The sequence below is a fragment of the Micromys minutus genome, assembly GCF_963924665.1.
Source record: "Micromys minutus genome assembly, chromosome: 11".
Taxonomy (NCBI): Eukaryota; Metazoa; Chordata; class Mammalia; order Rodentia; family Muridae; genus Micromys; species Micromys minutus.
The window spans coordinates 33,075,293-33,219,471 of record NC_137980.1 but is presented as its reverse complement, the minus strand read 5'-3'; the positions used below and the strand labels follow the sequence as shown (position 1 = coordinate 33,219,471).

Genomic DNA, 144,179 nt, shown 5'->3' with positions numbered 1-144,179 from the left:
TGAAGCGCTCAATTTGGTACTCAAAAGATCACATCTCTTGAGTTAACTGTGATTAACTAGAAAGCTGAAATGTGCCAGCAATGCATTCGCTTGCAGTAATCGAGGGTTTGGTTTGTGCCAAAGGGGGAAAAATTGCCTTGTTTCCGTGCATTGGAAATAAAACACGTGAGTAATAGGGATATGTGCGAATTATAAGTGGCGGCACAAAACCATCAACTGCCACTTTTTCTGCCACCCTAAATACTGACATTGTCTTTCCTGTCTCAGATCTATATTGCAAAGAAGAGAAATGGAAAATACAAGTGCCTTGAAATGCAAGTGAATCTGCCAAAGCCAATTCACATTTGGGGAAAGTTTGGAAATACAGTATTTAAAACATGCAATTAAAAAAAAAAGAAATTTAGCCCATTCGATTTCATTTCAAACATTTCCCAGCACAGATCCACATTGCTACAGTCACTCAATTATTTTTTTTCTCAATAGAAATGTGTGTGTGTGTGTGTGTGTGTGTGTGTGTGTGTGTGTGAGAGAGAGAGAGAGAGAGAGAGAGAGAGAGAGAGAGACCATTGAAATCACACAGACTAAGTCTGACTGTCACAGCTTTTGACAGGTTTTAATACAAAGCTTCAAAACTCTTGTAACAGGCCTAGGACTGTAGACATTTTGTATCTATTCACAAGGTTCCTCTTTACCTTTCAGCCAGAGCTGAGACTACATTTGTCTAATGAATATTAATTTTCCCATATTGCAATCTGCTCTGCCTCCTGTTGTTGAGAATATTCTCTATCCAAGTCACTAGGAGATTAGTCTGTTTACATTTTGATTGCACACAACTTCTGTTGAGCCTTTCATCAGAAGGTAATCATTTCTGTAGCTAGATTATAGGCAACATTTGATTAATTTGAAACAATGTGAGCAGTAGTGGTTGGCAAGCGTACTGAGAGAATGGAAGGAAGAATGAGGGCTTGGTCAGTCAAGTGGATCAGTGTTGGACAACTGATGCCCTCTGAGATCCCCCTGGAAAGAGTCTATGAGGGATTCTCTCATCAGGCTGGCCTATGGGCATGTCCATAGAGAACTGACTTGATTATTGTGATTGTTTGAATGAGGATGGCTCCTGTAGGCTCATATATTTGAATTTTGGGTCCCTGCTTGGTAGGACTGTTTGGGAAGGATCAGCAGTTCTGTCCTTGTTGAAGGTATGCCACTGGATGTGTGCTTGGAGGTTTTAAAAGCCCATGCTCTTCCCAATTAGCTCTCTGCTCTGAGCTTATGAATAAAGATCGAAGCTCTTAGATCCTACTCCAGTGCCATGCCTGCCTGCCTGCCTGCTGTCATGCTCCCTGCCATGATGGTCATGGACTCACCCTCTGAAACTGTGAGTCCCAATAAACTTTGTTTTCTGTAAGTTGTCTTGGTCATGGCATCTTCATGGCAATAAAACAAAAGGTGGGGGATGAAGAATATTATGTTTATTGAGTAATAAGGCCTCACCATTTGTGGTAGCACTGTTTCTTGCATTTTAGTTTGATGAACCAAAGCACTAGTATCCTTGTATGTATTAATTCTCTCTCTGCTCATGATTATGAATGTAATAAACTTTTAAAAGTTCCCATCACCTTGATCTCTTTCAGTGATAGATGATAACCCAGAATTATGAACAGAGGCAAAGACATTGTCCTCCTAGGCTGCTCTTGATAGGTTATTTTCCCAAAGCATCAGGAAGCAATACTAAGACACTGCAAGCATAGGAAGCTCAGCTTGATCTGAGTTCCATAGAAAGCTGGCAGGATGCCAGGTTCTTGTAACCAAGGCAGAGAGACCTGGAGGTTGCTGGCCTGGTACATTACCCCACGAGAGACCCTGTCACAAAGCCAAACAAGGCAAACACTTCCTGTACAACACACACACACATACACACACACACACACCACACATGGGGGGTGGGCAGCAGTGGGTCATGGGGTAACTGAAAAGCACATAGAAGCTGTCACTGGTCAAAAAAATTTTTTTTTAAATCTGTGTTTATCCCAGGGCTGTTATTGGCTGGCAGGACATAAATTGACATTGGTTCTAGGAAAGGTAAGTGGTTTTGTTTGCAGGTAGTGTAAGATTTTTTTCCTCGACCTCAAGACCAACTAGCAGTGAAGCTCATAGCACAAACCTCTACAGGAGCCAGCCTGCTTCTGCTCCTCTCGGAGTGCTATCCTACACTGAAGCACACATTTGATATGCCGGCAGCTTTTGCAAGGACAGTGCTGGGAAGGGCACAGTAACCTTTGAAAGGGTGCTCTCAAAAACCATACTTTCCACAAATAGAATTGAATTATATTATATAAATTATGTAAATGATTTAGATACTAAGTTATGTACATTTTTTTGAGACAGGGTTTTTCTATGGCTATCCTGGAACTCCATACACATCAGGGAGATCCACCTGCATCTAGTACCTAAATGCTGGGACTAAAGCCGTATACCACTACACTGAACACTGATTTATATACTCTTATTAGAAAATGGAATTACATTTCTTGCTTTTTAGTTCCAGAAAAACATTTCCTAGGTTAGCAGAAAATATAAACCTGCCTGCTTTTAAGAATGATATATAGGATGACTCTCCTATCCGAATCTGTACTAATTTATAGAAGAAATAGTAAAATTAAAACCTATGATCACACTTAAATTATTGAGATTGCTAGATTCTGTGTATTCAATCAATCGAGTAAACTTTGTGAGAATCAATAAAAACCCTTGCACTATTATTTTCAGTCACATAAGTAAGCACACACTTAATTAGTTGAAGATTATTCAATAAAGCACACAATGTTTGTTGTTGTTTTATTTCCGTCGTAGAAGGTTGCGCTCACTGGGAAAACACAGAATGAGAATGGAACCCCAGAGAGCAGTACAGGACACTACCCATAAGCCCACGTTTAGTCATGACCACGGCTGCTTTCCTACTGTACCTCCATTGGCTTCTATATGCACAAACTATAGATAAATTTAAATAAGCTGAGCTAAACACCACAAGTATTTCATTTTTAATTAAAAAAGTATTTACTTTGTGTGGATAGGTGATTTGCCTGCAGGTATGTCTGTGTACCAGGTGCATGCTTGGTATCAGAAGAAGCACTGAGTCCCCCTGGACTGGAGTCACAGACTATGGGGAGCCACCATGTGGGTGGTGGGGGTTGAACCTAGACCCTCTCTACCCCCCATTTCTCCCCCCCCCTTCAATAATACACGTGACTTGTTTTATTTTGGTCTACCCAGTTTCTTATACTCACTATATTCATTTTTGTGGTGTTTTCTTATACATAATGCTGAAATAAATGCTTGTGAATAAATTCGCAAATCCACTTTAGACTATTTTAAAAGAGAAACATTCATACAGGAGTTCTAAAACAATTGTTAAAGCTTTTGGAACAGTTGGTCTTTTAGAAACATTGAAAGAAATTATACTCTCATAAGTCATGTTAAGAGAACTTGTACAGTCATTATGGAAATCAGTGTGTGCTGGTTCCTTAGAAAGATGGAAACCAATCTTCCTCAAGATCCAGCTATACCACTCTTAGCCATATACCCAAAGAATCTTCTTCTTGTCTCAGGGACAGGCGACCTCAACCGCATTCATTGCTACTCTATACATAATAGCCCCAAACTGGAAACAACAGGTGAATGGATTAGGAAAATGTGGTACATTTACACAATGGAATATTATCCATCTGTTAAAAAAGATGACATCATGGTATTTGCAGGTAAATGAATGGAACTAGAAAAAAATGTTACTTTTTAAAGCCAGAATTGATGTGAACTGGGGAACAGACTGGAAATTTAATGATAAGTGGAAAAGAAGAAGGGAAGAATGAATTGAGTAGCTGAGTTAAATTATCTATCTCTATGACCAAATTCAACTTACTTCACATTGTTTAAAATTTTTTGTTCTGATTTTTTTTTAATATCCTAGGTATCTTAAATAGACTAAAAAATAGAAAAAAATTTCTCATAACGTCCTCCAATTACTCCTATTGACACACACACACACAGATTCCTCCAGGGTGGGGTACTATATAAGTGGGCAGTATTTGTTTATTTGCTCGCATGTCCCCATCTGGTGTTTTCCTGTGTGTAATTTTACAATATCCTATTCTCTCAATTCAGAGCCAAGAAGTTCTCCATAAACATCTGACTTATGATCTCATAAGATCTACTAACAAACTCATGAGAAACAATGTTTAATATAAAAAAAAATAAAGAACAGGTTTCAATGATAACTATTTTTTTTTTTAGTGAAACATATTTACAAAAACTACTTGGTGTGAGGTGATATTGCTCCTCAACCAGAGTTACGTAAGATCAGTCCTCAGGGTTCTGATAGCAGACATGAATAGCTTTCTGCAAACTCTCAGAGGGAGAACAGATTCCTCCAGTAGGCTCCCGGCAGATTGCGGTGAGCACTGAGAGGAGAGTAAACTGTAAGACAAGAGCAGCTCAGCTGGGCCACTGTCCCCTGCTGTGTGCCGAGGCTGACTAGAGCAACATGAAGTAGGCGTGTGTCTGGGTTGTTTTCACTGGAAGCATCATGTACCATGGCTTCATTATGTGGTCAGCCCAGTCCTTCAGAGAAGCCCAGGCAAATGACAGAGCCCAGCTTTGCAATTTGGGTGTTTATTGTAATCTTGGAGCCCCAGTCTTGGAAGAGGAGACTTGAAATTGTTTTATATATGTGTTTGACAGAAGACAGAATATATCGAGTATCCATAAAAAAGGAGTTTATACAGGAGGTGGGGAGGGGCTAAATTCGTTTGACAGGCTTGGCACCATCCCTAAGTCCACAGAAGAGCTTGGCTTCGTCCTGCGGTGTGGATTAGCCACAAGTTCAAAATCTGCAATTCTCTGTTATCTACCCAGACAGTCTTTTATTTATGTGGACAGGCTGAAAATTGATGGTAACTATGAAACCTAACAATCTTGAGCCAGCCTTGCCAAGCGGCACCGTTCAGAAAGGATGTCAACTGAGATGTTTCTCTCACTAGATGACTCGAGTTGGGTCTGCTCATAGCTGAAGAATGTGCTGTCAATCACGATTCCCCACATTAAAAAACAAACAAACAACCACAACCCTCTCTTACAAACAAGCCTAGTGAGACAAGGACAGGCAACAAAAGAGAAGTGAGAGGTGATTTGAGGAAGTAAAATGAATTTTTTAAAAAAGCAGTGAATGCTGGAAGACTTCTGTGGAAGCCACTGACAGGGGAACTCCAAGATATGCTTTGCGTTGGTACCGATCTGGACCCGAGTTTGCATATTTTGCCATTTTGGACTGCCTTCTGACTAAAACAGCAAAAAAACAGCTAGTATTCATGGTTAATGACGCCAGCTCGCACAAGGGTAGGCACATCCTGTTACAGTGTAATAACAGCAGAGCCATGATTCACCAGGGGACCCCCCACAGACAGGCACTGTAGGGAAGCATTTCACTCGGATTAACTCATTAGTCCTCCTAACAAGCCTGTGAGGTGTGTGCTAGTCTTGACACAGTTTTCAGCTTGGAGAGGTCGGAGACTTTCCAAGGCTGATTCAGCCTCAGGTTTGAGATCCTGGCCCTGAACTCAGCAGTAAGGTACTAAAAGGCACCACACACTTTCTGGCCCACCTGAAACATTTGAGATGGAAATTATTCTTGCTTTAGTACATCATCCATAGGCTAACCCCAAAGCCAACGTTTGGGGTATGATGGGCTTCTTCCATGGTAACCCTTCCAAGAATCTATCTCAAGATCCTTTGTCCCTGGGCCTGACAAGCCAGAGATGTAACTGTGAATGAAGGAAGTGCCCCTTGCTTGATACTTCATACCCGGCAGAAAGATGAACATAATTAATAAAGTCTTCCAATACCTGATTCATTAGCAATAGTACCTAATGTTGCCTAGGGGTTGTATGTGCTGCTGGGGAAGTTGCAGCCTTATCTGTGGAAGATCTTCACATCCTAAGCCAAGCCGAACTTGTTGCAAAGCAGGTAGATGGTCAAGATACTGAAAAGGACACTTGCCACCAATTTGCTTCCTCACAGAGTCAGAAAATGGCCTGAAACTCCCACCGCTATACCATTTATTTAGATAACACCCCTCCCCTGTCTTACCCCACGTAGTACAGATATCAACATGGTTTTGGAAAGGTGAATATGTGAAGCCATTCACTATAAAGCCTAGTGAGCTACAACGCTGAGACAGACAGCTGGAAAGGAGGAAATGTAGGGGACATTCTGATACAAAATGAACATGTGAAATTTGATGATTTAGGTTTGCAAGGGACAGTTGAAGATAAAGAACTGAACTGATCATAAAGCTTGAACAATAAGGGGCAATGTAGTAGTTAAAATGGCAAATTTCCAGAGAAGCCCCCAAGGAGTGTTCACACCTTCCTCCATGGATGGTATCTTGTCATTTCTCGTATTAAATAATTCTTGTGGATACTGCTTTCTCTTTTTAATTTAATAGCTCTGTGTGGCAAAATCAATAGCAACTTGTTTGCTAATCTTTAATGTGCTGAGTACGTTGTGTAGTCAATATCATATTTAATCTCCTTAGTTTTCTCTTGGGAATATGCTGTGACCTTCATATCTTATTAGTGAGGTATCCCAGGCCTAGAGGGCGAATTACTGACCCATGTTCTAGGGCTACTGAATGCAAAGCTGTGTGTGACTACTCTCCCAGACCCTCCCTTTCAGGAGAGATGCATTGGGGACATTGTGGTAAAGACCCATGCTAAAAACAGACAGGAAATGTTAGGAAACTCACATGGAGAACATAAAAGTCATCAGTTTAGTTTTACCAAAGACTTCCTAGGAGTTTGCTTCCAAAAATATCTTTTATTAGAGTCAGCATTTAAAAGCTAACATAAAATCCTGGAAGGCTAAGGTTGGGGGAAAAATCTTCAAACTTGTCTTTCTTTTCATAAATGAAGAAATTTAGGGATTGTGTCTGGTTTAAAAATCTGCATGGCTGTCTATTACCAGCTCTCATAAGTGTTTACAGAAAGCAAAAGATATGACATAATCGTTACTGGTAACAAAGGAAAGAAAGTAGCAAAAAAAAAAAAAAAAAAGAAAGAAAGAAAGAACACACACACACACACACACACACCACAGAGTCTGATTAGATTAGTGCCTAGTCCAGCCAACTCAGCAACCCAAGTCAAGTGAATACCTAAACAGAAACTCCACCTCAGTTAATTTGAACTCCACACTCTATCCTAGTAAGAACTTAGCAAAGAGTTGATTAAAATACTTGATCTCTAATTTTGTAATGCTCACCCTAACTTGGAGAATATACATTCTTTCTTGTTCTAGAAACAAACAGTTGAAGACTTGTTTAACGGTTAACTAAGAATAACTCTTACAAGGCTCTGTTCACTTTGATTGATAGCCCTTAAGTACAGGTGCGAAAGGAAAGCATGCTAATTTAGACAAAAGCTGAGTAACAAAGACTTAAAACGACTACAGCATTGATGATACTTTCCCAAACTCTCTGCATCTGAAAAAATCCTCCATTACTGAACCTCTTTGCTACCTGCTACTGGGGAGTCCAAATCGTACTTTCCTCAGGGAGAGGTGAGAAATTCAAATAAAGACAGAAGGCTATGTATTCGGATCCTTTCCAAACCCCTGGGTATCCACAATTGGCCCCTTCTGTTTGTTAAAAAGTCACTTTTTTTTTTTTTAAATTAAGGAAGAGCAAACAGAATTGTAGTTTTAGTTCTTCATTTCAGGAGATTTCACTGTAATTCATATCTCTAAGCCAAAGAGTTGAAAAAGAAGAGGTCTGCCACTTCTCAAAGGCAGGCTTCTAGGAAGTCCTGGAGACTCAGGGCCCTGCATCTACTCTGCCGACCAAAACGATGTCTGTTACTGTGGGACCCCAGGAGTCCAGCAAGTGGCTTCTGCGTTTGCTTGAGCTTGTGTGGGAAACATGAAACTGCATTTGATTCCGAATCCTGCACTTTCAAGCTTTTTCCTTCATGAACTCAGCATCTCAAACTCTAAAAGTTGATAGCCTTGAAGACCTTGCTTGCCTGAGCCTACTCCTTGCTCCCACCCCCTCGCTGAGTTGTGACTCTGTGGGGGGTGGGGGGAGGCCATTCCTGTCTTTTGTGGGGCTGCAGATGATACAGAGGTCTTGCACCCTGTAAGCCCTTATTCCTCCTCCTCCTCTGGAGTGCTCCTACCTTGGGCCACTCTACTTTTATTCTCTACACATCTGCAGCTCTGTTATCTGAGCTTTTCCCCTGCTCTGACTCCTGCTGGTTCCTGCTCCTGGCCTTACCTTCTTGAAGGAGTGAGAGGCTCCATTGTGAGATTTCAGGTTGACTTTGAACTTAAGAGATTTCAGGCTAAACTTGAACTCCAGAGTACAGGGCTACCCTCTGACTAGAAAGCTAGATTTATTCCTCCTCCTTCTCCTCCTTCTCCCCTCCCCCAACACAAGTTTTCTAACAGTAGAACAATCGAAATCTCTAGTATTTGGGGGATCATTTCCCTGAGGTTCTGAGGGTGCTGTATTAAAGAGTTCCCTGTTAGACCCCGGGCTTGAACTTCACTCACTCCATCAAATGGAAATGGTCTGTTGAGAGTTGTTACTCATTTTATCAGATTGTTTTTTTCTCCTGAAAATTTCTAGGCAGTGTCTGATTAGATAATCTCATGAAAGAGATGCTATGCAGGAGATACCAAAGCCCAAACCAAGGCAAACAATCTATAAAAATGAAATCTATTTCAAATCAAAGATCTTGCCTTAATTTCCTTTTTTGGCCTCCAGTGTAGAGCAGCGTTTGGCTTCGTGTGGGAATCTCACATGTTTATTGCATTGAAGGAAGAAATGAAGAAGGCCTCTGCTGAAGAGTATTCTGCCTTGGGCTTTGATTTCTGCAATTATTTCTTCCAAATTTTCTCATTTGAAATGTTTTTCGAACCAGTGAATAGTGATATTAAAGGCAATAGAATAACGATTGATTCCACTTTTAGGCTGGGGAATTATGCCTACTCAGATGCAAAATTCAGCCCACAGTATTCACTTACTTTAATAGCAAAAGTTCGGCTCCAGCTGCAGTATTTATCAAGAATGCTGATTTAAAGCTATTCTAAAGTTGTATCTGCAATACTTGCCATGTGTCTTGACTTTCCTGTCTCTAAGGCTTGTTATAACTGGTGATTCCCCCCAGGAATGTCTGTGCAAAGGACTATGAACTATTAATTAGATATTACTATATACATACCTATTACTTTCAACATGAATGGCTTAATATGCAAATGTGCTGAAACCAGTTGTACACTGTAAGCAAACAAGTTGAGTATAACAACAGTACATAGTCACACACACACACACACACACACACACACACACACACACACACACACACACACTTTCTGTGCCTGGGATTAAATCTGGGGCCCTGTACTTGCTAACACAGTGATCTACCACCGAGCTGCATTCTAAGCTCCCACTTAGTTTTAAAAACTGATGCCTGAGTAAGGTAGATAGATAATAGGTAGAAAGTTGGGGACCGCAGACAGGGGCAAGGAATCCCACTTGTCTGTCTGTAGGATTGCGTGTCATGTGGACGTCACCAGTCACAAGCATCACAGCAGTGAAAAAGTTCTGCCATGTCTTATTCTTGTAATGTACTCACTGTCTTGACTGTTATGACTGCCTTTGGGAATTTTACATTTACTCAAGCTGCAGGGTCAGCATTTGAAATAAGACAGCAAGTAAAGTGTTTAATGGTACATCCTATTACCGATGTCCCCTCAGCTCTCCTTGTGCTCCACTTCATTCTGTGTCCACGTAGAAGCCTGAGGACAATCTTGGCTGTTGCTTCTCAGACACTGTTCACTGTTTTCCTTTGCTTAGATAGAATCTCTCACCAGCCTGGAGCTTACTTAGCAAGTATGCTAGGGTTACCTGCCAGTAAGCCACAGAGATCTCACTCTCTCAGCCAGTTTTCCAGCACGGCAGAGGCAGAGAGGCAGAGGCAGAGGCAGGCAGATCTCTGAGTCCAAGGCCAGCCCCATGATATCCAGGGCTACACAGAGAAACCCAGTCTCACACACACACACACACACACACACACACACACACACACACACACACTTTCTGGGAGGTCTGGGGGAGATGGTGACCATCTGGTCGGCAGCAGCATCTGCTGGGATCTCAACTCTTGTCCAATACCTTCTCAAGCCATCTCATCCATGGAATGCTGCTCGGTGACTTCATAGCCACCCACCGGTCTCTCCTGCTTTGCTCCCAGAATCCTCCTGCCGCCGCTAAAACACTTAGCCTTGTGTTAGATGTGAATGGATCTGTTTTTCCATTAGATTGTAACTTCTTAATGAAGAGAATGTGCCTTATTAATGATGTTATCCCTTGCAAAGTCATACACAGAGTTTCTGGCTGAATGAGTGTTGGTTGACTAATGAATCCTAAATTAAATGTGAATTGGAAAAGTGCCGGGCTGTTTATAGAAGATAATCTTGATATTAGAATTGCAAAATGTAAATTTAGCACATAGATACTTGGTGCAGATGCTTTGCTAGAAAAAAATGCCCTTATTTTTCGCTCTCACAGAATTTCTAGTTTTTACAAACCCCACACACTAATGTATCCAGGTAAAACAATGGCGTAAACAGGAGCTTCTCTCTGTAGTTGAAACGCATTGCTCAAGCAGCTCACAGTGGTAGCTGTTGTCCGGCACAGTTTAAGCAAGTTAACTGATGCTATTGCCTCTCTTTTGCCCGAGAGAATGGGAGTCATGGGAAATTGTCAGTCTTTATTGTTCTTCTTGACAGTGAGCAAAAACGACAGAACTCACCGGGCTGCGTTCCTCTGTATTTCTTTCACAAAATATACTGCTTTACATGTTCTAGAAACATCGAGACTTGGCGGTTAAGAAAATGCGGGTGTGCTTTACAAATAACATAGTTTCTTGAAAGCATTATTATCAGCATATTTATTCCTCATGACCACAGAATGAAAGCCCTTCTTGCTACCCTCTCTATGGATACTGATGGACCAGTGGGACAAAAGACCTCTACTGAGCAACCACAACGGAATGTTTGCATTTCACTTAAAACAACGGTTTTATAATTTGAGATACTAATGAGCTCATCATTGGAATAAATTAGCAGATTGAATTAGTGATGGCTGCTGTTTTTAAAATAGAGAAATGACAACAAGAAATGATAACGAATGGTCTGCCGGGCACTGCTCCTGATGGATCCTTCTCTTTTTATTTCAACATAATATTTTTATTGATTGGGAATTTCCCATAATGCACCCTGATCACCTTACTTCCTAGTCCTCCCCAGGTCCACATCCCTAAAGATTAAAAACAAAAACAAAACCACAGAAGTACAATTTGTGTTACTTGTGGTCAAACCGTTGGTGGCAGGCCGCCGGCCCCTTAAAGAAGAATGAATCCTTCCCCTTTCCCACACAGGCAGAAGCTATCAACTGTGGAAAGCTACACTTCAGCATCCTTATCAGAATTTTAATAGTCCTCGTCAATAGTGTCCTATCTAGACTGTTACTCTCCTGGGGGATGGGACTGGGGTAGGGTTGTCTCAGAGGCCTTCTATGTCTCTCTCAACTGTGAGTCTCAGTGAGTGCTGAGACACTGAAGAAGAAGCTTCCCTTCTTTACAGTCAACATGATCATGGATCATGGACTGTCACATGGCGTCTGGCAACAGCACAGACCCTATACACCTGCCTGGCCTCCGGTGTCAACATGATCCATCGGCCTCAGCATGGCCTCCTTTGGCATGTACAGGTGACCAACCCCAACATGGTCCCTAGTAGCAGCCTGGCCCATGGACATCAACATGACTTTAGGTGGCAGCTCGGACCAGGGATATCCAATCGGCTAGGCCATAGATATCAATATAATCCCTGGTTGCAGCAAGACCATGACCCACACACGGCCCCCAGTGGCAGCATGGACCACAGAGTGACAGATCCTTCTTGATGAAGACTTCTTTTCTCTTGACAAGCGTTTTGCTACGTTGCCTAGACTGGTCTCCAACAACTGAGCCGAATGGCTTATTCCTCTCGAGTGGCTAGGATAATGAGCATGCTTCACTTCATCTGGTACCAGACGAGGAATTTAAGAAGAACTTGTAAAATAAGGAAATGAATTTATATTCATAACTTCAGGGGGGTTATTTTAGCAGTGCTCAACATTGAACCCAGGACCTTGCATACTAAGCAATGGCTCTGTTACTGAGCTATGTCATTAATTTTTTAAAATTAGGTCGAAACATTCATGTTTGGCCTACAGACATTTACTTGTATGCAAAATGCAGGTAGGGTATATGTTTCAATTAACTTCCCTGATGTTCAAGCATTCACTATACTCAGTTTCAAGCTGTTATGTTGCTAAGGTAGGAATGTTCATTATTAGAGACATGCAGTTACAGGAAAAGGTTGGTACATGCATCCCAAGCAACAAGGCAATGATGCTGAGAAGAGGGAAAGTGTGTGTCAGTCAGAGGCAATGGGAAGACCAGGCTCACAATGACAGTGAGACAGGCTGACTTTATGACAGGCTTCAAATTGGCAGTTCAGGAGACTAGGCCTAATTTCTGTGTTCAAGTCCAGGCAAGTCAGTTACTGAAAACAACAACAACAACAACCAAAACAAAAGAAAAGATCCAAGCAAACCAAACAAAACAAAAACCCCAGACCTTAGGTAGTTAGTCAGAAACTGTCCTGCCATCAGCTGTCCAGCTACCTGGCCTGAGGCAAGAGGAATGGGTCAGCAAGAGTTTCCAGACTTCCCCAGCAACAGTTTCCAGGCCTCCCTCCTCCACAACACTCAGCAATGGTTCTGGAATGTCCCTACAGATAGAGCCAACAGATTGAGGGTCACCTGCCCCTCCCCTGATTTCTCCTAATGTGCTTTAAGTCTGGCCTGCGAGCTCACTTGGGGGCCTCCATCTAGGTAGATGGTAGACCCCAGTATGCTGGACTTCTGCAGAATAAAATGCTCTTTGCTTTTCCATACTAGTTGAGTCTGGGGTATCATTCTTAGGCGAATCATGGACCCAGAAGCCTGTTGTGATGCTGATGCTAGAGAAGATTCAGGGCACATACTGACAGAAAACATGATGCTAAAGAAGATGCAGGGCACACACTGATAGGGACTCAATGCTGATGCTAACAATCCCACATTTGCAGGTTTGGGCGTCATACATTCTCATTTTACTTAGTATAGTGCTGCAGAGGTGTGTGTACAGTTCTGTGCTGAGTACTTGCTTAATTAATTACATGATTTATACATGATAAGCCAAAGCTTCCTTTTTTTTTTTAAATATAAGCTTTTTGTTCTTGGGGCTGTGACTACTACGAAAAGCAGGAATAAACTGGAAGAAAGTAAAAATGCTGTAAACTAGAGACAACTATAATTCAGGCTTGCAGTGTTTCAGTCATCTATTTGATGATACAAGGAAGTTCAAAGTTTGCTTTTGTTTTTAGCTTAAAATTTAGCTTAGTGGTAGAGCATGTGCTTAGCCTGAGTGATACTCTGGATTATATTCTCAAGATTCAAGAAGAAGAAAAAGGAGGAGGAGGGGAGGAGAAAGAGAAGGGAGAGGGGGAGGAGGATGGAGAGGGGAAGGAGGAAGAGGAAGGAGGGGAGGAAGATGAAAGGGGAGGGAGGAGGAGGGAGGGGAAAGGTGGAAGAGGGAGGGGGAGGAGAGAGAGGGCAAGGAGGAGAAAGAAAAAAGTGGGAAAGTTGTCTTTTAAACAAATCTTAGTGCTGAAAGTTAAAAGTTCAAGAAAGTCAAATTTATAATTGAGAAATCCTCTTCAGTACAAAATAGGGGCATTCCATTTCTTATAACTATTTTGATTTAAATGTATCATTAGAAAAGTTTTCAGAGATCAAGTGTGTTAATCCAAATGTAAAAATTTGAATGAGATACTTGCGATACAAAAGGGACACTTTTAATACACTGCCTACACACCTATGGCCACATTAGATTCCTAAGTTTTGAGATCACAGTAAACACACTCATCTATAATATGGGTCCAACATGGGAACTCGACAGATATTACACTTGCATGAAAGTAAAAAAAAAAATTTTATAAAATGTTAACAATATGTAGATTTCGTTCAGTCTTACAATTCCCTTCCTTTGCCAAAGTGAAGTTACTGAAGATGGCCAGATTGTATAGTCAGAGAGTCTGACTCCCCAAAAGCTTATCCACCAACACCCAGCAGTAGCTGGTACAGTAAACACCTTTGCTATCTGTTCATAGAAGTGGGTCAGCTGCTATTAGCAGATAAGGGAGGGGGGCAGGAACAGATGTGGTATTGACGTGTAGAAACTCAACTGTTGAAATATTTACTTATTTGCCATTGGTTTTGTTTGTCCAGGGTCACACTCTGTAGCCCAGGCTGGTATAGAACTTACTGTGTAACTCCAGTTGGCTCTGAATTTGGGGCAATCCTCCAGCCTCAGCATCCTAAGCACTGAGCTACACCACACCCCGTTCATGACTAACCTTCCTGGAATGATTGTCCTGAATACTATTTTATAGTAACGTGCAAATAACATAATTGACCGAGTTCAATAACAAGAATTTGCACATAGCCTAAGTTAAGAAGTAGGTTAAAAAAAATGATGCATTTCAGCTTAGACTAGGCTCATAGGTGGTTTTGGGTTTCATCGGAATGGAAATAAATGTGAAAACCCACTTTTACACAATGTCTAGTTACACTTTATTTATTCTCTGGGAGAAACGTCTATAGTTGGAGCCCCTTTGTGTCTCTAACTAACAGTACAAGGAAAACAATCTTCATTTACTCCCTGATAGACACTGAATTTCCCCCTGATGCATGTTTCATTTTTTTTAGTCCAAAATACAAATCAAAAGATTAAAATGACATTTTTTTTTTTAGTTTTTGAGAACTTCATACATGAATATTGTATGTACACCATTCCCACCTCTCTCTTCTCCCTTTATCTCCTGAGTCCTTTCTGTTCCCTCTTGGATTCAGGACCTCCTTTGTAATTGTTTATAACCCTGATAGTTTATCTACTTGGGGCTAGATAACCTAGCAGCGGCTCATCCCTGGAGAAAATGGATCCCTCCTATCTTGGTGGTCATTGGATACTCACAGCTGTTCATGCAAGGTATATCCATGCTAGGACTGATGTTTGTTATGCAGGTTTTATGCAGACAAACATACTGTTGGGATTTGATGGGTAAAAAAATATCATACAAAGTGCGGCAACCCAGGTTCAGAAAGACAAATACCATGTGTTCTTTCTTATCTGTGGATACCAGCTTGTAATCTTTAGACTTGAGTATGTGACTTGGAACCTCAGAAGCTAGGAAAGTTGAAAGGCACCATGGGAGAAAAGGGAAGAAGCTCTAGAGAGGGAGACAGTCCAATACAGGTACTAGAATGGTGGGGAAAGGAGAAATGGAACAGAGAGGGCTTAACTGAGGACAGGGAAGGTTGGGTAATATAGAGGGAGGTAAATAACACTGGGGTGTTGGAAAAGCCGCTTACTGCCTTACAGTTGGGTGCACACCTTTAATCCCAGCCCTCCGGAGGCAGAGGCAACTGGACTCTGAGTTTGAGGCCAGCCTGGTCTACAGAATAAATTTCTAGGAAATCCAGTTGTACAGAGAAACTCTCAAAAACAAAACAGAACAAAAGAAAACAAAAGTTATTTAAAACACACACACACACACACACACACACACACACACACACACACGGCTTTAAGGGATTTTATCTTTATCACATTTGGTGATAATTCACTCCCCAGGAGCCATAGACTTTCTAACAGAATCCCCACTGCTATGTAAGGGACAACTCTTTTTGTGTGTAGGGGGGGGGACACCTAAGTTTAGGTGACTGCCATTGCTCTAGTTTGCATACTGGAACTTGAAAGTAAGGACACCATTGCCAAAGACACCACACACTTGAGACAAAAATCTTCAAAGAAAGGAAGCTATAGCTGACCTCCTTCCTGAGGGCAAAATGAAGCTACCTAGGGGAAAGCAATTGACCCCACTTAGCTGTAAGGCCTGCAGGCCACAGCAATGGCCAGGACATCAAGACACCCCCAACGGTACAATAGTGACACTTACATATGGGGGTTACCAACAGTTGCTTCACTGGGCTTAAGGGCACTTCAGAGGATGGAATTCATCTCTGGTATTGTAAATCCAGCCAAGTATCCATGGCTGGAGACATCACAGAGCCTACAGAAGAACCTACTACTGCAGCATCAATATTAGCTCCTAACGGTGTTCTAGATACTTACCCTCATCTCCATGGATAATACACAGCTCGCAGCCCCCATCAAAGAAGCTTCTTTTTAGAGCAGGCAAGGCTGTGATAGAGATCAACAGCTGGTTAGATGCGGAGTGAGTGGCCGTGGGCTGTATCAGCTCCAAATGGACCATCTACAACATAAGTCTTTCACGGGACCTCTCAGAAGACGGGGCAGACGGGTGAGACCATGAAGAGTAAGATGACTGCTGCATTTTAGCGTCTTCTAAGCACGAAAGAAATGCTGTAATAGTAGCATTTTATACTTCAGGCATGGTGTCTGGGTTTTAGTGCCAGCATTGGAAAGACAGAGGGACAGTGGGAAAGAGGGAGGGAGTGAAAGGAGAGGGGTATGGAGAGAAAGAAACCATGAATTATATTTCACTTGACAGTTAAGACTTACAGGCTTACATGTGCAATTAAGAAGCACATGCTAGGCTTCGGATGCTGACAAACGGCTGTGGTAATTCTAAGAAATGCTGTATTATGAAGTTGGAAAGCCAGAAACATTACTTGGAAGGCATGTCAGGTTAGAATTCTGAGTGTGTCAAATAGATGGTTAGGGGTGGGGAATGAATGCTCGGCACCAGGGGAAGCACAAGAACAAATTGGGTGATTGGGTGACTTACCACTTAGATAGTGGTAAGTTTGTCCTTGCCGTGCGGATCCCTGGTTTCATCCAGTCCCCCAGCTTTCTTTAGTTTTACTTGAAGTTTCGGAGTTTCTCACCTATTTTTATCTTGTAGATTATATTATATAGCAGCATTCTGTCCTGATTTTTGCATCCTTCTGTTTTTCACTCCAGAGTCAGAATGGAATTTCCTTCTTATGCAGATAATGTGTGTGCTCACTTGAGGCATGTGTGAATGCATGCGTGCATCTGTGTGTTCCTGTGTGTAGAGAAAGAAAGAAGGCCAACCTTGAATGTCATCGTCAAGAACGCTGTTCGACTCTTAAGCTGCAGAGTCTCACCAATGGGAGAGCAGCGTCCTGCCCGCCTCCCACCACAGCACACCCTCCCCCCTTCCCCGCAACACTGGCATTACAAGCATATGCTACCAGGTCTAGCTTTTTAGGTGGGTTGTGGGGAATTGAACTCAAGCCCTCAAGATGCCAGGCTTGCTTTTTAAACCAACCTCTTCCCCTTTCTTAGTTTCCTAGCCTTTTCAGCTACTTGCATTTCTTAGGCCATTCGCAGAAACCCAGGAAGCTGTCCAGATTGACAATGGCCGGTATACTTATGAATGTTTGTCACTTAGAAGGCCACGGGCAAAAAGATACTGCCGCCAAGATGCTTTTAGCCAGCAGAGAGGCTCCATTCTGTTCCTAGTCTGTCTCAGTCTCAGACGTGATTGCAGTTCAAATTCTATCAAAATGGAGAAAATAAACTGACAAATGACAGCAGCCAAAACCCACGCAGATCTTGAGACACAATGAAGGGTAATGTGATTGGGTGATCTGACCACTTGCTCTGCCGTTTCAGATTTTGATCAAGATCATGCAGAAAAAGAGAACTGCATTTTTTTCTTTAAACCACGGACTTCAAGTTCAGCACTGTTATTGGCCTTTAGTGCTTAATATTCATAATGCAGGCCACCTTAAAGCCCCCACATCAGAAAATAAAACACAAAAGGTTAATTACCGCTACTGGGTAGTTGATTATTCTCAATTATAAAGATGCTCAACGTTCAGGTGCAGATAGACAAACCTTGGAGTTGCAGGTACACCTGAGGTTTGAGCCTGGTCTCAACACTTCCTCAATCCCAGTTTTACCACTAACTAGGTTTTTGGCCAAGTCATTTATTTATTCAGTGAGCATTGTATGTCTGCTATGCTGCTTGGCACTGGGGTTTAAGAAAACAATGTTTATCAGCCCCTTCCCTTAATAAAACTCGTAACAGTCGGTGCGCTGGACTGAGGCAGGCAAGGAAAGCCTTGTCATCAAGAGGCAGGTGCTGTTCAGGTCTGCGGAGTAGGTATGAGGTACAGATGGGGACTTGGGACATTCAGATCTGTTACTGGAAAATGGTAGAGCTTAGGAGAAGACTCACGGGGGAGGTGGCCCTCAGTCCCATGCTGTCACCTACATGGTCAGATGACTGAAAACAAGAATGTTTAGCCTGACTAAACACTGGGCTCTGAAACAGCTTCATAAGAAGTGAAAGTGATTCAGGGCTTGCTGGAGCGAAATTGCTGCAGGTTGGGGTTGACTCTCTTTCTCTGAGAACAAGGAAGTAATATATGTAGATAGAGAGTGGCAGCCTGGGACAGGCTGAGGTACTTTTCCTTTGTCCTCCCCCTCCCCCAACCCCTGGTCCTTTTTCTTTTCCTTTATGTTTTTAATCAGTGTTGACTATTAATCATCTACTGGTCTTGAACAAGTACACCTCCTTTCTAGATCCTGGGATATACCTGTGGCCGCCCGTGACTCTTGCCATACTGTAGGGTTCTTAATGTGGATCTGTTTGCTTACCACCCAACAAACGGTTCCTGCCCATGAATCGGTTGTATAATAGTGGACAGAAGCTTGGTTACAGTAAGGTGTGGGTTTTGACAAGAGACTGGAGCTAGAGCTGACTTGGGTGATAATCACTTGAGTAGATTCATGTGTCTATCCACATGAGTGCCTTCAAAGTGTAGATTTAGCAAATGGGGCAGAATTCATGGGAAGAGCTTAGTTGGTTCCAAAGCCAGGAGAGGCTTCCTCCCTTCACAACCCCCCCCTCCTGTCTTCCTGCCTCAGATCCCTAAGTCCTAGTATTTTAAGTGTGTGCCATCATGCCCCGTGATAGTACATCCTTAGAGGCCTATCTGCCCATCTCGATTATGTGGTTATGTGCACATTTCTATTCTAAGAATGAAAACTCTGAAACTGGAATTTATATTATTTGATGTATTCAGCTGTTGAAGATATGCAACAAGTATTTGTTAAATAGATATCTATCTAGCTTATGCAAAACTAAGGGTAATCTCACTTACTGTAGCAGGGTTCCCTAAGCTGGGACAAGACACTCGTGTCACATGTGTGATTAGAGTAGCCATTGTCTAAAACTGTTACATATTTTGTGTTTTCAAGGAGGAGTCATTGACTAATCCTAATGAACTGATTTTGAATCAGATTACAAGTTACAAGGACCTTTGGTGTATGGTTTAACCTTGTGAATCAGTGTTCTCATCTGCACAGTAGGGGCAATGCTAGAATCTACCTTATAGGTTGTCATGCAGACTTGCTGAATTAGTGAACAGAAGTCATACATCGCCACTGCACTACCTCGCCGACGGAAGCTACACTATTTAGGAAAAGGGCGGGATGTGGCAGCAATTCCAGTCCAGAACACATGTAGATTTTAGTCTTCGGTGGCTATTTGTTGTCTCAGAGGCTTACTGCCTCTGTTTGCTAACCTAGGCCCGGTCCTGGAAGCTTCTAGCTTGTACAATCTAATTTAGGTCTAGAATGTATTCAGTCTGAGACTTACTGGTGAATAAGCTCATCCTTTCTAGTTCTGATCTCTGACTGGCTGGTTCAAATCAGCAGTTCTGGATCAAACTTCGTTCCAACCTGACTCATCCAAACTTGCTTCCTGCTTGGCTTCTGAGTGAATTGCTCTGCTTGGCCTCATACGAATGTTGGTAATATGTTCTAATCTTCTGGCTCCCTCTGTTTTCACCTGTGTCTAGATTTTTCTCTCTCTGCAACCTGTCTATAACTGTCCTGGTAAAATTGACTTTTTTATCTGTGTTCTCTTACATAGCTTCCTCTTCTTCTCTCTTCTTGTTGGGCATATCCTATTTTGTGAAATCTTTCTCTGATTCGTCACTTTGTCTGCTACTCAATCAGATGCTACTATCAAACATGGCTGCTTCCTTCTACAAACTAAATTTACCTTCATTGTATGGGATTAAAAGTGTGTACTAAGGGTGTGTCTGGGTTCCAGCCAGAGCAATCCTGTTGCTGGATTAAAATCCTTCTACATGCCTCCCTAGAACGGATGGTATGCCTGCGATCAGAGTAAATAAAAGGTGCTATACACATGAGGCACAACCCTTCCCAGTCAGGCAAGTGGGGATTAAAGTACAGGTCCTGGTGATGAAATTGCTGACTCCTTAAAATTGCTCTTCGAAGTATGGTTAGTAGACGGCTCACTTTTTAAGAGCACTCTTCCAGAGGAACAGGGTTCAGTTCTCAGTACACACTTGAATACTCGCAACCATGTATGACTCCAGTTCCAAAGGGTCCAATGTCCTCTGCTGGCCTCTGTGGGCACTAGGCACGTACACGCTGCATAACATACATTTATGCAAAAATCTCTATACACATACAGCAACAGTTAAAAAAATAACTCCCTCAAAACAGAACTTAACAGTCAGTGTCGGAACATAGTCTAAGAGTCATTTGAGAATTCTAAGTGCTTGTGAGAAAACACCAAGAAAACAAGAGTCTTGTGACCTGTTTCTTCAAAACACAAGATTGTTCTTGGAGTGCATTTTTGTGGTTCTCCAGGGGTAGCAGATCGTCAACTTTAGCTGATGCTATTCATGTGCCTCTATAGAAAGCATGCTTTTGCCAAGGGTGGCTTGTTCTTGTGATTCTGCCTAACCCTCAGAATATAAACTGTCGGATGCCCTGAATAAAGTTGGCTATTGCATGAGACTGTAGCCTGCCTCATTTTTAGGCCCTTTCTCCAGGTTCTTTTGCAGAAATGTATTTCATGTTCAATGTGCCATTGTGAACAGCTCAGTATCTTAAACCCTTTTCTCAGATTGTTTAGTATTATGTCCGAGTTTATATCACCAGGCCCTGTGCTGTAAGCACATTGACCTGCTGAGCCATTTTGATGGCCGCGGCCCCTGCCACCCTTTAATTAAAGAATCCTTTCAAACAGCTATGTATTAGGAGTATATGTGTATGTATTGTCAGAGGAGGGTGTGCCATGTGTGTTCCAGAGACTAATCGCAAGTTGTCAGGCTTGCCCACACATTTCCTCATAACTCAATGGATGCTCTGGTGGTGTCCAGTTTTCAGCAGGGTCCTAAACATTACCTTTCAAAATCCCAAGTCAGGACGTATGGAATCAAGGAGGTGATCTTCTTTACCAGAACCACGATGGCGTTATGGGTATTTATTCCAGTGTTCTGATGCAATTAAGTTGTTCGAGGCCCAAACTGCTTGTTAAAGCTGAATCCAGTTTTGAATTGCATAGAATGACTGAATTTCTCCATTAACTGTTGAGGGAACGATACTTCTGTGACTCCTCACAGTAAGGAAGATGGCCAGCTCATTTCTAAATGGAAACTCCCAAGTGCCACAACACATCAATCATCTGACATGCAATCCGACTGTCACTGAGCTGGAATGTACTTTAAAGGTCAGGTCCTTGGACGAGGAATGTCAGTTTAGCGGGGTATGCGGCCGACATGCCTACATCTGGAGCACTGTATGGGCACTGGAGAGGAGTGAACAGAGGGGCATAAGCTGCAAGGCTTTTGCTTCAGCCCGTTTCCTGATGCCACTGCCTGTACCTCACTACAAAGATAAAGAAACCAGGGGTGGAGACAGTACCCTACTCATCTACTTTCACAGCCGGTCGCTGAAGTCTGGAAACATAAGCTCTATATTTGAGAAAGTTGGAGAAATGTTACATTATGGGTAGAAAAAAAAATCTAGATTTTTAGCTTAAGAAATCGGGAACTTCATGCACAGTTATTATTATTATCAATAAACAAAAAGATCTTGCCACGCACTCCAGGCTGCCTGGAATTCATGGTTCTCTTTTGTGAGGATGAGACTTGGGCTATCGAACCTGCATTCTACCTATAGGGAGGAGGGAGGCCACGCTGGGCCTGGTAGTGATGAATGCTCATAATCCCAGTTCTAGAGGGCACAGTGGCAGACACGGGAAGATCACAAGTTCAAGGCTATCTCTGGTAGGTTATGAGGTCCAGAATAGCTCAGGCTATATGTGATTCTATCTCCTTCCTGGAAGTGGACTGGAGCAAGAATCCTTCTCTTTCCACATTTTCTCCATTTTGCTATCCTTTCCACTCCTACATGCTCTCTGACCGCATTCCTGTGTCCATCCAGCATGAGACTCTTCGAGTTTATGAAGAATGAGGCCATTAGGCATTCTTTTTCAAATAGGCGAATCTTTTCTTTGGGTGGGATGAGAAATTGCCGCTTCTGTTTCCAAACAGTCCTAAATTTGCCAGACTGTAAGGATCTGACCCTAACCTACTTTTTCCAGAATGGCTGAAAGTAAGATTTTGATGCTCCAGGCCACAAGCCGGCAGTGTGAACTTGGGCAAAGGGGTTATGTTTTCCCCAGTCAATAGCGATTAATGATCTTTAAAAATGATCTTAATATTTGTTCCTGAACACAATCGCACAGCTCCCACATTGCACACAGAGGGCTTTTAAAAGCTCTCCCAAGTAATTCTTAAACCGCAGAACGCTTCCGAGAGCAAACATCCGGTACAGTGCTAGGACACCTGGGCTTCGCAAGTCGCCCCGTGGGAACCTGCGAGCTTCGCGCTGCTCCTCCGCCCACGCTCCAGGGTGCCTGGAAAACCGATTCTCTCGGGAGAGAGTCCGAAAACTGTCTGAGACTCGAAGCGGGAAGCTTCCGAGAGTGGGTCAAACTGCAGGCGACATTTAAGGACCCCAGAGAGACACACACAATTCTAACCCAAGCAGCCTCGCTGACCTGCGTGGGGACTACCTCCTAATAACCAGGACCCCAGACTTCACTCCTAGCCCCAGCCCCCACGGGGATGTGTCCGTTCCTCCTCCACGTGACACGGGCCGGAACCGTCACTTCCGGCGGCGCGGACAGCGCGCTTGCGCGCGGCGCCCGGCTCTGCAAGCTGTTGGGACCGGCGCCGCGCCCCCCAACAGTCGCTAGAGGCGGGCGGCGTCGATGTGAGCCCGGCGTGGACGAGCTGCGGTCTCCAGGGCGCGCAGGCCGCCGGACCTAGCGCCACGCCCACCTCGGCCGGCCCCTCCCTCTTCCTAGGCGGCTCGCGCCCCGCGCGCCAGGCCCCGCCCCGGCCCCGCCCCGGCCCCGCCTTCCCCGCTGGCTCCGCGGGCGCCGGGCAGCTGCGGCGGACGGCCGGGGCTGCGCGCTCGGGACGCGCGGAATGTGAGGCGCGGCGAGCCGCTGCGCACCGACGCTCGCGCGCGCGAAGGGCGGCGACCCCTCGCAGACGGTCGGCCGCGCCCCGCGCTCCGCTGCGTGCCGCGCGGGTCCGGGCTCTCGCCCTCGTGCGCCCTCTTGCCCTCCTTGGTGCCCTCCAGCGCGCCGGCGGGACCATGAAGAAGTTCTCTCGGATGCCCAAGTCAGAGGGCAGCGGCGGCGGGGCGGCGGCTGGCGGGGCCGCGGGCTCCGGGCTCGGCGGCGGCTTCGCAAGCTCGTCCATGGGGGTCCGGGTGTTCGCCGTCGGCCGCTACCAGGTCACCCTGGAGGAGTCGCTGGCCGAAGGTACGGGCGAGGCGGGAGGCAGGTGAGGGAGGCCGGGGTGTGGCGCCGGCTGCGGGGCCGGCCCGGCGGCTGGAGAGTGGCTCCGGCGAGAAGCCGCTGCCAGCTCCGGTGCGGGTACGGTTGCCTGCTTAGGAGTTTGAAATCGTTCTCTGATCTTGCTGGCGCGAAGAAAGAAATAGAAGACGTCCCAGTAAGTGAGGTGGTGTCATGATTGGAACCGTGACTCACTAGAGGAGCAGTGCTGGGACACTGCTTTGCCAGCTGGGGCTCTGGCGGGTGTCCTGCGTTGCTTTCGGGTCCGAGCCTCTCGGCACCCAGGCCGGTGGATCCTGCTGGCGTTTGTTTCTGCTGAAAACCAAACCAAAACCGGACTCCCAACCCCCTGTATGTGGCAGTATGTATGCAGGTGTGTGAGTGTGTGTGTGTGTGTGTGTGTGTGTGTGTCTGTCTGTGTGTGTGTGTGTGTTTTGGCATGGTCTTCCAAGTTCCGTTCAGTGGCTGCTTGGGGGTGCTGTGGGGGAGTAAAGTTGAAGTACGTTTAACTTTGTTGTTTAGAATCTTCTCTGCACAAGGTCCTGTTTTTGTCTTCTCCCCGTGTCATTTTGTTAGTACTTTAACAGGCAAAGTGGGACAGTTTTAACTTTCCCTTGTGAGGTTTTTTTGGTGGTTCTTTTTACTGTCCGAGGGAGGTTATGACAGCTTGTAAAAGCACAGTTACGAAAAACAAAGTTTACTCAGTGTTAAAAAAAATGCTTGACTTTAGTTTTGTATTTCTGGTGTAATTGGCTTGTAGAAAATACTTTCAGATTTCTTATTGCATGCCTTGACCTCTGAAGTTTTGGATGCAGAATATTAAGAAATCTGTTGAAAAAAACCCATAAGAAATATTTCTTGTTGGTATATAAGTGACTTTAAAAAATTAGATCAAGAAAACCAGAGACTGTAGGGAGATGTCTTGATATTCCGTGTTGACAGGGTTTGCAAACAAGACAGATTCCACTTATAGTCTTGAAATTCCACGCACAATAAGAATCAGCACAAGAAAAAGCGGAGGGCTTCAGTCTGTAAAATAAGGGAAAAGCAGACTTCCATTATCAGGGGTGTGTGCCTTGATTTTGTAGGCCATTGTTCAGATTAGAACCCCCTTTCTGAACCTTGGTGAAGTGGGAGGACGAGATTGCCAGATTTTCAGAGGGTCTGAGTGGTTTCGATAGGTGTGTTCCATTGCAAGCGTTGCTAGCCATTGGTTCCATGCCAATTTCAGCTGTGGTGTTAAGTTGGGTAGATGTTGAGTGTTGGTGGCTGTTAACTCACGCACTATAATTTCAGCTGTTCAGTAGCTCACTGAAGTGTGGCTACTATAGTGTTAGCCCTTCCCACTGAGTTTCAGGTCTTTTAGTTAGTATTAAGAAATGTACATTTCATCAGTAGACTGTAAATCCTAACATAGCCCTCTCACCATATTATCCCCAACTCAGTAACAAGGCCCTGGTATCCCTGTTACAGTGTGAGTGTGTGTGTGTGTGTGTGTGTGTGTGTGTGTGTGTGCGAGCACATGAAGTCAGGCTTGTACCACCAGACTTTTCACCTTTTAAAAGTTTGAGACAGAGTCCTGCTGAAGTTCCTAGGCAAGCCTTGAATTTTCCATCCTCCTGCTTCAGCCTTCCAGTGCTGGGATTGCATGGTTGTTACCCACATGCATGGCTTCCACTGACTTTTGCTTTAAGTGTTTATTTGCTATCTGCTATGTGTACCTGTTTGTGTGTACTTGTGTGCACAGCAATGTTATGTGTCTTCCTCAGTTGCTTTCCACCTTAGTTTTTAAGACATTGCACTCAGAGCTCATACATTTGGCTAGGCTGACTAGCAGGTAAGCTCAGGGCTGTTCTCTTTTTCTGCTGGCATCAGGGGCTTTCAGAAGAATGCTACCTGCTCAGCTTCTACATGGACATTGAGGATCTGAATTTAGGTCATGATGGTTGTTTGGCAAACACTTTACCTTTTAGTTTCTTCCTCATTAAATTTTATTTCATTAATTGCTGGGCGTGGTGGTGTTCTCTTTTAATACCAGACAAGTGGATCTCTGTGGGTTCAAGGCCAGCCTGGACTACATAACAAGTTCTAAGACAGCAGGGCTACAAAGAGAGACCAAGACATAAAAACACAGAAAACAAAAAAATCCGAAAATACCCACCTATTTGGTTTGGTTGAGTGATCAGGTGGTGGTGGAAGCAAAGGCTGAAGGAACTTTTATGAAAGATGGAATTTCTTGTGTCTACATTCTGGCTCATGGGGCCAGGTTTAAATCCCTAGAAGGTAGGACCTACCTAGGCTTCTTTCCAATGTGCTGGTCTTCCCTTTCTAGAACACACAATTGAAATACTACTCACTTTATTTTCCGTCATTCTGCAGGCTAGGCGAGATGCTAGGCACAAGTCTGGTCCACGTGTGAGTATGAGGTGACTGTCATTTGAGGTGAGCGTGTGTGAAGAGGCGTTGCATTCAGAATGACCTCTTGTCTTTCAGTATACCATTCTCTGTCTTACTGTGTGTAATTGACTGTGTTCTACAAGTTGGAATGAATACTCGCTTAGCAAAATCTGAACCATTGCTTCCAGGGGAAATGGCAGGGTTGAATGTCAGGAAGCCTTGCTTCACAGCATCCTATCTGCTGGTTTATATATGTGCCTGTCCTATGTGTGTTTGTGTTTAAAGACACCTTACTTAGTGTTTATTATTGATTCATTAGCATATCATATCTCTAGCTCAGGTCAAAATGAAGGTTATCTAACACATCTTCTCTGTAGGAAAACCAGAACCTTTCTTGCTCAGGAACCTTTTTAAACACAGAGACCAGTCAAAAGCAAGTGAGACGATTACACTGTACACGGCATGGGGACCCTTGCTGACAGTACGAGAGCTAAAATAGGAGCATGAAATTCAAGAGACCCTTGGGGAGTCTTTGCAAGGTGACACCATGACAGTGTTGAAATGATGACCACCTCTTGTCATACACACGGGTGCTTGGCTTTGCACAGTTCGTTAGCTACAACCAAAGCACTTTCTGGGGCATACTTCTGTGTGAACTAAACTGTTGGTGTATTTTTTTTCTGTGAAACACTGTATGTTAACTGTCTCCAGTCAAGCATGTATTTGCTTGAAAATGTTTGGAAGTTTCCCCGACTCCCACCGCCGCCTTTCAGTTTCGACTGAAAGTTCTTAGGACTGACTCCATTTCTCAAAAGATGACTCAGTTTCAGGAGCTGAACTAATCCTGACTTAGAGTCACCTGCCCATGCTAGCTTGAAACAACATCCATGGGTCAAGCACAGATAACTCAATACCACCTTTCAGCTTTTATTAAAAGCTAGGGCTGGTTTGTTGTTCATCTGTACATCCAAAAGAAGGGTTTTAGTGCCGGTGTAGGGGAGCAGGAAGAATGCTTGTTTGTTCAGTTCTGCTTTATTTATTCATTTTTTGAAACAGGGTCTCATGTCGCTCAGGCTGGCCTCGAAACTTGCTGTGTGGTTGAGTCTCAAAATTTGCCGGCTCTTCCCAAGCCGTGAGCAAAGTGAGCTCTTGCCACACACTGCTCAAGAAGTTGGTTCTTGTTGATGGTTATTTTTCCCACCTACATGTTTAGTTTACCGAATGGCCTTGAAGGGGATGTCAAGAGGAGAACACGGATGATGGGCTGAGCTAATTGGTCTTGAGGTTACCTGGGCTGAATAGGAATGTCACTGAGATGTGCTGAGGCTGATTCCTGCTGATGCGGTGATGGGTGTGACTATGCTGCTCTTAGGATTCTGTAAATACAACTTAGTGTTCTAAGCATTAACTGTGGAGTGAGTCTAAGCTGAATATTAACTGCTCCTCATTGTAATTTTATAGGAAAGTAGTAACGTAGGTACACTTGATTTTGCAGTAAAGTCAGTAGGAAATGATGAATCGTCTTTGGCTACCCAGTGACTTAACGTTACCAAGAGAGGACAGAAGGCTGGAGGGGAGAGTTACACAGAAATATCAAGGATTGCTGTGTTCCACATTTGTATTACGACCTGCTCATGTGACGAATACAGCCATTTCCCTAGCTCAGTAGAAATTGTAGCATAATGTGGAAGACAAATGTTAAAGAAGTAAAAATCTCTTGGTTAATGTGGTGAAAAGTGAAGAGAAAACATGCGTCTTAGAACAGTTGAGTTTAGGGAATGAAGAAGGCGAGCCTTTCAACACTTCAGCGGAAGCCAGAGGGCAGGAAGTGTCAGCTAGAGAGACAAGGAGCTAGGGCTGTTGTACAGTAGGAGAGGGAGCAGCCCTGTGCGAAGGTCTCCAGGAGCTGAAAAGTGCTCGGAGCAGTGGACAGTGCAGATGGGTCTTGTTGAGGAAGGTCATGTGGACCATGATGATGGGTCATGTTGGATTCATGGTGGTGGGGGACCAGGGTACTGGGCTTTGCAGGGCAGGCTGAGTTTGTGTTTTATCTAAAATGTAGCAGGAAGATACTCAGTAATTTAAAGTGGTAACTGACTTTCCTATGATCATACAGATTGCTAGATTGAAAAGGGTTGAGGAATGTGTAAACTAAAATGACTGAAAGTGACAGAGTGGAAATTAATTTGTTACAGTATTCACATGGAAGGGCCTTGGAGGGCTTTTTAGGAGGTGAGAGGAGTAGTCAGGCTATGCTGTTCTTGAATGGAGGTAGCATTTGCTGAGTTCAGTACAGGACAGATTTGGAGGAACTATCAAACAGTTCCAACTTGCATTGTCTGAGAGGACATGCTTAGTGGAACTTGGGTGACTGGTCTGAAGCTCAGCAGTGCCATCTGGGCATACGGATTGGGACTTGCTGTTAGGGTATGGCTCTTAAGCCTGAGAAGACCGGTCTAGGGAGACAGAAACCATGGTTGGACTTCCTGTAGAACATTGGTCTAAAAGCCAAAGACATTTTTAAAAAAGTATTTTATTCATTGGTTGTGTGTGCGCGCACCTGCATGTGGATACATCCCATCTCTTCCACTGTCTTCACTCCCGATGGAACTCAGGTCATGAGGCTTGGCAATAAGCTACCCGCTGAGCCATCTTGACAGCACCTGATTTTAAAACTTTATTTCCTCAAGATTATTCGGGGAGTTGATAAAATGCAGAAATTGAGGTTGTGTCTCACTTCTCAGTACGTGTGTCTGGCCAGGGCTCTGATACCAGGGCTGCAGCATCTGGAGCCACTCACTAGACAAGTGTCGATCTGATGTCTGGAAGCCAGGGCTGTTTAAGAAGGGGAGTGGAGCTGTGCTTGCTTAACCCCTTTCTTGGCCTGGCCGGCACAGCCCACAGCCGTTGGTGCTGAGCAAACCACCTTTAGTTTCACCCCTGGACTCTGCTCTAGCCTCAGTGTTCTCTGCTTCCTGTTCCTCTGTGACTCACTTTACTTTGTGTAATCCCTGCTCCTAACTAATGGTTATGATAGCTGTTTCCTTCCTCTGGACGTTTGTGGCCTTTGCTTTCTTCTGTTGTATCACATTCAGTCTTTTGTTTTGAAATGTAATCACATTAGATTTTAAAAACACTAAGGTAGTTAGTTATTGTTGGCGTCTTACCTCCTCTAAGAGAGAGTGAACTTTGGGGAACTAGATCCCCCACCTCTGGTTTTCTGAGACAGGGTTTCTTTAGCGTAGACCTAGTTATCTTGGAACTCAGTCGTTAGATCAGGCTGGCCTGGAACTTAGAGCTCTGCCACCTGCCTCTGCCTCCCGAGTGCTGGGATCAGAGGCTCTTAATTGCTGCGGTGTTTACAAGTTCCTGTACTCTTCCATGGTCAGTCAACTATAGTGTTTGACTTTTCAAATTAAATGTATTTTATTTTTTTATGTATGGTTATTGTGGACTTGAGACTGCTGGTGCATGCCACAGCACCTGTGTAGAGGTCAGAGTGGTAACTTTTGGGAACCGGTTTTCTCTTTCTTTTGGGGCCCTGAAAAGTTAGGTCTCCTGGGCAGGTGCTTTTACCCATGGAGGGAGGCTCACAGCCCTGGTTTCTGTTTAAACCACATGTTTTTAATAATATTAAAGATGTAGTTTGAAAAGTAAGTTGAAAAGTACCAATGAAGGACTCTTTATTGGACCATCAAAATCTTTTACTTGGGTCGGGGATGCTGCGTTTTGTACTTTTGTGAAGGCAGGCTAATCAGAACATCATTTCACTTACTCTCTCTAACTTCAAGACTAGCCCAGGGGTCTGCATAGTTACTCTACCGACATCGGGACATTGCTTTCTTTATTCAACAGAGGTGGTGTTTAAAAAAGAAAGGCACAGAGACAGGCACCTGTGTACCTGGGACATAGCTTTATGGTGTGCTGTGAGGACAGAGGAGGCTGATTCTCTAGTCCCCTGGGCCCCTGGTGCCTGTCCTCTTGAGCATACCCAGCTATTACAGTTACTTTTTTTCTGGGCTGAGTTAAATTCTTAGGAAATGTTTCCTCCCCTGAAATCTGGGTTTAGTGTATGAGAAGGTTGTACATGGAGTTGGTGACCTATCTCTGAGGGCCAGGGCCAGTTAGTGTGCCAAAGCTGAGTCAGGCTCGCTTCTAAACGTTTTTAGTGAAAGCCTATCCTAGGATTGAGATAACCTGCTCCCAGAACAGCCCCACACTTCTCCCGTGTCAGTTTCCACATGGAATCCACAGGCATCTTTATTTCAGGCCTCCTCGTCTCTAGAACTGTGAGAAATGAATGTTTTGTTTCTATCCCAGCTTCTTAAACTGTGGGTCACCACCCCTGGGTTATGTAACAGCGTGTGGGGGTGTATGTGAAGAATTTTGGCAACAGTAAAAGGTTTCTGAATGACCAAAGACTAAAAACTAATTGAAAATCAAATGTGCAAAGCCTCTGCGGTGCTCCAGAGGCTTCTGTTGCTGCGGTGCGTCCTCTGCAGTTTGGGCTCTGAGCAGGGGGCATGCTCACCTTGCCTGCTGCGTGTTTAACCTTGCAACACAACAAACACCGTGTGAAACATCCCGGCCCCACTGGACAGTTGACATTAGGAATTGAAGTGCTTTCACTGAACACACTTCTCTGCTTTTCTAGAAACAGTGCTTTAATCACAGAAACAAAGGTGTAGCGTTTTCCTTCTGTCATTCCTCATATCAAATTAGTTTATGTTTGGATTGTATTAGATTAGAGTGTTTAAAAATTATTTGAATTGTTGGCTTGACTTTTGTAAAAATATGTTTAATGAATTTTGGCTTGGGTCTACAGCAGACTTTCTGACAATTTCTGAAATGGCTCTAAGCTCATGTTTGCCATTTTGTACTGAGTATTATATGGGGCACTGTTCTTAGCATCAATAATTATAAAGTAAAAATATCAATAAACTGAAAAACATTGAAAAATACTGTGTTCTGCAGAATCAAATATTTAGCCAAGATCTAATTCCTTATGTATAAGCAAATGAGGACACTCATCTCATTAGTATATACATTTGCTTTTCGTTTAATAAATGGGAAGCTATGTGTGCCAAAGATCCCATTACATTTCTGTATCATTTGTTGTCAGTGAAGCTTGATTGGAGTGTCTGCTTTGCATACTGAGTAAGTACCTCAGGCTGTGTCAGTTTCTTAGGCAGAAGGGGCTTATGGGTGAACAAAGCTCGAGAAGCCCTGGCTGGTCCGTCACCCAGCATGTGGTATTTTAATATAATTGGCAGGTGAGACCAAGACCCTTCTGCTTGCTTATCCTGTATTGTTACATCTGACCAGAGCACAGATACCTGACGTTGTGTCTCCTGCCCCTTGTTGAAATTGGGTATTGTATAGGCATTCACTAATACAGTTTATTGCAAATATTGTGTTTGCTCCTGAAATCTGCCTCAACCTTTGGTACCATGTGTGGCCGCTGTTTCTCATGTGACAGCACTTTCAGTCTTGTTATGTTCTAAGAAAATTTTCTTTATTTTAAAATGTAGCCCATTTAGGATTTGGCTTGTAGTCATCTGTTTCCTTTCCATGTTGTATTCACAGTAGGCATCCGATGTATTTGTAAAAGAGTGAGTATTTTGACTTCCACAGTGACCAGAAGGCCTTGTAAACATTACTGTGAGCAGATACACTCACATTTGCCATGGCTGCCTGTCTCTGCTGCTTTGCTGCTGATGGTTGCTCCCCTGCCTCTTCCTCCATTCCTTCACACAGGGTTAGCACATTGCCACTGAGCCCCAGGCCCCAGCCCTGCTTTTATGTCCATTGGGAGAAACTCAAACAGGAAGGAACTAAAAGAAGTACTTTATAATAGTGTAGATATAGTATTATCCAGATGGACAGAAACACTGTATGAGATTGGGTTTTGAATTTTGGGCTTTTTTTTTTCCTGTTTACATGTCTAGTTAATTTTTGTTTTCTGTGCTTTTATTTAGGTGTGGCTTTTAAAATGTTCTTGCTTAAGGTCCCTTGACTGGTATCACTCCACTAAAGAAAGTTATTACTGTGCTGTTAGGAGTTGGGTGGTTCTAAGCGGGTGTAACTCTTCTTATGGCAGAACCTTTTTGGAGACTGGTTCATTGCATATGGCCCTCTTTTAGGTGTGTGTGTGGGGTAGTACCTAGGCTTAATAGGATGGGTGGCTGAGAGGGTAAGAGATCAGGAGAAAAGAGGACATCTTTTGAGGCTCTTCTCTAGTTTGGGACTCCTCACTGGAGCAGGCCACACTGGAATTACATAGTTCTATGTAGATTATGACATTTGTAATCTTAGCACAAGGTCAGAGGGGAGCAGCCATGTCATATACATTTTAGTTCATAGTACACAGTGCATCATCATTATCTTGACATTCTTCCCTACTTGATTTCTAAGAGTGAAAGAGTTCTGACACCCCCCTTTCCTGCCCAAATGCCATAGTTGTTTTCAGAGGAGCTTGTTGGCCAGACCTTTGTAAGGACTGGCTTGGACTTTTACACACTTAAAACTGTCTTCTTGTGAAAGTTCCGAATCTTATTAGTACAGTTAATGGTTAATTCATCCAACCCACCCAGTTCAAATCTTCACAAATAGACAGAGGGATTAATATTAATCGATAAAGGTTTTTAAAAACATTTAGTCAAAATTCTGTTTATATATTCCAAGTGAGAAACTTCAGAATCTCAACCCAAACAAGTGGCTTTTATTTAGTAAGTAGTAAAGGTAGTGCTGTAGTTTCATTTTTGTGCTGGTTCTTCATGGAAGGGATGTAAAGGGAAGAGGAGCCTTGGGCTCATGGTATCAGACAGAATCTCAGAGACAAGACAGAGAAGGAGATGGGACCACAGGCAGCCTCCTAGGCACAAGCCCAGGCTCACTTTTGTAGACAGCCCCAGCTTCTAGTATATCATCACCAAAGAATTTGTTGAACTGTGTGACTCAGTCACTCCTCAGTGATTTCCAGCTGGGTCAAGCCTTCAACATGAGTCTTTCTTCCTTTTCTTTTTTAAAAGTACTTCTTATTCATTATCTTATTTCAGTGGTAATTTTTGAACCTAGACATGGTAGCTCATGGGAGCCTTATACTGAAGAGGTTGGTGCAGGAGCACTGCTCAGAATTTTATTATGAGATCCTGTCTTTAAAAGAAAAATCAAATAGAAGAACAACCTTCTCAGGTCTGGGTTTTCTTTTCTTTTTCTTCTTTTTTTAAGATGTATTTATTCATGTATTTAATATGTGTGAGTGCTCTGTCTCTAGACACACCAGAAGAGGGAATCAGATTCCATTACAGATGGCTGTGAGCCATCATGTGCTTGCTGAGTTTGAAGTCAGGATCTCAGTCAGTGCTCTTAACCACTGAGCCATCTCTCCAGGATTTTCTTTTCCTATATGTTTGTGATAATTTGACACAAAGATGATGTAGGAAGCACATTTATGGAATTTTAGTTGTTCAAAATTGGATTTTTATGAATCTCATGGATTTCTAGAACAAGAAACTTTGATGTGTACGTGGGCAGTCTGTCTTTGTGTCTCAGCACTGCTGGTTGCTGAAATGCTGCAGGCATCTCAGAAAGTTAACATTGCTGTGACAGATGGCCGGAGAGGACAAGGAGACAGACTAGAGTGTGTGCTGCACCAGAGTAACTCACCTCATGCTGCACAGAGCCAGAGAGAAGGGGACAGCAAGACTAGGTATACCCTTTAAAAGCACACCTTCATAGGCCTGTCCCTCACTAAATAGTGCTGACATCTAGGGACAGAATATGAAACTTATCCAGGTGGGTGCATCTCATATTCAGATTGGAAGAGCCACTATGGATGATGTGAAGTCAGGTTTATTGATTTCCACCTTTTGGAAAACTAGAGATAGGATTAGTGTCTGGTGTATAAAATCCCGAATTAACAATAACATATCCATCTCCTTTTGAAAATGTTGTAAATATTGGATTGTATAGCATTAGTGTTGTTGGATTAACAGTCTTTAGAAAATGCTGTTGCTCCATCAGATTTTTCATAATTGAACTGATATTTTAGTTCCCCCATTTTTAACTATGGGAAGGGAAGTAGGTGAGGGAGCGAGAGTCATAGTGCTGGTGTTGGTTAGAGGGCAGACCCACCTTAAGTCTCCTGGCTCTCCTCTAGCACTTCCTCTAATGTGTATGCCCCGAGTAGGCTCTGTGCACATACAGATCTTTTGATGAAGATGAGGCTGGAGGATTTGGTATCTCAGAGACAGCTTGAGGATTTATGACTGAGGAGTATGGGTGTGTAATGCTCCTAAACATTTTTTTTTTGTCTTGAGTTTCAAAATTAAAGCTTGTTTATTCTTTTTGAAGATCAGATCAGATGTAAGTTTCTGAGGCAATGATAAATTTGGAAAGTTTAAAATGAGTGGAGTGGGCTGGATGTCTGTCATGGCAGGGAAGGCGTGGCAGCGGGAGAAGGGCGTGGAAAGTTCACATCTCAGCTTTCCTAGGAAGCAGGATGGGGAGGGTTGAGGGAGAAGGACCTGGTGCGTGGAACACACAGAAAGTAGGGTGAGGTTGGAAACTTCAACCCCCGCCACCCCACTGATGCACTTCCTCCAAACAGACTCCATGACCTGAAATTCCATAACTTTTTCAAACAGCACCAACAACTAGGGACCAAGGGGGTCAAACACATCAGCCTCTGGGGGACATTTCTCATTCAAGCCACCACACCCAGCTTCCTTTGAATTAATGTGTTGTCTCTGGCTGAGAAGTTCTGTTCTAAATGAGATAATGTATCCATGATCTTTACATAAGCCGTGGAGAACTGTGGACTGAGCAAAGCAGTGCCTAGCAGTGCTTCTAGGGCTGGGAATGGTGAACACAGTCTGTCCTAAATGGAATCCCCGTCCCTCCCTTCAGCCCCTGGAAGGCACTAGTCTGTGCATAGGCATTTGAGTAGACTAGGCACTTTCCAGAAGCAGAAGCAGATAGCATTTGTCTTTTCATGCCTGCTTTCTTAACATCATGTCTTCAGGACTAGTCCCTGGTATAGCTGTACCAGAATTTCATTCTTTTATCTTTATTTTTTTAAGGTAGGGAACGAGAATGACCAGCTTGCCTAAGCCTCTCCAGTGCTGGGATCACTGGCATGCACCTTCAAACCAGCTCCCCATCTGTTAAAGACCGATGCTGCTCCATGTGTGTTTATATCATTTGGGTGTCTCTTCTCCATGAGCATTTATATTACATTTGGGTGTCTGTTCACCTGTTCATGGACATTTGGGTTGTTTCTACTTTAGGCTGCAATTGCTGGATATATGCATATGTAATGTATATGTATGTTGTTGGGTATATATATATATATATATATATATGTATATTGCTGGATATATGGCTATATGTACGTATGCGTGCATGTGAATCTCTAGTTACACTGGTTTTTGTTACATGTGCCTAGTTTTTGGAGGCCCCCCATTCTGCTTTTCATTGTGTTTGTACTGGTCACAGTTCCAGCAGTGGACAGTGATCCCAGCTTTTCAGCTTCCTTGTCTCTCCAGTACTCAGTCATGTTCTGTGCTTTCTGTGAGCGTGTCCTGATGACATGAGTTTCATATGCATTTTCCTAACCATTTTCATTTCCTTACTGGCTGTGTGTTTCATATCATTAGAAGACATGAGAAATGTGGGTTGCTTTTGATATGTAATGTTATATGATGGATAATTGAAAAAAAGCTTTCAGAATCCTGCCTTAAGGAATACCGTTTTTATTTGAAGCCATGGCTGACAAACTGGTTATGCATTGAGATTTGGGTATCTGGCAGCCAATTTTCTCAAGTGCTGAATTGAGTGTCATTTAGGGAAAACAACTGACGGGTGTTATTAATGTTGGAATTCGAACTTTCAAAAGACAATTATAACCCTGGAAAACGTGTACCTGCCATTATAATGTTGACAGCCTCATTACTTTAACTGCCAAGGAGACAGGTGATATTAACAAATGCAGTTTAGAAATTTGTATAGCAGACCAGCCGTATAACTCGAGCTGGTATTTTCCAGCACATGATTACAGAGCACAGGGTTAACACCTGGATATTAAATATAACAGTACAAAAAAAAAATCAATGGTAAGGTTTCAGAAGCCACATTGATTGCAACTGGTCTTTAGGAAACAAATTATTATGTTTTGCCTGAGTAGTAAAGAATAACACACACAAACACACACACACACACACACACACACACACACACAATTTTCTATATCTATGTGAAACTCAGTTTTCCTTATATACTTCATGCAGCCAAAATAATATTACAGATTTATATGTGTAGACCTAGCACTACTAAGAACTTCTTTTCTATATTGTGTGTGTGGCAAAACTGTTCCAGTTTAGGAGCTAGTAGCCACCGGTGTCTGCTGGCTAGTTTGGTCTAATACATATGGTATGTATAAAACACGGGATTTTAAAGCTTTTTTATGAAAAATGTAAAAGATATTTATATATAATATTTATTCATATCTATAAGTAATATATATATATACATATTACATATATATGTTTGTGTGTGTTGGTGCTAGTGTCTCATGTATGCTGTATGTACTCTGTACCACATGTCTAGTTCATAATGGTTTTATAATATTAATTATATATTGAAAGATTATTTTGTATATATTCTATCAAATGAAATGCATTATTAAAATTAATGTTACTAATTAATATTTTTAATGTAGCTGTCAGAAAATTTAAAATTACATATGGATATGGCTTATATTGTGTTAGATCTATGTTGTTTATGGCTGAGCTATTATCTGTCATTGGTTGTGTGGATTAAACACTTTGCAAATGATGCTGCTTGTTTAGGGCTCACAGATGGATACCTGTTTCTGGTTATTATTGTTTTTGTTGTAGTTTGGTTAGAGGATTTTATTTATTTCATGTTACCAGAGAAACCATCTTTCCTTTCTTTGATTCCTTTAGGTAATTTGTTATACCCATAGAAAGGTGACTGACTCAGTCCATTCTAAAAATGACTGTGCTACTGTAGGAAAGAAAATGCAGGTAAATGTAGAAAAAACATTTTATGTGGGCATGGAGCTAAGTTGAAATGTCTGGCTGCATTCAAGCTTGGAGAATGGGAGTTGTGAGGAGGGTTCTGTCTGAGTAGCTTGCCTGTTGTAGCTGGTTACGGTATCAGGGCTGTAGCTGAGATCACTGATGTGAGCCACAGACTGTTTGTTTCTCTCATTTTAAAATCCATTCAGTGAAGTTTTCTTCAGTTAGGTTCTGAAACTCCGTAAGCTTAGTAACATATGCTTATATTGTGAATGAGTTAACCTTTCATCATTATAAAAATTATGTTGATTATTCTGATCTTTGAGATATCATAATTTGCACCTGATAGACTATGTAGTCTTACTTTAAGGCCCAAGAATCAAAGATAAAATGATGGTCACTATCTAGGAATGTCTGGTATGGATGTTTTTAATGGACTGATTTCTCCAAATAAGGTGGCTCATGTTGGTAGGGAAAAATATTTATGTCACAAAATGTGAAAGTTAACAGAATAGTATCATTTGGTGGAAGGAAAAAAAGAAAAAGTGGGCTGTCTTCTAGAAACCCAGCCTGAGTTTCAGTCTCTCATTTCATTACATGGACTCTTTAAGGTCACAGGACATGGCTCAGGAAGTAACTTTGTCACATGTTACCTTCCTGTCCTCTCCTAATGCAGACTCTGGCCACCATTCTTTTTGCCTCTCAACTGAACTTTGCTAGGAGGTTTCTGTAATTGAAACCGTGCAGTATTTGTCTGTCGGTGGTGGGCAGTGGTGGGCTCCATACTCTTAATTGTGTGAAGATGTGTGGGACGTTAAATGGAACAGTTAGGCCATGGTGCTTATGAAAGAGAGCATAAAAGAGTGACAGAGCAAAGTGAGTGTGCTCTACCAGAGCTAAGTCATCGTGAAAGCCCATGCCAACGCTTACAGGGGAAGGTAGGAAGGAGGGCCAGGAGCTGAAGGCTCGGGAGGCTGCTCGGATCCGGTCTCTAACGCAGTGAATGGATAAAAGCAGATGATGACAAGTTGGGATCTTAGTGCTTAGCCAACCACTAAAGAAACCTTTCCTTGGCTTTTCTTCTTGAGATGATGCCTCACTCTAAGCTCAGCCGGCCTGGAACTTGCGGTAGAGCCCCACACTGGCCTCAGGCTCGTGGAGATCTCCTCTTCCTTCTGTCCGAGGGCTGGCATTAAAGGCAGTGCCACCTCACAGGTTATGGGAGTACTTTATAAATGTTGGTAGCTATAGAAACCTACACCAGTGCTGAAAATGACTTGCTTTATTTCCTTTCTCCATTACTCTCTATAGCATAAAATAAGTTGTTTGATTCTGAAAATAATTTGCAAAAGCTGACCATGTTCCTTCCCGAGGGTGACTGTCAGCATAGTCTCTAAGCCTGCCACTTAAGAAGAGTGAATTCTCTTACCCAAAAACCTTCACAGAATTCCACTGGACCTATTATCTAAAAGCATATATGACTACTTTTTTTTTTTTTTTTTTTTTTTAGGTAAAATACCTGCCTTAAACCAGCCACACATCATTAAGATCCTTGTCTTTAAGTTAAGTGATAATTTACGTTTGGGTACTCAGTGCTTTGAAGACGAAGTACTTTCTGCTTGTGACACTTGGTTCTGTCAAAACTTTTAACTGTTAAATTTTATTTTAGAAGTGCTGGGACTCAAATCCAGCATATACATGTTAGATAAGAATTGTACTTCCCAGCTGTTCCCTAGTCCTGTCTGAAAATTTATCTAAACTTAATCAAAATGTTCCTATATACTATGCTCACACAGATAAAAGATGTCAGGGGTATTATCAGTGTTTATGTTGGAACATTTGCAGAAACTTCTCCATTCATTGTGACCGCCATCTAACCAGCAGTTGCTCTACTGTTGTTGGGTGTTGGGCCTGCCAGGAAGATTGTTAGCCCAGCAGGGTCACACCACTGCCGATTGCCTCTCCTAGCAGCTTTCAAATGTTAGTAGCATCTCCCACTCGCCTCTCCACAGTTCTGTCTGTCTCACTCCTGCTGTGCCAAGTGTAGTGAGTTCATAGTGTAGCTCCCGCTGTGTCTGGAAGACAGTGTTTTCTAAGGCATGCACCACTTCGGCTCCCATGGTCTTCCTGCCCTGAGTCCACAGTGATCCTAGCCTTGGGACGAAGACTATGATAACAGATGGCCAACTTAGGGCTGAGCGCCCTGCAGTCTCTCATCTTCTGCATGTGACATGTGGGAGTCTGCTGATTGCCATCTCTTGCATGAAGGAAGCTTCTCGGATGAGAGATAAGCAAGGGGCTGATCGGTGGGTACAGCTGTAGGTTATTAGGGGTGTAATACTGTGTCAGCTTAGCAGAGTGGTGATAGCAGATGCTTACCTAACACAGCCCATTAACAGGAATGGGTTCTGTCTCTTGGAGCAGACCTTAAATCCAGTCAGAAAGTGGTTAGTCACTCCCAGAGATAGCTAAGGCCAAAGGACTGGTGAGAAACTGGAAATTTGGTGGAAGGAAATGGGAAAAATAGACATACTTGTTGGATGTCTTTCAGAAACCTCAGTCATCTTTTTCTCCTTTTTCTGTGTTGGGGCTGGATTCCAGAGCTTTGTACACATTCATTTGTTAACCTTTGAAAGCAGTTGAGTAGCTGGTTTAAATGTGGGGATAAATATATGCAACTGGAGTGTTGAAAAGGTGGTTACAAATTCCAGTACATTTCTATATGAATAGATTTAATTTTATGTAAAAAAATAAGGGTAGCTAGTGTCTCCTTTTGAGATTGGTATTATAATCACAACGTTTCTCCCTTCTTTTCTCTCCCTCCAGACCTCCCATACGCCCCTCCTCATTTCTCTTAAATATCATGGCCTCTTTCTCACCAGTTGGCTCTTTGATTCATCAAAATTCATGATTTAAACGCCGTTCTAATATTTTAGTAACAGCTTCTTTGCATAATGTCTGTAGCCATTTTTAGTCATCACTATCATCTAAAGAATGCTGCTTTTGTCATTCCAGGCTGTGCCTCCCTCCAGGGTCTGATGTGTATATAACTACTTTCTTTGGGAGAGATTTTTCACGATCATAATGTTGAATGTGTGTGTGTTTAAAATGCAAGTTCTGTCTCAGTATGACTGGCTTTTAACAAAAGAGAACATTTAACAGTTTAAAGAATTTAAAAGCATTTATTATCATGTTGTTATTACTTATTTTTAGGTGTGTGTGTATGCACACTTGTGGAGGCCAGAGAGGGCAATGAATTTTCTGGGGCAGGAGTTAGAGGCTCCACACAGGCGCTGGGAACAACCCTGTTCTTTTGTAAGATTAGGAAGCTGCTGAGCCCTCTCTCCAGCCACAGTGACAGGCTTTTCTAGCAAAAGTGCAGGTTGTTTGTAAGACAGTGCTGAGGCTGAACGGATGCGCCTATCGGAAGAGAGTTTGACTAGCTCTACCCTGATGATGATGTGCTTGGATCAAACTGGTAAGCCACAAGTATGCTATCCAAGTGGGTACCAAAATAATGTTTTCTTAGTCAAATTCCCAAAGAGCTCAGTGGTAGTAGCAGTGTTTTTGCTTGTTAACCCAGGTCAAACACAGACGTCTTCATTGATCTCTTGGAGTTGTCCCTGTTGTTGGGAAGCAGTGACGGTGTGGGCTGGCTTTCTGTCCCCAGTGGGGAGAGGACACATTTAGTCTGGAATAGTAAGCACAGGGACTTGGGAGTAAATGTGCTCCACTCTGCCTGACAGGTCTGATAAATAGCAACTAGACAAGCTTTCTTTGTAAGGGAAGAATTATACAGATTGCCCCTTCAGTTTGAAAGTCTAGTTTGTGTTCAGTAACTCAAGGTAAAAGTATTTGAAACACTGTAGCGTGTGCTTTTCTTTGGGCTAACACAGAATGGATAAATATGTCTAAGTTTTCTGAGCCAAGGTTTGGTATCAGGCCCTGTAGTATAACAGATAGTGGCTCTCTGCTGATGCTTTGGCTCCAGTTGAGATTTTCCTTGGTCTCCTTTCTGAAGTACTCACAGAAGGCGCTGTGTTTGCTTGGCACGCTCGAGACTGTTGAAGTGCCAGAATAAGCATCGGCAAGTTAGGGCCAGAACAGTGATAAAGGGGAGTTAACATATCCTGTTCACTGTGCGCTGCGTCCTCTCCCACGTTAGAGAGCTGATTTCCATCGGCGTGGATGTGAAATTGCCGTACACCCTGGCCTCCTCAAGGATCGTCAGCACACATTTTAGTTCTGTCTGCTAACCTCAGAACTTGGCAACTGGCACGCAGAAGTGTGGAAGTTAGTTAACGTCGGGATAGCTCAGTTTCTGGGTATTCTGAATGAGTTTTGCCTCCTGGGATCAGTTCATGTCAGTGCTTTAGGTGGGACTGGCGTATAACCCACAGGGCAGCTACAGTGGTGTGGCAGGGTGCTTAGCCCACTCGCTTGTCACTTTTTACAAAGCATGCCAGTTCCTGGTCCTACAGACAACAAGAGCAGGAGAGAAACATGCAAAATAGCCATTTTAGCCTAGAAAGAATAGAGTTTATCATAAGCTAAAGATTTAAAATAAAAACAGCAAGGTTAACCATTATAGCAGCTAACTTCATATTTCAATGGCATTATTTTTGTACAAGAAATATCTAAGGCTAGTAAATGCTACATCATATTTTATTTCATCTAAAGTTTTGAAGAGCGAATGTATTATAAAATTCTAGTATATACTGTTAAGACTTTTTTTTCTACAAAGAATTTCATTTTTTTCTCCATTAAGGGAAGTCCAAATTATTTTAAGATGGACATGTACATTTTATAATGTTAATTAACTGATCTTTCTTTCCCTTGATATTTTACTAGTCTGTTTATTCCCCCACCAATTCTCCATTCACAGACATAAGTCCTGAGAATTTATAGCTGTAGTGTCCTGGCTCTCTTGCCTTTGGTACAGGTATGATACCAAACTTTGGAAAATACCTTTAAATGTGAAAAAACTTGAAGTTCTCACCACATCGACTGACCTCTTAGTTGTAAGGAAAGCCCATTTTTAAAGCCTCTGAGTAAGAAACTGGAACATCCTCTTGCACCTATTTTCTGTAGGTTCCCATGTTTAGATGTCATGCTGTATAATATGTGTATATGTTCATATGGTTGTCATAGGTAACAGTTTTTCACTATGAAAGACCAGTGTCTTACTGACAGCTCCTCCTCAGGGTCTTGACCTGCTATTTCCAGAACTTTCTTGTAATACTGAAGTAACTTTCTATTTGTTTCTTGGTTCTCCCAACAGTGCTCCATGGCAACAGTGCTTCATGGCAACAGTGCTCCATGGTAACAGTGCTCCCTGGCTGTCATCTAATCTTCCCTGCCTTGTTTGGACTCTTGTCCCCCATTATTTGAAACAGTTGCTTTTCATGTTTCTCCGATAGTTAGTGGAGCCTGCAGTGCCAGACTCAAGACAGTGAGAAGCTAGGAAGGATGCTCTCCATCTCTCACTCCTGCCCCTCCTGAGGGATGAGGATGCTCCTCTCAACCTCATGCTGTTGTCCAGGGTTTTATTTCCCTCCACATCCTTCATTCTGTAAAGAAGACAGTAACCTTACTGTTTTTATTCTATTTGCCTTTTCAGATAGGGTGTCAGCTGTGCCGCTGTGGCTGGCCTGATACCTGCTGTGCAGGCCAAGCTGTCCGTGACCCGGGACTGCTCTTCCTGCTTCTGCCTCCCAAGTGCTAGACTTACTGTGTGTAGTGCCATGTCCTATGGAACAAATCACTCTAGGGTAGACAACAGGTGAGCAGGGCTGTGGGGTGCAGGGGAGCCAGGTGAGCAGGGCTATGGGGTGGAGGGGCTCAAGCAGTGTGCAGAAAATAGCACTTGCACATATGAGCATGGAAAAGAGAAACACTATTTTGCCTCAGAAGGCAGACAGACCATGTGCACTCCACATCACCACTGCCAGGGAATACCTCCTGCCTCACCAGCTCTGACCAAGTTGCAGGTCATCACTGTTTCTCAGACTCCTAGACTACGTACACCGCTAGAACACTATTTCAGACCAAACCATCCACATAAGTTAGTCATACAAACATGTACATAGTAAATGCCCATAATGTGCCGAGCCAATGATAATAGCAGGTAGAACAAATTTAACCACAAGCGAATCATCGAATCGCTCTTGAGTCTTAGGTGCTGCACAGTGATTGGAACAAGTGAACTGAGTACTTCACAGAAGACAACAGGAAGTCCTCAGAAGGGAAAAAATAAAGCAGGGCTTGATGGTTTCTGGAAAGTTGTGTTGGAGAATCTGTTACAGAGACTTAAAAATGTAGACCTAAGTGCCTGGAAAGGTAGGAGGGCGCTGAGTGGAGATGGGAAGAAAGGGAGAAAAGTCTCAGGTGAGTGCATTCCAGGTAGAACAAATAAATGTGGAGTCCCTGACATGGAGGGGTGTGTGGTGTAGAGGGCGTGGGGGCTGGGAGAGAGGTTAGAGAGCAGAGGAGGAGCAGATACTGTCTTCTGTCTCAGAGGAGGTAAAAGCCTTTTCCACTTTTTTCTGACTTCAGTGAAATGGGAGTCACTGGAGGGTGTGAACACAGATGTGGCATGTTGGGCCCAGATTTAATATGAGCCCATGGGTGGAAAATCAAATATAACTATCAGAAGCAGGAAAACCACCTGGAGGCTGTCATGTCGCTTTGATAAAGGCGGCTGATTTTGACTAGGACAGTGAGGATTTTGGGAAATGGACTTACACTGTATTCATAGGGTAGAGCATTAAGGCCTAAAAGATGAAAATCATACAGAGAATGCCCCACCTGTGAAGGATCATAACCGTGGATGTGGAAGGACTCAAAAACAAGTCAGAGCTAGACAGGTGCTCCGATTTTGAGAGCAGTGAATGAAATTAGTTGGAGGAGGATGTGAGCTGTTGGGAGCATAAGAATGCATTCCTTGAGATTAAGGTACACACCCTTTCTTCTCTTTCTTTCCTGCTTAGCCCTTGAGTTCATACTGGTGTAAAAAATACAAACTAGCATGTAACCGTGTTGTATTTTTATGTAATGTTGAACTTTAGTTCTTTTTATGGTCATGGGTTTGAAGCACTTGAAGTTTTCAGTATGTATTTCATGACTATTCTTTTTATGCATTTATAATGCTAGGGATTGAGCCTAGGGCCTTAACCTATTCTACTATTGATCCACACCTCCACAGTTCCTTGTATTTTGAGACAGCATCTTATGTGGTCTAGGTTGACTGCCACCTTCTTATTGCTGGAATTACTGATATGTCAGTATGTCTGGCTTTTTAAAACGTTTTGATGCATTTATTTGGTACAGTGATATTTTGATACATGTATAGTGTGAAGCTATTAAATCCATCAACTTTTTTGCCAATTCTTTGTGTTGGGGATATTTGAAGTCCTCGATTTTAACATAGTATTTTGAAATATATCATAAACATGGCTGACTGTAGTGACCCGCTGTTCTCTAGGCCAAGTTTATTCTTACTATTAGCTATATTTGTGGTGATTGGAATAAGATTGCTTCTAATATTTATTGTAAAAAAACAGAGCAATGAAGTTAATCCTGAAAATGGGGTTTAACAATTAAATGTGATGATTACGTGAAAGCAAATTAAGTGACCTTATACTGAAAAATTTTCACAAAGTATGCTGACTTACTTCATTTTGTCCATTCAGGGCATTTTTGCTCCAGGATGAAGAGAAACACTTTTTGTACTTGAAATAATATTGACAATTAATTGTCAAATTGAAAGTACTTTTTCTAGGAAGGAACCAGAAAGCTGTTAAACAGCTTGTGATATTAATGTTAAGCATGGTTTATGGTAATGGACTTGTTTTCAGTTTCTATAATTTGTATTCTCCATTAGAATATGGTAACATTAAGGAATGAGGACTCAGAGATTAACTAGAACTACTTCCCAGCTACATTGATTGATCAATATTAAGTTATTCCGTTCACAGATAATTTGGATGTCAGTTACGATGATTGTCATCACTAGTATTATAGTGGAATCTGTTAGAGAAAGGAGGTCTCAAGTATTACCCAAGTGAATACTGTGCTCGGGGAGTTTGTGTTAGTACATTTGTAAAGCTTGCAGACTCAGGTGCCCACAGTGCACACAATTCAGGCATAAATGGACAGCACACTGGGAGTTTAGGGAGTGGAAGTGGCCAAAATGGACTGATTGTGTTTGCCCTGGGGAAAGGGTCCATCTACAGGCTGATGGGAACAATGGCCTCTAGTTAGAAAATTTCAGAGAGATTGAGCAATCTGATTGCAGTTTGAAGTATTTACAGCTTAAGAAAATTTTGTATATTATTTTAATTTGAAGTTGTTCATTGTGTTTACTTAGTTTTCATAGTTCCTTGTTATATAGGTGTGTGTGTGTGTGTGTGTGTGTGTGTGTGTGAGAGAGAGAGAGAGAGAGAGAGAGAGAGAGAGAGAGAGAGAGAGAGAGAGAGAGAGAGAGAGAGAGAGAGAGATGATTTCTTGTGACTCAGCTGGCTTTGAATTAGTTCTAAGGATGACCAAGTGCCTGGTCCACCTACTTTTATTTCTCAAGTTGTTGGGATTATAGGCACATCTGGGTACCATTTTTTTTTTCCTTTTTTTAAAGGCTTTATGACATCCAGTTTAAACATGGTTTGTCTTTTATACACAAAGTATCATGCTTATTAAGTCAAATTTTCTTAAGAAAACTTTGGGGAGGGTATTATTCTTTTTTGATTTCTTCATTTGTCTTGTTCTTCAGTTCAATTATTTCTAAATCCTTTTGTTTGTAATTATACATTTTGTTTGGTATATACCTACATGGATAGGTGTGGGCTTTAAAAATCATTTGAATATGAGAGCTATAGGGGAATAAAAGACATGGCTTTGTCTTGTTAGACTGTCTGCTTCCTTCAGGTTCTTTATTATCTATAAAGTGGAAATACATGAAATGCTGTGTGATGTTACAGGAATGAAATAAAATATGTCCTCTCCTTCAGTTCTGATTCGTTCTACTTACTGATAACAATAGCTTTGGCAAGAATGTAAGTTGGTAATCATTCCTCATTAGAAGAGACACTCTTTTAGGGGAAAGTTTTGGATTTGCTGACTTAACCTAGGGCTCTGTTGTACAAGAGATAAGCATTCAATGGGAGGAAGAACTTGCTGTGCCTCAGACTCACGTAAGTGCCTTCTTTCCTTCTTGTCTCAAACACAGCTTCAAAGTCACATAATTTTTCTTTGGCGATGGTTGGAGCTAGGAGTTGCTGATAGTCGAATCCTTCCTCTATTTTGCTGATAAAATGTACAGGGAAGAAAAGAGATCACATGGGAGGTTATCCTCCCTTCCCCCCTTTGTCTCCAGATACATTTCATAGGAATCATCACCCATGGCCAAGTCTTTGATAAACATGCAGTGTTTCATGTGTTGGGATACTGGAGCTGAAGGTTGCTAGGCTACTGTAAACATTCTCTGTCACAAGAGACTTATGGTCCCTTTGGGAAAGTCTCTAGTGTATAGTCAGCAGTAGTAGCTGTCTTAGGAAAACTGCTCCTTAGTGGCTGTGGTGAGATTGGGTGGCAAGAGGGAACACTCTTGGAGAGGAGTAGACCAGGCACTGAGTCCCCAGTGTAAGTAGGGAAGGATGGACTAAGCACAGAGCCTCAGAGCTGTTAGAATTGGACAAAGTTTTTGCATCAGTAATCCCAGCACTTGCTTGGACTACACAGTGAAATGCTGTCTTAGTACAAGGGCTACTGGTGCAGCTCAACAGTAGAAATTGAAAGTGTGTAGAAAGGTTGAGAGGTGATACAGGAATAGCCTCATGCCCACCATTTGGACACAACTACCTACAGAGCATTCTACCATTTTTCCTTCACAACATATGGGTCATTTTAAATGAGGACTTCTTGAGAACATTTTTATATATAGGTAGAGAATGTCAAAGAAATTAGCAAATGCTAGTTTTAACCAGAGATTCAAGAAAATTCCCTTTTTCCTTTGTGGGAAGACTTGAGCAGGTTTTTCATTTTGCTTGCAATCTGCTTCATGTTTAATACCCAGTGAAATGCTGTATTAACAAATAGTACCAATTATATTGTATAAACAGCAAGTGGTGAGAACTAAAATTCATGTAATAAATGAAGAAGTCTAACTGTATGAACATGCCAGTGTTTATATAGTGTGACTGTATGGCATGTTTCAGATATCTTGTACTGACTTCCAAATTTTAGGTTTTCCATGACTTCTTTTCAGTTTAGTAATTTATAATCAAGACAGTAGTCATTGGAACATAATCTGTTGTTTGACATGAGGGTAATACTGGGGGTGGGGGGTGGGGAGCTTATCCCAACTATAGAATTGAATGGAATTGCTTAGATCAAATATTGCTGAGATATATCTTTCTTGTCCAGAAATGATATTTTCTAAGGTGTTTGTAGTTAACCAATAATTGAGCAAGTTTGAATCTACCTAATGTTTAAACATGATATGCAAGCATCTTAAAGGTGCCAAAGTCAGTACAGTTCTCCTACTGTGCCCTAGCCTAAGGCTCTTATGTTCAGCAAACAGCACAACTCCCAAGTGCCTCTGAAGGCAATGTGATGTTCTTCCTTCTTCAGTTATATAATGCAGGCAGCACCAGCATCTTCTCTCTTGCTGTTTGTTTATAGACATGATACACACCCTTCTCATTTGCAAACACAGTTTGTAGACCAAATGGAACAGACAACAAGAAGAAAATATTTGTTTTTACATTGAGGAGAAATTCTGTAATGCCCCCTACTGATTGAAAGGAAAGGAGAAGTCTTAGGAAGAGATACTAAGGACATGCAATTGAGCCATGGAAGAGGCCAGCAAACTGAGGTAAAGATGCTAAATGTGGTGGCTTTCAGAGAGAAATAGCAAATAGAGGCATTTTCTGTCAAATTGGCAACACGAATGCCTCGAAGATCTCATGAGGGTGAAAGAAAACTGGCTCATTGCTTGCAGCTAGAAGTTTCTGCGGCCTTTCAGCATGTTGTTGATGGCAAGAGGAAAGTGAAAGAACAAACCCAGGGAAACCAAGACAACCTGGCAACACTAGAATTCAGCTCTCCCATCACAGCTAACAGCGGAATGCCAAACACTCCAGAAAAAGAAGACTCAGGCCTGAAAATCATACCTCAAGAAGATGATAGAGATCCTTAAACAAGAACTGAAAGAAAAGCATAAAGAATTAGAAACTTTTAAAAAAGAAACAAGAAAAACACTCAAAGAACTCAAGGAACTAGAGGAAAACAGAACCAAAGAGATGAAGGAATGGAAGAAGGAATTTAAAACCGAAATGGACACAATAAAGAAAACATTAAAAGAGACAACCATAGAGGTAGAAAACCTAAAAAAGAAATTAGGAGTCACAGATGCAAGCATTTCCAACAGACTACAAGAGATGGAAGAGAGAATGTCAGGGGCCGAAGATAACATTGAAAACATAGACAAAACAGTCAGAGAAGATGCAAAAACCAAAAAGCTCCTAACCCAAAATGTGCAGAGATCCAGGACACAATGAGAAGACCAAACCTAAGGATAATAGGAATAGAAGAGGGCGAAGAATATCAACTAAGAGGTGCAGTAAATATCTTCAACAAAATCCTGAAAGAAAACTTCTCTACCCTCAAGAATGAGATGACCATGAGTATAAAAGAAGCCTACAGAACTCTAAATAGGTTGGACCAGAAAAGAAATTCCTCCCGACACATAATAGTCAAAACACCACGTGCCCAAAGCAAAGAAAGAATACTAAAAGCAGTAAGGGAAAAAGGTCAGGTATAAAGGCAGACCAATCAGAATCACACCCGATTTCTCAACAGAGACTATGAAAGCTAGAAGAGCCTGGACAGACATCATGCACACCCTAAGAGAGCACAAGTGCCAGCCAAAGCTGCTATACCCAGCAAAAGTATCAATCACCATAGATGGAGAGACTAAGATATTTCAAGACAAAACTAAATTTACACAATATCTGACCCAAAACCAAGCACTACAACGAATTATAGGTGGAAAGCCCAATACAATGAGGGGAACTACATCCAAGTAAAAACAAGAAAACTCCTAAGCAAGAAAACCAAAAGAAGAAAGACACACAGGCACAATTCAATCTACAAAAGTAATAATAGCAGGAAACAGCAACCACTATTCCTTGATATCTATTAACATAAATGGACTCAACTCCCCAGTAAAAAGATATAGGCTATCAGACTGGATATGTAAACAAAATCCAGCATTTTGCTGCATACAGGAAACTCATCTCAGAGACAAAGATAGACACTATCTCAGAGTAAATGGTTGGGAAAAAAACTTGCAAGCAAATGGTCCCAAGAAGCAGGCTGGAGTGGCCATTCTAATATTGAATAAAGTAAATTTTCAACCAAAAATTATCAAAAAAGATAAGGAAGGGCACTTTTTACTCATTACATAGGAAATCTGTCAGGAGGAACTCTCAATCCTTAACATATATGCTCCAAATACAAAAGCACCCATATTCATAAAAGAAACCCTACTAAAGCTCAAAAAATACATTTCACCCCACACAATAATAGTGGGAGACCTTAATACCCCACTCTCACCAATGGACAGAAAATGGAAACAGAAACTGAACAAGGATGCAGTAAAACTAGCAGAGGTTATGAACCAACTGGAATTAATAGATATCTACAGAACATATCATCCTAAAACACCTTTTTCTCAGCACCTCACGGCACCTTCTCGAAAATTGACCACATAATTGGTCACAAAACGAGCCTCAATCGATATAAGAAGATTGAAATACTCCCATGCATCCTTTCAGATCACCATGGTCTAAGGCTGGTCTTTAATAACAACAAAGACAACAAAAAGCCCATATACACATGGAAACTAACAATGCTCTATTAAACGACAGCAGGGTCAAAGAAGAAATAAAGAAAGAAATTAAGGATTTTCTAGAATTCAATGAAAATGAAAACACGACATACCCAAACCTGTGGGATGCAATGAAAGCAGTACTGAGAGGAAAACTGATAGCTCTGAGTGCTTCCAAAAAGAAACTGGAGAGAGCATACATTACCAACCTGACAGCACAGGTGAACGCTCTAGAACAAAAGGAAGCAGATACACCCAAGAGGAGTAGATGGCAAGAAATAATCAAACTTAGGCCAGAAATAGACCAAATAGAAACAAAAAGAACCATTTAAAGAATCAACAAAACCAAGAGCTGATTCTTTGAGAAAATTAACAAGATTGATAAACCCTTAGCCAGACTAACTAGAGGGCAAAGAGAGAGTATCCAAATTAACAAAATCAGAAATGAATGTGGAGACATAATTACTGAAACTGAGTAAATTTAAGAAATCATCAGATCCTACTATAAAAGCCTATACTCAACAAGGCTGGAAAATCTGGAGGAAATGGATGAATTCCTTGACAGATACCAGGATACTAAAGTTAAGCCAGGACCAGGTAAACCATCTAAATAATCCCATAACACCTAAAGAAATAGAAGCAGTCATCAAAAGCCTTCCAACCAAAAAAAAAAAAAAAAAAAAAAAAAAAAAAAAAAAACCCAGGTCCAGATGGATTCAGTGCAGAGTTTTATCAAACATTTATTGACGACCTAACACCAGTACTCCAAACTATTCCACAAAATAGAATCAGATGGAACTCTACCTAACTCATTTTTTGAGGCTACAATAACCCTCGTTCCTAAGGCACACAAAGACCTTACAAGGATAGAGAACTCAGACCAATCTCACTTATGAACATTGATGCAAAAATAATCAACAAATTCCTTGCAAACCGAATACAAGAACACATCAAAACAATCATTCACCGTGATCAAGTAGGCTTCATCCCTGGGATGCAGGGATGGTTTAATATTCAGAAGTCCATCAATGTAATCCACCATATAAACAAACTCAAAGAAAAAAACCATGGTCATCTCACTAGATGCTGAGAAAGTATTTGACAAAATTCAACACCCCTTCATGTTAAAAGTCTTGGAAAGAACAGGAATCCAAGGCCCACACTTAAACATAATAAAAGCAATATACAGCAAACCAACAGTCAACATCAAACATAAGGGTGGGAAACTTGAAGCAATCCCACTAAAATCAGGGACTCGACAAGGCTGCCCACTCTCCCCCACCTATTCAACATAGTACTGGAAATCCTGGCTGGAGCAATTAGCAAAAGGAAATCAAAGGGATACAAATTGGAAAGGAAGAAGTAAAAACACTATTTGCAGATGACATGATAGTGTACTTAAGTGATCCTTGAATAGAGGCCTAATATCCAAGGTATACAAAGAACTCAAGAAGTTAGACACCTGAGAATCAAACAACCCTATTAAAAAATGGGGTACAGAGCTAAACAATAAGTTCTCAATTGAGGAATATTGAATGGCTGAGAAGCATCTAAGGAAGTGCTCAACATCCTTAGCCATCAGGGAAATGCAAATCAAAACAACCCTGAGATTCCACCTCATACCAGTCAGATCCAAAACTCAGATGACAGCAGATGCTGGGGAGGATGTGGAGAAAGAGGAACACTTCTCCACTGTTGGTGGGATTGTAAACTGGTACAACCACTCTGGAAATCAGTCTGGTGATTCCTCAGAAAATTGGACATAGTACTACCTGAAGATCCAGTTATTTCACTTCTTGGCATATACCCCAGAGATACGCCAATATACAACAAAGACACATGCACCACAATGTTCATAGCAGCTCTATTTATAATAGCCAGAAGCTGGAATGAACCCAGATGTCCTTCAGAAGATGAATGGATACAAAAATTTTGGTACATTTATACAGTGGAGTACTGCTCAGCCATCAGAAACAATGACTTAACGAAATTCTTAAGAAAATGGATGCATCTAGAGAATATCATCCTGCGTGAGATAACCCAGTCACAAAAGAACAGACATAATATGCAGTCACTGATAATGGGATACTAACCCCAGAAAGCTCTGAACACCCCAGAAACAACTCACAGAGTGTGTGAAGTTCAAGGAGAAAAAGAAAAAGAAAAAACCATTATGCTCAATCCTTACACACCAAGAAAACTTTGACTTATTATGGGTTACATCCTGTTTTCCATGTACTTTATGCTCATTATAACTAGTCAGACCTTAATGCACACTATGAAACCTTTGGGAAAAAAAAGCCAAGCACTGACAAAAATGTATTTGTATGCTTTTATGCAAAAATGCTTAAAATTTGTACATTTATCTTTCTTTTTTAAAATAAAGTTGTTCAAAAAAAAAAGAAAGCATTGAATTTGAATTTGAAGTGTGTTTTCCTTTTACTGACTTAGCTTCTGAACCTTTTCTGTAGAAACAAGTTCCAGCCCTTAAGATTTTTGTATTTTCACTCTCCAGTACCAATTGACAAACAGAACCAGAACAAGTCAGAACTGAGCTATCCCAGAGAGCAGTACAGTAACAAGAGGGCATTTAATACAACATCCTCAGAAATAGCAACAAATAACCACATCCCCCAAGAAACAGGTCACCCCTAATGACTTTTGTTACGTGAAGGATTAAAGCATTATATGTGCATGGTATGGTTCTGAGAATAGCTACTAGTTAGGTCCTTGTGGTGGCTGGCTAGGTACTGGTGTGCTGTTGCAGCTGGTGTGCTATTCTGTAATAGTGGTTGGATAAGGCTGACCCTATGTACTTTATGGTTCAGGGCTTTTCAGTAAGACAGGACCCTTGGCCCAGTTCTGCTTGAACCATGGTCTTATGGTGCTGGATACTCGGTGGTCAACAAAGGTCATCCTGAGATAGTGTCTCCATGTTGTATTACGCCAATGAAAATTAAAGATGCCAACTCTGGTGAGAATATGCAAAGTGTACGCAAACTGTTTATAGGACATATAGAAATTGAGTCATAAAGAGAGACTCCTGAGAGACCGAGGCATTTCCAAGAGAAGGAAAAGCCATCGAACTGCTTAGTTTAAGGTTTTTGTGGGAAAACTGGACAAAAGTAGAGGCAAGCTCTGTTGGGATTCATTAATTCTCCGGGCTAAGGGACTGAACCAAGGGAATGTCCCTTCACTTAGCCCAGTCAGGGAGATAACCGTGCATTGTTTGTGTTCTCTGCCCAGTGAGGGGTAGCTGAAGCTGCTTTTGTCCTTCTCTGACTCAGACTTTGTTGTTCCTCACCTTGACTTTCTGTGGGTGACATTTCCACTTCCAGCTTTGTATCTCACAGTTGTGAGTTAGACTGTTCTCACACTCATGTAACTGGTGTGTAGCTCTTTCATGGTTCGTTGACTCAACCACCAGCATGTAGTTGCGGTTCTCTTGGTTACCCCATGTTTAGCTCCTTGGGCTACAGTAGTCTCTCAGGTAGAAGCTTCCTGTTAGAAGTTCTCTTAGAACTTTGTATAGGTGGCTGCCTTATGACTTAGAAGAGAAGGAGAATACTGTTTTAGCTAGGGTTACTATGGTAATGAAACACTATGATCAAAAGCAGGTTGGAGAAGAAAGTATTTATGTTTTCACAACATAATCCATCATTGAAGGAAGTCAGGATAGGAACTCAAATCTTGGAGGCAGGAGCTGATGCAGAGGTCATGAAGGGGTGTTGCTTATGTCTTGCTCCTCATGATTTGTACAGCTTACTTTTTTATAGAGCCCAGGAATCACCAGGCCAAGGATGGTGCCACCCACAATTGGGCTGGGCCCTCCCCCATCAGTCACTAGTTAAGAAAATCCTTACAGGCTTACCGGCAGCCTGATCTTGTGGAGATATTTTCTCAATTGAGGCTTCCTCTTTTCTGATGACTGTAGCTTGTGTGTCAGCTTGACATAAAGTTAGCCAGGGTTGGGAATTTAGCTCAAAGTGGTAGAGCGCTTGCTAGAGGCCCTGGGTTCAGTTCTCAGCTCTGGGGGAAAAAAAGACATAAAGCTAGCCAGCACAGAAACTTGTATCTTATGTTTCTCTAGGGCTTTGTGGTGACCATCTATCTGTCCAGCTGTCAGTGGCCCAGAGCCCTGGCCACTTCTCACCTGTCCATCTTGATCACAGCATATTCAATTCCAAGCTTCTGATTCATCACCTCAGTGTGTCAAATGCTGCAACTGCAACTCTTGTCTTTTTTAACCAGCAGCATATGTGAGCAACTTGTAGTATTCACCGTGGTCCTTTCTACCAGTGGAGAGCTAGCTCAGATGTGCCCGGGATACTCATTAGAAGAAGCAAACAAACAAAAATCATACGTATTTGTATAATAGCTTGTAAAACTTAGGTAGAGTCATCTACCAAAGCTTACCATTACTTCATCGTGTGCGCGTGCACTGTGTGTGTGCTCCTGTTCGTGTGCGTGCGTAATGGGAGGTGGAGAGGGTGGAAGGAATTCCTCAGCTAAGTGTCATGTGTACTGTTTCACACAGGAGCCCTGAGAGAGAGAGAGAGAGAGAGAGAGAGAGAGAGAGAGAGAGAGAGAGAGGGGGGGGGGGGGGAGAGGGAGGGGCGTTGTTCTCTGGAGTGTAGACCTAAGACAGGAGGAGACTCTGGGTTAGTAAAGACAGCAGTCACTTTCATTGTCTGCCAGTGTACGCTTATTCTCCTGTCAGAGCTGTATCTCTTGCATTTTGAAAGCATCTAGAGTATCTCATATTTTCCAACAATAGCACAAGTTTAACAATCATGCCTTTATAGTATTAACAACATTGATATGCCTGTAAGAAAAACATGTTGCAGAATGTCCTATACCAGAAATGAATCTTAAAAGATTAATGTGAGATTCTTATCTTAGATTTGATAAAAATAATTGATTTTTTAAATAGCACTATCTATGTACTTCAAATGAAGTGCTTTCTCAGATGCAGTAAAGAGAATGTCTCAGTAACTGGTGTAGATAGGAAAGGCATTTACTGTCTCACTTGAGTTTTGGAGGAAGATTGGCTAACTCAGTGGTCCACCTGTCCTGAGCCATTTTCTTTCCAATTACCATGGTCACAGATTATCTACATCATGTCTAAGCATCATCTTACAGAGAGGCAGGAAAGAAGAGCAGGGCCTTCTCCACCACACACTGTCATTTGGGCATCCCTGCCAGCCCGGTAGACTCTACCTTGTACTCATGGGTTAGAGCTGGTGAGTACCCAGCCCTGAAGTCAGTTGCTGATAAGAAAATTATATCCATGACTGGCATATAGTAAGCTCATCCCTGCAATTGGAGGGGAGGCCAACTGTCCTTTCTTGGCTATATTGAGAGTTAAATAGTAGCTGTGCCTTGTCACCAAGATGGGTGGGTGATAATTGTTATTACAACAAGTTATGTGAGGACATTTGTGTATACTGTGTCACAGGTATTTCTGTGGAAAAGCAAGTTTTAGTGTGTTGCCCTTTGGAAGAAAAGCAAGTCATTTGAGAAACGTGGCTCTGTAAGTACTGCTCCTCACTGATACAGGAGGTTAGCAACTGGCTTCAAGCAATAAGCTGCTTACTGAACTTATTTTTGTCTTGAATATAGTCTGTGATAATTTTTCTCTGTTATTCAGTTTCAAAATGAGAGAGAGAGAGAGAGAGAGAGAGAGAGAGAGAGAGAGAGAGAATTAAAAAAAAATTCCACCATGTAGCTCTGGATGTCCTCGAACTCACTTTGTAGACCAGTCTGGCCTTGAATTGATAAGAGATCCATTTTTCTCTGCACCCCAAGTGTTGGGATTAAAGGCACATGCCACCATACCCAGTAACATTATAGTATATAATTTTGACGGTAATTTCTGATAGGTTTAAATTAATTGAGCTTCTCTCGTAGGTGGATTCTCGACTGTCTTCCTGGTTCGGACTCACAGTGGGATCCGATGTGCACTGAAGCGAATGTATGTCAATAACACACCCGACCTCAACATTTGTAAAAGGGAAATCACAATCATGGTGAGAAAAAGTTTTATACTATAACAATCACAGGTTTTTAGGCAAGTTATGTATCAGTTTATACACACTTAAAAAACTTGAAAAGGTTTTCAGTTAAACCGTTATGTGGGAATTGGCCGTTGGTTTCATCTGGCCACTTGTCGCTCTTTCCTCTGTACTGGAGGGGGCGCATTTTACACAATTTCGTAACACACACCAAGTTCATCTACCCAACAGATTAAGAAATACAGATACCATGAACCCTTCTTTGTTTTCTTGCTCAACTGGTCTAGGCACTGTTTTTCTCAGGTGGAAAGAGACTCCCATCCTGAAGGTGGTGGTGACTGTATTTGCTGCCATAGTTTCTACATTAAATTTTTGTTTATACCACAGACAACATTTTGTGTTTCAACAATCCTGCTCTTACCTGACTTTCCCATAAACTTCGCAGTGTAAGGCCAGTTGTTGGTCATTAAGGGAGGCTCTTACCAAATACTAACATAGTAAAATCATCTTAGTAGACTAATAAGAACCTCAGTGCTCTTGGGACATCCTAGTTCACACTTCTCTTCCCTCTCCTCCTCAGTTCTCACCTGCTATACCTTCACACACATGTGTATTCTCTTAAGCTTGACTCCAGGTATTTGAAAATTAATTGATTTAGTTAGTGCATTTGTACATAATACAGTATAATCACTACCCCTGTAGCTTCAATACCTTTTCATCATCCCTGAAAGAAAAGCCTGCCTGCTTTCCTGTTCATTCCATGGTCTCTTCATCCAGCCCCTAGTGAGCGCTCTGTCTGTTGGGACTTTTGCTCTTAATATTCTGATTACTGGGGCTATGCCATAGGTCCCCTCCCCTCCCCTCCTCTCCCCTCCCCTCCCCTCCCCTCCCCTCCCCTCCCCTCCCTCCCCTCCCCTCTCCTCCCTTCTCTTTTCTCTTTTCTCTTTACCTCAGTGCCTGTGGGGTTTGTAGACATTGTAGTGTTCCTCAGTACTTAATTTCTTTTCTGTCACCACATGATATTCTGTCAACATTTCACTTTATCTGGTCCTATAGAAAAGCTGATTGACATCTGGGGCTCTTGTGCTTTATTGTCTGCTGTGACTGTCTGCTGCTGTGCACATGTGCATGTGTGTGACTCTGCTGCTGTGCACATGTGCATGTGTGTGACTGTCTGCTGCTGTGCACATGTGCATGTGTGTGGCTATCTGCTGCTGTGCACATGTGCATGTGTGTGACTGTCTGCTGCTGTGTACATGTGCATGTGTGTGACTATCTGCTGCTGTGCACATGTGCATGTGTGTGACTGTCTGCTGCAGTGTACCTGTGCATGTGTGTGACTGCTGCTGTGCACATGTGCATGTGTGTGGCTATCTGCTGCTGTGCACATGTGCATGTGTGTGGCTATCTGCTGCTGTGCACATGTGCATGTGTGTGACTGTCTGCTGCTGTGCACATGTGCATGTGTGTGACTGTCTGCTGCTGTGTACATGTGCATGTGTGTGACTGTCTGCTGCTGTGCACATGTGCATGTGTGTGACTGTCTGCTGCTGTGCACATGTGCATTCATGTCTGTGAGTAGTTTCTCACCTTTGCTTATATGCCTAGGTTCTTCTCTAAATGTTTGAGGAGCAGCTAGACTGTTGTGCACCAACTGAACCACATATGTTCTTCCCAGCAGTCCTTACCAACAGACAGCTTTAGTTAATGCCAGCCCCACATATCTCATTGCTGAGGGGAGTTCTTTCTTTATAGCAACCTCTTTATCAACACTTAAATATGTGTATATATGGGATCTGGCTTTTTAAATTTCAGTTGTTTCTGAGTCTTAGCAAGTTTAGAAATGATTAGGTTTTGAGACATTTTAAAGATAAAAGAAATTAGCAAGCAGATTGAAAAAGACTGCTTCAAGATAATGGGGAAGCCTAGACTGCCTTCCCTAACTTGAGCCTAGACAGTGCACTGCTGTGTATAAGTCTGTTTTTCTGTGGCATTTCAGCCCAGATCTACACCTTTATTCTCCCCTGAGTTTAGCTACCTGCTGGTTCATGTCCATCTCCCCAGCTTTCCCAGGTAGAGCTCCATGCCTCTCACTATTTTCTGGAATCCTCTCTCTTCCTGCTAGTGTCCCACCTTCCGGGGTGATGCTTATAAGAGATTCTCTCTGCAGCTGAGCCCTGCTCTTTGACTCTAGAGTTAGTGGACTTCTGAGACAAGGAGAGGGTACGAACAGCAGCTCCAGTCAAATCTTTGTAAACAAGGCCCTGTGCGGAGGTCATGCCTATGAAGCAGTGGTCCTCAGCTGCTGTTGGCCACCCACTGCCCACTATGATTTAATGTGTTGTGCTTATAGTAGTTCTGACTACAGATGATTTTGCACAGTTGAAACTCAGTCTAATATGAATGAATGATATAATATGAATGATAGTTGTAGGAAGTTCATCCAGCACTGACCACTGAGCGTCTCCAACCCTCTTTTAACCCCAGGATGCTGATGGTGACTTTATACCAGGAAGAAAAGTTGTCAGACTTTCCGTTCTGTTATTTTCCTGAACACAGTAGTAATATTATCTTTAATCTCCCAGTTCTTTTTCACTGATGTTTTTTTGGCCACTTGTTTCTGTCTTAGTTTTAGACTTAGTTTTAGAGAAAAATCCATGGAAGAGTTCTACATAAACTATGATGCTTAGGAGAGACATGAAACTAATCCATTAACATTAGCACTTAATTCCTTGAGTTTTTTATTTTATTTTGTATTTATTTGGTTTTCAAGACAGTGTTTCTCTGTGTACCATTCTCTGTCTGGAACTCTCTCTGTTAGAACAGGCTGGCCTTGAACTCATAGAGGTCTGTCTGCCTCTGTCTCCCAGCACTTTCTTTATTTTTTTGGATAAGTATTAGAACTCTAATGTTTTATCTTGAATTTCAGAGAATAGTGTTGTACACTTACTTTGGTAGATGAGTTTTGACATGTTTGTTTCTTTTGTGTGGGCCTATGGGGGCAGCATGAGTGGAGGTCAGGGAGGGCAGCTATGGGGCTTGGTTTTGTCCTTCCACCATGTCAGTCCTGGGGATTGAACACAGGCCCTCAGGCTTGGTGATTGGTGTTTCCACTGGCTGAGCCGTGTTACCAGCCCTTGGCAGATTATTGCTTTGATTACTTTCTTGGTTGAACTTATTTAAAAAAAAAAAAGTCATTGGTTATTCATTTCTGATAATGACTGTCACATATGTATTGAATTTTCGATGAAGCCATAAAAATCACTGACTGAAATACTGTCTTTTCATACCTTAACTCCTGCTTTTAGAAATGTATTAAATCTACTTATTTAGGCTTACAGCCATTATCCTTAGAAGTTTGAGATTTATATTTTCTAATTTTAAAAATGTTATTCCTTTTTCACAGAAAGAACTATCTGGCCACAAAAATATTGTTGGTTATTTGGATTGTGCTGTCAATTCAATTAGTGAAAATGTATGGGAAGTGCTTATCTTAATGGAATATTGCCGAGGTAAGTGTCTGTCTTCATTTGTAGTGTACTAAAAAGAACACCTTTCCGTAGAGTCTGAGGCCCCGAAGTTTCTCGCAGGGCAGCTGCTACCTTTTCTGGATGCTTTATTGCAATTTCAACTTTAATGACTTAATTACACATGCTGTTAAAACTTATTTAAAATCTAATGATAATTTATAATTATGACAAGAGCTTGCAAATGGGGAATTAAACAAAGTGATAATTGGGTTTAAAACAAGAAATCTAAGCTAGGGAAGTTTTACTTGGAGTTGTCTGTATAATTCTTTAGCAGTCCAGCCAAGGATTAGTGTTGCAAGATGCACTGTAAGCATTAAAGTTGTTACAGTTATGCAGCACATGCTAGGTTTCTTACTGTAAATGTGTATCTTCGTGGTGTGCCTGTAGGAGATTTAAAAATACTTTATTATATTTCTTTGTGTGCATACGTGTGCCTGAGTTTGAGAATGAAGACACACAGTGTCCATGTGTAGGTCACAGGACTACGTGTGAGAGTCGTTCTCTTCTTCCACCATGTGGGCCTTGAGGATCAAACTCAGGTCTTCAGGCTTGGAGGCAAGTGCCTTTTATCAACCCAGCCACAATGCTTACACTACGCTGGCTTTTGAGAAAGGGTATCTCAGTTGATCTAGAGCTCATAAAGTAGGCGAGGCTTGCTGGTCCTGAGCCCTAAGGATCTACCTGTTTCTACCTCTCTAGCACTGGGATTATAGGTACCTGCTGCCACACCTACTTTCCTACATGTGCTCTGGGATCCAGCTGAGGTCTGCACACTTAAATGCAAGCACTTTACCTACTGAGTTGTCTCCTGCCACCATTGAGTTTTCTATGAGATAGGATTTCATATAGCCCAGGCTGCCCATTGAGTTCCTGATTCTCCTTTCAAGTTACAGAGCCTGCAATTTTTAAAAAGTGATTTCTCAATTTTTATTTTATGTGCTTGATGTTTTGTCTGTGATATGTATCTGTGTGAGGGTGTCAAGTCCCACAGAGCTGGAGTTACAGACAGTTGTAAACTGCCATGAAGGTCCTGGGAATTTAACCTGGTTCTTTTGGAAAAGTAAAAGTGCTCTTAACCACTGAGCCATCTCTCCAACTTCATAGAATGGGCATTTTAATACATAATCTTAATGTTTTTTATTCAGCTGTGTCAGAAAATAGGAAAGCACATTTATTTAGACCTAATATGGTATTTAAAATAAATAAAATTAAAATTTAAAATTTGTACAGCACGCCTTAATAGTAATGACACATACAAAGTACCCCTGACTTCTACCCTTCCTATATGTGAGGAGGAGGAGTCTCAGCCCATTTCCTACAGACATAGTGTCACTTACTTGTTTTTTGCAAAGAAATATTTACCTAATGTTTGAATCAGCAGGGTTTGCTTCACAGGAATTTTAAAATAAAAAAGATTTCTGTAGGGGCTGGGGAGAGAGCTTACTGGGCACTGACTGGGCTTGCAGAGGACATAGGTTCAGGTCCCAACCATCTTTGTGCTTGCTTATATTTACCTGTAGCTCTGGTTTCAGGGACTCTAAATCCCTCCCAGGGCTTGCATGGGTACCAGGAGTACATGTGGTGTGTGCATATATATATATATGTATATGCATGCACATACATATACACACACACACATATATATATATATCTGAAGTCAAGGCACTCTTAAATCTTAAAAAAAAGGAAAGTAATTTAATGTGTATGGTTCAAAAGACCCAGTAGCTAGTGGCTAGTGTGATGCCACACATCTTTACTTCTTACACTAGGGAGGCAGAGGCTGTGTGAGTTTGAGGCCAGCCTGGACCATAGAGAGTTCTAGGCCAGTCAAGCTACATAGACGCTCAGAACACTAAATAACACAAACAAACTGCAGCAGCAGCAGGAACTTTAGCTGGAGGAAACAAACAAACAAACAAAAACAGAAAAAAACAAAAACAAAAACCAATTAGCTGTGTTAGGCGCTGGGTTGGCTGAGCTGCCTCCTGATGCCCTCTTTCCTAATACACATGGACACTCCTCAGGTTCTCCTCTGTGTTCCTGAGGTCCTGTGGTCTTGTAAGTGGGAGCTGGTGTCCTTGGTGAGAGTTCATTCAATGTGAAGGAACTTAGAAAGCTGGGGTCCTATGGGTCCTGGTAGGAGCTGGCTCTCATGAGGAACCTGTCAGTGCTCTTTCTGGTTACTTTGCTTATCATTTAGGAATAGCATGTACTAGTGCATAATTATATTTTCTTTCTTGTACAGTTGATTTTCCTGGAGTTACTCATTGCCCAAATTTTCACTTGCCTAATTTCTTTAGGTATATTACTAATTTAGCCCATCTTCCTCAGTAGAAATTCCAGTCTATAAGGAAAGCTGTAACATTTGTGTGGCTTTAAATTTTCTTTCTTCCTCAGAAACACTCTGGGGAAGACTTAGGTTCAGCCGTTTAATTTGAAGCAAGCAGGGTTTAGCTGTCCCTTGGGAATTTTTTTTTTCTGCCATCTTGGACTCCCTCCTGTTTCTCCTTCCCCCTTGTTAGATGTTGGCAATCACATGCCACTGAGTGGAGGAGTCTCCAGTCTCTTGGACTAATTAATTTTTCTTTAACTTTTTGATAAGTTTCCGGGTGGAGCTGGCTTTAAGAACTTGAGTTTGTAAGCATTTCTTTCCTTTCCTTTGAAGTCCTGACCAGCTTTGACACTGTTTAGCTTCCAAGGTGAGAGGAGGTTGAGGTGGGGGATGGCCAGAGATGAACATGGCTGTATCTTGTGCCACATCTCATGGTCAGTTTGGGTGGCTAGTAGAGATAGTCCCGGTGCAGAACTGTGACATTGCTCCGTTTTTCTGTCCACTCTACTGTGAGCATTCATTTACTTATGTGACTTGTTTTCTGCACAGAGACCCTCAGGCTGTGTTCTGAAGTCTCGGAGTGTGTACACTTCACATATTCTCATTTAAAATGGATGTGTGTCTTCCTGCCCTGATTAGTCATTTGGTTATCTTTTCATTTCTTTCCTTTTAAAATTTCTGCTTCTTTTGGAAACTTCCTTAAGTGAGTCTCACGTTTTCTATAGAATTTTGTACTTTTGCTCTGTTACTTTAATTTTTTGTAGTTTTTTTTTTATTTCATGAATTTTTACAGTTGCTCTTGTTTTATTAAAGCTTTTTAAAATTAAAGATGACATATTTAAAATGTTTTCCCTTTATTCTGATGTTCCTCAGAGTCCCCTGCTTCGTTTCTCTGTGTGTCTTACGTGGGAGGTTGGCTGTGTGTATCATACATCATTGCACACCCTCTGGGTTGGCAGTTTTATCTTTAGTATCGATAGTTTCTTTTCTCATGTGAATCTCCCATGGGGGAGGCGTGCTTTGGAGGAGAAGGGGATAGGAGAGTGAATTCTCTCCTTTGCTTCTTATATGGAAGTCTCTTGTATGTTAAGATAGGAGAAACAGTGAACTGTGCACAGTTAAGGCACACCAGCTATGTAGGGGAGGCAGAGCATTGGGCTATGTAACCAGTACATTACATGCTCCATAGTCTAGCTTCTCAATGCGTATAGACATCTTCTGACCCATGCAGTCGCCTTTGCTTCTAAATTCATGGTTTGGTACTTAACTTGCTAGTTTACACGTAAAGCAGGGCTCTTAACCTGTGGGCCTGAACCCCTTCTGATTTTCAGTGACCCTTTTGTAGGGGTCACATGCCAGATATCCTGCTTATCAAACATTTACAATATGATTTACAACAGTAGAAAGATCACACTTATGAAGTAGCAATGAAAATATCTTTATGGTTAGGGGTCACCACAACGTAAGGAACTGTTACAGAGCTGCAGCATTAGGAAGGTTGAGAACCACTGACTTAGAGAGATAATGTGTTCTGCAGACTTCTGGACCACACTGGTTATTTGAGTATATTTCTATTGTTTTGTGAGCAACTTAGGAACAAATTATGGCAAAGTGTGACTTTCTAAGTTTGTTTTGGAAGACGCTTTATATTAATTTGTCTAAGTTGTACCTTACTAGCTTTTGCTTAATAGCAAAACACTTGAGGATTCAGTAGCATAAAGCAGAGGTTGTTAATTATCGCTTGTACATCTGACAGTCCATGGCTGTGTGTGGAGCCTGGCAGGGTAGTGTTGCTGACTTTGTCAAAGCTTGTTCACATGTCTGTCTGGTTGTGGTGACTAGTTGGGGTGGTTCTACTTCCTATCTTTCATGCTCTTGCTGGTTCTAGTAGGTTCTCCTGGGGTGGGTTTTCCCGTCTATGCTCTCTCCCTTTCTCAGTTGGATGTGAATGTGTGTGTGTGTGTGTGTGTGTGTGTGTGTGTGTGTGTGTGCGTGCGTGCGTGCGTGCGTGCATGCATGCTGGGGTAATATTTAGGACTGAACACACAACTGGCACGCGTTCTGAAATCTTTGATAGTTAAGAGTCTGCAGTAACTTGTGCCATTGAAAGAAAAAGAAGCTTCTCTGACTAAGGTTGAGAAGAGCACTCACTGTCCCTGTGTCTGAGCATAAATGTTTATAAGGGAGTTTGAGGGCTGGAGAGATGGTTCAGAGATTAAGACCAATGAGTGCTCTTCCAGAGGTCCTGAGTTCAATTCCCAGCAACCACATGGTGGCTCATAAGTATCTGTAATGAGATCTGGTGCCCTCTTTTGACTTGCAGGCATATGTGCAGGCAGAACACTGTATACATAATAAATAATGTTTTTTCCAGGAGTTTGACAACCTGCCCATTTAGCAAGAAATACCATTAGCACCCTTTCCACCAGGGTCTGTGGTCTCCTCAGCAGTGAGCCTTTGACTAGGTTGATAGTACCAAGAATATGGTTGTTGTGGGAGCTCATGTTGGTTGGATCTGCTGAAGAGGCTGAGGTGAGGAGGATCGTGAGTTTGAGTTCAGCATGGCAATAACAGGTGTTAACAGGCCTCAAATCCAAGTAGAAGCAATTCATTATCTCCCAGTCAGGCTGCTTCTGCACCGGGCAGCAAGTCTTGACTGGCAGGTCCATAGCATGCGTGATCCACACCCGGGCAAAGTTGCTGATTATTTTTCTCCCAGTCTTATTTTTTTAAATAGGAATAAAGCATTAGTGGCTTAATTCATCAGGTTCCTTTATCCGTTAACCAAGGTTATATTTTAAAACATCAGATCAGTGGTTCTCTTTGGCTTTTTAGATAAAAATCTGAAATGCAGCTGCCAGTGTCTGACTTGTCAGGTACCCCTCGCCTTTCTTTTGTGTTTCCCTGGTGGGATCAGCACTATCCCTTTAAGAGGTGTTTGTTGTCAGGAGATGTTTGTACACAAAAGTCATCATTACCCATATCTCCTGAATCTTTTCCTGTTACTTTGTCATTATTCTTCTGTGTCCACAAGACTCTGACTGAGATAAGAAAACCCTGTTGTTCCGTTCTTCCCCTCCCCATGCTTGTCCCAAGCTAAAGTCTTCATGTGAGCTCTCACATATTCTTAACTATGCAGTGCTATAAATTATAATCATATATCTGTGTCATTTTTCCTTGAAACACTATATATCATATTTTTATTTATCAAACTTTATCCAATAAAAAAACACTGTTGAGTGACTACTGCTTCAAATAAACACATAATTAATCATAAGGAAACCTGCAATTTCAGAAGAGGTTTAATGTCAAAAAATGGCAAACAGTATTAGCAAGATACTGTCTTTTCTAGCATTCTGATCTCAGAGATGCAACATGTAGGAAAGCGTGCACAAGCTACTGAGTGCAGCCAGCCTGTGGAGCCTGTGAGAGGCAGAGACTGCTCCAGAGGCCTTCCTGGGTCTGACTTGGTTTGGGATGTCCTCAGAGCCCCTTGTTGTTTAGCTGGGCAGGTTGTGAACCAGATGAATAAGAAGCTGCAGACAGGCTTTACTGAGTCGGAAGTCCTACAGATCTTCTGTGATACCTGTGAGGCTGTTGCACGGTTGCACCAGTGTAAGACTCCCATAATCCACCGGGATCTGAAGGTAAGACCTGGACAACACTTGTTCTATACTTCAAGTTTAAAATGTCAGTTCTTTCTCTCCCTGATCCTGTACCCTCCCCAAGACCCTGCATAGTTTGATTGCACGTAATGCCTGGTTTTTATTTTCTGACCCTTCTCATAGGATGTAAGATTCATGAGGCCTCTGGTATGGTGTGTATTTGTATTTGATAAGAGTCATGTTCTTGAACAGTGTATGGCACATAGCAGAGATTCACTAATTATTTAGTAAACAGACGAGTGAATATCTGTTTTAAATAATTAAATACAATTTTATATCTCATAAGACTTAAGTGTGATTTAGAATATAGGTTGTTGATGGTCATGAAAGCTAAAATAAACTTTATTAGTTAGTAATATAAATAAGAATAAAAACAAAAGACATTGCTGGACTAATAGTAATTTATTTGGTCCTTAACAGATTCCAGGCTGAGTTCTGAGTACTTCAAGTCTTTTAACTCATTTTATTTGAACAACAATTCCATGCCATAGCTATTACCTCCCCAGTTTTTCTGGGTAGGATAACCAGAGGAGGAGCAGTTGGGCAAACTGCAGTGTCCTAACCATGAGTCAGCAGCAACTGTGCTCTCCCTGAACCTGCGCTGTGATTTAACTCTGATTTCCAAGTTAAAGTGTAAATTGAAGATTGTGTTTTTTACTGTAGGATTTTTAAATAAAAATGAATGGTATAGGCTAAATCAGAAAAGTTACATTTGAAAATGCCCACTGTCTTAACATGTTTGAGACTTCCTGTGGTAGTGCCATGAGTGTAAAACCTGACCACATGCTTCAGGTTGCAGCTAGAATATTTAATTGTGTTGTCAAACATACTGTAATTGAATTATTAATGAATTTTGTCTTATTCTTGAGGCCCCCAGTATAAAAAATAATTTCAAACCAGTGACACTTCTGGTTTCAAGCAGTTTGCATATAGATATTCAAGCTAAAGAAGTTAGTTAAAACTAGATTTTAGATGTTTTCCACTACTCATTGTCTGCAGGTGGGCTGAAGTCTGGGGATGGAGACAAATGGAGATACACTCAAAGAGAATCCTGACAGCTCCCAGTTGTCCTTCAGAGAGGGACTTAGGAGGTTAACGTTGAACAGTTTTATAAATCTTTCTGGTCTCCTGCCTCTGCCTCCTGAGTTCTGGGGTCATCCAGAATGTGCCATTGCCTTCTCTGGTTCATCTGCTGTCTGTATACGTGTGTGTTTGTATGTTTGTGTGTGTGTGTGTGTGTGTGTGTGTGTGTGTATGTGTATATACATGTGTAGGTTATATGTGTACCTTGTACCTGATCCCAACAAGTTAAAAAACAGACAACTTTCATTTTGAAAAATAGTAATCATTGATTTTCTTTTCTTAAGGTAGAAAATATTTTGCTAAATGATGCTGGAAATTATGTGCTTTGTGACTTTGGCAGTGCCACTAATAAATTTCTCAATCCTCAAAAAGATGGAGTTAATGTAGTAGAAGAAGAAATTAAAAAGTAAGTTTTTATCTTTATCTCATTTTGTTTCATAGGCATTTTGATTAACTTGAGTCTGTAGCTAACTACATTAACACAAATTTTATATTATTCCATTTGTAGATTCCTTCAAAAGGAAAATGATTAATATATGAATAGATTGTCTACAGTCAATAAATACCATAGTTTTTTTGTCTCTGTGGTACAGTTAATAATGAAACATGTGAAATAAGCTATAGTGGCTGATAGAACCATTAAGAGAAATTTAAGTGATTTAAAAATATTTATTTTGATATGAGTGTGAATGTTTTACATGTGTGTATGTATACATGTAGTACCTGTGTAGGCCAGAGTGGGCATTGGATCCCTTGGAACTGGAGTTATAGATGGTTGTGAGCCACCATTTTGGTTCTGGAAACTGAACCCTGGTCTTCTGCAAGAGCAAGAAGTGTTCTTTACCACCCCACCCAGTCACCTTTTCATTTCCAAAGTGACTTTTGAGCTCAGCATAGTGCCTTTGTCTTTACTGAAATGGGACAGTGGGTGCTTTTGAAAATGTAAATTTCATGAAACATGCTAATTGTTGTTAAAAGTGCACATGTACTAAAAACTATATGAAAAATATAAATGCTGAGATTGTATGAGGCCTTCTTGCTTTCAGGGGTATATTGCAAAGCTTTCTGGGAAAATATCACACACATGCTTTATGTTTCTACTGTATTTTCACTGCATGCCAGGGTACTTGTAAGGATCTAATCTTTCTGTTCTTAGCTTTAGAAAAGGAAACAGACTGTCTTAGAGCACTCCTTGAAGTGACTTGGTTGACAGCAGTCTGTCAGAATAGGGTCTTCTCAGAAGTCTCCTTTACTCACAGCTTCTCAGGATGAGGAGCTACTCAGAGAGCTGAGGTCTTACCCACTTACGATGCAGTTACATAGACAATAGCTAATAGTTACATGTTTCTCCTTTAATTCCTGCTGCCAGATACACGACTCTGTCATATAGAGCCCCGGAAATGATCAACCTTTATGGAGGGAAACCGATCACCACCAAGGCTGATATCTGGGTAAGGTTCAAGCTGTGCCTGGTTGTAGCTGAGTCTGAGTAGAGCTGCCTCATGTGCTTCTGCCTCCCAGAGGTGTCCTTTCCTGCAGTCAGGAGCATCTTACTCAGAACGCTGGGATGCTTCATCTTCTTAGTCAGGAGACGGGATGCCCTTGTGGAAGAGAGGGGATACTTGTAAGTGATGTAGCTGCCACCACAGCCATTTTTAGGGTTTAGATTGTGGGTGAATGCTCACACCTTTCCGTTTTGAGTGAGTGGAATTTTGGTCGATGGCAATATAGAGATCTAGACGGAATTGTTAAGCAATTACACTGTAACTTTCTGTAATACTTTGTGATGTTTTGAGTGGAAACTAACACAAGTAAACTTCTTTGTAATTCTAAGCAGTATTCCAAGTCCTTATTTAGTCAATGCATTTTGGATTATATTTAATATCTTCAACTCTAAGTGCTTTGAACAGCAACTTTTAGTTGCATTTATATGACCATGTTATCAGGGAACTTTTTAAAAAAGAAATGAGATAGTTTTGTTTTTTCATTTAATTAAAAATTGTCTACTTTGTGTGTAAAGCCACATGTCACAGGACAACTTTTAGAGGTTGATTTTCTCTGTAGAACCTGTGGATTCCAAGCTTCCTGTTCAGGTTTTCCAGGGTTAGCAGTGAGAGCTTCCCTGCCCGAGTCACCTTGGCAGCTCCACAAGTGTGTGAGCCGGTGACCATCTGCTCGCTGGTTCCCCTGCCTGCTCCCTCCTGGGCTTTGGGAAGCCAGAGAAAACCCAAGAGAGAGATGGACAGTCTTGTAAGGCTGTCAGTCAGATCTTTGGGATCCTCCCACCTGCACATTGCAGCTCATTTATTTGTTTCACGAATTTATTCGTTCATTTATTATTTTTTTTTTGGTCAGTGATTTTTTAAGGTAGTTTAGTTTTAAACTATGTAAGATTAAACCAAATTGGAAGAAAATTTGTTTTAATTATTTTGACATTGTGCCAGTCGCTGTGATTCAGTTAAATTTCCTGTCCTTGGCATTAACATTGGGTTGATTTGATAACTTACAGAAATGTTGATGATTATGTATAATACAGTGCATAGAGTGAGTTGGATATTAATCTATAAAGTGAAACTATTACAGGAAGTGATTGTAGAGATTTTTTTTCCTGGCCTAATTTTATGACTCCTCAGTTCCATAGAAGCTGAACTATTTCAGTCACACAGTGCCTGAAGGAATCAGCTTCAGTACATCTTTGAAACCAATGGGTGTTTTTTTTTCCCTTGAAGCACAAAGTTATTATCTAGTGTCTTACTGCAAAGTGTGAGATTGTTCTTCATTTGTCACTTAAAAATAAGAGTCAGTGTGTGTAAATAAGCACATAAGATGTAAAAGGAAAAGAGTCAGCATAGCATCTGCTCATATGTCCATGAATGTCTGATGCTTGTTGCACTTGGTGAAAATGGAACAGAAAACCACTACATTTCAGGTGTGAGTTCATTCAACTCGATGAAAAATTGTATGTGTTGGTTCTGTTTCAAGAAAATATGGCAATTAAAAGAATCACAGTGTTCGGCTGAAGTAGTCATATAACATTTTCGTTTGGCAAAAGTTTTTTTTTTTTTTTTTTTTTTTTTTTTTTTACCTTGAGAGTTTCTCTTGTAGGTTATTTTTATTCTGACATCTAGGATGCCAAATAGAAATGCTACTTTAACTTTCTTGAAGAAAATTGACATGATGATATCCTTCAAAACCAGCCACCAAGATCGTTTTTGTTTCTTACAAAATTCTCATTGTATCAAGGGACTAAAGATGAACTCACTATCTTTATAAAGTGCAAAGTATTTTATTCTTTCCCCCACCATTCCTTTCTGGGGTGTGGGGGTGCTGTACTAGGGAGCACTGCACATCTGAACATCCTAAGAGCCCACAGTCAGTCTCCTTTTAAATTACGCTGGCGTTGCCAGATTATGTATGGACCCTCACATTTAATCTAAACCAAGGAAAATGACCAAGATTTGATTGGCAGCATAAAACTGGTGGAAATACAGGCTGCATTTGTTTCAAAGGTCATCTGGATGGTAGAAAGATGTAATTTAATGCAAATATTATACCTTCACTAATATTTTTAAAGTCACTGAATGGGAATCTCAAGTTCAGTTTCTTGTGGTATCTTCCTCATAAAAAAAGAGCCGTCATTACCATTTTAATCATATGAACTGAGTATTTCTAGTTAGTGTCATATAATACCATAATGATTTTCAAGCAAAGAGTTGGAATTTTTAGAGCTTTGAAATTTCTTCACTACAGGAGTGCTATGATTGAAAATATCATTTTAAAGTTAGTATTTTTATACTTACAAAGGTTTCTGTATACTATAGTCTCATAGACATTATAACAATACTTGTTAGCTGTGGTTAGTGAAGTCGATATGCTGGGAAATGTAACAGCAGAAAGCTTATCTGCTGATTAGCTAGTATCAGCCGCAGTGCTGATGCAGCTGTATGCTAACTGCTGGTAACTTATTTAGAACTGGAAAAGCCCCTTGCCCTTGTGGCTTGAAGTGTTATCTTTTGACAAAGTGATAATTTTGTGAACCAAAAAGCCCCTTTTCTTTCTTTTTAAAGCTTGTGTCACAGGTTTGAACTGTGGCCGCTTAACTATAAATGTAGTATGCTACTTTTCCAGAAAAAAATTGTACTTTAGAATGCTTACCTTTATGTCACTAAAGTGACTTATTGATGCTATGAGGTTTATTTATTTTATAAACTCAGGAAGTTTAGCAGACACAGCCTTTCTTTTATGATGCTACAGATTAGTATAGGAAAAATGTTTAGTATTATATATAGAAGCAGAATTTTAAAGATTGTGTGTATGTATCTGTGTATGTGTGTGTCAGTGTGTGTCTGCGTGCACATGTGTGCATGCCCGAATGTGGTAGTACCTGTAGAGGCCAGGCATAGTATCAGGCTGTTGGAGCTGGAGTTAGAAGCAGCTGTGAGCTTCTGACATGGGTGTTAGGAACTGAGCTCGGGTCCTCTGCGAGAGCCGCATATGTGAATTGTTGAATGATTTCTCCAGCCCCAGAGAGTTAGGTTCTTATTGCACCTACTTTATTTTGAGATAATTTGGAACGATTTGGAACCTCTTCTTTTTCCACCACATGAGTCCTGGGCATCATACTCAGGTTATCAGACTGTCGGCATGGGCCTTTTCTCATCTTGCTGCTCGGTGAATTAATTTTTATGCTTTGAAATAAGGACCAATAAAATTTATTGTTGGTTGTCTTAACTTTGATGGGCAACCTACTTAACTTGTGAATCATTGAATTTAAAACATGTTTCATAGTGAGTTTTAAGATAATTTGTTAAAAAACAGCTTTATGTTTCCTTTAATTAAGGTTACTGTTTCTGTGATGGGCGGCATGACCAAAAGCCGTGTATGGAGGAAAGGGTTTATTTTACCTTACAGCTTATGTGGTCACTTAGGGAAGCAGGGCAGAAATCTAGAGGCAGGAACTGAAGAAGAGACCATGGGGGTATGCTCCTTCTTGGCTTTCTATCCATGGCTTCTCAGCCTGCTTTCTTATGTCACTCAGCACCACTAGCCTCAGGGTGTTCCAACCCACAGTGGAAATGCCTCCATAAACTGCTTGTGGGTCTCTTGACGAAGACATCTTCTCCGATGTAGCTTTGTCAAGTCTCATAAGCACTAATAAGGACAGTACCAAATGTTTTCTCCAAAAGGAACCAGACAGGGTTTCCTCTCTTCGTTACCCAGGATGCAGTGAGAGCAGCTCAGCTAACTGAACACAGATACAGCAGAGGAAGATTGGACTAGAGGCTTTTACAACATCACACATTGTAACTCGGTAGTAACAGTTTGATCCAGAGTAGGAAGGTGGGCCTTGTTTGTGTTACATGCCATGAGTAGCTTTGGTTTTCTCCTTGGTGCTGAGGGCTGTGCTCTGGGCCTTGCGTTTCCAGCTCCAGCTCTGGTCTTGGTTGTTTGATGGTATGTGATTGACGGACAAGCACTAATGATCTTCGAATTTCTTTGTTTTGCAGGCCCTGGGATGTTTACTGTATAAACTTTGTTTCTTCACTCTTCCCTTTGGTGAGAGTCAGGTTGCTATCTGTGATGGCAGCTTCACCATCCCCGACAATTCTCGCTACTCTCATAATGTACATTGTTTGATTAGTAAGTATTTGGGAAGATGTATTCGTACTGTTTTTTCAGATACTGTACTTTTGGGCCTGCTATTTATATTCTTTCTTAAATCTAGATTTTTCATTTCATATAATTTTATAAACTATAGTAAAGATATTTAAAAATGGTTATATTACCTCTGTAGGGGAGAAAGCAATCTAATTACTAATGAGTACAAGGATATTCTTAACCTCCTAGATAAGATTTTGTAGCACATGGCAGCAGTCACATTATCAAGGCAACCAGAATTACTGAGGACAATGATAATAACCTTTAATTTTTCAGGCTTTTTATTTTTGAAACCAAATATTCATGTACTTAGTAAATAACCAGATTTCCTTTTAAGGCTTTTTAAGGGTCTTTGCTTCCTTTAACATTTTGTATGTGTAGATGGTAAAATTTCAGAGAAAGATCTTTGAGGGAGGGCAGCCATTAGTAACCTGTGTTAGGTACTGAGGGAGGCAGCATTAGACAGTGAGCTGTGTTCTCACCAGTTCCCCTGGCTCTGATTAAAGAGGTTTTATTTTCTTTTTTTCTTTTCTTTTTTTTTTTTTTGTGGTGCGTTTTTTTTTTTTTTTTTCCTGCACTTTAAACACCCTCTTGTAGCTTTTGTGGCACAAAACAGTATATATACAATAAAGATAGCATTTAAATTTAGTGAAGAAAATAGTTGTAAATAGATACTTTTCTTAGTCATTTGTGAACAAAAAGCAGAGTCTTCCTTCTTTCTGTTAAAACATTCACACAATTAAAATATTTAAATGTAAAGAATAAAATATATGCTGAAAGAAAATAGACATGAATTTAATCATCTGTCTAGAATATAGAAAATGTAGGTGGCCAGCCTCAGGCATTATAAAACATAGCCCAGTGACATAAAACTTTCCATTGTTTAAGGCTGCCCATCTGGCTTGGGTTTTGTGGCAAATACCTATAATTCTAGCACTGGGGAGGCAGATACAGGAGAATGCAGCGAGGGCCTGGTCACTCTGAGTTACAAGAGAAAGACTGTCTCAATTAAGCCAAGGGCCAGGTATGTATTTTTCAGTAGTAGAACGTTTGCCTAGTAGGCCTATGGCTCTGGGTTCATTCTTGATATGTATTTGTGAAGTGGCCAGTGTTCCTAATGTATGGTCTTCTGTAAACCATAAGTAGGGCTCCACAGTAAAGTATTGGTCATGATGTCCAAGAAACAGGGACATAAATAATGTAGTGGGAATTGCAACCTTTTAAAGCACAGAATTTCTGTGATACAGATTTTCTCAAAGATACTAGAATTTGGGAAATTACATCTTCTTGATACACAAAGTACTCTGTGTCATCCAGAATGGTTTTCCTAGGCAAGGGGAGCCAGAATCATAGAGAAGTGGGAAAAGGAAACAGCTGAAGCTTGGCTGCTGCACGCCAGTGTGGACAGTTAATTATGAGAACATTTAATACATGTGCTTGTGTGTGTGTGCTGTGTTCTTGCATAGCTTGGGTCCTAGAACCCTGAGTGGGATAAGGAGGGAATGAAGACGCCAGGCATCCATATAGAAAACTAGGACCCAGTGGTCTGGGCTGTGATGGAGAAGCCTTAGCACTCTGGAAGCTCGAGGTGTTTTTTATATACTGTCGAACAAGGAGGCAGTCTTCAATGCCATAGACATTGGTCCAGGGGTGAGAAAAAGCTACAGCGTACATTCTCTGGACACACCATTATTATTTGCACTCTGCCCTTAGGAAGACTTTGCCATCCCTTTGAGCCTCACCTGAGGACAGCTTTGTCACTCTTAAGGGGCTGAGGCATTGTGTTTTGACATGTAGTGAATTTAATGCTGCAGGTGGACTCAGATGTAGGACATCAGCACTCATGGGAATAGAATGATTTGTATTTCTTCAGGACTCCACTAGGGTTTTGTTTCCAGAGAGCTCCGTGTCTGTTCTGTAGCTTTCCATACCTGTGTAATGGTGTCATCTGTCCACTTGGATCTCCACGGTTAAGCACCTGGGAGCATTCATTGCGTGTGTGTGTTCTGATCTGTGGCAGCCCTCAGTCAGATTGGAGCTGCCTGTCTGGGCAGCTAGGTCATCGTCCCAGGTACCCATGAGTAGGCTTGCCAGTCCTCTAATGACAGTACTCCAGCCCTACTTTTCCAGCAGGAGTTTTATTTTACTGTACAGGTTTGTAGAATGATTTTTAAATCAGCAGACATAATTCCATGTGTATTTGAATAAATATTAAACTCTTAACCTTCTCTATCTTATATAATAATGTTCTCAAAAAATTTAGAACAATAGAAGCATAAAGTAATCCCTATTAATCATAATGATCAAAGATTATAGACTTTAGTTGCTATGTTCTCTGGCTAATTGAGTTTTAATGTTTTATTGCAGACAGTTTTATAAATTAGTGTAGCTATAACTGTTTTATTGTTAAGTATAATGTTTTAGTATCAATTGAATGTACAGTTTTAATAGGAATCTTGAAACGTCTTAAAGGCTCAGAATGTTCTCACTGACCAATTCTGTGTAGAAGACTGAGCAGCTTATGCATTGAAATGTGATTTTATTCCTAAGTAGTACTGAGTTTCTCTGTGTTTGTGTGTGACACCCATATGTGTGTGGGAATGTGTTTGTGTAGTACTGTGGTAAGCATGATAATACTGTTGCTAATTTTAGTTCAGTTAGGGTTTAATTAATTGCTAGTTTACCATGTAGCATATGCTTTTTTTTTAATTTGACCATAAATGAGAAGATTTTAGTTCCTGCTCTCCATTTGACTATGCCAAAATAAAAAGGATTAAGTGAACTCAAAACACTGTAGTAAATTTGGAATTGTAAGACACCTGTAAGCTGTTAAAGTGGGGCAGTGAAATGGCCCAGTGGGTGGAAGCGTCTCTGAGTAGGTTCAGTGCTGCCAGGGCCATGTGCAGAAGCTGCCATGGAAGGAGAGAACCGAGTCCTCAGAGTTGACCTCTGACCTCCGCATGTGCATGCTCACAAACCCACAGACACACCAGTAAACAGTTGCAAGTTCTAACAAGTCCTAGTAGATTACCTCCTTGTCAGAAGTTTTATAGATGTTATTTTTAAAATGCTGCAGTGAAGTACAGATTTTGAAAAGCCAGCACATACTTACTTATAATGGAATGTTAAAAGCAATTTGAATTATTTGAGTTCTGTTGTTTATATCTTTCACGTGTAGCTTTGCCTGCTTCTCATTGTCATTTAGTTGTCTCTGTTTATAGTTATGTAGTTACTGTTTTCATTCTTTTAAACTGAGTCCTGCATTCAGGAAAGCAATGTTCTATAGCTGTGCTTTCATGGTTTTTGAATTCCAAAGTTTCCAGTGCTGAAGTTTATTTATTCAGTAATATACTTTTACACAATTACTTGTAGTACTAATGCTATTTTTCCATTTGGTGTCACTCAGAATTTTTAAATTAATTAATCATGAGTTAATAGGCAGTTTGCTAAGACTATAGATTTGTGGTTATGTAGGGATTTGAGTGTAATTACTGTTAGCAGTAATCTGGAAGAGGGAGTTGTGAGTGTGTGTTGTTGATAAAACTGATTTTATTAGTCTTATCTTTCTTTCCTGTAGACTTTCCTTTCACGCAGCAATCTTAGTTTGATTCCTGTTAAACACACGGTGCTGCCATGAGGGTGAGGAGTGAGCACTTTTATTTCTTAATCTAAGAGTTGAAAAGATGGTCAACGGTGGAGAATGTGAAACATTACTAATCCTAACCCCATTCCTTTCCTTAACCCTTATTTTTACCCTTACACTAACACGAACCCAAACCCTAATCCTCACCCTTACCCTAACACTAACACTAATCCTTACCCTTACCCTAACACTAACCTGAACCCTAATCCTTACTCTTACACTAACACTAACCCTAATCCTCACCCTTACCCTAACACTAATACTAATCCTTACCCTTACCCTAACACTAACCTGAACCCTAATCCTTACTCTTACACTAACACTAACCCAAACCCTAATCTTCACCCTTACCCTAACACTAACACTAATCCTTACCCTTATCCTAACACTAACCTGAACCCTAATCCTTACTCTTACACTAACACTAACCCAAACCCTAATCCTCACCCTTACCCTAACACTAACCCTAATCCTTACACTAACACTAATCCTTACCCTCACACTAACCCTAATCCTTACACTAACACTAACATTAACCTGAACCCTAATCCTTAGTCTTACCATTACCCTAACTCTTACCCTAACTCAACCATATAACCTTACCTTTACTCTTACCCTTACCTTAACCCTATTCCTACCCCTGCCTCTATTTTACCCTTATCCCAACTCTACCCCTAATCCTACCCCTACCCTATATCTACTACTAACCCAACTCTAGCCCCATCCCAACCCAACTCCAACTCCAGACCTCTACCCCATTCCTCCCCCTGCCCCTACCCCTAACTGTACACCTACGCTGTATACCCCTAACACTACCCCCTTTTAATCTTACCCCTACCTTACCACTACCCCTATCTGAGTAGCTATGGAGATAGACAGGGCCTGCTTACTTTACCTCAGCTTCTCTCTCGTATAGTGGTCCTGAACAGACGTGTGTAGTGGGTCAGTAACACCTGTGGAGCCATCAGACTCAGTTACACCTGCAGAGGCTTCTTTGCTGGAGAACATTGAGTAACTCCATCTACCTCAGAGTCTGAGATTCTGAAATGAGCCTACTTAAAGCACATGTAGGCAACACTCAGCTGGCACAGCAGGTTTTATGCACACACATGCACACACATATGATTGAAGAAAACATGACTGACAGGAAGTCGGTGGGGAGAGGGGTTTAAGTGCAGTACTCATTATGAAACTCTGAAAAGTGAATTGAGAAGTGCCCCCTCTTTGAGTTCCGGTGAGACTCACAAATCACGGCAAATGCTTGTTAGTATGTGCAGTTGCCTACCTGTCCCTGCTGCTGTCCTCCCCACTGGACTTTGTGTCACACTTGGTCCTGAGGGTGCACTCTGCCTGCAGATCTCTCCAGGCACTTCAGAGCACAACCTATAGCTATGCGGTGACTCTCCTGCCGATGAGAATGCTGCACACTCCATTCATTCCAGAATATTCTGGTACAACTAAGGCTCTTTGTCCCACCTGTCTGTACTGAGAAGCTTTGTTTCTCTTGCTTTTGGCTCACCCGCTGCTTGCTGCTGTACAGTTCTGGCGCTCAGCTCTTTTATTCTAATTAAATTAACTCCAGCTTCTATGTTGTGGAGAGCCAGAAGTTCTCTTACTTCTCCTAAATGTATTATGGGAATTAAACATACAAACAGAACAGTACATTTTTACTTATGTACCACTTGTCTTCAGAGGTTATTAGCCATGTCTAGTCTTATTTTATCTATATGCTCACCTGTTCTCTTACACAGTTTTGGGGAAAATACCTCAGACACATTAATATGTCTTTAAAAATAAATCAAGCATAAAATAGGATTTTCTTGAAGATGCTCATTCATTAGTGCTGGATTATCACCTGGCAGTTAGAGAGGGCCTTGTTAGGACTATCACACATGTGGTTTCCTGGCATATTTATAGTCCCACTTACTGTCCTATTTATAGGTGTGTGTGTGTGTGTGTGTGTGTGTGTGTGTGTGTGTGTGTGTGTGGCAGATCAGGCAGCCCAGTTAGGGGACAGGATCCGTAGGAAGGCAGCAGAGTCAGGGACAGCCCCTGCGCCAGTTGTTCAGGACCTGCATAAAGACCAAACTGCATATTTGCTACCTATGTGCAGGGGACATAGGTTCAGCCCATGTCTGTTCTTTCATTGGTGGTTCAGTCTCTGGGAGCCCCCAAGGGTCCAGGTTATAGTTAAAGTCCCAGCATTGAAGCTGGTAACCTTGTTCTTTAGATTATGCCCTGCAGTAACCAAGGGGGTACAATTTACAGCTCTATTTCAGGAAGAGTGCAAGACTATATATTATTTAAATTAAATTCTAAATGGCTTCATATTGAATTTTTCTTTTTTACTATTCTAGTATCTAGTAATTTCCAATTGAAAATATCTAGAGATTTTTAAAAAACTGGCTCTTTTCTGCCTGTGGATTTTACTAATGATTATTAGTTATTTCATTATTTGGAGTTTACAATTAAATCGAGGGACTAGTGAGATGGTTCGGGGCAGACAGGTACTTACTGCACAAGCTTCACAACCTGAGTTTGATCCCTGGATTATTTGTCAATGTGGAAGGAGACACCCTGCCCCTCAGAGTGGTGCTTGGCCAGCCACACATGTGTCTTGACACACATCCTACCACACACAAGTCCATCAGTACATAAGCTAAAACAGCAGCAACAAGCCAGAGACGTGGACAAGGGTGCAACAGGTTAAGTCCACCCGCCATCTTTACAGCAGAGAGAGAGAGCATTTAATCTGAAAATTCTAAACCTGTGATGTTATGAAACCTAAAACATTGAACATGGATTTGATGTTGTATGGAGAATCTCATACCTAATATCATGACCAGTTGTCAGAATACAGGTGTCTTTATAGCATTGTGTAAGAGTCCTTCAGGATATTCGTATTAAAGTCTGAAGCTGTGCTCGAGAGAGAGAATTTCCTGGTCTAGTACTGGCTGGAGCATACAGTACACTTTTTGGTTGTGAGAGTTAAATATAAACTAATACATATTGGAATGAAATGTTTTTAGCTATTTTAGTCTAATAGTGATACTAAGACTATAAATAACAAACCATATGTAGTATATGTTAGCTTTAAAGATACATAAGTCATATTAACACAGATAATTGTTGTGCCCTATGCTAGGCTTTGTCCTTGGTGTTTCTTGTTCGTTGTTCAAGGCATGAGGTTTACAAGGGAGTTGAGTCCACTTTCACCTATGGCTTTGTCTTAGAACTGTGACCTTAAGACACTCTTTGTTTTACTTGTAAACTTGAGAGTAGCTAACAAAATTTAATTTCAAACACATTTAATGAAATTTAAACATTAAGTACTTTAAGGGTTATAAAGTAGAACTAGCCATGGAGATTTCAGTGCAAATTTTTTAGTTACATAATTGGATTTAACTTTCAACCTTGTGAAATTTGAAATGGAAGTCACCCAAAAATACATACACAGTAGTGAATGGTCATCGGATTAGACAGAATATCTTAGCAACTTTAGGCAATGCTGTTGGTGTAAATATGTTAACAGTGCATCCTAAAACTGCTCAGATGGTTGGCTGTGAAGATGAGAATGAATACTCATACAGACTGTGGTCCGTGTTGTGTGTACGCATGGATTCTGAACTCTGTAGTGCCAAACCTCGGCTGCTGTGCTAAGTGATTAAGATATTTTAAAATGAAGGTCTTATAGGTAACAGGTAACTCTAAAGAGAATTGTTTCAGGGGACCCCTTCACCTTCTCATTGTGACTCCAAGCTTACTCGAGTAATTAGGTATTCTCTAAATTCACAGGTTTTGTGTTCTTACTTCACCTTCTGTTTGCTGTCATGTTTTCAAGAGTTTAATGTCTGCTATCTGTCCAGCACAGAGATGGTCTGACGGCCTCTGTAGTGCATTCATGGCTAGTTTGCTCTTAGAGAAAGTTTCTGCCATTTTCTCTAAGCATTACCGAAGTCGGCTAGAATCACGGACCATAGACTAGGACAGGCCCCTCCCGTAATGTGCCTCCCTGTGCTCTTTGTCTTCAAATAGCTTACCGTTTGCTCTGTTGTTACAGGGTTCATGCTTGAACCAGACCCTGAGCACAGGCCGGACATATTTCAAGTATCCTACTTTGCATTTAAATTTGCCAAAAAGGATTGTCCAGTCTCCAACATCAATGTAAGTGGTTTTCAAGTAGGTAAGCCTTTAAAATCCATGTTAATTGTGCATGTATGCATGCATGCTTTGAGAGCTACCTGCTTCATGACAAGTGGTCTTGATGGTATCATGCTGTTTTTGCCTGGAGCCTCATTTCTTAGACTTCACTGGGTGTTTTGGAGAGCTTCAGCGGGATATCTGTTTTGCACTGTGCAGAGAAACACAAAATGGCCTGTGTCAGTCACAGAGCTGCTAACATGTTTGATAATAGGATTTTAAGTGTTTTGCTTTTGTTTTCTAACCAAGAGGAGTGATCAAATAGTATTGATACAGATAGTAAGCACGGTGTTAAATGAAAACCTTGGGGCCCTTTGAAGTGGAAATAGTAGGGGCCAGACTTCAGTTACTTCTTTTGTCAGTAGCTGAGTTTAAATCTTTATGGTGGCAAATCCTCTTATCCTACTGTGGTAAAATTAGGATATCATTGTAATGATTATAGTTAATTTGTAGTCCATTAGCCCAGGCTAGGCCAAGTAAGGCTCTCATTTGAGGATGACTGATTCTACTCAAAGGTTTTGATTTTTCTCTCTTTGTTTGCTTCCTTCCTTGCCTGCCTGCCTGCCTGCTTGCTTCTCCTCCTTCTCTTACATTTTAAATTTAATTTTTATTTATTTAATTTTTGAGACAGAGTCTCTCTACATAGCTCTGGCTGTCCTAGAACTCTAGACCAGGCTGGCCTTAAACTCATAGAACTCACAGATCGTGCCTCTGCCTGCCAGAGTCTGGGATTAGAGATGTGTGCCACCATGCCTGGCTCCACACTGCCTCACACTGTCTTGAACCACATATACATGCCAAGTTTCTGCTGCTGTTAATGAAGGTTTCTAGCTCATCATTGGTTCTGTAGACATCATTCTGGTCTGACTTGCTGTTTCCTTCACATCTAACTTCACTTGCCTACCTAGACAGAGGGAGGTCGGTGGCATCTCTCCCCTTTTCAGCCCTCCCCACATCACTTGAGTTTCTTGCGGATGCTCTGGCCTCTTAGTGAGGACAGTAGCTCTGCCTGAGGTGTACCTGCCTTCAGCTTTCAGTTCAGCTCCTGTGTACAGTGACCGAGACTGACACACCACATAAAGATGAACTCTTCTAGACTTTACAGTGTCATGACAAGTTTTTGGTATTGGTAGTACTTAGAAACATGATTTCTATCTTGGTTGTTTAAGTATTTTCTGAAGTATAAAATCTCATTGATTTTAAAAATGTGTTATGATCTTTTTTTTTATAATTCAAGGTTTACCCCAAAGAATAGTGTATACAATGATGCTATGATTATCTTTGGAAGATTTCTGTGGAGCATCAGTATGAAGATGAAATTTATGTAAAGCAATATTTGCAGAGTAAATCTGAGGAATATGTCTGAATACTAGTATCTTGGCCAGTGCTTTAAAAGGTTAATAGTCTGTTTATAGCATAAAACCATTATTACCACTCAAGTTAAAAACTAAATAAAAATGTTCTTTTTTCTTCCAAGAATTCTTTTCTTCCATCAAGTCTCCCCGAGCCGATGACTGCTACAGAAGCCGCTGCTAGGAAAAGCCAGATGAAAGCCAGGTAGGCAGGGCTCTTGTCAAAGGGAAGGCCGTAATTCCCATTCTCCAAGTACTGTCTCCACTTACCCAGCATGCCGTGGGTTCAGTCTGCGGTGCTAGAGCTTAGGCGGAGAGTAAAAACAAACATTGGAGGTACAAAGTAGAGGGCTTGACAGCATGCTCATGTGAGTGCTCACCAGGGAGGACCAGAAGGGGGTTGTAGTGGGTCGTCTCTCTTGGTTCAGGGAGCTTCAGTGGCGAGTTAATAGCTATTAAGCCTACTGTTTATATTTAAGAAAGGAAGAAGTAATTGTCACAGGCCATCAGTGTATGTAGTTTGTACAGTTTATATGTGTATGTGACTAGAATGCTTGACATCTTATCTTTCAGTATTTACTTCATTAGTAAGCTTGATTCTATCATGTAGACCTTAAATCTGTGGCTGGAGAGGTGATTCAGCAATTTAGGATACATAAGGCTTTTGTGGACGGATTGATTATTATTAAAATGAGCTGTGATTGGCTATGTTTAGAAACGATCTTTTTAGATAGCTTGAACCATTACACTCTGACCATCTGATCATCTGCCCTTTTATTGTTAGGTGACCACCACATACCTAACATATGCAATATGTTTATACATTTTTCTGAAAAAAATTGTCTGGATTCCAATTTTTTAAAAATAATTTCATGCATCATTATATCTTTTGGTCATTACTATCCTTGTCTCTTCCCACTGCCTCCTTACTTTTCCCAACCAGTGCCTTCTAGAACACTTTCTATGTTTCCTTATATGACCTATTGCATTCAGTTAGCTCACCAACCCAAATGTTCTGAACTTCTGCCATGCAATATTTTGTTTTGGAAAAAGAAGTGTTGGGAGGGCTCCCTCTTGTGGTATGTAGAGGTATTATGAAAGAGGCATAGGTGTGTGCTGCAGTAACTGTGTGTTTGATAAATCATACATATACAGTTTTAATTGTTAGATCATTTGAAATTATGTTATGTGAAATCATTAAAGAAATATAGGAGTTAATAAAGTTTTATAGCGCTTATAAGTAGAGAAATTAAAGTTGAAAAATACGTAATTTTCAGATTATACTGGTCCCACACATACTGCCAGCAACAAATGGACTGAGTGGGCATTAAAAAAAAAGAGCCCATGAGGTTGTAAGGGAAAAGTTTTGAGGTAGCAGGGAAAAAGTTGATGGGGAGAGAATTGGGGGTCAGATTTGATTCGGATACATTGCATGCATGTATGAATAAAATAAATTGACCTATTTTGTTGTTGTTTTGGACGTGACTTAGGCCTACTAATCACTGTTTTCAAGATTGTGCTTAGTGTGCTGCTGTGTGCATTTGAGGCTTATGCTGAGTCAAAGTCATATATTTCTCCTGATTGCCATTCAGGAATTGACAGCGTTCTAAGAAAACAAGGGTTGGGTGAGCAGGCAGCCTGGCTTGGCAAACACTGCATCTCTGGTTTTACCTGCTGTAGGAGACAGACAGTATTTTTTTTCTTCAACTCCAAGTGAGGGGGATTATTTCTTGGGTCTTTTTAAAGAACTGAATCTTGGCTTTGTGAGAAACCCTATGAGGTGGTTTCTCTTTGTATACTCTCAGGCTTAATGCCATCCCTTAAATCTCCAGGGTTGTACTCCTGTGTTTCCAGCTTTGAAGGCTATGAATGGTAGGATACAGTTTCAACAGCTATGGCTGGCTGTATTGTTTTCTTTACTAACTTTATTAAACTTATATTCTGAGATGTTGGAAGGAAACCAGAAGGACTAATGTGGTCGTGTGTAATAATCAACTGTGTCTGCATTTTATAGTATGAATAGTAAATTAGAGATAATTTCATTATTTGGAATGAATTATATTTTTCTATTATAGAATAACAGATACCATTGGACCAACAGAAACCTCAATTGCACCAAGACAAAGACCAAAGGCCAATTCCACCGCTGCCACTTCCAGTGTGCTGACCATCCAGAGTTCAGCAACACCCGTTAAAGTCCCTGCTCCTGGGGAATTCAGTAACCACAAAACCAAAGGTAATTAGCCTTTGCAATTCTTACCTTTCATGGGATGTATAAACTTGATACGGTTTGTTTCCCTTGGAGTATGAATGAATTAAACACTGTAAAGCACAGAACACAGTGCTTTAAGGAAAGCCTGGATGCATGGCTCAGTAAGGAAAATGCCTGCTGTGCCGGCATCAGCACCCAGTGGGGATCCCTGCACCCGCAGTAAACACAGATGGGCATGGCAGGATGCTTCCATAACCCAGGATGGGCTGTGAGGAGGTGCATGGTGTGGGGTTGGGGCGCTGTGGGGATGGGCTAGGGGTAGAGACAGGCTCGCTTCAGGTCTGAGCAGTGACAGCTTAGTGAGAGACTTGTCTTAAGGGAAAAATGTGGGGCAAAGATTGGGGACATCAGGCCCCAACCTTTGGCCTATGCATGTAGGCAGGACACCCACATACACGTCTAAACATGCACCCCCACCACAAGAAACTGTCTGCTGAAGTCCACTAAACTGAACTACTTTTTCTAAAGGCAAAGCAAAGTTATTAGTGATATAAGTGAATATAGAAGTCTCAGTTTGCTCAGAAGCTCATCTTTTGAATCATCAGCCAAGAGGTTTGAGGTCGGCTGTGCAGATGTAGAGGTTCTGTGTGATATTAGTCAGAAGGAGTTTGAGATCCATCCCCATGGAGTTACAAGTCTCTAGAACCTTGGTGAAGGGTCATATCTCAGCATAAGTACTATTCTAATTTGATTTTGAGAAATGTTTTTTTTTATATAATTCTTTTTTTGAGGTAGCATTTCTCTGTGTAGTTCTGGGTGTCATAGACCTTGTTCTGTGGACCAGGACCAGGATGACCTCAAACTCACAGAGATCTCCCTGCTTCTGCCTCCCTAATGCTGAGATTAAAGGTGTGTGCCACTGCCATCTGTCCTCTGTTTATAATCTTCAATGCATCATGGTAGTGTAACGCCTAAAACATTCCTGTAGCGTATCTCCAACAGAGCACATGTATAGTTTTAACATTCCTGTAGAATGCCTCCAACAGAGCACATGTATAGTTTTAACATTCCTGTGGAATATCTCCAATAGAGCACATGTATAATTTTAAGGCACCAGAGATGTAGTCTGAGAGTCACCTCCAGGAGCCCTGATTTGTATAATACTTCCTGACAAATCTGTCTTCTTTTAATGTTTTTATTACAGGCACTATAGTGGCTAAGAGCACATATTTTAAGTCATGAATCTGATTTGAGTTCAGTTCTTCAATTTTTAAACTAACATATCTAATAAAAATATTTGTACCTATCTAATAGCATTTCTGAGAGGTTTAAATGTCTGCCTAATGTGAGGCCTGGTTGGAAGTATTGGGAGGTGTTAACTGTCACTCACTATTACGCTAAGCTCAGGGACAGCAGGTGATACTGACTTTTGCATTCTTTACCTGGCATATTGCTGCAATGAGTTTTTGGTATTGGAATGGATCAATTGGAATATTAAATCCATGGATAGGAGAGCTGACATTTTGGACTCATTGGTATATAATTCCCATGTCATTTAGAAATTATTTCTGTGTGTAGATGTTTTGGCTGTATGTATGTATCATGTCTATACCTGGAGGTAGGGTCCAGGAAAGGGCATCAATGCCTTGGAACTGGACTTACTGACAGTTGTGAGCCACCTGGTATGTGAAGGGACCTGACCTGATCCTCTGGAAGAGCAGGGAGTACTCGCCGCTGCTGAGCTGTCCCTCCAGCCCACAGCGACTTCAGTCTAACTTACTCACATCTAACACAAAATTGGAGCTGCTGCTCCGTTTACGGTGAGTAAATTGTGAGGCACATGGAAAATTACACCTTAGACACAGGCTTGGCATTTGCTCTTTTTCATGCCAGCCTGGGTTAGAGATGTTTTTATTCTGTTATGAGCCACTACCCACCAGTGTGACGGTTTGTGAGCTGTCTCAGTAACAGTGTTTGAAAGGTCGTTTAAAGGATTTGGGTTTTGTGATAATTTCTTGTGATAAAATACGCCAACGAAATGTAAGGGAGAACCATTTCATGGTGGAAGACATGGCAGTAGTCAGGGGAAGCTGTGTGGTCACATTGCATTTGCACTCAGGAAACAGGAACTTCCTGGCTATGAACTTCCTGGACCGCTTCCACTCCATCTTCCGGCAAGGCTCCCTCAAGGTTCTGTGTCTCCCCAAAAAACACATTGCTTAGGTGCACGAGCCTGTATTTGATATCTTCAAACCATAGCAGCCGTGTAGGTAATTGAACAGTGCTTTTAAGGATTCTTTAGGAGCCATGTCCAAGGGTACCTGCATTCACATGCTGTTACACACACACCTAACACAAACAAAACTTGAAAAGAGGCATATTTATTTAAAAATTGTGAACAGTCAGATTTGGCCCAAAGATTCCTGGAACTTATAGCATCAGCCAGTTTCATTCCCCTTTATTCCTGTCTTTGCAACATTTGACAGTTGTCAGGAGCCATCTCGGATACGGTAGAGGCATGCAGGTGACTTAACTGGAGATGGCCCACTATTTTTGTATGAGTGTGATGGATAAACTTTGAATTGCAGGGCCTTCAAATTTCATCTGAGAACTGCTTCTTGCAGCTGATATGCCTTTTCTATCACTATTACATAGTCTAAGGACTCCTGGGCATCAGCCCGCTCTATTGGGGAGATTTCCTGCAGATCAACATGAAGATGAACTTTCATGAATTAATACTGTTTAGATGAATTAATGACTTTACAGAATTACTCATTTGATTAAAATAATTTTAGGAAGAAGGTTTTAAGAGAAGGTTTTAGATATTTTGCCAAAACAGTATCATAAAGTTAGAATCAACTATAGAATCTGTTCATTCTTCATATAATAATAAGTAAAGACTGCTTAAAAACGAATTCTGTGAACTTTCACAGTTACACTAAAGAAAGAAATAGGCTTGGGACAAAGTTGTGATCAAGGAAAAACATTCATTCTTGGTTGGGTCCAAGGACAAAGCCACAGGTGTGCACTGTGATAAAGCAAGGCCATGATAAAGCAAACTGTTGCCCTGAACTTGCAATGAGCTTATAGAATGAAACACTGCTTTGAGCTTAATATCAACATCCTTCTGGAAGTCCCCCTTTGTGTAACATTTTATCTATGAGGTATTTTCTAAGAACTTTGTCTATAACAAGGTAGGAGAATGAAATTAAATGAGGCTTTGGGGCCTCTGCCACATCCACCAAATGTATATATGCATATGTCTGTTTATCTATATGTACATGTACATGTCTGTATATGTAAGCATCCATAAATACTTGTGGAGTTGATTGAGGCAGGTGGTTGGGTCTGAACGAAACATTGTGTGTGTGGTGTGTGTGTGTATGTGTACACACATATGTGTGTGCATATTGCCCATGTAAAAGATTTAAACTATTTTCTTTTCTCTCTGGTTCACAAACAGTTAAGGAGTCCAAGCCTCTCACCTGGCCAGCAAGAGGCTGGGGCAAAAGAGACAGTTACTCTATCAATTAATCCTTTTCTTAATTCCATGCAGCTGCTTTTCCATTTGATGCCTTCCACTGGAAACCCGGTGATGCTGGAAGGTCCCTGGCAGACAGTAAATGTTTTTGAAAATGTTTGCCCAATGTTTGTTGAGACGATTTTTCCCTTTAGATTATTTTCTCAGTGTTTTTTTTTATAAATTATAAAATCTTGCACACAAAGTAATGAATTTTAAGTTATTTTTATAGACACAAGAACTACATGCACATATGTAATATTATATATGTTAACCCTCTCACTGCTCTTAACTCTTGTTCCCCTACTGCCCCCTTCCTTCCCCCAAATGCTTACTCACTCTTGTACGTTAGTGTCACATATATTCTGTCACCCTCTCTTATCTCTCCGTCCTGTTAGACTTCTTCCTCCTCCCTAATCTCTCTTTACTTGTGTTTCAGTGTGTGTGTGTGTGTGTGTGTGTGTGTGCGCGCGCGCGCCCATGCCACAGGAGGGTATTGGACCGCCTACTGTCCACTGCATTCTTTTTGTTTGGGGACCGCAGAGCCTGTCATGTTTATTGTGCAGACAGTGATAATCCACCAGGGAAGTACTGCCACATGCAAGCCACCAAAGTACCATCACAGAATAAAGTCAGAGCGTGCACAAAGGAACGGGGAGAAAGTCGGATGCAGTTAAGTTTCTCCTGCAAACATACTTAACTCGCAGAAATGGTAGAGAAGTCAGATGTCCAGTCTTTCTTAGCCGTGACCAACAACAGTACAAAACAATCTTATAAAGTTTACCTCCCACAAAAATAAACTATATATATGTAAGTTTTATGATGTCCTCACTGTTCCATTGGACACAAGCCTTTTTTTTTTTTTTTGGCTTGTCTCCACTGCATTCTTTTGAGGCCTGTTTCTTGATGAAGCCTACAGCTAGGCTGCCTCAGTAAGGCCCAGTGAGCCTTCTGTTGCCTTCCCTTCATTCCCAGCACTGGGCAGCAGGGTGCACAGCTCCATTCTGATTGTTTATCTGCTGGCAGGGATCCCCTTGCCTCCACACAGCACAGCAAGTGCTTTCACCAACTGAGCTTTCTCCTCCAGCTCCACAGCCTTTTCCAGGCAGGTTTTCTCATTTTACCTGAAGCTCACTGATGTGGCTAGATTGACTTCCTAAAATATTTATTTGTTGGTGTTGTAGATGATAATTACCTTTTATGGGCATTTACAATTGCAGTAGATACTTGTTTAAACTATGTAATCTACACAAAGGTCTATTATAAAACCATGTAAATGTCTTAATAACTTGAAGTCTACTCATCTTAATGAAATTACCTATTAATGTTTTTGAATATTAGGAGCATTGAGACCTGGAGATGGGTCTGACATCTTAACGGCTCAGGGGCCACCTCAGCAACTACCACAGCAGCACAGAGTCCTCCAGCAGTTACAGCAGGGCGACTGGAGATTACAGCAACTCCATTTGCATCCTCACCCCCAGCAGCATCAGCATCAGCACCAGCAGCAACAGCAACTGCTTCAAAATGCTTATTTGCAGCAGGTAGTATTTTTATTATGTTATATAGGGAAGTGGCGTTGTGAAATTCACACAGCAATCAAATACTTTGCATTCACTTTTATATCGCTTAAAATAGACATAACTTGAACTATCCTTAATTTCCTAATCACCAAAGGATGTTTTATTAATTCACATTTGATCCTAAGTAAAGAGATGCACTGTTAAAATGGATTGCGCCATGGCTTCGTGAAGCAAAAGCGCTCACTTGGTACTCAGAAATAAGCATCACAGATATATTTTGAATCTGTACCAGTGATACTGTGGAAAAAGTGCCGTATTTTCAAAAGGAACACTGTCTTTTCATCCTTTCCTTTCCTGTTCGTCTGTGAGCCTCGTAACCCGGGCTCAGTCCTGCAGTTCTCTTTTTATTGTTTCATCATCTTGCCAGTGTTGGCACAGAGGCAAACAGGAGGCACTGTTCTGTCCTTTATAAGGTTCTGTCAAGTTCTAGCCTCACCAAAATTTTCTACATGGGGCTTCGTAAGCCCAAGCACTTTATTATTATCCAAGGCATGTCTGAGTGAACTGTGCCCTGGACACTCCGTTGGGCTGCTCTTCTGTTGCTGCCTTTAGACACAGTGGGGTGGCGCCAGGAGAATAGCAGAGGGGAGTGAGGAGTGCGGAGTCTTGCTGTGAGAGAACTCTGAAGGCGCCTTCATGAGCTGGGAAGAGGCATGAGTGTGTTAGCTTAACTCCCAGCATCCTCAAACTGTGCCGGGTACAGGGTTAGTTATACTCTGCTTTAGTGCTACTACTTCTAAAACTAATTTGATGAACATACAGAAATGTATAGTCACAGATTACGATTGTTTTATATTGTTTTTAAGACTATTTTCTTAATCATTGTTCTGATAAAATCAATACTTAGAACTCACAATGGAGAAATGACCCAGTTGTTAAGAGTAGTAGTTGCTTTTCCAGGACCTAGGTTCAAGTCCTAGCATCCACATGATTGCTCACAACTATCAGTAACTCCTGTCCCAGGGAATCTAGTGCTCTGTTTTGGATTCTGTGGGCACTTCATGTACCTGGTATACAGGCAGTCATGCAGGCAAACACAAATAACACAAAATTAAAAATAAATAATAATAAAAAGACAATTCTGACACTGGAAGGCATGGCTATTAGTCATCTTAGTGTTCCGTTACAATGAGGAGACTCATCACCAAGGCAACTTCTAAAATAAAGCATTTAATTGAGGGCTTACTTACAGTTTCAGAGGGTGAGTCAGTTGATTGTCGTCATGGTGGGAAACATTCAGCAGTTACACATGAATGTGCTGGAGCAGCAGCTGAGATCTCAAATCTGATCTGTAAGTTGCCCAAATAGAGAGTGAGACTAGGCTTAGCATGGGCTTTTGAACCCTCAAAGCTCACTGCTAGTGCCATGCCTCCAACAAGGCTCGCCTACTCCAGCAAGGCCACACCTTCTAATTGTGTCCACATACTGTCATTAACTGGAGAACAGCATTGAAGCATGTGAGGACATTCTCATTCAGACCTTCACAGTGTTGATTTTGTTTCTGTTTTTCCCCCTCTCCTAGTATCAGCATGCAGTGCACCAGCAACAGATACTTCAGCAACAGTTTTTAATGCACTCAGTGTATCAGCCACAACCTCCTGTATCACAGTATCCTACCATGGTAAGGGCCTTATCATATCTAGATGTTCTTTACAGATGCGTGTCACTAAGAGAATTTACAGTATGCATGATGCTATTTAAAATTCATTCTTCAAAACTCAGTTTGGGGCCTGGGAAGATGAGTCAGTCCAGGAAGTGCTTGTCATGCATGCATGAGGACATGAGTTTAATCTTCAGCACCCATTCCAAAAATCTAGGCTTGGTAACTTGTACCTGTGATCCCAGTAATGAAGAGAGGAGGCAGAGATGGAAAACCTCTGGGGTTTGCTGGGCAGCCAACCTAGCCAAATCAGTGAACTCAAGGTTCAGTGAGAGGGAGACTGTCTCAAAAAGCGAGGAGAGAGAAAGCTGAAGACACCAGATGCTGACTGTCCAGACGTGCACATCAGGTTACGTTACTTAATGAGAGCTGCTGGAGAGATGCTCCATCGACAGTGCTGCCACGTAAGCAAGAGGACTGAATTCAGACCCCAGGCTCTAAAAGCCATCAACATATGTTCCACCCAGTTCCCCACTGGGTAGTGGTGGAGACACGTAGATCTTGAAGCTCATTTGTCAGCCGTCCTTGGCTCAGTCAAAGGTCCTGCCTCAAAAACAAGGTAGAGATTGATAGAAACATCTGCTGTTGACCTTGGTCTCTACGTATTCTTATGCCCTCACACCTCCCATGCGCACACACGCAAATTAAAAACGTTACTTAATTGACATAGTTTGAAGGCCTTTGAAGGCAGACTGCAGTTAAACTCTTGCATCTGAATGTGGCACATTATAGCTGTCTAATGACACTTGTGGTTATGAGTTCATTGTCTTTTGTCATCTGTCTCCTCCATTGAACAAGTATCTGTTGAGTAAAAGTAACACATAGAAGGACTATGCTATGCATTTGTTCCAGAAAACAGTTTGCCTTTCCTCCTTTTCAGGAATCAGTTTGCTTAACCGATTCCTTTGTCTTTTTTTAAAAAAATACTTGAAGGAAGAAATTTGAATCTGGCCAATTGAGTCTGGCTATATAATATTAGATGGGTTCAAATCACTGTGTAGTTTTCTGGTAACGGTTTCTTTTCAAATACTCAACTATTTTGGGGGTTTCTAGTTTTGTCTCCATGAATGGGAAAGGAAGGAACATGGTAACCAGACACAGAGGTGCAGTGCTTCAGTGACTTGGACATAGGCTGTGTGTTGCTTCTTGTTTCAGATGCAGCAGTATCAGCAGGCTTTTTTGCAGCAGCAGATGCTAGCTCACCATCAGCAGCCAACACAGCAGGTGTCACCCGAGTATCTTGCCTCCCCTCAAGAGTTCTCACCAGCCTTAGTTTCCTATGCCTCGTCACTTCCAGCTCAGGTTGGAACCATGGTGGACTCCTCTTACCGTGCCAACAGGCAAGTATTTCTCTGGCGGATGCATAGACACTGTGGACATGGGCGATCCCATGGGAAGTGCCAGGTGGCTCTTGAATGAGCTCCCTTTCACTATTGCGCAGAGCTGGCTCTTTCCCTCCTAGACCTCTGGTGTAAGTCTTCCTTCTTCCTGTTCCATCCAGCAGGTCTGCCAGTTCCTATCTGCAGACACAGTTTAACCACGCATAAGGACATTTAGGAGTTTATTGGTGTACACATACCGGCATTCTTTGTCATTTAAGTAGAAGCAAAATCCAAGAAAACTACTTTAGAGGTTGAAAATAAAGAATCCTTGCAGACATGTTAACTTTTTCTACTTACGTGTTACTACTGCCTTCACCTACTTGACTATTTGTAAAATTTGTATGATTTGGTTCATACATTTTAAGTATATCATGCATAGGAAACTTAGTGTAATTGAGAAATAGTGAATTTTAACTATTGAGATATATTGGTTAGAATTATTGTGTAGGGACTTTTTATGGAAAGTCATTACAATAAATTGAAGAAGTTTGGACATAGTTTCTAGCATTTGGATGGGATACTAATATTAGTAAGTTCTTCATGATCTTGGAATTATCAGTATTGAGGGTTGGGAGAGAGTTTAGTAAAGTACTTTTCCAACAATCATCAAAGACCTAAATTTGATCTCCAGGCTCTATTTAAAAAAAGCAGGGAGTGAAGGCACACACTATAATCTCAGAGCTGGGGAGACGGAGACAGAACCAACCGTGCTTAATTGACAAGGTGGACAGCCCCTGAGGAATAACACTTGGGGTTGATTTCTTCCCTTCTCATGTGTGAACACACACAATCATGCACCAAATACATATGCATACAGAGATTGCCCCCCCTCCTGCCCCAAGGTAGTAAACATTCATATTTCTAAATATGAAGCTGAAGTTAGCTGATAACTGGGTACTAGAACACCAAGAAAGCTCTTAACGCAGCTTCAGGATGAGACAATAGCTGAGAGGGTGCGGGTTCGAGTAGACGGTGAACCTGGGGCAGCAGCACTGAGCTGTCTGCTGAATGTGTCAGAGAGGGTAGGTGCGCAGTTAGAGTGTGTGTGTGTGTGTGTGTGTGAGAGAGAGAGAGAGAGAGAGAGAGAGAGAGAGGAGGTAGACAAAGGGAGGGAGGTGGGGGAGAGGGAGAGGAATGATAGCAATTGGTTACGTACTGGGGAGACACCTCTCTGAAGCAAAAGTGGAGGAGCATGAGGTGGGAGAAGTCATCTCAGTGGAGAGCAGCACTCAGGTGGCATTGGTGTTTGCCACTTACTTGCTCACTCTAGCTTTTGTCTGCTTAGCAGGTTTCCTTCATACATTAGGGGCCTTCTAACAGGGAGGCTAGTACATACGGGAAACCCATTAGATCCGGTAAGATCTAAACTATGAAGTGCAAGCACGGGTCCAACAAAGCTCTGAAGTTACTTCCCCTGTGACGAGAGTTGTGTAGTTCTCATTAGAAGCACACAGTCTGCTGATGTTAGTTCGTAGACACAGCTAAGCTGCTGCTTTATTAGAAATCCACACGGTGAGGACTGAGGTTAACTCTCCAGCACTGCCCAAGAAACAGGAAATAGTAAAAGTTTAGATAGTGCACACATGGTACCCAGGTTTCCACAGTCAGTACTCCGTTTTCCTTGTGCGTGGTTGTACTTCTAGCAGCTGGAGATCTTTCGGAAGCATAGAACACACATGAGTCAGTAACCCTAAAACTCAGCGATCAGTATATCAGTCTCATCAGTGTCTGTCGTCATTTCGATACTGGCTGTCATTGTGTGTAGTCTTGACTGTTCTGGAACTTATTAATAGACCAGGCTGGCCTCAGACACAGAGGCTCTCATCAGTATCTTAAAGCTAAATAATACATGGAAGAAAATCTTTCCATTTATCATGTCTGTCTGTCTGTCTGTAATGTATTCTGGAAATTGAAACCAGGGCCTAGGGCCTTCCAAGCACAGATGTTTCTTGTGAGCTGTTCCCCAGCCCCTATGCTCCTTTTTTTTTTATAAATATATATTAATTTTTATTTTATATGTATGAGTGTTTTGTATGCACACCGTTGGATACCTGGTGTACACTAAGGCCAAAAGAGGACACGAGTCCCCTAGAAGTGGAGCCACAGATGGTTGTGAGCCACCAAGAAGGTGCTAGGAACTGAACCCAGATCCTCTGCAAGAGTAGAAGTGCTGTTTACCACTGCTTGTCCCTCCAGCATCCCTCTCTGTTTTTAATAATGAACATTACTGAGTCTTTACTTTCAAAGTGCTCTTAGTTATTTACAGTTCTGCAAATCAAATGCCATTTAAAGAAATGCGTGTGGCAACGTAAACAATCGGAACTACACTAAGACAGTTACTAAGTGGGGTTATGCAGGGCTTGGGTTTCACTCCTTGTTAACCCTACACCCCCAGCCCAGTGCTGGAGATGCTCTGTGCCCAGCCCCTGCCGGTGTGCTTTAACTCTTTAAATCGTGAGCAGCGTTCCAGAAACAGTCTCTGAATTCATCCCCAGAGTGGGAGGAGAATAACTCAGCTAGGAAGCCAGACAGGTGGAAGCATGCTCTTTGGGTTTTCCCATCTGCTGTTTGTTTTAAGGACTCTGCAAGTCCAAAATCTGCTACATGAACATAGATCTGTGACTTGGCCATACCCAGGTTTTATTAACTAAGTCTATTTAGTTGTAAGTAAGTTACTGTTTATTTCCCTTTTGTGTACTCTAGCCTACAATAATTGTTTAAACATTCTTCTTTGGGCAGAAACACACCAAGTAGACCTGGATTTAGGAATGAAAAGAGTACCTGTTGCTCCTCGTTCTCACTTCTTGACCCATGTGTTGGGAATGACAGTGACCTAGGCTTATAAACTATTTATTTAACATGTAGAGTCTTTTCCACTGTCAGTCTTTGGGAATCAAATTGTGAAAGAAAGCAGAACTCTGTTATGCTGCCTCATTTCTGTGCTGGGCTTTCTGGCTGGGTTAAGGGAGGTGCTCAGGCACCCCTGGGCTTTAGGCTTACTTGCATTTTCTCTTAAAAGCTAACTGGCCTGTCAGATAAATTCCATAGGACCCATGACTCAGACCCAGGACCATAGATATTTTTCAACACCATGAGTGATATGTTATGTCAAAAATAACCCCTAGTTATCTTTGCCTGTTTATAAGGCAACCCTAGCAGGTCATCATTTTTTGGTAGTTATAGATGGGACGGGATGTCTTAGCTAGGGTCTTATTGCTGTAAAATTATGTGCAATTGTCATAAGGGAAGATTTAATTGGGACTGGCCTACGGTTGGAGGTTTAGTCCAGATGTGGTGCTGGAGAAGCAGCCAAGAGTTCTACATCTTGATCCACTGTAGAAGGCATCTGTGTGTCACACTGCTATGCTTGAGCAGAGGAGACATCAAAGCACTCCTTCAGAGTGACAGATGGCCTCCAGCAAAGCCACAGCTCCTGATAGTGCCACTCCCTATAGGCCTATTCAGACCACCACATAGGGAGTAAAATATTTGAAGGGCAGATTTTGGTTGCGCCTCCATGTAGCTAGGGTCACTGCATACTGTTCAGTAGTAGTTTTAGAGTGATACTTTTAGTTACTGATTGTCACTTTAGGGCTTGTTAACTTTGACAATAACAACTAATACTCACCAAATGCTTGCTTTTTGTTTTTTGTTTTAAAAAATAAACAAAACAGACACTGCTTTTGTTTTTTATATATTGCATTATTTACTCTCTTCAGTAGCCCCACGAGTTTGCACTGTATTTTTTTCTGTGGACCAGGATGTAGAGGAGTAAGGGGCTAAGTAAAGAGCACACTAAGTGCAGTCGCATGAGCAGGTGGTTAGAGCGCTGTGCTTTGTGGAGGTGGTTCACTTGGCAGCTGAAGTCTGTCCATCCTGTACTTTTATTTATTTCTTTACTTTATCTTTTGGAGGCAGGGTCTCACTCTAGCCTAGGTTGTCTGGGAACTTACTCTGTAGATACCCCAGGCTGGCCTTACAGCCTGAGGTGCCTGAACACTGGGATTCCAGGGATGATCCACTATGGCCCACGTTTTAGTTTCTTTCTGTGACAGATATTGGATCCCAGGTATTATGCATACCAGGCAAGCATTTTATCCCTGAGCTATGGCCCAGGCTCATCCTGTACGATTAATCTACTGTCTGCACTTCAGGTCTTATTACAGGAGTTTGTGCAGTGTGAAATAAGGCACTGAGAAGTCTCCTGAGTTGAACTGCCATCCCTGTCATTCATTCTTTCTCCTCTCTCAGCAGGTCAGTTGCTGAGAAAGAGGCAGTTGCAAAGTTTACAAATCAGAAGACCATCAGTCACCCCCCTGACATGTCAGGCTGGAATCCTTTTGGAGAAGACAATTTTTCCAAGTTAACAGAAGAGGAACTGTTGGACAGAGAATTTGACCTTCTAAGATCAAGTAAGGGGCACTTGAAGGCTTATTTTGCTTCACAGTAGAGTAACAGCTATAAAGTCCAGCAAGGCCAAAGACTGTGAGGTGGTGTCAAAACCTCTTTTTGTGCATTGAGGGAAAAATACAGGCCACTTTTTTTCATGTAGTATTAAGCTGTGTTGTGTTGCACATTAGAAATTAGTTGCCTGGTAGTAGCTAATAAATTCAAGATTGCTGATATCTTAACCACTTAAAACTAACTATGAATGTGCAATTCACAACATCTTCAAAACACAGAAGGTTAATGTTCAAGTAGAGAAAACATTGCCAGTTCCTCGCCTTACTAATCATTTTGTAGCTCTTTCATGCACACTCAGTAGGTGATGGTGTGCGTCTGAGGCACTCTTGACCATACCCAGAGAGAACATGGGCTACACTGTGGTGATGTTTTGTCCTGTCCTTTCAGTAAGTGGTGACATAAAGGGGCTGCTTTGTTGTCCTGATATGGCCAAAGTTAAATAAATTTTTTCCACTTCACATCTGGTATCTCAATGTTTTTATTTGGAATTGTTACCTTTTCTCAAACTACCTAATATACATTAAGCCTTGCCATATGTATTTTAGAAATGATCTTTTTTGGAAGAATGTAGGTTTAAGGAGGTTTGCAGAATAAGAGCAAGAAGCTCATATCGTGGAAAATGTAGGTGATATTCTAGTTTCTGAGGCTTGTATGTATGTGTATGTATGTGCATATATGTATATACACAAACATATATACATATATACTTGCATATATATGCTTCTTTGTTTTGCATATAAAGAGAAGGCCTAATAAATACTTTGTTTCTAATTTCTACTTTATTTAAGTAACTAGCTTTATGAACACAGTAAATGAAATGCTTTGTCTGAATTAGTATGTATTTTATGTAAAATTCACAGATGGCTTACATTTATGTAAAGAATTTCTGTAAGGCATTCATGTTTGGAATCTAAATTTGTATTTTGCATATTGGTGATTAAGTGTGAGTAAAAAAAATGAATTTTAAGCCTCTGACATACATTTGTTAACTTTGATAGAAAAAAACAATCTTACCTCATATTAAAAAGTGTCTTTAACTCACAACATTTTTGTATGGTATTTTTCCTGGAGTTCCTGTTAAGTAGCCCCCAATTTTAAAGAAGGATGTGAATGATCTCTTTTGAAGAATAGTAAAGCGAGATCAGGAGGTAGTCAAGTAATTCTAATTTATAGGATTATTTTAGTGTTTTACTGTGTGTGTGAGCGTGCGTGTATACATGTGCTTGTGGATATATTCATGTGCATGTGTTTGCATGACTGTGTAGACTTGAAGTTAAGAGTCATCTTTGGTTCCTTTCTACCTTACCATTTGAGGAATAAATAGTCTTCCAGATGAACCCACAAATAAAAATATGGAGTTTTTCGAGTCATTTTGTCTGGAGTCTTCCTGTCTGCCTGCTAAGCACTGGTTACAGTTGGCCATCATGCATGTCTGGCATCCACACTGGGGTTTGGGGTCTCTGCTTATGCTGGAACAGCAAGTGTGTTAACCAGGCTAGCGTAGATGCAGAAATTAGAAGTTTTAATGTACTCTGAGAAGGGTCTACAAACAAATACTTCTCATATTTTTGGGTTAAAAAAATCATTTTCTTTTCTTCAAAACGTCAAGGGTCAGGTGAAGGATCTTATCATTTGTGTCTTATAAAATGCGCTGGTTCTTTGGGGGAGACAGGAACTGGGTGCAGACATGCCTGCCTCTAGTTTCCTTTTTTAAATTTTGGAGTAACTGTTTTCAGATTTGAAGATAGGCAACATCAGTGCTGCACACATAAACTTGTATACCTGTTGGCAGAGGCAGCTCGGACTGCATCACACTGCATCACAGAAGATACCAGGTCCCAGATGTGAGCCCAGGAGCGTGGGTAGGGAGCAACCACTGCCATTGTAAAGTACCGAGATGGCCTTGAGCAATGGCACCAATACCATGGGGCTTCTGTCCTCACCTTCTGCACACAGCATCACACTCATGTTTTGACCCCTGCTGATGGCGTCTCACTAGAGCAAAGTCGCAGTGAGGTCACCCAGCTGTGGTGCCAGGCTCACCCCTGCCGCTTGTAAACTGGGATTGATGGGGCAGGGTTGTTAAGGAGCTGAATGAAGTGATCGTCTCTACATAGGGAATAGGAGCCATCACCTCACATCTAAAGGTGTTTAGCTGGCATCTTGAAACTCTATGTAATTCACTAGGTTTCTTGGTAAAGTAATCAAGTGAGAGTCAAGAGCATATAGCACTGAGCCTGGATGGGCAGATGCCAGCAGGGAAGCGAGTGGATAGCACTCCATGTTCTTAACATTGAATGGACTGGAGTTCACAGGAAGGAGTGGTGCTCTTACGGACATGTATACATTGATAGTGTGTGGTAGGTGTGTACCTTAGAAGCATTTCCTTCTACAGTCTTAAGTGTAACAGTTATCTTTGCTGTCTCTTTTAGTACTGCAATAGTGTATCTAACAACTGATCTGGACAGGAGAGTCTAAGTCGTTCTGATAAGCAGGGGCCTCCTCTAGAACCTCATTTCAGTAGAAGCCTGAGTGTACTCCAAGGGTTGATGGGTGTCCATTATTGCTTGGTTCTTCTGTCCCCAGTGATTTTTTTTCCAAACTGGAAAAATTAATGAATGTACTTGAAATATCACGTAGTTTATTAACACATTTGTTATTTGGCAGATATATTGATTTTCCAGAGTTGTTTGTAAAAGCATATTAATGAAATACTTACTGGGAAGAGACTGACCATCTTCCCGAGGCTTTTGAGAGCACACTATCCCTGCAAGTAATATGTAAGTTGCAGAGTGGCCACAGTTCAGGACTATATTGCCATTCAAGATTTTCCTGATACAGTGATAATTGGCTATTTGTTTAGTAGGAAAAAGTTAATATTGTCTAAAAAGATATATTACTTGTGTACTTTATATAGAAAGCAATTTTAAAATAACATTTTTGAGATATTAAAACTGAAATAATTAATATTTTTTAGTGATTTTTAGGGAAATAGTTGATTATCTGTAATAGGCATTTAACATGTAAAATTAACTATTGTTGCTTTAGCCTTCAGGGTAAATGAATGTAATTTATGATTTAGAATCTTTTACTGGTTCTTTCTTAATAAGACATTAAGCTAACATTAAGAATTAACAACAAAGTTTGTCTCAGTGACTTTTTTTAAAATTAAGCTTGCTGCTGTCATTATCTTTTGTACCAAAGCATCAGACCAGTATGTGCCCCTCAGAAGTCTAGTTGTTATGGTATTTACTATGTTAAAGTCACTGGAAGACCATGTGTTTGGGGAAAATGTCAATTTGGACTTGGTTGGATAGTGGTATCCTTGTAACTGTTAATTAAGAGCAATGAAAAGTCAATTACTGGATAAATAGATTTACTGTTTTCTATTTAAAATTTCACCAAAATGCCTAAAAGGAATAACAGAAACTCAAAGACTGGTCGTTTCTCAGCTTTAAAAGTATGTTGTATAAATTTTGAAGACACAATAGTCATAAATGTAAGGGTGTCTAATTAGGTTATGGTGAAGCTTTCAGACATTAACCTTTTGTTCATTCTGACCTGTTAACAGTGTCTTTAATGCAGAGTAATGATTTTCAGGCCCATTAGACTGATTCCATAATATCAATTCTTAACTGTAACGTCTTTCTTTGAGGGCATTATCTGTCTAAACTGCATATTTAAAATATCTTCTGGAGTATTCTGACTGTGGTGGGGTGATGAAAAGAAATTTGCTTTTAGAATTTTAATTTCTACCTTTTTTTCCACTTTGTGTCAGGTAAACACTTTGATAAGAATCTGTTTTCATTTTCCAGCACAATGCTTTTATGTGTCAGGACGAGGCAGATTGCTTATGTGTAACACAGACTTTGTTCTAATTGAAAGAAAACCATTCATTTGAAACTGGTACTTAACACAAGTTAGGGGTGACCAGGTCTTTAAAATGTAGCTTCACAGTAAGCATTTTGTTTTTGTATCTATGTAACTGATTGTGTAGTAAGTTAATGTGTATTTACTTTGTATTCTGTGTTCTGAGACCCAGATTATGTGAATTTTAGAAATCTTAAGTGATATAAAAATATTCCATTAAACATTGATTTTTTTTTGTTTTGTTTTGTGAAACAATAGAACATGATGTATTTTATTACAAATGCATTCTGACTTCTGATTGAAAATAATGGGGTAAATGAGATTTTTTTTTTAATACAACAGTACCTCCTGTATTTTTCCTCTTGGAGACGTCTGTGTAACAATTAGCTTACTCCCACATGACAGTTTTTGTTGCTGTTATTGTGTCTTACTGCACAGCGCTGTTTATATATTTACCACAATTTGCTTGATTGTTGAAAATAATATACCACATGTAAAAGAATTCCAAGAGCCTAAGCCATTGGTAGATAGCGTTTCATAGATTTGGAGAAGACATTAAAAGTGGAGGTTTCCCAGTTCACACCTAGATACAGTGATTCATCACATCTGTGTTAGAGGCGAAGCAGCTGCTCTTATTAACCTCCTGACAGGTAGGATGCAGGTTTAAGGTGGCTGTTTCTAGTTCAGACTTAAGTGCCTCCATACTGTCTTGATGATGCTGTAAGAAGCTGTCCCTTGGTTAGCCTTCCTCTGTTCTTTTGCACTCTGTCACAAGACAATCTAGAGGGCGTGCAGAGGGTGGAGGAGCCTAGGACCCTTTGGGACGAGTGCATGATCTCTGTGTATACTTACCCTGAGACGCCTTCACTGTCCTTCATTCATGTGCCAACGTTGCTTCTCTATACAGTAAATTGGTCATATAAATGGTCTTCATTGTCTTCCCAGAAAGATGTTATGAAACTAGCTCTTCAAATAGCGCTTTAACCTCTAGCCTCTTAATTTACTCACCAGGGCAATTCTTGAAAACAAGCTAGCATGAACATAGATTTACTTTGTTTTTTCTTTTAAAGTGGCTATGGAACAAAGGTCTATTGGGAACGCCTAAAATATCTTTCTTCGTAAGTTTCAAATAGTATAGTTTGATTGCTTAAAATCAGGAAAGAGACATTGTACAGAAAAGTCAACGAGCTTAGTCGGCACATAAGTCTCCCTGGGGAGGACAGCTTGGACACAAGGGAGTACTGCCGTGACGGGGAGTGGTGGTTCTTTCTCAGACACGGCTGCCCTTGGCTTTGCTCTGTGGCGTTTTCCTTGCCCTGTGTCTGCATCCCCTGCTGCCCGCAGTCTGTGTCCTCTAGCCAGAAGGCTCTCACCCTGCTTTCCTTTCCTCTCTGCTCTGCATTTTCTTTTGTAGCATATTTGTTTTCAAACATACTGTGGACATTTTTTAGTGTCTACTATAATGGTCTTTATATAAGCTACGTGAGGGTAGGGGCCAGTACAGTGTTGTGCTTCGTGTGTACTAAACACTCAAATATCTGTTGCTTGTGTGTGCAAGCGCTTGCATGTCTCTCTCTCTCTCTCTCTCTCTCTCTCTCTCTCTGTGTGTGTGTGTGTGCGTGCGCGCGCGAGCGTGTGCTTGTAAGAGTACAAAGTGTTGAGAGAAATGAATAATGTCAAGTGGAGTGAATTATTTTTCTGACTATTGAGAATTTGTATTTACCAATTTTATGACGGTATAAATAACCATTTGCAATTCTTTTTCTCCTGTAGGTTTTTGGTGTAAGTGCTAAATGTGTCTGTGTAATAAGCAGGGTTTAAACTCAAGTTCATACATTACAAATAAAACTAGTCTTAAGTGAACCAGACTAATTAGGTAGATTGTATGTAGTGTAATGTAGCACTGATTAATCTCCTTGAACTTGCTTTTGTCACAATAGGTATTCACCTTAGGACGACGAGGCCTCAGTCCTTATCAGAACAGGCTATGAACTATGCTTTCCAGAAAGGCTGTTGTTTTAATTTTCACTTTGGTTTATACTGTATTTCAGTTTTTGTTTAAAACCATCTTTATTTTATTTTATTTTTGTTTTGTTTGATCTTATTTTTGCAGACAGGCTCGGGGAGAACACACCCTCAGATAAGAATGTAGACCTGCCCCCCGCTCCACCTAACCGTCCTCCGGAGGAGCCCTTTGCTTCCGCTCCTTTCATTTCTCACTCAGGCAAGTTACACGCATGGCATCGCCGTCCTTGAAATGCACACGAACAGAAGTAAGAGACGGATGTTAGGTACCGAGCACCAAACATAGGAAGTATGTAACTATTAGCCAACGTGTGGGGGGGGGGTGCCAGTTCACACAGGAGCAATGCAGTTCCTTTTACCAGTTACCGGGCTCTATTTAAATAAAGACCAGCACGAGAAAATACCTCCTCTATTTAAAATATACTTAACATATTTTTTTATAGTCAGCTTCTGCTTGAAGATCTGATCCCTAGCACATATGATTTTTGTAATTGGCTCAATGATTTTGTATTTGGCACACCACTAACCCCTGTTGTCATCCTCGTGCTCTTGATTTGAGTTCAGAAGTTGAATGCCGATGGAGCTCACTGTGTGCGGTTATCCCGTTAGTCATTTCAGAGAAACGATACAACGCCGAGCGCCCAGCGAGGTCCTTTCGAATAGCTGTTGTGCCCGTATTTATTCTTTGCCACCTTGAAGACAGTTTGTCTTCTTACATTCCCACCTGCTGCCCTTTCGCTGATAGCTTTATGGATCACATACTGTCCGTATCAGGGATAGCTGCTAACTGTGTGTCTGCTCAGCTGTCCTGTGTGGTTCCTCACACTGCTAATATCCTAAATCAGAAGTGTGTTATTTTTCTTGTATTTCAAAAGTGCTCATCAGTGAGCCTGAAGGCTGGGAGTTGGAGGACATTTCCTGAGTGCTCTTTCAGCACACACGCTGATCGCCATGTTTATGTGGGAACTCTCACCATTAGCAGTTTGTTCACGAATCTGAGTTTGGTTGACACTGTCATTTTGTTGAACTTGGTGTATTTTCTGTTAGATGTGAACTTGTTGAGGATTGGGAGCATGGCTTATGTTTGTTCTTGCCCAGTAACCAACCCATTAATGACTTAATAGTCATTGTTTGAAAATCTTAAGGCTATCATAACATTTTCAGAGGTATTTCTGAATATTTCTTAGAACTAGGGCAGTTAGGATGAAAGGGCCCTCACTCTAGAACTTTAGACAGCAGAGCGTTATTAATATTAAAGTGGTTTGACTTGGAAAAGTAGGCAAAGAAGCAGACGGGCCTGGGAAGAGTGTGCCTCAGATAGAACAAAGGTGATTGCCGGAGCAGCAATGGTAATCTGATGCCTTTCAGATTCCACATTTACTCAAAAATCTAAAACAGATAATTACCACTGGCACATATATTAGAAAGCAAAGAGATACTTTGTTGCATATCATTTTTATGTAAATGTAGAGTGTGGGGGATATTCATTTTTCTCTAGTAGTAGAATAAATTAATCTCCTGAAACAAAAATTAAACCTCCCTTAAACTCCAGAAAACAGTTGTGAGAGAGGGAAATTATCTGTAGGAAAAGTTTGCTCCATATAGGAAGTGAAGCCAAGTGAGCATATGAGGAGCCCGCACAAATGTGGATAAGCAGGGGCTCCAACACTGTCCTCGAGTCTCCTAGACAGAGAACTATGCAGACAGAGAATCAAAATGCTGTAAAAAGTAAGTCTAATACTAATGTGTGTTTAAGAGGGATCACTGTCTCAAATCTAATGTTCCTTACAATGGTTTCATTAGGGAATTTTGCTATTACTGTCTATCCATTTGTCTGTCCATCCATCTCATTTTTTATCTACTCATCTATCAACCAGCCTGTCTATCCATTCATCCATCCGTTCATCCGTCTGTTCATCCATCCATTCACCTATTCACCCACCCAGTTCACTGTCTGTCTTTTCATCTGTCCATCCATTGGCCTGCCCACCCACCCATCTTGCTTTACATCCATCTGTTTATACCTTTCTAGCTAGTTAATCATCATTCATCGGTCATATTATTATTGCTTGGTATGTATGTAGGCCATGCTCACAGTTGAGATCTGCATCCTCCTTCAGTCTCCCCAGCACCGGAACTGTGAGCATGCATCTCCACAAACTGGAGACTTTTGTTAGTAAGTGTTAAGATGATAAGTGAGAGAAACAATCTTCCCCAGGGACGAGCACACCAACTTGTCCAGCACCACACAGTCAGCTCTGGCTGCACGCTGAGAGGTGACGTTCCATTACGTTCAGGGTTATATTTAGGAGTAAATGGGTGTATACACATATGCATGCAGTAACAGTGACAAGGGGCAGTGGACGTGAAGGAGAGAGGGAGACATACAGATTTGCCTACAGGATTGTCTGCTGGGCTCATTTTCTTAGTTGACATTTCTTCTTCTAGAATGACTCCAGCTGACATGAAATAGCACACGCTTTAAACCCTAAAACTCCCAATGATGGAATTTTTCTTTTATCTTTTTTCAGCTTATTTTATAAATTAATTAAAAATTTAAAAATTACTAAAGCAATTTTTATTTTAATGTGGAGATGGCTTAGTGGTTAAGAGTGTGTGATCCTCTTTCGGAGGATCTGAATTTGATTCCCAGCACCCACGGCTGCCTGTAACTCCAGCTGTAGGGAGAACAGCACCTCTAGCCTCCGAGGGTACCTGCACTTATGTGCACACAGCACACACAGATGGGTACACATATATGTAATTAAAATAATGTAAGTGATGCTTAGCACACCAGTCTTCCATGGCTGGTTCCTCTTCTTTTCTACTAAAATTCCCTTGAGGTAAATGTTACTTCTGCCACTTTGATATCTTGTGCTAAATTTTTATTTTCTTGTTTAACCTCCGCCTGAACTGATTTTGGATCACATGTAAATTTCATACTTCGTCTCACATGGGTTGAATTTACAATTATAATTATACTGTTATCCTGTCTCGTGTGCGTATGTTCATTGTTCAAGTCCAGATACACGACACTGTCTCCTGATGCTGTTGTTTCTGGCTGTGGTATGTATGCCTCAGTCTATGCACGGCCCTGCCTTTGATCTGCAACACACATGTATACGTGCCACGTGGAAAGACACCCTCTCCCGAAAAGCTGTATGTTAGAATTAATTGCTTTCCAACTTCCTCCTTGAGCCCTTTTGCTGAACCCAGAGCTCTGCATTTCTGGCTCTCTAGCATATTCTGGGCATCCGTCCCCTGTCTCTGACTTCCACCCTTTGGGATTTAAGGGGACTGTCATGGCCACCCAGCCTTATGTAGGTTCTGGGGATCTCAACTGTGCTCCTCACATTTGTGTGGCAAGCACTTCACCAGGTCCACTTTTGAAAAGAATTCAGATTCACCTCACCTCCCAGATGCAGATCCAGCTGGCCATGGTCACACCCCTTCTGCAAGGTCTGTTGTCTCTGGCTACGGTTATCGCTTTGATTCTTTTGTTTAAAGCCATCCCTGGCTGTCTCTCCCACTTGCTTAGTTTGTTCTGTACTCTGTTAATTCATCTACGTTTGGAATTGGTCACTTCATGGTTGTCATAGTTTCTTAGTGCTTCCTTTCCCTTTTTGGTCCTCATGAAAATTCTTGGATCTCCCTTGCTCTTATTTTGCTACTAAAGCAACTACATCTTTTCTCCCACTGGGGACCGTGTACATGGCAGGAGTAGTTTGAAGCTTCACTGCCTCAGAAAACCCACTGACACTTTATTGATAATTTGGGTGAGAAAATAATTTCAAGTTGCTTATTTTTTTCAATGACCTTTATTTGTATTTTATTGTTTTAGATTGGTACTGGATCTCAGCATGTATTCCAGGTTGGCTTTACACTTGAGATCCCCCTGCCTCAGCCTCTCCGGGGCTGGAGTTTTCTTTGGTATTCGGAGGTTCCACTTGTTATGCCTTCTCTGGCTGTTGACCAGTGTGGTGTCATGTGAGCACTGGTCTGTGTGACCTTGCCGCCTTCTCTTCTTGGACATTTTTAGCACTTTAACTTGTAGCCTTCAATATGTTTTATTCCGTTGTAGACTTTTTTTCATTATTTATTACACTGGAGGTCTAGTGTTATTAGTGTGAACTGTGTATTTTCTTGTGTCTTTGTTATTGTTGTAAATGTAAGGATATTTTGGATTGATCTTTTAGTTTAAAATATTGGCAATGTTTTCTATTTTCATCTTAGAAATTCCCCATTGCCTATTATTTCTAAGTACAAGTGCTGTCACATTTCTTGGGTTTTCATTGATTCAGGGTATTTTCTTTTCCAGGGATACTTTAGAGTTGTGCACATGTTTTGTCATGGTTTTTCTTTGTCTTTCAGTTTAAGAATGTCAGTCAATGAATGCCTGTGTCTCACTTGCCTCAGTGGGTAGCTTGTGAAATGAACTTGAAGGACAGAAAGGCTTCTGTTTGGTAGCTGCAGTATCTCTGAGGCTGTCAGGGCGTTTTGCATTCTTTTTATTATTTTATTTTTTTATTAGATACTCTGTATTTACATTTGAGATATTATCCCTTTCCCCTCCACCCTGCTCCCATCCCCCTTCCCCCTCCATTTGCCTTCACAAAGGTGTACTCCCTCCTAATCACCCTCTCCACCCCATTGCCTTGGCATTCCCCTATATTGGGGAAATGTGCCCTCCCTGGATCAAAGGCCTCCTCTCACATTGATGCCAGACACTAATATCTTCAGCTGTTTATGCAACTGGATCAATAGGTCTCTCGATGTGTGCTCAAAGGTTGCTGTTTTAGTTCATGGGAGTTTTGGAGGGTTTGGTTGGTTGATAATGTTCTTCCCATGAGGTTGCAACCCCTTTCAGCTTCTTCAGTCCTTTCTTTAGCACCTTCATTGGGGTCCTGTGTTCAGTCTGATGGTTAGCTGCAAGCATGTTCAGCTGTATCTCTATGACTCTGTATCTCTATCTGGTTTCTGCCAGTAAGTACTTCTTGGCATCAGCAATAGTGCTTGGGCTTGGTGGCTGCATATGTGGTGGATCCCTGGGTGAGGCAGCCTCTGAATGATCTTTTCCTCAATCTTTGATCTTCTATTTGACCTTGCATTTCCTCCTATGCGTGTTTTTTGTTCTCCCTTCTAAGAAGGACCGAGGAATCCCCATTTTGGCCTTTCTTCTTTTTGAGCTTCATAATGTCTGTGAATTGTTTCTTGGGTATTCATAGCTTTCTGGGGCTAGTTTCCACTTATCAGTGAGTGCATGCCATGTGTGTTCTTTTGTGACTGGGTTACCTCATTCAGGATGATAATCTCTAGTTTCATCCATTTGCCTAGGAATTGCATGAAGTCATTGTTATTAATAGCTGTGTAGTACTCCATTGTGCATATATACCACACTTTCTGTATCCATTCCTCTGTTGAAAGACATCTGGGTTCTTTCCATCTTCTGGCTATTATAAATAAGACTGCTATGAACAAGGTGGAGCATGTGTTCTTGTTATATGTTGAGCATCTTTGGGGTATATGCCCAGGAGTGGAATAGCTGGGTTTTCAGGTAGTACTATGTCAAACTTTCTGAGGAACCGCCAGACTGCTTTGGCTGGCGGGTTTTTAACTGCAGACAGGTCACTGAGTGCAGTTGCATTTGGGAAAGGGGCGTGGGAGATGTGGGAGTGATCAACCATGGACTTCTTAGCTATAACTCTACCGTAATGTGTTTTGGTTTAAAAATTATTGCTGGTTTCAGTTTTTAAAAAGATGTTTACTTTATGAAGAATATTATGTTGGTTTCTGTTTGTTCAGTATCATTTTCAGGTTTTATTTTGTTTGTGGCCCTTTGAAGTATGTTGGGGGATGCTGTGCTTAGCCTCTGTGGGGGTTAGTGTCTGATCTTTATATCTTCCCTTAAGCATTTATCAGAGTTCCTCTGGGAGGCCAGCTGGGCTTCAGAGTTCCTTGGAGAAAGGTTTTTTAACATACTTTCTTTTGTTAATACATATATTCAAGTGTGTAGTTAATATATGTGATGGTGTTTCATATGTTTTTCTATTGTAAGTATTGAAATGTGCTTCTCCCACCCCAAGAAGTTTGCCTGTTTCATGTAAGATACTGGGTGTTCATTATGGATGCATTTTCTGATATGCCAGAATCACTCCTCTAAACTCCTGCAGGCTCAACTTGGTATTTCTTCCTTAGTTTTTAATTTATGTTTCTCCCATTTGACTTGCTCAGACTTAAAGGCAGATGAACTATTTTAATTTCCTAGGATGAGCTCTGGCTTTGTTCTTTTAATTCACTGACTAGGTTATAATCTTTCTCCTCTACCTATTTTGGGAAGAGTTTGCTATTGTCTAGGTTCTCACAAAAGGCTTTTTGCCTTTTCTCTCAGCACTGGCGTTAGAGGCCAGAGCCTGGAACATTCTATGCTGTGGTCTGTTGCTGAACCTCGGCTTTCTCCTCCATCATTGCTTCTACTTTTATTTTTATTTCGTGTGTATGGTGGTGAGAGCCACAGTGAAGGTCGGAGGATAAGTATGGAAGATGGTCCTCTCTTTCCATCCTGTGAGTTCCAGGAAAACACACACACACACACACACACACACACGTGTGTGTGTGTGTGTGCACATATACATTTAAATGTCTAAACATAAAATGTATATATAATATACATATTAAAATGTATATGTACATTTTAATACACCGTCATTCACTTAAAGTATTTTTAATTTCTCATATGTTCTAGTGTATTTTGATTAAAGGTTCAAATTCCAGATACTGGAATTAATTAATTATCTCATGTTTAAGACAGGGTTTTACTATGCAACCCAAGCTGTCCTGTAACTCACAGAGATATGCCTACATCTGCCTCCAAAGTCCTGAAGTTAGGGAGCACAGCACCATGGCTGGTTGAAGATTCCCTTTGAGTGAACAACAGTATAATAATAACATAACAGCTCCTGTTTCTTTGGGTGGAGGAAGGAAGACAAGATTTGATAGCAGCACAGCCTGTCCTCAAACCTTGTCCTGTTTCAGCCTCCCGAGGGGTGGGGTTACACGCCTGGCCTTAAGCCTGGGTAAGAAAGATTTTACATTTAAAGAAAAGTTAAAGTAAGCCTTAGTTGGAAAAAAACTAATTGTTTTGTAGATAGAAGCTGGGATATGAAGTTGGGGATTTAGCTTAGATGTGTTTATATATGACATTATTAAAATTTTTTTATACAGCGAAAGGACCATATGGCTGCCAAATAGTTCTTAATTTGCATAAAATAGTTTTTATCTGATGCAAATTATTATAAATAATAATACATTAATGGTATTAATATAATTTCCCTTAACAAATTTGTAAGTTTTCTTGCAATCAAAATTATGCCATTCATTATGATTCTCCTGTAAATATCAAAAATGCTATTCTGGCCCAGTGAGACAGTGACCCATTGGTCCAAAACATACATCAGAGCTCAGTGGCTCATTCTGTGATCCCTGCACCCTCAAGGCCAAAGCAGGGGAATTCAGATTGAAGGCTTGTGTAGGCTGCAAAGCAAGGCCCTGTCTGAGGCACAAACAAAACAGAACCCTCAGGCACAAGACTAAAGTTCTGCTTCTTCTCCCTCTTTGAGGGAGTTATTCCCCAGTAGTTTTTAGAACAGTGGAAATGTGACTCTCTGAGTTATAGTGTGGACAGTTGTGTTTAGTGAGACACAACTTTTGGACCATGCAAAAAGTCACTGAAATTCACAAATTACATTTGAAGGTTTCCACACTTTGCATTTCGGTTGTGATTTGGTCCAGGTTTAATGGAACTTGGATCCGAAGGTGGCCCACCTTGTAAGGTGACGAGGTATGTAATTAATTCCTTTAGAGTCAGTTTGTGATTCTTAAAGGTCAGGAGTTTCTTTTTCAAGACGTTGGCAATTTTATTAGCCATAATTGAATTCTGCCATATGTTCTATGGAACAGGCTCAGAGGGTGCCAGTTACTTGGTTTAAGTCACATAATTGATAAGCAGGAATCCAGTTCTGATGCTAAACTCTTCCATGACCAGTAGCATAAACAGTAGTAAGCAATTAACAAACAAAATAGAAAAACAACCTGTACCACCAGTTATATTAGGAAACGGCCCATTTAATATCATCTTTTGTGTTTGGAAATAGTGTTCACAGCTTGTGTGGTTTCCTTCTTGCATTCGGACTCTGCCACCCGGCCTGCCTTCAGAGCAGTCACGCGGATTCTGATAAAACCTTTTGCTAATCCACTAATCCTGAGGCCTGACATGATAAATTCTGGGAAATGACGGCAGGCAGTATGCTTCCAATTCACAGTGTGCTTTAAAGCGCGAGCCTCTCCCCTGCCTGAATGGTGGGGCACCAGACGGCATGTAATTACAATAGCAGTTCAAGCCATTTATCCTCTATAATCTGATACTAAAGAAAAGAGCATTGAAACAAAATTTCCTTGGCAATGGAAGCTTCTTACATGATTAAAAGTATACCAACTGTTTGCCATTTGAGCGGAAACCCAGCAGGAAGAGTTGCAATGCAGACAGAATGTGGCAAATGTGCATGCATTCGTCCCTGAGGACGGGACTTTCAGCAACATGGCTCTTTGGTATAGTTATGAATTTAAGAGTAACTTAATCACACTTTGCAGATTGATTTAAGACAGTGAAGCATTAACTAGAACCTCACTTTTAATGAAGTGTGGAAGAGAATACAGTAACAACTATATAGAAATCCAACCAACGAAATACTATGTTAGATATCGCCTCCAAGTGTGGATTTAGTGTTGGAGCTTTCATTTATAGTGTGCAGAAATGTGTGTTTGAAATTTGAACATTTAGAAGTTGTCTTTTGTGAAAACTTACAAACCCAGAATCGGTCAGTTTTTTTTTTCTCTCTCAACATTCTTTTGGTGGATTCCCATTCTTGAATCTGTTTGCTGAGGTAATAAGCTTGTCTTCAGAACTGCCCCCCCCCCCCGCCCCTAGCCCACGCTGTGTCTCTCTCACTGTCAGATATAGTGACAGAAGAAACATGGAGCCTTCAGAATAACAGAGGAGCAGTGTCTCACAGGCTTCTAAGGTGCTGGATAAGCTTTGAGATCAGACACTCTTACCCCTGAAAGGTGCATATATTTGTCTTTGGAAGACTGTAAAGAATCCTTAAGGAACCCCTCAACTCAAATTGTTGAAACAGGAACAGAAGAAACAATATGGTAGTGCTTCTCCTTGTTCTGGCACGCTGCCATAGCGGCACAAGGGAAGCAGGCCAGCTCCTGGTCGTACTTGGCAATGCATTGGTAGGTTGTGCTGAACACTGATTGCCTGGTGATGCTAGTCCAGAGTTTACAGGTCAGAGTTTGAAGGTAGCATCTTCGGCAGAAGAAATCACTGTGGCTTTAATTTATGTGACTCCAAACTGGTAACTATTGACTTCCTCATGTGTAAAGAGAGAGTGAACTAAATCTCTACAAATCCCTTTTAACTGAAAATGTTCAGGATGTAGTTGAAACTGTGAGACAGGGTTGTAGTTACAAAACAGTGTGAAGAGATGTGAGAGAAAGAAAGCCTGAGTACTGAAATTTGAATGGTACTTTGAAAGAATAGGAAGGAAGCATGATGGCCCATGAACATGGCAAGTAAGTTTTGCAGATGTGGTTCAAATGGAGAAGGAAAAAGAAATCTCTAGCAAAGATCATAGCAAACCTTACAGATTCCAGAGTCGTGGAAACCCAGTTGTGAGGAGTTAGAATGGCGAGAGCTGAATCTGCACTTAATATCCCTTCCCTGACCCTTTGCCACACGCGCCTTTGTGCATCACAAGTGTAGTAGTTAAGAGCTCCATGAATATGTGCAGTTGGGAGCGGGAGCCCTCTACCAGTGCCTCCAAGTGTCATGACTGCTGCCCACAGTCTGTGCGTCTTCACCTCAGTCCCAATGAAAGATGTGAGGCTGACGATATCCTTCATTTTACAGGTTAAAAAGTAAATTACTGAGTAATGAAAATGTCTAAATTACAAGTCTTCAAAGGGCACTTTAATTTAGCATCTTCTGTTAAAGAGGACTTATGCTGTATATTTTTATGTAGACACCAAATGGCTGCCATTCTACTTCTTTAGTACATGCTGAGATGTTGCTAAGGTTACTGAGTGATTGACACATTCCATCACTGACAGTGAGCAGCTACTTGCAGTGTTGTGCATTAGGTATAGGCTGTGAACAGTGGATTTGGTCAGAAGGATTTGAGTGTGTGCTTGTTCTCTTTCCTTTTGCTCAGTGAGGTTTTCCTGGATCTCGTGTTTTATGAAGCTTTAAATTAGGATTCCCATGCTGGATACTTTATAAACTAAAAATGGAGTTAACACACAAAAACTTACGGCCATTGCTGCTCGCAGGTATCACCCCAAAACTGCAGTGCTTAACTTAGTCACACGTTCTCAGCGTTTGGTCTGCGTGAACTTGCACTTGACAGAATGACGGCATGCTCCGATTTCTGACAGTGGGGACCAGGAGGACAACATTTCTGCACATGGGTTGTGCCCAGAGCCCACTCTGGTCCAGATGCTTTGGAAGTAAGGTCCCACAGGGGAAAGTTTGAAGTTGTTTGGACTCTGGGTCCTTTGTAGTTGCGGAATCTCTAAAGTCTTGGACACTTATGGAAACTGATGGTTTTACTTGTGGGTAAAGGCTGGGGGTATACCGTTGAATCCACAATGTTGAATTTCTGAACATGTTCTTAAAAGTGGGAGTGAGGTTCTTACATGGGATCTGTGCTAATTTAAAGATTCATGTTTTTCTTACCTAAATGTGGAATATATTAATATATGTACTATTTAAAATTTTTTTACTAAAAGTCTATTTAATATGTTTTAACTAAGATTTACTTATTTTCTTATTTGGGAGATAGTATTTAATCAATAGCTCTCAAATGATTGTTTTGCTGCTATTTATTAATAAATGTCAGCTTGGCCATACAGCTTTGCCCCTGCCATTTGCTTATTAAGTCCACACCAAAATGTTAGGCTTGTTTTCCTGTCACTGACGACAGAGCATCTTGCTAAAATACTCCAAAGCCTGAGCAATTTAGTGTGTTGTTTTTGGGCACGGAACAAGAGTAGAGCAGGGTTTGCGTGTGTGCGTGCGTGCGTGGGTTTCTGCTCAACACAGCTCACAGCGCTGCTGTGCTCACAGGAAAGTTAGACCCACATAAGACAAGCTGCTCAGTACATGGGACCAGATACTCCTCATATCAGTTGCTAACGGTGGAACCAAGAGAAGACCTGTTCTTAGGGTGTCTGCGCTGTGAGTGACATGCCCAGTTCTTACTGTGACTGTTCCAGTTCCCTACCAGCTAAAGACCACTATTTTTACATTAACAATACAAATCTCAGATGATTATAACTACAGGAGATACTGAAAGTCAAAGCAGCATATTTGGGCTATACTCTCAGGAAATTAACTTTAGCAGTGAGATAATCCTGATTAAATTCCATAATAAATCAAATATGTATTATTTAATCTAACAGCTGGGAAGAAGCAATCTGTTCCCAGAAGCAAAGAGGGATATCTGAAGCATTGTCCTAATTCTGTATTTATTTCAGCATCTGAGTTTTTCTTTGTCACAAATTTGAAGAATATGTTTAAGCAAAGAAATGGTATGTATATGCTGAGAGCAGTTTTTAGGCATACGTCATTATGTAGTTGTAACTGTGTATTATAATTTAAGGAATCGCAGGCAGCTTGAAGTGCCTTTTGGATGGCAGGCAAGGGCTGGGGAGTGCTGCCTCTGTGCCATGGCTTAGGGCTATTAGCTGTAAGATACCGTTGGCTTTCTGCAGCCTTGAACCCAGCCCACTGTGCACTAAAAACATTACAAGAAGATATATCTATATTGGGCACGCTCTTACCACACCCTAAACAAACAACAGTGTATGTAGCATGATGCTGTATTGGAGTTTGTAACTCATCTGTACAGAGATAATTTAAAATACACAGGAGGTTATGTAAAGCCAAGGGATACTGGAACTAGTTTTATTTTTGTATAATTTACACATTTCAGCTCTTAAGTAGTTTCACAGTAAAGGAATGGCAGGTGACTAGCTGGGCTGCTGTTGCAGGGAGTGAAACCTATCTAGGGTTACTGTAACTTGGAGCTGGCACTTCAATTCCCCAGCAGATGGCGATAGATGTCTGACTGTGTGAGCTTGTGTTGACTTGGTAGCATGGATGCTTGGTGTTCTTTGGGATAGCTTTACAAAGGAACAGGCACTGGGGGGATGGAGAACCAGTTAAAGAATGTCTCTGGGGATTCTGAGAATATAGGATAAAAGGGGATTGGATAAACGCTTTTTATTGTCTCTTTAGTTTTAAGAAAGAGAGAGACTAGTAAAAAAAATCACTGTCTAGACAAGCCTGTTCCAGAGCTGGCCTTTTCTGCTCATTTTGAAAGCACTTCTTTCCCACTTGTTACACTGTATTTCCGTGGATTACAAGTTTACACTGGGTATGTGAATATATATTTGTTTGCATACTTGCTTTTGATCAGTTCTCAGTAGATCAGTGTAGGTTTTTTGTTTTTTTCCTTTCTCTCTTCGTTTTCTATTTTTGCCAAGAATTGCTTCTTCCCTCCTTGCTTCTTCGTATGTTCCCCTGCACTTAGATCACCCATGAGCCTACATGTTACTAGAAACTGGTTGAGTTAATAGGGGAAGTGAATTAATTTGCTTCTTGTTGCAGATGATAAGAAAGAGTTTGTTCAGGCACTGTTGGTACCCTCCCCCCTTTAAGATTTACTGTTATTGTTATTGTTTGGGTGTTTGGGCTACAGGTATGTCTGTGCACTACATGTATGCAGTCTTCAAGGAGACCAGACAAGGGCATTAGATTCCCCAGGTAGTTGTGAGCCTCTATGTAGGTGTAGGTATTGAACCCAGGTCTTTGGATGAGCAGGCAGTGCTCTTAACAACTAAACAGTCTCTCCTGTTCCCTTAGTGCATTCTTTTTTTTTTTTTTATTGTTTAGGTTATAGGTTTTCTAATATTCAACTTTCTAAACCAAGTTAATGTTTTACTTAATTTAAAACAATCATAATAAATTCACAAAACCATGCCCAAATTCTGGGTAGGAAGTTCTTCATAAGTATACATTGTAATATTTTTTTAATGTGCTATGATCAGTTTCCTTTCTCGTTAACATTTTTTCTGATTCTTTTATTGATACATTCTGTATCTACATTTCAGATGTTATCCCCTTTCTCCCCACTCCTGTCTCCCCTCTCCCTCCACTTTCTTTCATGAAGGTGCTCCCTCTTCCAACCCCCCTTTCCCACCTCAGTTCCTTGGCATTCCCCTACATTGGGAGAAAGAGCATTCACAGGACCAAAGGCCTTTTCTCCCATTGATGCCAGACAATGCCATCCTGTGCTGCATATGCAACTGGAGCCATGGGTCTCTCCATGTGTGCTCATTGGTTGGTGTTTTAGTCCCTGGGGTTCTGGAGGGTTTGGTTGGTTGATAATGTTGTTTTTCCCATGGTGCTGCAAACCATTTCTGCTCCTACAGTCGTTTCTGTAGCTTTCTCATTGGGAACCCCATGCTCAGTCCAATGGTTCACTGCAAGCATCCTCAGCTGTATCAGTATGACTTGGCAGAGCCCCTGAAGAGGCATCCATATCAGGCTCCTGCCAATAAGCACTTCTTGGCATCAGCAATAGTGCCTGGGTTTGGTGGCTGCATATGGGTTGGATCCCCAGGTGAGGCAGTCTCTGGATTTTTTTTCATCAATCCCTGCTTCTCTATTTGTCCCTGTATTTCTTCCCCCTGGGTGTTTTGTTCTCCCTTCTAAGAAAGGACGGAGGCATCCACATTCTGGCATTCCTTTTTTTTTTTTTTTTTTTTTTTTTTTTGAATTTTATAAGGTCTGTGAATTTTTGCATTGATGTTCATGAAGGAAATTGGTCTAAAGTTCTCTTTCTTGTAGGGTCTTTGTATGGTTTAGGTATGAGTGTAATTGTGGCTTTGAAAAACAAGTTGAGTAGTATTCCCTTTGTTTCTATTTTGTGGAAGAGTTTGGAGAGTATTGGTATTAGGTCTTCTGTGATTTTTTTTTAAGTACATTAGAAATTATTGAATATTGACACCAAGTACACTCCTGAAAAGAGGCATATGTTCATTAAATGTAGTAAGAAAATGCAAGTGATTGAATTCTGAGCTAAGATACCTCCAAATAGAGACTGAATTTTCCTGATATTCATTTCTGTACACACACCAGCTGCTAACCTTGGGGCAGTCATTTTAGGAACGCCTGTGGACAGAGCTAGGGCACGGGTTAACAACAGACAGGTAGGCGAGATATGCTAAGTAGGAATTGTTGGTAGCTCTAACACTGGAGCAGGCCTGCAAGTGAGGGTTCTCCAAATTCACCGAGGACCAAGTGTGAGGAGCATCTTTCCAGGGTAGCCTTGGGGTTTTGTCCTGTGTGCTGTTCCACCTGTGCTGCTACATAGCAGGGGAGGTTAGGACAGCATAGCGTCCTTGGTTCCCTCATGTCTGCTGCGTTCCCGATTCTGATAGACAGGGCAGTATACCACACACAGAGCGGAACATCTCAGAGCCACTGGGAGATTCCTCCCAATGGATGTTCTGAGTCACTCTGTGAGGGGTAAAGGAGAGAATGAATAAATGAGACAGTACATTCTGAAGCGAAAGCTACAGTGAATGGTAAGAAGATGGTCTTGATGCCTGCTGGCTGGAGGACTGGTAAAGCTGGTGGTGCAGTTAATCTCGAGGAACTAGCGATGGGTATGTCCTAGACACGAGTTGGTACTCTTCGAAAGCACTGGTAGGATGCATAGTCTCAGGAGATGAGCATAAGAGATGTTAGACTGGAATTTCCCATTAAGATGTCAGCTAAAAAGATGAGTGTCAACTAGAACCACTGCAGTTTGAGGCACATAGTGGGCAGTTTAGCACCGGTGAGGCTCTAGAAGGAGAGACATCAAGGAAAGGACTGTGGGGAACTTACGTGTTTAAGGTGTTGGTGGAAGAGTGTGGGCTCCAGGGTTGTCAGAATATGACAGTGTGGTCTCTGAAGCCACCATGCCAGAGACTTTGGCATGAGTGAAATGAATAATTCTTCTATAAATTGATTCTCTCCTCTGGAAACATCCAGTTCAGCAGGCCAGTGCATTCGGAAGGTAGCATATTTTCAGGTAAACTTAGGCATCTTAAAAGATGTGCTAGTCATAGAAGGCATGTGCTGCTGCCTCCTTGATAGTGTCTGTGTCAGACGTGGGCCTTAGCTTTGATCAGTCTGTGTGGGACAGATCCATGCTAACTTAAAGTACAGTCTTTAGAAAGCAAAGTGCAGATGTAAAACAAAACACACAGGGCCTGTAGGTAGGCGGACACTTAGCAAAGAAAATAAAACTAGGTGTCAAGATAAAGGTGTGTGCTTGGAGAGTGGGTTTTGACGGTGGAGAAGACATCACTGTCCTCGTGCTATTGAGCGCCCTGTTATGGTGCTGTGAGTGCAGCTTCTTTGTCCTGAGGTCTGTGCCATGTACACAGAGACAAGTATGTCTGTCTGCACTTTAGGACCCAATCACCTGCCCAGGACATGGCCAGAGACACACAGCACTCCTCCCTAAAAGAGCCTGTGTGGAGGATATGGAGTGCCTGTGTTAGTGAAAGTAGACACTTAAATACTTGAATACTGTAATGCTTTTTCTTTGAACTTTTAGGTTCTCCTGAAAAGAAAACAGAACATTCTCCAAATCAAAAAAGTATCACTGCAAACCCTACCAAAAATGGAAGTTCGAGTCCAATATGTAAAGATCAGCGAGCTGGAAAGAAAACCTCAGAGAATCCCATACTTAGGGGTCAAGTGCAGAAGGGAAATGATGATTCTGAAAGCGACTTTGAATCAGATCCCCCTTCTCCTAAGAGCAGCGAAGAAGAGCAGGAGGATGAAGATGCACCGGGAGAACACGGGGACTTCAACGATGAGGACACAGAGCCAGAAAACCTGGGGCACAGACCTCTGCTCATGGACTCTGATGAGGAAGAGGATGACAAACACAGCTCTGACTCGGAGTGTGAACAGGCAAAAGCCAAGGGAGGAGATGCCAGCTCCCTCCGCAGAGACAAGCCTGGCAGTGCCCCGGAGCCTGGCCGCTTGCCTGCCGATGCGCTGACTCCCAGTCAGGAGTTTGATGTGTTTGGTGCTGTTCCCTTCTTTGCAGTGCCCGCTCCACAGCTGCCGCACAGAGGGAATGGGAAGAACCTGTCCCAGCAGACGTTTCCAGAGCAGGAGGACTATGACGTGTTCACAAAGGCACCCTTCAACAAGAAGGTCAACGTTCAGGACTGGCCCGCAGTGGGGCCAGACTCGTGTCCGCTGCCTGCGCGGCCAAGAAGTGTAGATATATTTGGCTCCACTCCCTTTCAGCCGTTTTCCACATCAGCTGGTAAAAGCGAAAGCAAGGAGGATGTTTTTGGGCTCGTGCCCTTTGAGGAAATAACCGGGAGCCAGCAGCAGCAAAAAGTCAAGCAGCGCAGCTTGCAGAAACTGTCCTCTCGCCAGAGACGCACAAAGCAGGATGTGTCCAAAAGCAACGGGAAGCGCCATCACGGCACACCCACCAGTGCAAAGAAGACTCTGAAGCCTCCCTACCGCACACCTGAGAGGGCCCGCAGACACAAAAAGGTGGGCCGCAGAGACTCACAAAGCAGCAATGAGTTTTTAACCATCTCAGACTCCAAGGAGAACATCAGCGTCACGCTGACCGATGGCAAGGACAGGGCCAGTGTCCTGCAGGCTGACGAGAGTCTGCTGGACCCTTTTGGTGCCAAGCCTTTCCATCCTCCAGACTTGTGGCACCAGTCCCATCAGGGCCTAAGTGACATCTGTGTTGATCACACCATTTTGCCCGGGAGACCACGACAGAATTCAGTACACGGGTCGTTCCACAGCACGGACGCACTGCGAATGGATGACTTTGGTGCCGTGCCCTTTACAGAACTGGTGGTACAAAGCGTCACTCCACAACAGTCTCAACCGCTCGAATTAGACCCCTTTGGTGCTGCTCCATTTCCTTCTAAACAGTAGATCCTCCAGGTGGACTCAGCAATAACGCCCGTTTCAAAAAAGTATCAATAGTTTTAGGGATCTGGAAGAAAAGGTATTTGTATAGGTGTTTGTGTCGCCTACTCTCCCAGGTTAATCAGGATAGGTGATTTTTGAATAAACCAAATGAAATTCTGTGTACAGGGCAGTAAGCTGATGCTTTCTTCAAGTTGCAGGAGACCTAAATTGAAAGCCAGGGGCTTTGCTTCTGACATCTCAGAGGCTTACTGTGGGGCTTCCTGGGAAAGCTGGTGTGTAGCCGCTCATGAGGGACAGGAATCACTTCAGATATCAAAATGTCACGTAGGTGCGCACCCCGGATCCAGCATTTGAAGCCAGGCTGACTGAATGTTTCCACCTATGAGGAAGCAGTCTAGAGTGTGCTCTTCATATGTTTTCTGTAAGGTAGAGCCAGAAGAAACTGACTATTGTGCCTAAAAAACAAAACAAAAAAATCAAAACTGTTGTATTAAAAAAAAAACCAAGTGCCATTAATAATGGACTCTGTAATGATAAGTATATGAAATAATGTATATATTAACTCAGTTTAGCCCGTCTATAGTGTATAGATCAAACATGTATATGATAATATATGCAGTTTTTAATCTGTCAAAAATAAATTTTTACAATGAGGAATGCTTAATAGAAGCCTAGAACAAAAATATAAAGAGAAATATCTGTCATCTGAAAAAATGTAAAAGAACAGAACATCAAAAAGAAAAGCAACATTTGGTACTTAAGAACTATTTTGTTTTTGAATGGGTATTTGCCAAAACCTTTGAAGTCCCTTAATGTAAGAGGGGAGTGGTTACATAGAAATTTAATTTCCGAAACAATGTAGCAGAAACTTTTTAAATTAATTTTTAAAAGAAGTTTACAATGTAAAATCATGTTGCATTTACTGACATACTGCGGAGTCCTGGGCTGTAGTTCCTTCCTTCAGGGGTAGAGGGGGCTGTCCTCCAGTGCTCCCACAGTGACAGCTAAACCCTCAGTGGATGGAAGAACTAGATGGTGGGACTAGGAGCTTCATTCTGCTACCCGACTGCATCAGTAGTGAAAAGAACTAAGCTACCAAATTGCCTTTAAAAAATACCACCAGTCATAATGAGAAACTTGAAATTTTGTAGTTGTGATTAGTGGTAGCAGTAACACATCAGTTAATGTGAATGTACTGTCCGTGCTTCCCACGCCTGTCCTAAGTTATGATGTCTTTACAGATGAGCATTGAGGTTTCTAGATCAACAGCTATTGATACGGATTGCCACATTTGAAGTTAACTATCTTTGTCCCGGGTTAGTGTATCTTAATGAGTAATCTTATTAAAACCTCTGTAGTGCCCCAGAAGATAAATCATTTGCCTACTTTCAGAGTTCAGAACTTGAAAGAAGCAAAATACAAAATCAAACCACGGTTTTCTTCTGTGGTTTGTCTCCTCTGCGAGCTCAGCTGGGGTAGTGTGGACAGAAGCAGGCCACGTCACACCGCCACCCAGAACCAGGTTGTACCACCCACTGTCCTTGTGCCAAAGGCAGAGACTGTGTTTGCACCTTTTCTCCCCCCCCCTGCACCCCAGTTCTCAGGTTGATTGATCTCACTAAAGCAAATGGTAGTAGACCCTTTAAGCTACAAAACAGATTCAGTCATGCTTTCTTCTTAAAGTAATGATGAACGGATGTGGTCCTCTGACTTGTCAATATGAAGTAAGAGTCCTACTTGCCTTTCAGTGCACTGAGTATTGTGAAGTGATTCACTGACAGTAGCTCTTTGGCTTATGCTGCACACAGTCTTAGGAGACGGCTCTGCCACAGCTTAAAATGTTTACATTGTCCCCAACAGCCCAGCCGATGATGCTCCTTTCGCGACCAGCTCACTGGACAGATTATTTAATTGGAGGTCCAATGGCAGCTCCTTTGCGTTGCTGTTAAGAGGCATTTTCTCAAGATGAGGAGACTCAATTGATGTTCCAGTCTCAGCAGCCATTGTCACACGTACAGCTGAGCCTTAGGTAGCCAATTCCCTTACAAGAATTTGGCTCCCATGCACAGGAGAGCACTTACTTAGCATCCAGGATTCACTGAAAGGCTGGCTCTGTTATGGGACGGCCCAGTTCTGGTTTAAAGAATGTCATTTGGGTGTGCCCTGTGTTCTAAGTATCCAGTGCAGTTCCAACGAAACCTGTTAGACTTGAACATCAAAGGGAAGTCGCATTAGGAGCCCAGTGAGTCTGAGGCCAAAGTTGTCACTTAGAAGCTTTAACAGTGCTCATTAACTTTGACTCTTTTCTTAAAAAGTGGACTATTTGCTTAATTTTGATCACATCAATAAAAGTTTCATATTGCCGGATAATCTTGTAGGGCTTTGAAGAGATGGATCTGCTAAGGCACAGGGGGTGCTCCGAGCTGGGCGAGATGGGACCGGCGAGAATATCAGGCACTGAGTGCTCCTCCCTGGGCAGTTAGGACACTTGGCTCAGCTCTGTGCCCCTGGCTGTCAGTGCCACCCTGTTTAACAGGGGCTGACTACTCCCATCTTCCTCATGGAAAATACTAAGGTGGAATCAATCTCTGGGGTGCCTCCTGTGGGTTATCCAGGTTTGGGGACTTCACTAAAGCATTGTTAGAAGGTGCACATGTTTTAATATCACTACTTATGGGGAGTTTGGGTGTATTTGTTTAATACGTGTAGAACATGCAGTGAACTCTGTCATTTTTTTTCTTTTAAAGTAAAACTAGTTATCAATTTAAGTCCAGTTGCTGTGTTGACAGTCTACTCGGAGGAGATGATGTGTCTACAATTTATACTCGGTGGTGTTTTCTCCGAAGAGACATGGACACCACGGCTCTGTTATGGAATTAATGTGAATTTAAAAAGGCAATCGTTTCTGCTAAGAGCACGCACTTCTAGTGAGGGAGTTAACAAAAGCCACTAAAAGGAAGAAGTCGATGGAAGTACGGAGGGCTGGGTCTGCTTTAGGTTTTTAGTCTTCTTTTTTTGAAATCCACAGCGCTATTTTCAGGAAAACTGATTTTATTACTATGTTCTTTTTGTGACTGAAGGGTCATCCTATTAATAGAGGGAGTAGTAGCCACTTGTTCCTTCCTTTGTGGTGCTGGGAACTGAACCCAGGGCCTTGCACATGCTAGGGAAGCACTTGACCGCTGGTCCACACCTCCAGCTGGAAGATCCCCTCTGATTGCTGACAGACAGCTTTAAGTGCACTTTCTTTGATTACACTTCCAGTTTTTGTTAAACTTGAATTTTCTGAAGCCTTTATGTACCACTAAGCAAATAACTTTAATCTTTACATAAACTGGGATTTTATCTTTAGTTATATTTCTAATAGTTATAAAACACACTTGCTAAAGTAATTTAAGCCCTCAAATGTAGCTGGGAAGTTTGAGATAGAATTCAGTTGCTTTCCCTGTACCCAGTAAAGCACTAATTTTATTACCTTATTGCCTTTACATTGCTTAGTCTTGAATTCTGTTCACTATTTTGTTTGAGATTTAAAGTTATTTTCTTACTGTATTTATCATACCTACTGTTTTAATAATCTGCCTTCTTTAAATGCAATAAATCCCAAATGGATTGCTTATTCTTTATAATCAACGCCTTTGGAGTTTTTATTATTATTATTTGTATCATTAAAAGTTTCATTACAAACTTGTGTTCAGTTCTTTCACCCTCATCATAGATGCTGTTTCAGTTATGTGCTCCCTTCAAGAGTTCATGGCTTAGGATTTAAGAAAATGCTCTTGACCTAATTTTTCTGCAACAAGAACACTTCATAACACAATTGTCACAGATTTAATAGTACAATGATTGTAAGGTCAAAACACAGATCTTAGCATGCCTTTTCAATTACTTCTCTGGCATAGTTTTGTACCTTGTTTTGTTTTTAACTTAAAAAACTTTATTTTAAACTAATTTGATTAAGAAGTATAAAAGAGGCTCTGGCATATTATAGAAATGTACTGTGTATAAAAATGATGTGCTAACTTTGATGACATAGTTTAGTCTCAAATTTAATGCAGTGTTTCACAATTTGGAATCTGATTGGTAGCTTGCACTTTCTCAGTTGTGAACAGGTTTATTTTGTTTGGTATGAGCAGACTTCTGTTTGGAAGCAGTAACCAGTGCAGAGCAGTCACTTAGATCTGGTTATAGTTAACCTCTCCAAAGAGGAACATACACTACTTGAGATGTTTATATTGAATAATTCCTTTCTAGGAAAGGCTAGCTCAAGCAACACATGCAGACAGCGAATACTCATACTGAGGCCACGACTTAAGACACTTGCATGTTAGGAACGCACACGGGCCTGGCATGACAGTACCTGAATGCTGAGAAGTGGCTTCATGCCACATTGGAGGTGCAGGATGAGGGCCTTGGTGGCTGTTCGCATAAGGGGTGCAAGTTCACTCTCCCCAAGAGGGCCCTGTTGCTGCTTCTCTCCTTTCAGAAAACAGTGAAGGGTAAGTTTGGTTCTAGACCATTCTCTCATGAGAACAGTGTGAGCAGTCACTGTGACAATGCACATAGACGATGCCTCTCCCCTTAACAGCCGACCTACTGCTTCCCGCTGGTAGGCGGGACTGGAAGAAATGCTGCTTCTTGGGTGGACATGGAATGTCTCAGCAAGTGGCAGGAATCCAGAAGTGTAGGCCTTGCTCACCCCTTGGCATTTAAGACGGGGTGAGTCTCTGGGGGATACCTGTACAGCTCTGTATTCTTCAAGCACAATCTTCACAGTGGACACTGCCCAGTGGCCTGCAGCTGTGACAGTCCCTGACTCATCTGACTCTAACATGCAGTTTCAAGCTGTAACGTGTCGCAAAGAACGACAAGCAGCACACATTTAGTAAACCGTATTTATTTACATATGAGCACTTTGCCACGAAGCTATTTAACTGCACTTAGCCACAAAGATGAGCAATGGCATTGTAGAGAAGAGGGGTGTTTATTGAGTGAGTTAACTGCTTTGCTATACGCTGTTATAATTTAAAACAGTCACAGTTAAAAACAGTACTTTTAAAGCCTTAGCTTTTATAGTTTGTATAAGCTAGTGAGACTTAGCTTTTTAAAAATACTATAGCTGGAAATACAATTTTCAACTTATTTTAATAAACTAATAGAAACAAAACTAAATATACATTATTACAAAGCTCATATTTTAATCAGTCATCAAATATTCTTTAATGTGAATAAGTTTTTTATCAGTAGTGCTGTGCACACAGTAGATGGGCAATAAATGCAGACACACAGAAGGATTTAGAGTTGACAGCAGTCCAGTCATTCCTTCATAATAAACACACTGTAAGTTTCTGTTTTTTAACAATACTGAACATTTCGGAGAACATGGGATAAATGTAAAGCACAGGTGTTTGAGAACAACGTATGCTCTTCCTATGTGTCATACCTACAGCAGTTATTACAGAATTCATGTACAAAAGAAACCAGGCATTTTAAGAATTTAAGTAAAACTATGGCTGGGCATAGTGGCCAACACCTTTAATCCCAGCATTTGGAAGGGAAAGGCAGGCGGCTCTCTGACTACAAGGCCAGCCTGGTCTATATAGCAAATTCCAGGACTACATAGTGGAACCCTGCCTGAAAAAAAAAAAAAGCAAACTTAAAAAGACGCAGTATTTTCTTTAGAAGAATTCATAATAAAAGTGGTTCCACATCTAAAATTCCTGGATTTTACTTTCAGTTTTTACTTAATAATTATTTAGTATATTTCTTCTGGTCGAAATGACAAAATATGTATTCAAGAACAACACTGGCCAATAAAGATATTTTCTGAAAAATAGATGCTACTTTTGTTATATCCAGATCATCATCTAAAATTGAACATGTGAGTTGACTATGTGACCTAAGGTACAATAGCCACTTTCAAAATAGTGTTCCATCGTAACAATGGCTATGAGATGGTGGCCTTTCCAGATGTCACTGGGGAAACTTCCTGCCAACATTTCAGCATGGGAAATTTAAACTCCAAAGCCACTAGACTAGAAAGAACCCCCTAGAGAGGCATATCTACTTTCCCAATACTGAATACAAAAGTGCATTTAGGAATAAACATCAATGACAAAAATTTTAGGATGTCTTAGTTAATTCCATTTTTCTAAAAGTATACCAGTATTTAAAGCAGCTTGTCAACTTATTAGGAAGCTTAGGTGATACTTTATATCTTAGTGGACAATAGAAGTTTTCTTGAATACCGTGAATGATTTGACTTAGGCATTTAGAGAGAATGAGTCACCCTATCTGACAGTGCACTGAGATCTACTATTGAGTTTAGACAAGACCAATGCTTCAGCTCTCAACTGTACATGGTGTTTACACACGTTTAAGTCGTCAGTGAAATGCCGGTATAGTGGAGGCAGGACTGGAGCAGAGGTGAACAATCTCACTGTGGTCACATGAGCCATCTGCATACGCTAAGGCTTAAGGTTCACTTCATGGTCAAGGAAGGGCCACCCAGATCGCATGGCCTCCAACGTAGCACCCATAGTTTTGAACCTATCGTCATGAAACTTGGGACGACAGAGTTAGAGATGAAAGAATTCAGGGTCAAGAATCCAATTATAATATGGAACTAAATAATATTTAATTTGGAGCAAAAATTAGGTATGTGAGGACTGGGCTATCAGACCGTGTTGCTCAGTCATACCCCTAGTTTCCCATCTAATGTTCTTTGTTAAAACCAGCACTGCACGTTTGTTTCTCTTCTCACCACCTTTCTTAAAGGTAGAATTAACTTATTGTTGGCAAACATAAAAGCAAGTAAAAATACTATTCACACCAAAACCAAAAGCATAAATGTTCCTAAGGAGAAGAAAGCAAGTCATCGGGTGCCCATTTCTCACAGGCTGACCTCACAGGCTGACCTCACAGGCTGACGGGGGCTGTGATGATGAGCTGTACTGCTGAGCTTAGAGCATGGGATGTAGCAACCCTGGCCTTGAAGAGGCACTAAGTTTGATCATTTAATGACAGTGTCTCCTCTGAGAGCTGTGCAGGATGCCTCCATTGCTTACGGACAGAAGCCCTTCCTAATGAACGCAGTTGCTCTCACACAGAACTTAGTCATTTCATACCCAGTGGTGCGACTCAACGTTCTCAACACATTTCACTGTCTGTACCAACAGCGAACCATCGTTGCAAGGGTCAAGCACCGTTCTCACTATAGATCCAAGTATATTTTCCCATTTTTATAAATCATGTGACTCATTAAGTAAAAAAAAGGGGGGGGAGAACCTTAGGAGAACATGGGGTCTAACATTCCCCAGTGTCTATTGCTGAATGGCTGGATTCACCAGGGGCCGTACCTGGGGTCAGAGGTGGGAAACATAGTCAGGGCAAGGCTTGCTGTGTCTGTACCGCATGACATACACGGTTGACTGATGCCACCAATACAGCATCACTACTGCAAGGACATGCCAGATCTGGTGGCTTGATCCGAGGTAGTTTAGTTGTCCTGGAAGGGAGAACAAAAAGAAAGGCTTATGGTATTATCTCAGCATTAAAATAAAAATTCACTTTTACCTCTGGTCAGACTGACTATAGATTAATTTAGATCTAAGTTTTTTTTTTTAAGTGGCTAGACTCATTATTAAGGTTTTATTCCTTAAGCATACAAGGTAATTTCAGAAATGCTGCTCCCAACTGTCTAGATGATCAGGTGTGTTTGGGGAGCATGGCCTTTGACCTATTTTTGGAATGTAACTTGTAGGGGCCAATGACATAGCCCAGCGGGCAAAGGCACCTTCCATCAAGCCTGAAGGATCCTGCTTCCCTCAAACCCATAGGGCACGGAACAACAGGGACCCGCAGTGGGGAACCTGATCTTTGAGATTGTCCTCTGACTAATTCTTGGACATGACAGGCCTCCCCAACTTATGGGTGCACACCGGCAAATACACACTCGCAGTAAATGTGAAAAAATTCATGTAAGGTTTAATTTCAGCAATTTAACCTTTTTTGTTCCATGTCTCCACATGGTTGGTAGAGTGGGGGAAAGTACTGCATGAGAGGCAAGACGCACTAGTCCCCCAGGTCAGCATGGTTTAGGTATCACTCTTGCTGGACTGCACGCACTGTCTGGCCGCATGTAAACCTGCGAGGCAGTACACATGTGGGAAGGGCTAAATGATCATTAACGCAGGGGGGCTTCCTGGTGTTTCTTGGTCGACAAAGCCAGAACTAGAACAACTGTCAGCACCCCCTTTAGTCCTGCTATGGAACGTGATATGAACACCTCTCTAGCAGTGGTGGCAGGAAGCTCCTGCCTTACCTACTTCGTAGGACTGTGTAAGGCCCAATTCTTACCCACAGGATACGTTCCTAGATACCAGATATGAGAAATCACAGATAAAGCCCTAATGCACATGGAGAAAAGTGACTCTGAACCTGTCCTCTTGTAAATGCCCTGTGTCTCTGCTTCCTGCATGTCCTTCTCTGTCTCTGCATATGAATCTGTATAAGAACAAGTTGTATGGACGGAAGAACATGGTAGCTGATGATACAAAAGAACAGGGGTCAGAAGTCACGTGATCCTTGGAATCTGATGAGCACTGTTACAAGCTCACAACTGAATGACAGTGTCAACTCCAGCCCCTGAACCTAAATCGGTGTGTGAGGGTGATGGGAAATGCCTATGAAAGCCCCCTGAATTAGGAATGGAAGAATCATCCCATAATCAATAATACCGAGAAACAATCTAAATTGTGATTCCCAGAAGCATTTACTTCAAATACATTTTCAGAGGAGAGCTATCAAATCGTGATGAACAGGGACCTACCTGGAAAGTACCGTTCTGGGACTTTGGAAATGTAGAACAGGAAAGCAAGAAGAGCAATCATGTACATCACAATGACTCGGGGTGCGAAGTCCTGGGAAGCAAAGCAGGTTGTGTTAGACTTCCCCAGTGCTATTGATGCCTGCTGGAGGTCAGAGGTGGGGTTTAATGATGGCCATGGCTCAGTTATCCTTTTGGTCCCTACACTGATGGTCTCTCATTCGTTCCCACAGCAGTGGAGTACAGTGTCATCCTGAGTCTGCCTACTCATGGAGCTTGAGCTGGTGACAGTCCTGAGATTGCCCCTGTCCTCTACAAAGTGGTCACAGAGCACCATAGGTCTGACAACTGAGTCAGCAGACAGAGAAGACAGATCTGAACGGTCCTGTCCAGGCAAGAAGAGCTAGAGTAGGTTTTCACATCCCAGATAAATCCCAGAGCATTTCTACATGAAGCACTCCATCTTACTGCTGACACATGGGCCTAAAGGTCTTCCCAACTCCAGTGAAAACCCATGAGCTAACACTCACACACCGTTCCCAATTCTCATTACAAACCCGGTTTACCAATAATTCACATAAGCAGCAAAGACTCTACAGTCTTCTGGTTCATCAGTCTCGGATTTCTAACTATTCTAGAACTCACATCCAACCACCTGTTAGGCCTAACCCTTCTAGAAATCTTGTCTTTAGGAGAGGCAGCTCTTCCCATCTTTAAGAAACAAGAGTGTCTCAGTGATTGACTGATGATCTCAGTAGAATTAACTCTGGTTTTCGCCATTGCCTTTATTCTCCAGTTTTCTATCTTGAGTCTTGTGAAAACAGGAGTATTCAACTTTTCCTAAAATTGACTGGCTCAAAGTTCTTGTTCAGTTTTCATTATAAGCCTAGTGTGATTTACCACCTTTAAAATGGGTCACTTCTGTATCTGTTACCAGGTCCCTCCTCGCACATCACGGCTGTGTCCCCTCCCTGGTCTTTTGAAGAGAGGACTGCTTTCTTCTGTGTCACTGTCCCAGAACCGCCTTTCTCTTCACTGCTTCACCCAGGGCCTCCCCTATGCAGATGAGCCTCACACAGTGACAGCAGCCCAGTCTCCTTGAGTAAGGACAGCAAAGCACGCTGAAGTCCAGACCAGGGCTGTGACAGCTGCCACACCAGCTCTCCTGGCGTGCTTACCCGTACCCAACAGTTTCCAGCTTCTCTCTAGCACCCTGAGGTCCTTTTAACAAGAATTTCTATGAATACAGAAACAAATTTCTGTGACCTGCAGAAAGATGGAGCCCTAGTGGAGTTCTTCCTGTTGTCTATCCTGTTGCCCACATGATCTGAGTAATATCAAAAGCTTCCCTTTTATTTCTCAGTGGGTTGAACAGACTCCTCCAGTTCTAGCTACCAATATTCTACTGTTAACTATTTATCACTGTCTCCAACTCCAGCCTCATTCAAACCCTAGATTTGCTCTTTTTATACCCCTTACCTATCTCTAACCAGAAATCTCTCCTCAGCTCCTCATCCCTCACCCTAAAAAGAAGCCATGTCTGTAAACTGTTGTCTATGGTGATATCACTAGCCCAGCAGACAAACTGCAACCTCAGAAGTCGTCCCCAGAAACGAAGTGTACTTACACACCGTGACAGAAAAAGAGTGTAACGAGTGTAACTTCTGATTTTGAAAGGTGTGCTTATTTACACAGCTGCAGAAACCATATGAACCAAACACGTGCTCCCGAAGGATTCAGAGCTACCCACATGGCCTGACCACTCAACATACCTGTACAATAGGAGCACTGACTCCTCCATTGAGCCAAACCCAGTGAAGAGTAGGGATCACTCCATATCCCGAAACAGAGCAGAAGATGATTGGGCGGAGCCTCTGCCACTGCTGTGTGAGGTAACTGGGGTGGATCTGGGCAAAGAACACCGCCAGGATCATTGCGAGCACGGTGATCAAGTACACTTGCCGCCAGTACTAGAACCAAACAAAAACAGCAATTGATCGATCAGGGCATCCGTCTATACATTAAGCGTTACAGGCTCTTAGTGACTGGCCATAATAATCAAACCAGACATTTCTTCCCTTTTAAAGAGTGTTCTATACAAATGTTAAGTTTTTGAAAAATTTCTTAGGATGACAAACCAAACTTGAAAGCAAACTGGTAAAAGGCCTCACTTTATCGTACAAAAGCATTTTCTGAGTACCTGTTACATGCTAGGCACAGGCAAAATGTTGTAGGAACAAAGCTGCCTGTGGCTGGGCTCTCTTGGCTGGCTCTGCTCTTGCACTGAGCAGTCGTGAGAACAGGATAATGTAATGCTAACACTGTGACCAAGTCACAGATACAATGCTGTAGAAGCATTGAAGCAAGAATAGTAAATGTTACCTGGGCTGCTGACAGTGTTTTTACACAGTAGACAATCTAAGCTGGTGAGGCATGGGACGTAGTGTGTTGAGAGAAGGAGCAGAAAGAACAGGGCGGCTTGGAGAACCGTTGGAAGAGGTGACTGTGACTAACTCTGACAAGCTGATTCACTGGGGGCTGCTAAAGAACAGGGTGGGTGCTGGGTGTGGTGGCATAACCCAGAACCCCAGAATATTGCAAATGAGGCAAGAGTTTAGATGCCAGTAGAGAGAAGAGTTGGGAGGAAGCAGAAGAGATGCGGCTGGGACAGAGTGCAGATGTATGTGTACACACTCACACACACACACTGGGATGGAGTGTGGATATATGTGTACACACACACACATACATACACACACACACACACACACACACACACACTCGGATGGAGTGTGTATGTATGTGTGTAAACAGACACTCACACACATCAGATTTAGGGGACAATACTGTTATAACAGAAGGTCTTAATAGCTAACTCTGTGAGAGAGGACAGCTGAGGAAGGGTCAACCTTTTCTAGCCTGAGGAGCCACAGCCACAAAAATGGCTTCCATTAAAGGGCGTGAACAATGATGGCCAAGTTTTGGGAGAATAAAGGAAGCCTGAAACAATGGTCACTCAGACAAAGAAAACTGTTTAGTGCCAGCGAGGTATACATGAAGAGTTATGAAGTACTTAGTTCCTAACTGAACAGTGGAAATGGGGTTAGGGCTCAAAAGTCAGCTCCACAAAGTACAAGCACCATTACCGGGGCTCCCAGGCTTCTGTGGGCTGCTCAGGGCTAGAAATGACCTATCAGATCTTTAGTCTGTGTGAACCCAAATGTTCTGACTGGATCAAGGGTTCAGTTTTCAAGTTCATTCTCAAAATGGCTTATATCCCTTGGAAGGCTTGGAGCTGTGGATGCCTGGGAGAAGGCAGTGACTCCTCTCGTATGTATTAACACCAGAGTCATCTTCTCTTTTTCTACGTTCATTTTTTTATTTGATTCTTATGTTTTATAAAATGAACTTCCCACTTTGATACTTAGGAAGAGGTAAACAGAAAACAGCAGTGTAAGTCTGGCTGCACATCATTCTTCTCCGCAGTACGTTTCCGTACGTTTCCTTTAAGATGCACAGCACTGCGCACAGTCTTATTTGGTTCTGGGTACACACGACCAGTTTACTAGTAAAATCCAATTGATCTACACAGTGATCACATCTGTACTTAATGATAAACTATGCTATCATGTAACATAGGTCGGGAAATCATGTACCTAGTTAATAATGGTCCTCATATGTTCAAGCCTAAGACCGTTTTCTTTGGTAGTTCATTTTAAAAAAAAAACTTTATGTGTATGGGTGTTTTGCCTGCATGTATGTCTGCGGACCCAGAAGAGGATGTAGGATCCCACAGAACTGAAGCGACAGAAGCCATGAGCTGACACGTGGGTGCTGGAGATCAAACCCAGGTCCTCTGGAAGACGTCTGCAAACTAGTTTATAAACTGTGCTGCAGTGGGTGCACTGGGAGGTAAGCTTGGCCAGGACTCTGACCGCTGGGAAAAAAATGACAACTCTGAGCAGTCACGCTGTTCCTGGGGGAGGGGCATAGTGTGGACTCTAAAAACGAGGTGCAGAGAGAGGGAAATATAAATCAGCAAGTGTATTAGTAGGGCGGTGTTGCTGGACACTCTCACCGCTTTGAGACAGGGCTATGCTGTGTTAGCTCCTGTGCTTCTCTCTCATGAGTTACACGATTACAGACATGTGCTGCTGTGTGCTGTCTGTGGTGTCTCCATATTTGTCATAGTTTCCACCAGAAATTAAAAAATGAAAACAAAACTATGGACCCACAGTAGACATCAGCGATCACAGGAATCTTCTGAAAATTAAATTTGTCCCCATGCAAGTCTCTCCTGCTGAGTTGCACTCATAGATTTAAACAGTGTGAGAAACTCCAAATCCTATGTAGAAGACGGAGCGTGAAAGTTCTAAGTACTTACATTATTGCAATAAAAAGCATAAAACACTCCAGAGACATAGCAGCCCAGGATCCCGATAGAAATCCCTGCATAATCCAATGCCATCCACCTCCGACATGTTTTCTCTGACCGATGACAGGAAAAAAGATGGTAGCCCACAGAGCAAAGCATGCAGACCTACAAAAGGAAATGTAGAATGTAAGAACAAAGGGGAAAATGGATAAATGGTGCTCAGAGATATGGCTTAAACCCTACACGGGCCTACAAGTCAGGGACACTTTAGTGCAGTGCACCTCATCATATGGTAAACAGTCACTGATCTAAGCTTCACGAATTCATCAGTAAAATGGGGACCACAATCACCAAAAACTTACAAATTATAATTATTTTAAAAGATAAAACTGTAAATAAGTAGCAAAAAATTGGGAAAATAATAAAATGCAAATATTCGAATATTTCTAAATTGCCTCTGCTTCATGGGTGTGTTTTATACTGGTTAGTAAATCAGCATATATTTCTTAGCAGGGGTTAAGGGTACCAAATTGTACACTGCAAAAAATACTCGCTCTTGTCATTGAATCTATTCTTTAGAGGTGCATGAATAACATATTACATGTCCTTGTAACACATGTGTTCCATGGACCTAAGATACACACAAACACATGACAAATACTTTAAAATTAACCAAATTACTCATTATAATTGTACTATAAGATGTACTTTCTTCTTGTTGCTGTGAGGCAAGGTCTCACTATGAGCCCTGATTGGTCTAGAACTCACTACATAAATCAGACTGGCCTTGAACTCAGTGACTCCCTTCCTCTGTGTCCCAGGTGCTAGTTTAAAGGTTTGTGCCAATGTTCACTGGCATGCTTATTTTATTCAGCCTTACACAGTACTGTTGCATGGGGCATGGACGTACATAGGGACATTAAATAAGTATCTGTCAAACTAAAGATGAAATTACTAAAGAGAAGATGGAAGGTGTTTCTAATACATTTCTTAGTCCTTTAGGACAAAAGTTTGGAGCAAAATGACAAGGTCTGAAATATAAGATGTAATACAACCACCATGCAGTGAATTCTTAGGACCTCCTCTCCAAGTGCAGAGCGCTGGCCTGAGCCTGTCAGGAGCAAGTGTGGTGTTGCCTTTTCTTCTCTTTTCCATGTGGTTCTGTACTCCGAGTAATTTTAAATCATCAAAATGTCAATGGACTATGACCTGTATTTATTTCCTGTTTTTAAATGGTCTATTTGGATACTTCAATTATGCTGGTGTAACCAACCCCACTATCCAACTGGACTGAAATCCTGCTCCATGAGATGAACCCCATGCCCGACACTGCCTGTGAGGACAAGAACCTAGGACTAGATAGGCCATGGGCCTAGTGAGGAAAAGCAAATCAGACTGTTCTGCTAAGAGAAGGTAGCAATATAGTAAGTCCTAATGGCATTCTGCTGTACTCAGAGGTCAATGTCTTGCTCAACCATTATCAGAAAAGCTTCCTCCAATAGAAGATATAGACCAAATGTAGAGACTCGCAGCCAAAGTGTGGCAAGTGAGAGAGCGTGGAACACCTGCTCTAAATGGGCTATCTCTATCAAATCTTCCTCATGGTGCAGAGCACACTACAGAAGAGGAGTTAAGAGTGTAAGAGCCAAGGGGGCAGATGACACGTAAGGAAAGAGTGTGATGAACTTACACATGCTGTGTCAGCAAGCCCAGGGCCTGCACAGGTCTAAGCAGATGAGGAACAGGCACTGAGAAGGAGAAGCAGATACGAACCCCCATCCCTCCCAGAAGCTATCTCCAACAGGTAACCATTCACAAAGAAAAAAATTTCTTCTCCAATGGAGTCACACTGGTACACAAACCACACCCAAAGGCAGCTCCTACACCCAGCAACCGATGGCCAACACAAAATGAATTTAGTGGTAATTTTCTGAGATCTGTTTTTATATAACTTAATGATCTGTCTGAGCACTTTTAAAACCTTATTTATCTTTTGCTTATATATTATGGTTTCTGATTTTGTGACTTTAAGTGACTTCCATGAATGTGTGCCTCTTTGTGTGTGTGTGTGTGTGTGAGTTTGTGTGTGTGTGCATTCTTCTCTTGATTTTTGTTTCTCCCTGTTTCTTCTGCTCATCTCTGGTTTGTTTATTTGCCTGTTTTATGAAGAGAGATAAGGAAGACATGGAGTTGGATGGGTGGGAAGGTGAGAAGGATCTGGGAGGAGGTTGGGGAGAGAAAACGGTGATCAGAATATATTGTAGGAGCAAAAGTACAATTTTAGTATCAAAAAATGGTCTGTTAGAAAAATATCCAATGTTAAATTTAAAGGTATTTCTATAGATCCTTGGAAAGTACAAGTGTAAATGTAAATAATAAGTGCAAAAGTTAAAGACAAATAGCAATGCGATCGATCTGAAGTCAGGCAACGGCACGGGATCTCAGGCGACCGACACTGCAGCGTTAGGACAATGGCGGCGAGAGAAAGGCAGCGTGAAGACAGCAAATGTATTAAATAGCAGAAAGAAAGAAGTAGTCTTTCCAAAAAGGCTTTATGTAGCCACTTCTGCCAGATAACAGCATACCGTCAGACTCGTACCTTAGTGCTTGTCTTAGAGCCAAGATGTCCACAGAGGTCAGAGAGCAAGGCATGGTCATGCAGGCCTATCGTCCTGGCATTCCATGAGGTGGGAAGTTGAGGCAAATTTATACAATGGGACTCCTCAGACTGGGGTGGGATTGGAAGCATGAACACCGTTCCCACCACCTTTAAAACGTAGTGCATCTCAAACTGCTGTAACAACGACCCCCAAATATAGGAGAGCAGCAGCTTCTGTGGGCTTGGCTCTGAAAGCAAAGAAGCTGTTCCCAAGTGCCCTCTGGAGGGTTGTTCAGAGCAGTCTGAAGGTCACTGTGCAAGCATTCCTGACAAAAGTTCTCGTCGCCCCACATGGTGTCTGCAGAACCACTCACTCACCTGGAAGCAGAAAAGACAAATGGAGCAAATCACAAAGTCTTCTCTGGATGCGCTGGCTGAAGGCAGCACGGACGTCATGTCATATATCCCCAGGGTGAAGAAGAGGAAGAAACCCAGCAAATGACTCCAGATGTTTACCGTCTCGTTGGATAAGATAAACAGACTACAAAGAGAACACACACAGTTCAGATTCGCTGAGGCTCGGTGGTTAGGCACTGGGGAAGTGCTCGGCCTCCACGCTCTGCCTTTCTGAGACTGGATGTCTGATTTCTATTTCTGTGGCTGTCGCCCATTGGCACTAATCCTGGGAGTCACTGCTCTCACTACTTCTTCCCTGCTATTGCATCACTTTCAGAGGCAGAGTCCTTGCTTGGATTCCCCCTCTCTCCAGAAATGCAGCAAGTGTGCCAGAAAACTGTCAGGAGCAGTAAACCAAGACCCTGCTCAGTGCAAGTTGAGGCATAAACATAAAATACCTTTTAAGCACTTGTTAAATACACGTACAAAGTTCAATGAATCTACGAGAAGCAAAATGCACACAAATGAACCTGCTGGAGAAGTCCTGAAGCCAGGCAGGCAGCCAGAGCAATTCTGCTGTGCAAGTTCTGAAACCAGTTTCAGCTTCAGGTGGCATGAGTTTACCCCTTTTAGGAGCAACAGGAGATTACTTTGTGCGTGGGTAGTAGTTGTCCTCTTAAATGTCTTGGCAGCACAGCTGGCAGACACTATTATCCAGACCATGAATCAGTTTCTTCATCTATAAAGAAAAGGCCTCGAGTTACTGCCCCGGCTGCTTCCAGCTCTTTCGAAATCCTGGGAATTAGGTTCTTCATTTTCACTCTAAGGCGGTATCATGACTGAAGACTTAAATACTCCTGCATGTCTTCTCTTAAACCAACACCTTGGCTGTTAACAAATCAGTTTTTGGGTGGCTTGGTAAGGTTTTATTATTCTTATTTCCTGTCTGTGGGTGTTTTACCTGTATGTCTGTCTGTCTGTGTATCACATGCATGCCGAGTACCTGCAGAGGCTAGAAGCCATCGAGACCTCGGGAACTGGAGTTATAGACCATTGTAAGCTACTATGTGGGTGCTGGCAATCAAAGGCAAGTCCTCTGGGAGAGCAGCCAAAGCTCTTATGCACCGAATAACCACCCCTCCCCCATGCCCTGAATCAGAAGTTCTGAAGAGCACAAATGTACAAACTAGCTGTGTGCAGCCATCCCTGTGGTTCTCACAGCCTTGTCTTTATGAGGGCAAACCATGGTGAAGCCCTAAAGATCAAGAATAAAAAATACAGTGTATCTGGAAGCACACACTTTATCTTGCCCTCCATCAATATAAAGACTATCTATAATTGGGGGAGGAACTAAAAGAATGCTCTAGAAGCATCTAATTACAGGACAGTTTTGGCAAGCAACACTACATTCTGCCTGTTGCCTCAGAACTTCTCATTTTATGAAACCCAGTATAACCCGATTAACTAAACACACTCTATCCATGTTCCTTCCCAGGAACAGAATGCAGATATAATGGATAGACATAGAAAAATCTCTTCTCACATGTAAAATCTGTCCAGAGACTCTTGAAGAAGAGAGGATAAAGGCCCGACTTGGAGAAGTTCAATCTTGCAGGAAGATTCATCCCCAAAGGATGAAGTATTGCTGTCAGAAGAGCTGGGCACTTGGTTAACTCTTGCTCAAATTTCTGAAGCAGTTGAGTCAGGCTTGTGAACTTGTATCTGACTCAACAACTGAGACCTAATGTTTTATATGTCCTGGTCTCAACTCCTTCAGATTTTATTAGAAAGCAGAGGGCCACTGTTGGGTGGGTATACAATATTTACAGCATATACAATATTTACAGCAGTCCACTTCTGGCCTGCCTCCTCCATCGCCACAGCTCTCCAGAGCTCTGATGTCTTAATTATGTACAGGAAGCATGAAGGAGATGAAGCAGTAATTGAAACTCAAATTGTGACATCCACTTGGTCATCCATTCATGTCACAAAAATACTTTCAAGGCAGTGCAGAAGAAATGGGATGAAGAAAGACCATGCTGGGAAGATCTATAAACACACACGTGGTTGCTGGTTGAGCAATTTGACAACCCATGTCATGGAAAGCAGAGTCTGTCACTCCAGTGACCTGGAGTTTGTACCAAATTTCTGCTAGAGTGGTAACTTTGGTACATATGGTGAGTTCTGACAGAAGACTACTCTAAAAACTAAAGCCTTTTTTTTTTTTTTAATTTTCTTTTTTTTCTTTTAAACAGAGACTTTGGGGACTCCTATTTTAAAGCTCTAAATCAACAAACCCATTTTGTAGAGAGGCTTCTAAGGTGTTCTGTTGAACTGACTGTCCCCTTTCAGCTTTCTTTGCTACACAATTTTTCCTACACAGCATTTTCCACAATTACTATTATGTAACAGTGTAATTATCCCTTCAGTGTCTGCTACTCAGGTTAGACCTTAGCAGCTTCATGGGAACAAGGACCATGCCTGCCTTCTGCAACTAGCATGGTGCTATCAGCTAGCAGAGCCTCAGTGCGCATTTGCTAAATGACTGAATGAATCAGGGCTTCCCCCATACATATGCACAGCGATGTGGACTTGTCTGCTATTATATAGACATTCAGCTGGTCAACACTTCTGGATCTCCACAGTGCTGCACTAGAAACAAAGCTCAGGTGTACAAGGCAAATAAGGTTCGGCCATTGTCAGTGGGGAAGATTCCAACCCATATCCCCAGTGATTACCAAATGGAAAAAAAAAAGATGTAAAAAGCGCTTTGTAAACAGCAAAGGGCCAATGCAAAAGGCAACAATGACCACTGTTAGTATCATTGTTATCTCGTGGATTAATCGCGGAGGAGAGAAAGAACAACAGACAAATAAAGGGCCCAGAGGTGAGGAAAAGATGCGCACAGAGAATAGCGGAGAAAGACAGGGAGAACAGACAAAAAGCCTAAGAGGAGAGAGAGGATGAGCCGCAGGGAGCAGCCACTGTACCTTTTGATACACAGTCTGGAGGGCAAATAGGCCCGGTAGCCGTCGGTGATATAGGGGTTGTCTTTGAGGGACACGGGGATCTGTTCATAGGTGTAGAGGCGGATGCCGCGGGGCACCAGAACCGGCCAGTACTGGTAGCTGCCCAGCTCGATGTAGTGCGCACTCTTCAGCAGCTTCTGATGCATGGTTCCCAGGCGCCGGCCCGGCCCCGCCCCCCCGGGGAGGGGGCTTCGCCGCTGGCGCCCCCGCCCCGGAGCCGCCGCCGCGCCGCGCCGCTGAGCCGGGTGCTTCGGCCCCTGTCTGCCCAGGCCGGGCTCCGCTACACACCTCCGCCGCCTCAGCTCTGGCCAGCTGCGGGCGTCGCAGCCTGCTCTGACGTCAGCGCGCCGTGGGGCCCCGCCCCCCCGCCCCTCGACTTGTCGGCCCGTCCTTTCTTCTGCCTTAACCAGCAGGACCCGCCTACCACCCCCGCCCTTTACGCGGCAAGAGAGCCCCTAGTTTCTTCTTCGCCCGTCAGTCAACCTCTGGCCCCGCCCTCCTGGGGGGGGATTCCGGCCATTAGCCCCGCCCCTCTAGCCGGCCCGTTCCAGCCCCGCCCTTCTGCCCGGCCTGCCCCTAGTCCCGCCCTCCTAGTTGGCCCTTTCTTAATTCCAACCAGGTCCGCCCAACTCCCCTTAGCTGCAGGTGGAAAATTTAAAGTACTACCGAATCCAAGTGGCTTTTTTTTTTCTGTTTTTCATTAGAAGTAATATTTATATTTTGAATAACAAGAAGAGAGTAGCAGAAAGGTAACTAATTCAATCTAACAGCTGGATGAGATGCACACAGAGGGTACCCTGGTGTTTTTTTATTTTTTATTTTTGACAGCTAGGTACATTAGGATTTTTTGTATTTATCAACAATTTAAGGTCGTATTTAGAACAAGACACGTCTCATAGTAGCTCATATAATGCCCACCTATATACACTAATACAGTTGTATGAACCGAGGAATTATTTTATAATGGCAAGGTTAAACTTGAAACTTGTCTTCAAAGTACACTTGAAAGAGGTAAAAAATCTGCTCATGTCTTCAGGGTGAGTCACTACTGAGTGAGAGTCACCTTAGGTTATTATCTTTGAGTTCAAGCGAAGACCATGCAATTTTAAATATATATATTAAAAGGCCATAAATACTTTATTGGTAGAAAGAGTTTCAGTGGGGAAAGACCTCATTCTGGATATCACTAATCATTTGGTTTTAGTTCAAATTGTCTAACTCAGATTTTTCCTCTTATAGTATAGAATGCAATAATACTTTATAAAGCTATTTTTTTTCATACAATATATTCTGATCACTGCATTTCTTTCCCTATCTTCTTCCAGATCATTCCTCCCTCCTCGCCAGTTAAACACCATACCTTTTCCTTTCTCTAGAAAACAAACAGGCCCATTAAAAATAAAACTATAAAAACAAACAAACAAACAAAACAAAGAAAAAACACAAGAAACACAAAGGTACAAAGATATATACACATACACACACACACAAACACAAACAACTCTATTATAAGAAAACCCACAAAATCAGAAATCATAATACAAGCAGAAGATCAACAGATCAAAAAAGCCCGCCCCAAAACAATACGGGACAATTTTTTTAAGGCAATGGACACTGTCAATAGGACAAAATGGTAGATTGGAAAAAGATCTTCACTAACTCTTCATCAGACAGAGGGCTCATACCTAAAATATATACATATATAAAGAACTCAAGAAGTTAGACTTCAAAAGAAAACAAAAGCAAAACAAAGCAGGAATAAAACAATCAACCCCCTCCAAACAAACCAAACCAAAACACAAACAAAACCCCCCAAATAATCCAATTTAAAAAATGGGACAATGGGGCACAAAAAAAAAAAAAAAAAAACAAAACCGGGGCACGGAACTAAACCGAGAATTCTCAACAAAGGAATCTTGAATGGCTGAGAAACACTTAAAGAAATGCTCAGCATTCTTAGTTATCAGGGGAATGCAAATCAAAAGGACCCTGAGATTCCAGTCAGAATGGCTAAGATCAAAAGCTCAGGTGACAGCAGATGCTGGTGAGGATGTGGAGAAAGGGGAACACTCCTCCACTGTTGGTGGGATTGAAAGCTGGTACAACCACTCTGGAAATCAATCTGGCAGTTCCTCAGAAAATTGGAAATAATCCTACCTCAGGACCCAGGTATACCACTTCTGGGCATATATATCCAAAAGATGCTCTACCATACCACAAGTCCAATTGCTCCACTATGTTCATAGCAGCTTTATTTATAATAACCAGAAACTCAAAGCAACACAGATGTCCCTTGACAGAAGAATGAATACAGAAAATGTGATTCATTTACACAATGGAATACTATTCAGCTATTAAAAACAACGACATCCTGAACTTTGTAAAAAACTGGATGGTCCTAGTAAATATCCTGAGTGAGGTAACCTAGACCCAAAAGGCCAGGAATAATATGTTCTCGCTGATAAGTGGATATTAGCCAGAAAGTTCAGAATACACATGAAACACCCCACAGACCCAAAGAAGTTAAACAAGAAGGAAGGCCTAAGTGAGGATACTAAATACCACTTAGAAAGAGGAACAAAATAGGCATGTGAGGCAGAGGGAGGGGGGGGGGACCTGGGTGGGAGAGGTGAGGGATAAAGGAATGTGGGGTTGGGCAGGATGAATGAATGGAAATATGCAGCAGCTGGGGGTGGGCAAGGGGTATTCTCTAAGAAGTCTCAGAGACCTGGGTTGAGGAAGGCTCCCAGGATTCAATGCAGATGACCTTAGTTAAAATGCCCAACAGTGGGGATGTAGAATGTGAAGAGACCAGCTCCAGTAGCCAAACAGGACCCACGCAGAGGGATGGGGGCACCAATCTACCTACAAAACATTTGATCCAAAATTGGTCCTGTCTAAAAGAAATGCAGGGATAAAGATGGAGCAGAGACTAAAGGAAGGGCTGACCTGTGATCGGCCCATTTGAGACCCATCCCATGGTCAGGCACTAATCCCTGACACTATCACTGATGCTGTGTTGTGCTTGCTCACAGGAGTCTAGCCTATCTAAAGTCTCTGAGAGACTTTACCCAGCAGCTGACTGAGACAGATGCAAATACAGACAAACAATGGACAGAAGTTGGGGATTCCTATGGAAGTTAAGGGAAGGATTGGTCCTCAAGGAGATGGCAACCCTACAGGAAGACCAGCATCACCAACTAACCTGGACTCCTGGGAGCATCCAGAGACCAACAGAAGAGCATACACTGGCTGGTCCGAGTCCCTGGCACATATGTAACAGAGGGCTGCCTTGTCTGGCCTCAGTGGGAGAGGATGAGCCTAATCCTGTAGAGATTTGATGCCCCACAGTGGGGGGGATACAGGGGGTACTGCTCTCTCAGATGTGAATGGGAGGGGGCATAGGGGAGGAACTCTATGAGGGGAAACTGGGAGGGGCAGCATTTGAATAAAGACAAAAAGAAAACCCTCTAGAAATACCGCTTTGTGTTACCCATCTGCTGTCCGGCATGGCACCTGCCCTTAAGTGTAATTTTATATACCCAGTGCATTCTAGGAGTGCTTAGAAAGACAGAACACCTGATGAACAGAGAACACCAGCTAAAACTGAATATGATGATCCACAAAGCAAAAGCTCATTGTGTTTGATTAATTCACTGCGCCAGTTTGTTTGCTGGCCATAATAGACTTAACTTGAAGCAGGTCATCTAGACATCCTCATGTCTACAACCGAAGCAGTCTATCAAGGATGTGGGTGGATGGACTCACAGTGAAAAGGGAGAAGTCTACTTAACTGAGTAATATACAGTTAGAATTATCAAAGCCCTGTGGGATTCAGCTACAACATTGCTGTGCAGAGAAAGTACAGCTCTGTTTCTGACAGACTGCTAGAAATGTGTATTCATAACAGTTAGAACAGACCACGAAGGAAATATGTATATGTGTATGTGTATGTGTGTGTGTGTATGTGTATGTGTATGTGTATATGTGTATGTGTATGTGTATGTGTATGTGTATGTGTATGTATATGTATACGTATATGTATATGTATGTATATGTGTATATACATACTTTTAGCTCATTGTTTGGTATCAGAAAAGAAAAAAAAAACAAATTATATCTTTTTCTCAGCCACTGCCAAAATTTTTTGCTAATAACCTGTACAAGATGAACACATATGCATATTTTAAACAAAGCATTAAGTGACAACTGTCAGAGAAATAAGGGCTTAACTGTGGAAATGTGTACGTTTATGCTACATCTGATGCTGGGGGTGAAGAATTCTATAGAAATAGGAATGGACAAAAGAAGGAGAAGAAGAAGAAGAAGAAGAAGAAGAAGAAGAAGAAGAAGGAGGAGGAGGAGGAGGAGGAGAAGGAGGAGGAGGAGGAGGAGGAGGAGGAGGAGGAGGAGAAGGAGGAGGATCTGGCAGGAATAAATGGAAGTAGGAAGGCATAAAGTCCCCAAATACCTCTTGACTTCAGGAAACAGGGGTAGGACTTCACTGGAAAGAGGGCCTATTGACCTACTTTAAAGTATGTAGATCAAAAATTTCATTTATGACCATTTATTATGTCTTCCTATTGAAAATCAGAGGAAGATAAAAGAGACCTTGTAGGTTTTATGGCTAGTTTGGAGATAAGAATTCTCATTTGGATTACCCATCTCATTGGATAGAATGTGCACATGTGTCAGCAGATGATACCCTTAACCCTTCGGCAAGAACCCTCTCCTTTGCTATCATCTGCCTACCTGATGTCTCAACTGATGAGTGAAAAAAAAAGTCCGAATTTATGACTTTATTTTGTCCTGTAACTACAAAACTTCATGAAACTGTTTCCACCTTTGAACATGCTATCTGTGACACCTTAAATCTGTGTTCCTGGGTTGTGATCACTCGTACTATTTTTTTTTAAGAATCAACAATCTCCTATGTTCTTCGAGATGAGAGCTCTGTTTTGCATCAATGGAAACATATTCTAAATGGTCTTAATTCCATTTAAAGAAAGTGAGTGTAGGTTCTCCTACAAGATCAATGGCCTCACTAGCTCTGAGTAGTTGGTGAAGGCTTCTAGTATCAGACATTATTTCCTTCCTGTTAAGTGGGTCTTATGCCCAGTTAGAGAGCTGTTCCCACAAAGGTGTGTGTACCCTCATAGCTATGCTCCAACGCTGGTTGTTCTGCTGGCTCTTATGCATTATAGCTGAAAGTCTAACCAACACACGGACTGAACAGCAACAACACTACACATAAATGAGGGGAAGCCCATCAGCTCTACACAAAGAACTACAGGCAACTAAAAAAGGCTGATAGTGGGAGAGATAGTGTTTCCCAGGGAAGAGCACACTTGGTTATCCAGTATCAAATGAGAAGTCCTAAAACCATGTGTGCAAGTGACATTATGTAGACTGGGCAAATTATACTTAGAAATGTGCACATGCGTATGCATTTAATGACTAATAGAAAGAGTGACACAGGTTTGG

The 144,179-nt window shown here is 41.8% G+C and overlaps 2 protein-coding genes across 3 annotated transcripts; one reads left to right on the top strand and one right to left on the bottom strand.

Annotated features, from left to right (window-relative positions):
- The first annotated feature begins 23,460 nt into the window (after nucleotides 1-23,460).
- On the top strand, nucleotides 23,461-123,095 carry BMP2K (BMP2 inducible kinase). Its single transcript, XM_080925114.1, has 16 exons — nucleotides 23,461-23,820; nucleotides 56,089-56,207; nucleotides 59,599-59,704; nucleotides 65,559-65,701; nucleotides 67,087-67,208; nucleotides 68,172-68,253; nucleotides 72,310-72,442; nucleotides 80,164-80,267; nucleotides 81,781-81,860; nucleotides 83,731-83,891; nucleotides 88,729-88,931; nucleotides 90,493-90,591; nucleotides 91,786-91,970; nucleotides 96,267-96,424; nucleotides 102,460-102,570; nucleotides 118,106-123,095. The coding sequence occupies exons 1-16, from the start codon at nucleotides 23,652-23,654 to the stop codon at nucleotides 119,470-119,472; spliced, it is 3,342 nt and encodes a 1,113-aa protein (XP_080781240.1). The 5' UTR covers nucleotides 23,461-23,651; the 3' UTR covers nucleotides 119,473-123,095.
- Nucleotides 123,096-124,426: 1,331 nt separating this feature from the next.
- Nucleotides 124,427-138,971, bottom strand: PAQR3 (progestin and adipoQ receptor family member 3). Of its 2 annotated transcripts, XM_080924876.1 has the most exons (7): nucleotides 138,657-138,971; nucleotides 135,649-135,811; nucleotides 132,681-132,836; nucleotides 130,069-130,266; nucleotides 128,300-128,390; nucleotides 126,828-126,976; nucleotides 124,427-126,032 (listed from the first exon to the last, which is right to left on the bottom strand). In XM_080924876.1, exons 1-6 carry the CDS (start codon nucleotides 138,839-138,841, stop codon nucleotides 126,834-126,836), a joined length of 936 nt encoding a protein of 311 aa, XP_080781002.1. In that variant the 5' UTR covers nucleotides 138,842-138,971; the 3' UTR covers nucleotides 124,427-126,032; nucleotides 126,828-126,833. The 2 variants fall into 2 exon arrangements, with proteins under 2 accessions (XP_080781002.1, XP_080781001.1); XM_080924875.1 differs by having other exon boundaries at nucleotides 124,427-126,976.
- Nucleotides 138,972-144,179: the final 5,208 nt, after the last annotated feature.

Bases quoted from the DNA above. Each gene is read 5' to 3' on its own strand.
- BMP2K (XM_080925114.1), top strand. From the start codon at position 23,652: ATGAAGAAGTTCTCTCGGATGCCCAAGTCAGAGGGCAGCGGCGGCGGG. The intron at 68,254-72,309 runs GTAAGGTTCAAG...TTTGTTTTGCAG, and splicing joins CCACCAAGGCTGATATCTGG to GCCCTGGGATGTTTACTGTA. The intron at 90,592-91,785 runs GTAAGGGCCTTA...TTCTTGTTTCAG, and splicing joins TATCACAGTATCCTACCATG to ATGCAGCAGTATCAGCAGGC.
- PAQR3 (XM_080924875.1), bottom strand. From the start codon at position 138,841: ATGCATCAGAAGCTGCTGAAGAGTGCGCACTACATCGAGCTGGGCAGC. The intron at 132,837-135,648 runs GTGAGTGAGTGG...TTCCTTTTGTAG, and splicing joins TTTGTCTTTTCTGCTTCCAG to GTCTGCATGCTTTGCTCTGT. The intron at 130,267-132,680 runs GTAAGTACTTAG...GTTTGGTTCTAG, and splicing joins ATGCTTTTTATTGCAATAAT to TACTGGCGGCAAGTGTACTT.